The sequence below is a fragment of the Petromyzon marinus genome, chromosome 38, assembly GCF_048934315.1.
Source record: "Petromyzon marinus isolate PM22_M1 ecotype Great Lakes invasive population chromosome 38, UKy_Petmar_22M1.pri1.0, whole genome shotgun sequence".
Taxonomy (NCBI): domain Eukaryota; kingdom Metazoa; phylum Chordata; class Hyperoartia; order Petromyzontiformes; family Petromyzontidae; genus Petromyzon; species Petromyzon marinus.
This window is the reverse complement of record NC_133704.1, coordinates 974,221-1,117,559: the sequence shown is the minus strand read 5'-3', so window position 1 is coordinate 1,117,559 and position 143,339 is coordinate 974,221. Positions and strand designations below refer to the sequence as shown.

Below are 143,339 nucleotides of genomic sequence, written 5' to 3'. Positions count from 1 at the left end.
GGGGAAGTGTTTCTTTCCAGAAGGCAAGGCAAGGCAAGATGCACAAGCAAAGATGTGCGCCAGCTTTAAAAGAGTGGTTTTACAAGGTGATGCCAAATGGCGAGAAAATTCTGCAGTCATGGATGGTTTACTCACTTTTCAGCAAGAATTGATACTGTTTTGCTGCCGACTATTTGTCGTTAGTGCTACAGATACATCCAACTCCGTGACTGGGTTTCAGAAGTGGTGGAAAACTGAGCCCGAACGTGCATAACCATGAGAGATCCGAAGAGCACCTGCGTTGGCTTGAAAAGTGGAAAACATTGGCAGCAGGACTGAGGATGCACAAAACCATTAATGCCGAAACTATTGCTTTAATGGAAATGGAGAAGAAAAAGTGGAGGGACATCTTGCACAGATTGCCAAGCAGAATCTGGCATTCCGTGGCCACAAGGAAGATTAATCTTTATTGCATAAAGGGAACCTTCTTGAGATGGTGGAGATGCTTTAAAAATATGATCCAGTCCTAAAGAGCACCTAATGAGATTAAAGCGGAGCGCATGCAAACTTAAACTATCAGTCTCTTATCTTGCACCAAAAACTCAGAATGACTTTATAAGTGCCCTGGCAAACCATGTGAAGGAGAAGCTTGTCATGGACATAGAGTCTGAGAAGTACTTTGGGATCATGTTCGACAGCACACCGGACATATGACCAGATGTTCGAAGTGATCAGATATGTAAACATCAACAATAGGAAAGTTGAAGTGAAAGAAGTATTTCTAGGATTTTTCCCTTTAAAGGGGAAAAAGCTGCTGACCTCAATTCTGACATTCTTAAAAAAACTGGAATGTGATGGACTGGACATAATGGACAGGACATAATGATGTGCCGCGCTCAAGGTTACGATAAGGCTGCCACTATGGCTGGAATCCATGGAAGTGTACAAGCCATTCTTAGGGGAAAGAACAAGAAAGCAATTTTTAATGGATGCGTGGACCATTCGTTTAACTTGTGCGGTCAGCACTCTTTTGCTGAAAATGCATCGTGTGTGACATTTTTTGGAATTCTTGAGACAATGTTTTATTTCTATGCTGCTTCCACCCATTGATGGGATGTGTTCATTGACCGTACTGGAGTGTCAGTGAAAAGGCTATCAACAACACAATGGAGTGCTCATCATGCTGCAGTTAAGCCAGTTAAAGAAAAGTTCGATAAGTTTGTGGCGGCGATTCAAGCTCTTTGTGATCCACATGAAAATTTGGACATGAGAGGAGCAGCACAAAGTCTTTTGCCTGCTGTCTGTGATTTAACTTTTATGTGCTACCTGTACTTCTGGTGTGATGTACTTGAGAACGTTAATCTTCCACAGCAGTACCTGCAGACTAAGGGCTTAACTCTCGACACGGTCGTCACAAAGCTCGAGGCGCTAAGACTTTTTCTGCACGAGCAGCGCAGTCACCTCGTGGAGCATGCAGTTGAGCAGGCGCTTTTAAAATCAGACGAATATGGAATTTCAGTAGAGAAAAGAGCCAGGTTCAAGAAGAGGATGGCAGGGGAGCAAGCAAGCGATGCTGGACTCACTCTGCAAGAAGAAAATAACAGGGTGATGCTTGAGTGCATTGATCTCTTTCATTCTGAACTCCAGATCAGATCAAGAGCCATCAAGGAAGTAGCAGCCACGTTTGAGGCTGTTCAAGCAAAGAGCCGCATATCTGCCACTGAAGAAGAGTTAAAGGAGTCCATTCCAAAATTGACCAATTTCTATGATGAGGTATTCGAGAGTGAGCTTTTAATAGAAATACCAAGGCTGAGAAGGCACCTGAAAGCAGCAGAGAATGATCTGGAAGCCAAAGATTGGGCAAAATTAGACGTTTTGACATTCATAGCTAAATGGGACTTCATAGAATCTCTCCCAACCCTTTCACTAAGCCTAAAAAATTTTCTGACGATCTGTGTAACTGTGGCTTCATGTGAGAGGAGCTTTTCAAAGCTGAAACTTATAAATAACTATTTGCAATCTACCATGGGACAGTCAAGGCTTTCCGATATTGCGATATTATCAATTGAAAGTGAGTTGGCGAAAGGCATTGATTTCGATGTAGTTCGCAGCTTTGAAGATCAGGAAAGGAAAGTTCTGATTGAGTTGAGATGTTCACTAATTGCTGAAATGCTCGTGTATTTGTTCCTGTTTATTGTTTTGGTATTATTTCATTTATGAGTATATTTCCATATGCATTTGTCTACAACTTCTACATTATTTGGGCTGTTATTGATTATGCAAACCTAATCCATTAATGTATCTCATGTAACGGTAAAGGTTTATGTTAAAATGAACATAATTTTGATGTAGTTCTTAAACGTTTGTACTCGAATTCTATTGTTTTCTAACCGAATTTTCACTTTAACCACATAAAACTATGTAAATACATTTAGGCTGTGCGTATGATATTATAATTTAAAGGTGTAATTTTAATTTTGCTAGTTGTTTATGTCATTACTATTGCCATTACGTTCTGTGATATACGGGAATTACGATTTACGAGTAATATTAGTACAAAAAAACATTACTAAGGATTCTGTATGGTCTGGTACGGGAGGAGGTCCATGGGGGGTGACAGCAACCCTAGTGATGCCACTGAGTAGCCACTCTGTGTGTGTAATCGTGTAACTGTGTGGTGACAGTAGTATTGACTGTGTGTAGTGACAGTAGTATTGACTGTGTGTAGTGACAATAGTATTGACTGTGTGTAGTGACAGTAGTATTGACTGTGTGTAGTGACAGTAGTATTGACTGTGTGTAGTGACAGCAGTATTGACTGTGTGTAGTGACAGTAGTATTGACTGTGTGTAGTGACAGCAGTATTGACTGTGTGTAGTGACAGTAGTATTCACTGTGTGTAGTGACAGTAGTATTGACTGTGTGTAGTGATAGTAGTATTCACTGTGTGTAGTGACAGTAGTATTCACTGTGTGTAGTGACAATAGTATTGACTGTGTGTAGTGACAGTAGTATTGACTGTGTGTAGTGACAGTAGTATTCACTGTGTGTAGTGATAGTAGTATTGACTGTGTGTAGTGACAGCAGTATTCACTGTGTGTAGTGACAATAGTATTCACTGTGTGTAGTGACAGTAGTATTGACTGTGTGTAGTGACAGTAGTATTGACTGTGTGTAGTGACAGTAGTATTGATTGTGTGTAGTGACAATAGTATTCACTGTGTGTAGTGACAATAGTATTCACTGTGTGTAGTGACAGTAGTATTCACTGTGTGTAGTGACAGTAGTATTGACTGTGTGTAGTGACAGTAGTATTGACTGTGTGTAGTGACAATAGTATTCACTGTGTGTAGTGATAGTAGTATTCACTGTGTGTAGTGACAATAGTATTCACTGTGTGTAGTGACAATAGTATTCACTGTGTGTAGTGACAGTAGTATTCACTGTGTGTAGTGACAGTAGTATTCACTGTGTGTAGTGACAGCAGTATTCACTGTGTGTAGTGACAGTAGTATTCACTGTGTGTAGTGATAGTAGTATTCACTGTGTGTAGTGACAGTAGTATTCACTGTGTGTAGTGATAGTAGTATTCACTGTGTGTAGTGACAATAGTATTCACTGTGTGTAGTGATAGTAGTATTCACTGTGTGTAGTGACAATAGTATTCACTGTGTGTAGTGATAGTAGTATTCACTGTGTGTAGTGACAATAGTATTGACTGTGTGTAGTGACAATAGTATGCACTGTGTGTAGTGACAATAGTATTCACTGTGTGTAGTGACAATAGTATTCACTGTGTGTAGTGATAGTAGTATTCACTGTGTGTAGTGATTGTAGTATTGACTGTGTGTAGTGACAGTAGTATTGACTGTGTGTAGTGATAGTAGTATTCACTGTGTGTAGTGACAGTAGTATTGACTGTGTGTAGTGACAGTAGTATTGACTGTGTGTAGTGATAGTAGTATTCACTGTGTGTAGTGACAGTAGTATTCACTGTGCGTACTGACAGTAGTATTGACTGTGTGTAGTGACAGTAGTATTGACTGTGTATAGTGACAATAGTATTCACTATGTGTAGTGACAGTAGTATTGACTGTGTGTAGTGACAGTAGTATTGACTGTGTGTAGTGACAATAGTATTCACTGTGTGTAGTGACAGTAGTATTCACTGTGTGTGGTGATAGTAGCCATTGTGTGTAGTGACAGTAGTCAGTGTGTAATAATGAAGCTGTGTGTAGTAGTAGTCACTGTGTGTAGTATTCACTGTGTAGTAGTATTCACTGTGTGTAGTATTAATATTATTCACTGTGTTGTATTAGTAGTATTCAATGTGTAGTAGTATTCACTGTGTAGTATTAGTCGTAGTATTCACTGTGTAGTATTCACTGTGTATAGTATTAGTAGTAGTATTCACTGTGTGTAGTATTAGTATCCACTGTGTGTAGTATTAGTAGTATTCACTGTGTAGTATTATTCCGTGTGTCGTATTAGTAGTAGTATTCACCGTGTAGTAGTAGTATTCACCGTGTAGTAGTAGTATTCACTGTGCAGTATTAGTATTCACTGTATGTGTAGTATTCACTGTATAGTAGTAGTATTCACTGTGTAGTAGTAGTATTCACTGTGTGTAGTATTAGTCGTGGTATTCACTCACTGCGTGTACGTTGAAAGTACCGGACCGTCGCTGAGGGGAATCTTCAGTTCCCGCGCTCCGCGAGCCCCGCCCCTTCCGGCGCCATGACGTCACGTCCCCCATCTCGCGAGCCCCGCCTCTTCCGCCTGCGCCGTCATTGTCACGGGAAGTGACGTCGCTCGCAAGGCCCGCGCCCGTTCTTGCCTGGCTCCCCTTTCTCTTCGGAGCGGCGCAGATTTATCAAAAAAAAATTAATTCAATTATATTCTAAACATGTCGCTGGAGACAGTACCGAAGGATCTTAGGCAGCTGCGGGCGTGCTTGTTGTGCTCGCTGGTGAAGGTAATGAAGTGTGCGCGCCTGTATATACACTGTGTTTTGTGTGTGTGTATACGCTGTGTGTATACGATGTGTTGTGTGTGTATATACGCTGTGGTGTGTGTGTATATACGATGTATTGTGTGTGTATATACGCTGTGGTGTGTATATATATACACACGCTGTGTTGTGTGTGTGTATATACACGCTGTGTGTATGTACGCTGTGTGTGCGTATATATACACTGGGGAGCGGTAGTGTAGCGCTACACTACCGGCTACCCGAGTTCTCGCGGCCACCAACACCAGTGACGATTATCTGAATCGGTCCTGGGCCTCCCCTAGGTCGACTCGCGACTCGGCCTCAGATGAGTAGCTAATGCGGTGTGTAAGCGTCGCCACACGGGAGACAAAGGCGGTCGGGCGTGGTGCTGGCCACCCACCCCCTCGTGTGCCGGGCCGGCCTTCATAGGTGCTACTCGCTAACAGCCATTTTCAAGTCTCTTAACGTTATACGGGGGATCTTTGTGTGTATACAAGATAAGGAGTGGTGGCGCAGTGGTTTGCCGCGGCTTCGTCGCGAACTAAACCAGCTGGCTTCGGTTTCCTGTCGCGGCTTATACAACAGTGGCGAGTGATATCTGGACTGGTCCTGTCACCCCCTCATCGCCAACCCGCATTTACCGGTCTGGTGAAGTATGGTCAAACATCTTCGCATTATCGACGCGGCGTGGGGAGATTCTCACCCACGAGTGGATTGGCAAAAATCAGAATTTGAATATTTATACTGGAGGAATCCGATAAACTATAAAACTTTTATTCACAGACGTCCAGTAGCTTTTGAGAATAGGTTTTCCCCCTTTTTATGGCAACAAAACAGGTGTTTTTTTATTGTTTTATATATATTTTGTTATTTTGTTGTTTCTCTTCAACGTGACTTTACCGAAAAAACTAAGAATATGAATTACTGCAGTCACGAAAGCTTTAAATCAAAATTTAGGTGTTAAGATGTTAAAACACCAAACTGAAACCTTTTACAAGGAATCATGTCTGCATGAACCACAATACTTGTGGTCAGAATGCAAATAAAAAACAAACTGTTATAATATATGCATTTTTGATTTAAAGCTTTCGTGACTGCAGTGATTCATATTATTGGTTCTTTCGGTAAAGTCACGTTGAAGGGAGACAATAAAATAAAATATTTTATTATATATGTTTTACATATTTATTATTTTATTGTTTCCCTTCAACGTGACTTTACCGAAAGAACCAATAATATAATATATGCATTGTCTTTGAAACTGATTGGTCCACACCAGAGACAACTTTCTTTTGAGCCTCTTCTCAAACGGTGTTTGTCCAGAGGACGCCAAAAGGCCGTTTGAGACTAGGCTCGAAAGAAAGCTGTCTCTGGTGTGGACCAATCAGTTTCAAAGAAAATGCATATATTATCAGTGTGTTCATTGTTTGCATTCTGACCACAACCATTGTGGTTAATGCACACATGATTTCTTGTAAAAGCTTTCAGTTTAGTGTTTTAACATCTTAACACCTAAAATATTAGCACCTGTTTTGTTGCCAGAAAAAAGGGGAAAACCTATTCTCATATTTTGACACTTGCAAAGGAGGTCCCATGATGTAGTTTTCAGTGTTAACACTTTTTATTGCATGACAGTTGATACCCTCAATATCTGAGTGCAACAGCCGCAATTCGCCAGAGGTTCACGGTTCAAACCCAGCAGATCGTCCTGGTTATTACTGAAAATCACGCTAAAAGAATCGACACTTACGTGGCAATCACTGATTGTGCCAGACTGGACGCGCTCGCTGGCAGTGTGTACAGCGGAAAAGAGAAATACCGTAACACTGACAAATGTGTGTTGAGTTTCTTTGTTGAGCCAACGCAACAGCAGCAGCAGCAGCCTCTCCAAATGATCGGTGTAACAATTGCAGTCACGAAAGCTTTAAATCAAAATTTAATCGCCTCTACGGGGAGGGTTTTCACATAACTTTAAGATCCTTCAACAAACTCCGGGATAAGAAAGCTCAGCTGATCGAGTTTCTCACCTTCCTGAAGAGATGCCGCGACTCTGGGGTAATACCAATCGCATTTACACTGACCTCTGCTGCTGTAACTTCTTCTAATGCGAAACGAATTCTTTTCAAAACTAGCTTAGCTCTTATCTCAGAAAAAATCAGACTTATACGCACAGAACTAGATCAGTTAGACAAGACACTCTACAAATCACACTTATCATTGACGGCAATAATGTCCACATCGGATTGGGAACATGTAGACAATATGACTGCCTCTTCAGCTGCTACTATGTCGACCAAATGTAAGGAAAACCTGATTTCCAAATTTAACCTCCTCTTCAACAAAAGACCGGACCCACACACCAAAAAGTTAGACGTTAATAAAGTCGTAATTAATCGCAGTAACAGTTCTATTTCCGATGGTCTGAAATCCGTTTTAGCTAAAGGTCTAAACTTTGCAGTCACACCTAAACACATACCAGTTAATGATATAATTGCCCAAGTAGACGTTGCTCTCAGGGGCCTGGGTCACATCGCTGCAGACGTAGCAAGATCTGAAATCGCTGCAACCCTCAAAAACGCTAAGATGCCAGCTAGCAACCTTAGCAAAGATGAGCGTTTTGAATTATATAAATTAAAAAAGAGGAATGATATTGTAGTTCTCTCAGCTGAAAAAGGCAATGCTACTGTCATCATGGATAAAATAGAATACAACAACAAAATTAAAGAATTACTCGACGATGGTAGTTATACAAAAATAAAAAGAGATCCCACCAACAGCCTCGTCAACACAAACCAACAAAATAATTTCTGATTAAACCGCATTAATTGATCAATCTAAACAGTTTTCGTTGAAACCTTCTGCTGCCAGGCCACCAAGATTATACGGCTTACCAAAAATACATAAAGTTGATACACCTCTTCGTCCCATAGTCTCTACTATCAGCTCCCCCACCTACAAACTAGCTCGTTTTTTGTCTGAAATCCTGCGTCCTTTCACTGGAAAGACCACCTCTGCGGTACAAAATTCTACTCACCTGGTATCAACAATCAAGGGTATTTCCCTGTCCCCAGATGACCTGCTTGTCAGTTTTGATGTAGTTTCCTTATTCACCAAGGTTCCTGTACCTGACACCATTGCAATCATTGAAGACTTGGTTCATCGAGGACTAAACACTGAGGTACCCCCCCCTGGTGAGACACTGTTTAACCAATACATACTTCACTTGGAATGGAACTTTCTACAAACTGAGGGCACCCCAATGGGCTCCCCCCTTTCTCCAGTTATAGCTAACATTTTCATGGAGAAATTTGAGACTGACGCCATCCAGACTGCCACTCTGCGCCCAACCTTATGGAAGAGGTACGTGGATGACACTTTTGTCATCTGGCCACATGGCCGGCCTGCTCTAGACCAATTCTTCGACCACATCAATTCCATACACCCAGCCATCAGATTTACCATGGAAATCGAAATAGATGGCAAGATACCTTTTTTGGATGTCCTAATTAAAAAGAGACCTGATGGTTCAATGAGCCACTCTGTCTACAGGAAAGCTACCCATACGGATGCTTATCTGAAACCGGATTCCCACCACCATCCATCACAGAAGAATTCTCTCATCAAGACTCTGTATCATAGAGCCCAATGCATATCCGACCAGGAACACATAAGCAGTGAACTCAAGCACGTACACCAAGCTCTTAGGGCTAATGGTTACTCCGACTATACAATCCGCAAAGCTATCACTCAAACCATGAAGAAGAACCCTCTTGAGGAGTCTTTCAAAACCATCACTTTACCCTACATTGCTGGGATCACAAAAAAGATCTCCAAAATCTTGAATAAACACAAGATCCAGGTCCGTTTCAACACATTACATAAAATCCGTGATCTGGTTCCGTCTGTAAAAGATGTGATTCCGGACATACAATACCCTGGTGTCTACAAACTAAGTTGCCTCTGTGGTAGTAGTTACATTGGAGAAACCAAACGCCATGTCTCGGACCGCATTCGTGAACATAAAGCAGACCTTAAACACGGTAGGACCAACACCTCGGCCGTAGCAGATCATTGTTCTAATTCAGTAGGCTCACATGCCATTGACTTTTCCAAGACGGAGGTTCTTTGTAAGCCATCTGGCTTCCATGAGAGATTCGTTCATGAGGCTATCCACATATACAAGCACAGAGACAATTTCAACCGAGAAGATGGATTCTATCTTAGCAATCATTGGAAAGATTTGATAAATCATTTCAGTTCTTGATTGATTGTTCACGCTTACAGTGGCTTTCAGACAGCATACATTATAAAAAATTTCGTCTCCCCCCTCCTCTTTTCAAAAAAAAATAGATGGACTAGTCCTGGGCAAACTGCCAATCGCTGCGCGTGACGCCAACGTTTTTTATAAATAAATAAATGTGCCGTTTTAAAAATAAATTTATGCAAACCGACACACCTGATGATGACCGTTTGAGTTATGGTCGAAACGTCGTGAGAATTTTTTTATTGTTTTATATATATTTTGTTATTTTGTTGTTTTCTCTTCAACGTCACTTTACCGAAAAAAACTAAGAATATAATTGGCTCCCCATTGCTGATTTGTAACCTCAAGGTATGCGGTCGTGTGATGTTGTATTGTCGTGTCCACGTAGACCATTGACAAGTTCGAGTACGACGGTTGCGACAACTGCGACACGTACCTGCAGCTGAAGGGGAACCGCGAGGCCGTCTACGACTGCACGAGTTCGTCGTTTGACGGGTGAGGGACTCCCTCGGGGCCTTTTCAACAACATCCAGAGTCCAGCACCCGATCGCCGATCTCACTGGTGGAACCTCCGGGGTTTAATCTCTTGCCTCAAAAACAACGGTCCGCAATTAAATCGAATCCACACGTCTAGTATGTATGTTGAAATTCTTTCGCACCGTTCGCAGCCAACCGTGCTAATCGGAGGTGCGGGGGAAGGACAACAAACTAAATACAAAGCAATTCTAGGGAAATTAGTTTGTCAGTCTAGATTTAAAAGTGTATAGCTCCAGTAGCTTCCTAATATTGAAAGGAAAAGCGTTCCAGACGGGCGCATCTGAACGCGCGTGGTGCAGGGACCGTCTTCTCAGCAGATCCACCCTCCACGGCATTCACAAGTGGAGACTCAGAGCCCGGCATGCGATTGCTAAAAATACTGACCGGACCATCGACCACACAAGAGTGACTGGGTGTGAACTCCCAACGATTCAATCGAGTCATGAAAGCAATCCACCGCACATTAACTGAAGTCATATCCTGGACAAATAATCTGGAAATGCACTTAAACGTTGCCATATGCAAAATTTCCAATAATTGTCTGTTTCCTGCAGTTTTAACCCGACATCTCGAGTGGTAGGGAGGAGGACAACGTGCACTCCTGATGTTAACCACACTGCACCGGGGTGAAGCATCATAGCGCATTCGCCGCTTTGTGCAGAGGTTCACGGTTCAAACCCAGCAGACCGTTCTGGTTATTACTGCAGGTGTATTAACCGTAAAATGTAATATAGCCATTAAAAAAAAACGTTAAATCATGCTGAAAGCATTTACAAAATATTACGCCATCTGCTCCGCAACGGATGTTAAGGATGGTGTGCCTACATCATGGTCCAAATTAGAAAAGTTATACCGCAAATCACTCAATTGGGATTCCATATAGCACCATGCCACCTGCAATGAAACTACTTGCAGACCGTCTGTGAAATACAACTGTGCCTTCGTGATGGTAGCCTTGTACTATAAAAATGGCGTGTATACCAAGTGTATGACATTATCAATTATCATTTGAAATTGGGTTAACTTAGAGGAAGTTATGCCGAGGTTTGAATGTTGTCAGGAGTTGTGTGTGGCGAGGAATCAAACCCTGGTGGCAGAGATTGTAGTGCAGTGCGTAATTTTTCAGTGCGTAAACCCTGCCTCTACGCATAATACTATGAAATAGGTCTGGCAGGTCACAGGATAGACTCAGGCGTTGTGGGCTAACAACCTGTGACTGATGTCTCACTCACACTCCCCACTTGGACTCATTGTGCATTAGCTGCATTACACACCCTGCTCTTTGTATGTAGCACTCGCGTGCCTCAACCCACAGATGCAAAACGTGCTGATGTTCTCATTAAAAAAATTGTTTGCCTTTACAGAGTCATTTGCATGATGAGCCCTAAAGACAGCTGGGTGGCCAAGTGGCAGAGGGTTGGTGAGTGCTTCCATTAATTTCTTCATTCAGCTTGAGCCTCACCTCGGTCTTAGAAAGTACAGCGTGGAAATGTTCACCAAGGATATTCATCCCACTGGAAACTTTGGTCAACAATGGCCGAACTATGTTTTACATTTGTCATGGAGTTTAGGTATGATCCTTGTTTCCAAGAATGGCTGCACAAAATATTTTGACATGTCAAACCCCCTCCCCCCCCCCCTCAAGTTGCCGTTTTATCTTTAAACAACAGGCAGTGGCCTTAGCCACATGAGATACAGTTGCTATGAGATTCCTGTTTCTCAAGTGACGGTTAAACCAATATCTTTTTGTGCAGTCATCTGTGACTGGGCTAAGATGCATCAGATTCCGGCACTTAAGAACCGCATTAATCCTGGGTGGCTGCCTGGATTCAAACCCAGGATCTCGGCAGCTCATTACTCTTGACGCCTAAAGGCACCCCGCCACCCCAAGTTTGACTGTTTGTTTCAAACAGAAATAATGCTCGTGATAAAAGTATTCGGAGTCAGATCGCGTAAAAGTAAATGTGTTGTACATCCACCTCCACCCCACACAGCCAATTAGTAAGGTTTGTCACGTAAACAAAACGTGCCATTTGTTACTACTTGAGCACACCGGTGTGTTAGATAGCAACTCACGGCATTACCCACTGCACTATAATTGTAAATGTTGCGGTTTTGCTCTCTTAACACAGCGGCATGCTAAAGTAGTAACGAATTGTCAGGTTCTGTTCTCGTGACAATCCTTGCTAACTGGCCGCGTTGGGTGGAGGTGGGTGTACGAAACATTAATGTGCTCCAACCCAAAAAACGTCGTCATGAATAATATTGGTGGCAGAAGCCTTGTAACGTCTGAGCGTACATTGTTGGTAGTTTAACCCTCATCTGTCCTTTATGTAAAGTGACTGCATCAAACTATGTCCCACTACACTCCCTCCACCAATCATGTCTCCACTCACAACTGTGTCCCTCTTGTATAACATCATTAGATACAGTTGCAATTCATCGCGATATGAATTTAAACTCTACCACTGCGTAGTTTTTTTGCGGTCGTGCTGCTGCTGCGTAGCTCTCCGTTTTCTCGCGCCACGTGCTGTTCGGCACGATGTCTGACGTTTTGCTCCACGAACTGGCAACTGCTTCAGGAACAATGTTGAACAACCTCCCAGCACGTGGAGCAACAGAAATACCGCCCCGAGTGTCCAACTGTATTGTGTTACTGCCCACAGACAACTTCAAGCCGGGCGTTTACGCCATTTCCGTGACGGGGCGCCTCCCTCTCTGTAAGCCTCTCATGCATTCATATTTGTGCCGCTTTTAAAGTTGATTTACGGGCAATTGTATTTCTTTGAAATATCCTTTAGGTTCATTATCTGCACTCAAGTCGTGTAGAGCTAAATCCACTGCTGGATGAGGGCCTTCCCATACAGGCACGTGGTGGATATTTGACCATACTTTACCACGTTGGTTAGTGCTAGTAGACCAAGGTGGGGAGCATATGCATGGGAGCATAGACGTACATTTTGCTACACATTTAGCTACATTGCCCTCTGCTGTCCACCACATAGCACCGCGAGATAACCACCTTGCGACGATTGTGGTGACGTAATCGCACTTAACCAAATAACTTGTCCATTGGGCACGCGTTCCAGATAACTATGACAGACTCCCTTTAAAAGAGCCTAGAGCATAATAACAATGCCATGTCTTCCTGGCATGTCGAGGGGAAGCATTTCAATCCCACAAATTACAAAAGGTCAATCGGTATCTGCATGTAATATATATTTTAACTGATCATATCGTTTTAGTACATGCATTATACTTTCCATTTTACTCTGCTGGCGTCTGTAGAATTTAATTTGTTCACATGTGGATGATGTTTATCCTGGCTATACAGACACTTCGCAACGATTAAGTATGTGTGTGTAAACACAGCTGATTGACGGACACACAGGCTCAAGTGGAGCCTCAAAGGCTGGAGCAGAGGTTCAGTGGTCAACGCACCTCACTATGAACCTGGCAACCCGAGTACAATTCCTAGTTACGGCTAACATCACATGCAAGTGACATCCTGCACCTCCGATTAGCACTACTGTGTGAAAGAAGTTGTACGTATGTAGAACTTCTTCTGCACCGTACGTCGCCAACCGTGCTAATCGGAGGTGCTGTACTTTTTAATAATGCCAAATATCAAAGTTCAACATGCATCTGAACCAGTTCTGGGTCCCTCCCCTTCAGCAATCCATATTTATCAATGCGGTGAAGTATGGCCTGCCATCTGGCATTGGATTGACAAATGGCTGTAAATTATTTGGAGCCTAAGGCACTCCATTGGCAGCAGTTTACAATGAAAATAACCAAAGGCAGTTGCTCTGTTTCCCCACAAAGTAAATATACACGTCGGCTAACATGTCACATTCTCATTTCATCTTTTCCTACCGACAGCAATTGTGCGGGAGCTGAAGAGCCGAGGGATCGTGTACAGGTCCCGCGACACCTCCACCAAGGCTTAAGTGCCGTGCCGATGGTCGACAATGCCACAGCCAACTCGCAGCAAGACCCCATTATCTTCGGTCTTTACCTCCCTCACCAATAACATCCGGATCATGCTGTTGAACGACACCCGCGTCTTTTAAGAGACTCGTTGTGATGCAGCCACGCGTGCATTGGTTTCGTACACTCATCAAATATGTGTGGTTAACGAGCTTGGTGTCATGGCCCAACCATCGTGTGTAGATTCTACGCGACTCGGAGTAGCGATGACAAGCTTGAGGTAGAAATTGTACGCAAGACAACGCAGTTTTTTTTTGCCGGTTAACGGCATCGTTCTTTTATTCGTGAGATTTTTGTGTATTCATCAGGTTGTCTAACCGGCGTTAATAAAAGTATCTTTTCAAAACCATTACATGGCTGTCACTTAAAATTTTAAATGTAAAAATGCAGCTTTTAAAAGTATTTAACTACAGATTCACTGAAAACATTGTTTCACACTATTCTAACCCAAACCCACACTTCAGAAACAGGGGTTTAGCTTTTCTGTTCATGGCCTCATGTGTCGACAGCTGTACATTTCTGCACTGGGATGAGATTTTTTAAAATTAATTCCAGGTGCATCTCCTCCACAATCTTTACCGATGGACGTTGTGAACCATGTTTCCACCTGTACATTATGACGAGTACTGAATCGTACACCATTCAGATGGGTCTCCTTGACACTCATTTGACTTTGCTTGACTCTTTAAAAAGCCCATGGGTGTGATTTTATGCCGCTTTCCCACACTTATTTGTCACAAAACTCTCAACGTGGTTGTGAAGAGAACACAGCAATAAAGGCAAAAGTGGAGCCCCGCAACCGCTTGCCCACGCCACTGCTGGCAGAAGGGCCTTCGCTCGAGGGAGCTCTAGGGGGTATTTTGCCTACTCTACCATGCTGATCAAGCATATTGGAGCAGTGGGAGTACCCACACTTTACCCAACCATAAGTGACCTGCCGATCGACTTATTCATCCAATTTTTAGGGTGGAGAGAGACAGTGGGGGGTGGCGAGGGATTTAATAAATTTGCGCCATTGGTTCAACTGCCGTGCCGAGAGATGGAATCGAACCGGTGACCTCTGTATTTTGAGTCTTGGTGTGCTGACCATTACACCACCTTTGGCAGCTCCCTCATCACACCCTAATGAGGTGCACGGTGGGGGAGTGGTGGTGCAGTGATTAACGCACTGTGGCATGGATTTGATTCCCGACCACGGCTAACATCAGTGGTTATCTCAACCAGTCCTACCACCCACCCTTCCTCACCTTAACTAACATGCACTGACCAGCGTGTTGAAAGTACGATCAAACAACCCTCAAGACCGACACGGTGTGAGGAGGCCTTCCTCCAGCAGTGGATAGACAATGGAGCTGTAAAGCGAGAAAGGATCGAGACGTAAGCAGCAGCGGCGCCCCACGCCTCACAGTTTGCTCTTCACGTCCGCCGCCTCGCCCATCACCAGCTGAGTATCCCTGGCGACGTCGTCGTAGCAACCGCGTCCCTCGGCGGTGAGCACCGGCGTCAGGTCCTGCTCGCACCACCTGCCAAGAGCCGAGGATTCCCCATGGTTACCGTGCTGCACATCTGTGCCAATGCTCCCCGCCTCCGCCAACCCGCACCGACTCGCGTGGGTGAAGTATTGTCAAACAACCCCCGTGGCCAGCGCAACGTTGGGGCCATCATCCAGCAGTGGATTAACAAGAGGGGGCGGTGTGTGTACAGCTGCTGCGTATGTTGCAGGGGGTGCCGATACGAATGCGGATGTATGTTGAACTTCTTTAGCACCGTACGATTACAATGCTCCCGCAAACTTGGGCTAGAACAATGCCCTCCCCCAACTCTTGGGTACTCTGTTTTGATTTAAAGCTTTCGTGACTGCAGTAATTCATATTCTTAGTTCTTTCGGTAAAGTCACGTTGAAGGGAAACAATAAAATAATAAAATATATAAAACAATAAAAATTCTCACGACGTTTCGACCATAACACAAACGGTCGTCACCTGATGACGACCGTTTGTGTTATGGTCGAAACGTGAGAATTTTATTGTTTTATATATATTTTATTGTTTCCCTTCAACGTGACTTTACCGAAAGAACTAAGATTATACTCTGTTTTGTTAATTGTTTTTTTTGTTCAGCAATCCAAACATGAACATGTTTTGAATATCAACAGCATAAAATGTTTATTATTTGCATAAACTAAAAACGATTATTGGGTAAGCGATTTCATAAAGGTAGTGTTGGCATCAAAGAGATTTTCATCGATGCGTCATTCGGACCCAGCTACCAATACAGCCGGTGCTGCCGATGACAACGCTGCTGCTGCAGCTCATGACAGAGACCCCATGCTGCGAACGACGATGCTGCTGTGAGCAATGATCTTCATAACCGTGACCATAATCCTGCTTCTGATGAGAGGACCATGGTGACGATGTAACTGACGCCCGACGTTTGAGAAGCGGCCATTGACCTGTTTGCTGCATAGACGTCAGCTGGCTCGGCACCATCCCAGAGCGCATGGTCGATCAGCAGACACCCTGCAATGAGAGCGTGGATTTGGGTCGGCGTCGGACCAAGACTCGGGGGTCAGGGTCACGGTCAGTGTGCGAACTGAACTTAACAAAGGGCTAAACGTGTTGATGATTATTTAAATGTACTTTATTAGTATTCTACCTGCCCATTTATCATTTAAACTGTGAAGGATGTGGTTGTCTTGGGAGCAACACTTTATTTCAGTAACTCAACATAACAACACAACCTACACTTTGGTGTTGAATGCCCATCTAGCCACGCTACAGCAGAACTGGACACGGTTCGCTATCCCGGCCCGGACCACAAGCTGGGTCCCGGACCGCGTGGCTAGAGGCTTCTTTTACCCGACGTGGATCTTCATCACCAGCAACACGAAGAACCCCGAGCCCCTCACGGGGCCCCTGTTATATCGGCCTGGGCTGGGGCTGGCTCCGCCCCTCGCCCCGCCCACCTTCTAGATCTCTCGAGCTCTTTCCGGAAGGCTCCCGAGAGCTCCTCTATACCACGTGACCTCCCAGCGGCCCCCATCCACCGGTGGCCCCCCTCCAATATCATCCGGTCACGTGTCGGCAGATCAACCAGCGTATCATGCCCCAACGTAACCCTGGCTGGCTGACGCTCCCTCTCGCTCCCTCACCGGAAGCCCGCACGGCACACCACTCGTGGTGCCTCCGCGCTAACCAGCGCTCACCCAGGCCCCGCTAGGGCTGGTGGTACTACGCCCAGTAAGCGGGCTACACATAATGCCAACACATTATCCGCCGTGGCTTCGTAAGCCCGGCACCACACAGTGACATACACACTTCATTACACACGTAAGTGCTCGCCACAAATTAACCACAATACCTTGCTGATCTCGTCAAGGAGCATAACCATCACAAACTCCGGTCATCCTCGCAGCGGCTTTCAGTTAAAGCATCAAACAAAGACGGTCACTGCATCGCGCGCTTTCAGATGCGCTTCTGCGGCCGTCTGGAATATTTTTCCGATATTAGGAAGCCATTGGAGCTATGCACTTTTAAATCTTGATTGAAAACTTTTCTTTAGAGTTGCTTATGTGTTTAGTTTGTTGGCCTTCCCCCGCACTGCCGATTAGCAAGGTTGGCTACGTAAGGTGCGAAAGAAGTTCAACATACATGTATTAAAGTGCCATTCTTTTTCCACCGGGACAAAATCTCACTTTTCAAAGAAGTTGTAGGACCCTTTGACAGCCGTTATGAAACTGGGTCCTGTCCCATCCCGGCCAGACCAGGACGTTTGGTAGCCTGACAATGCGCCTCTTCATTTCTACGCGACGGGATATTTTGCGGATGGGCGATGGGGGCGAGTGGGTGGGTGAGCTAGCCGGCGAGACGAACAGCAGCAGTAGTAGAGCTGTCGCATCCCATTTGCACACCTGCGTAGGTCCGGGCGAGGCTGTAGGCGAAATCCCGCGCGGCCGTCTCCGTGAAGGAGGAACCCCGCGTGGCGGCGCGCCCCGCGAAGCCGCCGATGCCCCGCGCTGCCCGCAGCACCTCCTCGGCCGCCCCCGCCAGCCCCGCCGAGCCCTCCGCCGCCCGCATGCGGGTCTGCGGGAGGTGACGGCGATACGCTGAAGCCACGCGCACGTGGGGCAGCTGGGGTGCTGTCGTAGCTAAAGCCACGGCGAGCGGTAACACTGCATGCGTTGTGACCAGGGCTTCATTTATCACTGAAGAGTTTCGGGATCGTTGGTAGAGTGGAATAGGTGGCAACAGCCATAGCGAGAAGCATTAACTGGGCGGCGGTGGCTGCGCACGCGGCTGCCTTTGGTCCAGCACCGAGGGTTGGTGGATCATACGCGAATGTTTTGCGAAACTCTTTTTTCCGTGGGCATCGAGGAGGAACCAGACCCTGGCTTTCCAAAAGCCGGTACAGGAAAAATGTGGAGTCTACCTGTTCTGTCTGTATGGGATAGTGCGTTTCACTCTCGGGTGTTCCAGCCTCCCACATGCAAACACTATATAATTGGTTGATAACACCTTCATATTTAGAGAACCGCAGTGCTTGGGCAATTGTTGGCGCTGGCTCGTCGCGTGGCTGCCTTCCTCCTCCAGCCTCCGAGTCGTTCTCCGCTCTTTAAGTGAGCGAGCAGATATTGTGCGATAGCGACATGCTACGAGATTAAATGATTATTAATATTATACGTACTGGGATGCGGTGTGCCGGGTGTAGTAATATAGTGGCCTGGCTCAGATTGAGCCCTGGGTGTCATAAACAGTGGTCAAGTTCGCTCATTTGCCGATTCGACTTCAAACTTGGAACTCGGTGCATGGCCATCTCTGGCTCAGTGCGAGGTTCATCGTTGGCCGTGTCGCAGTCAAAACCGCAGTCGTGGGCCGACCTGGACGTCCGAGCAGAAGGCCTGCAGGACCTCCCCGCGGCTCTTGGCCATCGAGCGCAGCACGTCGAGTGACAGGATGTTGGTGGTTCCCTCCCAGATGCTCAGCACCTGCGGCCTCACATGCACACAAAGATCCCCCCCTATAGCTTTAACAGACTTGTGGGGCAAGTGCTGTTAGCGAGCACCTATTAAGGCCGGCACGGCACAAGAGTGGGTGGGAGGCCAGCACCACGCCCTGCCGCCTTTGTGTTCCGAGTGGTTATGTTTACACACCACACCAGGTAGTAATTTGAGGTCGAGTTGGCCTAGGGGAGGCCCAAGACTGGTTCAGATAATCATCGCTGGTGTTGGTGGCCGTGAATGGGAATCGAACTCGGGTTACTGGGTTTGTAGTACAGCGTGCTAACCAACAACAATCGCCCTTCACCACTAATCGGTGGTGACGTCACTACAGCGCTTGTGCCATGCTAGGTGCACTTTGAGGTCACGTGAAGTGTCAAAGGCCCACTGGCAGGAGGTCACGGTGCCATGGGTTGACCGAATGAGATGATTGGCAGATCAATTAAAACCTAAGCTAAACTTTTTATTTGACTAGGTAAGGCCCACTGAGCTATACAACTCTTTCAGAAGCGATTTGGCCACAAATAATATCTCAATGAAGTGGTTTATCAAGTGGAAATGTATAGCAGCCAAATACTCTAAATGCACCAAATGTGCTCCCCACTGTGCCAACTCTACATTTTAGCCACTCGACGCTCCTCTCATTGTGAGCGTTTCTCTTCTGCCCTCCAGATCCCCAGCAGCGTCCTTTATGAACCTCATCCATGGAGGCCGATCTTGACACCGCTGGTACCAGTCATCGGCAAGTCCAATCAACTCCACATCAGTCCATCTCTTCTCTAGCCCGTGCCGCGCCCGTTTAGCCCCATCTGTCCAGCCAAACAGAAGCGGATTGGGCAGGCGGTGGCTGAGCATGCGAGCTACATCACTCAGCCAGCGCAACCTCGCTTACCGGAGGAGCTCACTGATGGGACCGTGTGCAGGTCTTTCACCAAGCACTACACTACACACGCACATGAACGTCATCACCGTAATTTCATATTTGTAATGCGCTTTTCATGTAATTACAACTGAAAGCGAATGCAAAATGATTTTAAATTACGAGAATTTTCTCTGTACTCAGGCCCCTGTATTTTAAATTGACCACTGTGGCGGGCAACAGGAAGACAGTGTCTGCGTGTGCACGTGACCCTAGGGATGAACGTGGAGGCACCTGGGTGGAGACCGAGACACAGACCTAAGAAGGAATTGGATCACCGTGACGAGCCAGCAACTGTGGAGCGGACATGCAGATGATGGCCCACGACGAGGGCGAGCGGAGAAAGAGGAGCAGGAAGGCAGAGCCTACACGAGTGACAACATCTCCAGGAGGAATACGAAGAAAAATGTAGCTCCTGGCTCGCAGTGTGCAACTCCCCAACACGGACTGCATACACAAAACGACGATGCGAGACAGATGGGTGGGTGGGTGGGTGGACCTGCGCATCACGAAGCATGCAGGGCAGCCCCGTGTCCTCCATGTAGCCCTGACCTCCGAACGCCTCGAGGCCCTCCGACACCACCGCCACAGCCTGCGGGAGAACGGTCTCATGATCCACACGCATGATCCACACGCGCGTGTGCGGTCAAACACGCGCCTATCCGCGCCGAACATTCACAGACAACGTGGTGGCGCAGTCCTACAAGCAATGCGCAATGAACCCGGTGACCCGAGGTCGGACTCTCAGCCAACATCAGTGGCGAGTGATATCCAAAACGGTCCTGCCCGGCGGCCCAGCGGTAGAGCGCTCTTGGTAATTACTGCGAGTGCATTAATCGTAAAAAACTACGTGCCGTCTGGTGCAGAGTGGACGTTAAAGATCCCAGTCACGTCAGTAAAAACGAGTCGGCCATTGTGTGACGGTGTCAAGGTTCACATTTACCAAATAAAAAAAATGACTCGGCTGTGATTCCACACGGCAGACTGATGCCCACTCGCAGGCCAGGTGCCGAGTCACCTTGTGCCGCACAGGGACAGCTGCCACTGTGGGGGGTGCCCTTTCCAATGCCTCGAGATGTCTGTACGTTGAACTTCCTTCGCACCATACGTAGCCAACTGTGATAACCGGAGGTGCGGAGGCAGGACAACAAACTACGTGATGTGGCGCAAGCCGCTCACGGCATGCGAAGCATCCCAGTGTGGAGGTTGGTTCTGTACGAACCAACTCATTCTCATAATTATTATTCTCATAATCATTATTATGAGGACGCGGGATTGTGGAGGGCCGTCCGGCCGATGCCCGTGTATGAGCGCTAGTGGGCCGCGGCACCTGCTTGGCCGTGTACAGCTTGGCGAGCGGCGTGAGCAGGCGCAGCAGCAGACGCTGGCGCGGGGTCGCGTCCCCGACCTCCTCCAGCCCCAGCAGCCGCGCCACCTCCATGACGAGCAGGAACGCACCGCGCGCCTCCACCTGCACCCACGCACGTGCAGCCACAACAGCGTCATCATCGGCGATAACAAGGTTGGCGTTAATTATTGATTTTAATTAATAATACACTTGTTCGTGTGACTTGTCCGCAAGGCACCGGGACAGGGACATACAGGATAATAATACGTTTGGACGGGTTCTGTCCTGTTCTTTGCGACAATAAAACCCGTGCGTCGCGCCATGGGACCACTGCAGAACACCAAAAATAACTTGTAACACGTTGTGTTCTTCCAACACACGCACACCCTTTACCAGTGACTGTTTTGTTGTTGTTGTTTATACTTTCCTCGATAAAATGTATTGTAATGGAGATACAATCATGAATAATTGTCATTTCTTTTCGGTATACGTGTGAAAGATCAATATTTACGTATGACATCCTAAGTTTATGAAATCATCAGTCTCTGTACATATTTGCCATCCTTTTCCCACAAGTTCTGTGGGTTCCTATGTATTATTATTACCTTTGGTTACCCAGGAAAGCCTGACCGACACGGACAAAATACTGTAACCCCAAACGCTGCGGAAAGGCCCTCATCCAGCAGTGGATTGGCAAGAACGGAACCGCACATGTACTAAGAATAGACGCATAGCAAAGTGGCCGTGATAGACAATTGGGCCTCGTGCAGATAAATAGCAATGGCTGCATTGCTCCGTTTATGTCGGTGCTTTGATCCCTCGGCGATTGCTTTATGTTTCCGACCTCAACGTGTACGGGTGAGGTGAGTGCATGCGTTAATGTAAACACCACTATGTTTAGGCCTAGCGTCAAGGATACATTACAGTTATTATTCATCATTCATTCGCATGTTCACTTTTGTATTGCACAACAATGCGAGCCCGGTACGATGCGCCAATCGCAAACGGGAGGGGAACAGAAACTACGCGAACAACAACCCGACTTCACTATGGCCGGACCTTCTTGCGGAGGGGGGGGGGTGAGTTGGACTCGCTACCCCACCCATGTGGGGACCACGTGCAGGGACATGAACACATCTAGATGGGGAGGGGACTGATTTGTTTTGTTACGCCTGTTTAGCCAAGATAGACTCAAAACTCTTATTTCAGGGGGGGTCCTGTTTGCAGTAGGGGGATGATGTTGCTGCTGTGTGTGAATCCAATTGAGCAATGTGCAATTACTTTTTCAGTGTTGGGATGTTTTGGCCAATACCAGTCATGTTTTGTGTTTTTAGCTATGGGAGGAAGCCAGAAAAACTGTAGGAAACCCACGCAGAGCAGGGGGAGAACATATAAACATACAAACAGAAAGGCGCCTGAGTCGGGAATCGAACCCAGGCTTTTGTGCTGTGAGGCATCAGCGTCACCACGGCGCTTTTCTGCCGCCAAAGCAAATTAATCAGCTAATGAGACCACATCTCAAGCAGCCGTCGGCCTCATGTGCGGCCGGATTAATAGGGAGACAGAGGAACACACGGATTCACACGCATAATGCAGGTTAATGACGTAGTTCAAACCATTTTCTTGGTTGTTTCGGTAAAGTCACGTAGAAAGGAAACAATAAAATAGTAAAAATATAAAACAATAAAATTCTCACGACGTTTCGACTGCAACACAAGCAATCATCATCAGGTGTAAAAACCACAACAAGAAAATTTGAAAAAAGTGGCGGGTTTTTTAACGTTAGCACCACGGAGAGAGATTTGACAGTTTGTTCAGATGGACGAGTCCATCTATGTTCGGAAAAGAGAGGGGAGACGAATAATAATGGATGCGGTCAACCGAGAAGATGGATTCTGGCTTGGCAATCATTGGAAGGATTTGATAAACCATTTCGGGTCTTAATTGATTGATCATGCTTAAGGTGGCTTTCAGACCGCATCCATTATTTTTCGTCTCCCCCCTCCTCTTTTCATAGATGGACTTGTCCATCTGAACAACCTGTAAAATCTCTCTCCGTGGTGCTAACGTTAAAAATAACCGCCACTTTTTTCAAATTTTCTTGTTGTGGTTTTCACACCTGATGATGATTGCTTGTGTTGCAGTCGAAACGTCGTGAGAATAATTTTTTTATATTTTTATTATTTTGTTTCCCTTCGACGTGACTTTACCGAAAGAACCAAGAATATGAATCCCTGCAGTCACGAAAGCTTTAAATCAAAATGTAGTTCAAACCATTAATGAAGGTGAATGCACGTGGGCAGGAGACGTCACTCGAAAGGGCGATGGCCGATGATCGAGAATAATGATGGCGTGACAGCCAGGGGAGGGGGTGAGAATGCACCCGAAAGGATGTCCTCTATCGGAGACGGAGTGATGAAATTGGCTCCTGTGTTGGAGCCAGGTGGATCGTTATAATCGCATGACCGTGAGAAAAATGGAGACGGCCTGGGGAGGCCTTCATCCAACGGTTGATTGATTGTAGCTGGTAGGAATAGGTTTTACCCTTTTAACTGGCACAAAATAATGATTGTAGCTGATTATAATAACATAATAATCTTAAACGGCATCTTTCATCAAAATATCTCAAAGTGCCATATGTAAGAAATAAAATAAAATCAAAGAGATAAAATCCATTTGGAATACAATAAATGCTGATAATAACAACAACGACAACTACACTCGCACTGGCATAATGACACTAACACTGCAGGTAATGATAATAATTACACTCGTGTAGGTAACATCCAATCAGGCTGCTCGACGAGCCAATGAATAACCATAGGTTATCAAGCTGGATTGAAAGGAGCTCAATTCCTGATGTGGGCAGGGATAACAGCGCTCCTCCAGTCTCCGTGCATAGCAGCAGAATGCGTGATCACCCAGCGGTCGCCTCTGAAATCGGTACAGAGAGAGGAGTACCCTTGAGTCCAGGGAGTGTGAACATTGAGGAGGGTGTAGCGGAGGAGTGTGAAGGAGTGCGGTGGCGGAGGAGCGTGGCGGCGGAGGAGTGTGAAGGAGTGTGGGGGCGGAGTAGCGTGGCGGAGGAGTGTGGCGTGCGATGATGACGAGCGGGCGCTGCTCGTTGAGCACGTCGCACCTCCATGCGTGCGAGCGTCTGCATGTGCAGCGCGTGGTCCTTGATGAGCTTCCCGAAGACTGTGCGGCGCGACGCGTAGTCTCGCGCCAGGCTCAGGATCCTGACAGTGTGCAGCGCACCGCGTCACACCGCACGCGCCACACCATGTCACACCATACGCGCCACACCGCATCACACCACACATGCCACACTGCGTCACACCACATGCGCCACACCATGTCACACCACACATGCCACACCACACATGCCACACTGCGTCACACCATACGCACCACACCATGTCACACCACACGCACCACACCACATCACACCACACATGCCAAACTGCATCACACCACATGCGCCACACCGCATCACACCACACACGCCACACTGCGTCACACCACACGCACCACACTATGTCACATCATACGTGTCACACCGCATCACACCACACACGCCACACCACGTCACACTACACAGACCGTTCAAATAAAGATTCCGATTCTGATTCTGTGTTCATTCAGTGAACACAGAATCAGAATATTTATCCTGGAGAAATCCGATGAGCTATGAAGCTCTTTTTCACACGAAGCCACATTGGCAGCCGTTCCAGGGAGGACCCTCCACTGCGGAGATGAAGCGATGAAATCAGCTCACATGCAGGCGTTAGCTGGATCGTTAAATCGCAGGGCCAAGACAGATGATGGCGCCAGTGGATTTACGATGGCTGATGCCGATGATGATGATATAGATACACACACACGATGTGGCTGTTTGGTAAGGCCAGCAAAATAAATACTTGCAGCGAGCAGACCGCACTGTGTCCTCAACCTTGTGCGGCAAGGGCCTCACCTCCTCATGGCAGCGGCGGAGGAGATGGCGTTGTGCAGGCGTGTGATGGTCAGCATGGAGGAGATGGAGGCCACTCCGCGGCCCTCCTCCGAGATCTGCACCACCACGGTGCACAACCAGCTCGGAATTCAACGTGACCGTTTTTGAAAAAAATGTTTGCTATTAAACTCTTTTTTATTTTACCAGGTATGGCCCACTGAGGGAAATATAGCTCTTTTTCATAAGTCACCTGGCCACAAATGATTGCTCAACGACGTGGCTTATTGTCGTGTGGACATTTATAACAGGCAAATACTCTAAACGCATGTCAAATATAAACGTGGAGGGAAAAACCGGAGGACCTAGAGAAAAATCCTCGCGACCACGGGGAAAACAAATATACAGGCGTCAGGGTCGGGACTGAACCCACAACCTCCTGCAGATGGCTTCTGTACCCGAAGTGCCCGCGTGCCGGACAGAAGCAGCTCGGCGGTGGGGACCTGGCGCGTGCCCAGCTTCTCCTTGAGCCGCTGCACCTCGATGCCGTTGAGCTGCCCCGCCGAGTCGCGCACCTCCACGTAGAAGAGGGAGAGCCCGCGGCTGCCCTGCACGGGGCGGCATTCCAACATCCTCCAGGCAAATGCTAGCGGGGGGGAACTTTGTCTTGTTGGCGGTGCCCTAGCCCACCGTTAGTAGCTCGCGCAGCTTGATGCAGAGGTTAGTGGTTCGAATCCGGCAGGCCTCCCTGGTGAACCACCAGGTCTATTGACCGTAAAAAGAATACCCCACGCTGTCTGCTTCACAGTGGACTTTAAAGACCCCGTGACGTCACTCAAAACGTGACGGCCATTGTGTGCGGGCGTCACGGTCCAAATTGCCAAATATGAAATGACACCGCGAATTACTCTGATTTAGGCCCAAAGCCTTTGCACGTACAATGCTGCACACCTCTGTGTTCCAGGATAAATTCTGTGCTGTTGAAACCATGTTTCTGAACCCACCTATTGTGGTGACTGAGGTTTGTATTGAACACAAAGGGCACGGTGTGGAACGGCCCTCATTCAGCACTGGATTGGCAAGGGACCTGAAAGTCAGAAATCAAATAATTGAATAAGTTGAAGACCGCCCCATGCTGCGTTGGTCGTGGGAGTTGTTTGAACATAATAAACCACACTGGTCATTCCGGGTTGACACAGGTGCCCAGGTTCAGTTCAGAGGTCACATGCCAGTGAATTTGGCCAGGTTCGCTATGTCGACATGCAAACCGCTGCACCATCACTCCGTCCCTCTCCGACGGGCACAGCCCCTTGCCCTTGGTCGATCCACTGCTGGACGTAGGCGTCCCCCCCCACTTTGCGTCGGACCGCGTAGAGGCCACCGCGTCTCATTCCCCAAGCGGCATTGCCTGCCCCCGACTCACCGGCAGCGTCCGCCCCTCTGCGTCCATGACCCGTGCGAGGGTGAGCGTCATGTCCGAGTCCGTGGCCGACGTGAACCACTTAAACCCATGCAGCCGGTAGCTCCCATCCGGTTGCGGCTCCGCCACAGTCTCCGTGCCCGTGGCTGCCCGCACCGCACCACGCCACACCACACCATGCACGCACATTAAGGTTTGCGCTGCACAATACTCACACCTGGCGGAGCACTGCAGGCACACGCGGCGCCGCGTAAGCACGAGGAGCCGCAATCGTGGTGGAACAAACAGAGGGGGACAATGCGGACGTCCAGAATAAGCACCTCCTCATTCGAGACACAAACATCGTCGCACATCCTGGCTTTGACACTGGTGCGACCATCAACCGTATCAGAATATCAACAGGCCCATGCACACGTCTCCTTCATGAATGGGAAATGTTGCACAAGCCACAGGGTTGCGATTGTGGCCATGTAATCAAAGCTATGGACCATATAGGTAAACCACTGTAGTCTGTGCTCCTTCAACGGAGGACGAACAGCAAAACTACACCAACTCTCTCTCCTGAAGCCCTCTTGTCGTGGCTGGTATACAGGTAGGCCGAGCCACAGAACACCAATGTGACATGAAACCATGTGCACCTCCACATGATGCACACACCACACCGATTTCCTAGCGCACTCCGCATGGTCAGGTTCCTGCACAGGACACCCCTTCCTCCCTCTCTCCTCCCGTCTGACTCTGCTCCCCTCCATGCACTCTCCCACCTCTCCCCTGTCATCTCAGTCTGCTCACCCCCTGAAGCGCATTCTGCACGTACCCACGTCAGAGCCACCCTTGCGCTCCGTCATCCACTGCCCGGACGTCCAGAACTTGGTCGGGTCGAAAGTCGTGAGATGCTCCAGAGCCTCAGCGGCGCGCCCCTGGACGGCCAGCGTCTGCGTTGCCCATGAGAAACACATTCAACCACTTGATGAGCTAGGAAGTTTGATTTTTTTTTTAGTAAAATTAGGGAGTGTAATGCAATGCAACACAGAGAGTCGGCTAACACACAGTTAACGCATAGCCTGGTTGATTACGTTCTCCAAAAGATTGCTAGATTCCTCACCACTCACACTTAACTTCTAATTTAGCATTCTTTGGTTGAACGTAATCAACCAGGCTATGCGTTAACTGTGTTAGCCGACTCTCTGTGTTGCATTGCATTGCATTACACTTCCTAATTTTACTAAATTTGCTTTCTCAAGCTTCCTATTTTCATGCTCTAAATGTTGCTGTGCTGGTTTGTTTATAAGTCCATTGTCTCTCCTCCGGCCACTATGGTCCGGAATTCCACACAAATCTCTCATTGTCCTCTACACCAATCCCCCACTCTCTCTCTGCCCCAACCCCTCCCCCCTCTCTCTATTTAAGGCCTCGACACAGAGGCGTTGTCTTTCTGTTTTGTCTTCGTGTGTCTCTCTCTGTGTCACTGTGTGAGTCTCTCTCTGCATGTGTGTCTGTCTATGTGTCTCCATGTCTGTGTTTTGTCTCTCTCTCAAATTTAGCAATCTTTAGAATAACGTAATCGGCCAGGTAGGGTGTTGACTGTTGTGTTGTATTGCATTATATTTCTAAGTTTACCACGTTTGTTTTCTCATTCATTCTTACCTGACGATGGTTGCGTGCGTTGCCATCAAAACGTCGTATGCTATTATTATTTCACTTTATTTTCGACGTGACTTTACCAAAGAACCAAGGAGTAATTTGAATATAAACTTAAAAAAAGGCAAGTCCCTTAAAAAAATACAAAATCACAAGAGATGAAAAGTGTTTTCCCGAGGTTTTGTGGAGCCCAAACTCAAAGGTGTAGGGTTTAGATGTTTCTAGTTAGAAGCATAAACACTCAATGGAGGGAGAGGCGCGCGCTCGGATTTAAACCGAGAAACGAGAGGAACACGTCGATTGGAGGATGTACGCACGCTCGAGGGATTGTGTTGAGTCTTCAGATGACACGGCTTGGGCAGGAAGCTTCACGGCCACAAGGAACAACGGACGACGGTCAAAACTGAAAACGGAGTGGCGGCCATAGGAAAGAAACGCTCGCGTGAGGGTTGTCCACAGTAGAGATGGAGCGACGAAATTAGCTCTTGTGCTGACGCTGCAGGGTGCGTCGTTGCAATGCAGGAATGCGAGGGTCGGTGATGACCTGGGGAACCCTTCACATCCATCCAGCAGTGAATAGATCATGACAAGATGATGATGACCAGTGACGATGGCAAAGCTCTTCTGATCCGAACTCACCTCTATGACTTTGGCGGCACCGTCCGTCATGGCGAGCGGGCAGGTGTAGAGGCCAGCGGACGGCGAGAAGAGGTAGAGCTTGGCCAGCTGGTGCACACGGCTGGCACGACGAGGTGCGGGGGGGGGCACGCGGGGGACACGCAGACAAACCGCGTGAGAGCCCCGCGGGGTGTCGGTGCCAATGGCGACGCTTCTGCCTCCAGCAAGAAGCACCAGGGTTCGATTCCAGATCTCGGCCGCCTTTACGTGTGCAGTTTGTCCTCTCACCCCCTGTTCAGCATGGGTTTTCCTCTGGGTTCTCCACTTTTCCCCAATAGCTAATACAACAAGCAAAGTAACTGGTACTGGCCAAACACTCCAGTGCTGACAAATTACCTGCAAATTACTCAATTGGGACCATAGAACCGACACAAACAGAGCAATACAGTAATTGTTGTTTATCTTCACCAGGCCCTGTTTGTCTATCACAGCCACTTTGCTACGCGTCTCGTGCGTCATATTTTTAGTACGTGTGCCGCCCCCTTCTTGCCAATCTACTGCTGGATGAGCAGCTTCCACATCACGCGGAGAGCACAGAAGTACGGTAATAATGTGAACTCTGCTGCACTGCCCTCTGCTGCCCACAATGAAGCGCTGCCACCATATGGCACCTCGTGTGCAAGGTAGTCACCCATTAAACCCAGTTTAAGCTTCAGGCTATGTTAGCATTGCATTTGGCTCCATTCGTTTCTGCAGAAGTCTCGCCACGAACTCTCTTACCTCTCCCCAGTCTGGCTGCTTTGTGTGCGTAGCAGCCAGACTGGCTGCTTTGTGTGCGTAGCAGCAGCTACTGCAGAGGCAGATCTAGAAACTTTCCATTGTGGGGTGGTGAGGGGCGGGGGTGGTCAGTCCCATGATTTCGAGCCCACATTAACAATAATACAAAGGCATTCAAATAATTTTCCCTGTTAAATATCAATAAATAAAACAATTCTGGTCTCAAGTCGTGTATGGGGGGGCATCAAGCCTGACCCCCCGCCACCACCCCACCAGCGTCGGCTGTTGGGTGGCTACCTCCAGGCGCCGTGCTTGCGCTTGTAGGCGTGCGCCACGATGCCCTCGCAGGCCGCGACGTCGTGAAGCCGGCCCCATGCGGGGCACGTGACGATGTCGTCGACGCGTCGCCCCCATGCGTCGAACGTGCGCAGCGTGGGCGGCGACCGCTCGCACTCGCGCCCCAGCGCCTCCAGCTCGGACACGACGCGGCTGCCGAAAGCGTCCAGGTCGGTGCCGACATCGTGCAGGACCTGCGGCGACGACGCCGGCAGTGGAGAGAGGGCGGAGAGATAACAGAGAGAGCAACGGAGACCAAGAATCACGTGGATTTGTTTCTCACCGAGTTTTTTTCTGATTCATAATTGATGTTTGGGTGAGGCCACGGAATGATCTAACCAAATCTGTGTCGTTAAGACCCTCTACCACCCAACACGGCCAAATAAAATTACACCGTCACGTGTGCAGGCGTCTAACAGCATGACAATTATTATTGTTCAGCTCACAGGGAATTTGAAGAGCAATCCACCAGAACTGAATTTAGCAATCGGACACACGGAGTTTCATTTCAAATTCCTTCAAACATCATCAGGACAACTCTGTTCCAGCTTATTGAATCGGTGTCATTACCTCTTAGGAACAACCAATCAGATTAAAACTGCACATTTTCTACGTTGCTGGTCGACTGAACTGGGTGGAGTGTGGCACGTCTAGTAGTACACTAAACGTGGTGTACAAGGGACTGCCGAAATATTTTCATCTCAGGGCTCCCCGCGATTTGTTCGTGCCACAAAAATCAGGCGGTCACAAAATCCAGTTCCTGCAGAAGCTCTCGGCACGGGGAGCGAAACGTCGGCACATCGTACCAAACGACATACGGTGCGACCCGAAGGCACATCAGAGAGCCAGGCAATGCAAGGTCAAACCGAGCGGGATCACGCGGACGCCTCACCGATGGGGGCAGGTTCCGCTTGAGGTAGGCGCGGAGGAGCGCGTCGTCCCTGTAAGGGTTGTGCAGCTGCGGCCGCTCTTGAAAGAACGTGCCGATGGCGGCGCGGGAGAAGGGTGGAGGAGGCGGCGATGGTGCCATCTCCGGCTGGGAGAGGTTCCGCTCAGCGCTGGCTAGAGCCTCATCCGCAACAGCGGCAGGCCTAGTAGCCTCGCGGCCGTGCAGGCCCATGCACGGTACGGCGCGGGCGTGAGTCGCCGTCCCGAGGCGACGCAGGAGGGGAACGCTGAAGCACTGCTGCATCCCCGCCGGCGCTCGGAGGCTGTGTCGGAGAGGAGGCTGCAGAATGGGGAACGGGGTGGGCAGGGTGTTCGGCATTTAAACTGGGATGTTTATACGCGCTGCATGCATGCGTATGAACACTTGTCGAGTTATGTCCATCCACCCATGCTTTCAGACAATGGACATCTTAACACGTCGGCTTTCGCGACCATAATACTCTTATATAAGCGCACGACTTCATCTATCTGTGATGAACGCTGCACTTTCCGTCGTTTTCATGCAGGGGGCGCTGCAAACCTACGCGCCCCCTGCATGGATGACGGAGGCGCAGGGACGGACGTTCGATTACGTTGGAATCGATCTGCAGACGGCGGTCTTCTCGCACGGCCAGCAGCTCCACGTCGCCTGATCTCGATCCCGCAATCCCAAACAGGTGAAAGTCCGCATCGAACCGAACCCCCAGCAAGGCCATCTACTTAACGAAAATTCACACGAAATGTCCTTTTCAATTACGGTAAGTCTTCCAGATGTAAAATTTTATAAGCTTTTAATGAAGAAATACAATTATCTAATTCAAAACATAACACAATTCAAAGACGTTTCACTTTAAAACTTCAAAACGGAGCATCGGGTGCTTGCGTGAATGCGTCGTTAGTGTGCAATTTTTTTCGTGACTTTCCTGGGCGAAGGCCGTAAGTGGTTGTGAGGGGCGCTGCAGGCACCCCCGATCAACCCCTAGTTATTAATAATAAAATGTACTTTGGGTTAGATCGCATAAATATAAATGTGTCATTAATCCACCACCACCCGACATAGCCAATCAGGAAGGTTTGTCACTAAGCAAAACGTGCTAATTAGTTACTATTTAACATATTCAATTATAATATTATATAAGAATATTACATATAATAATTGAATATTATATATTATTATAGACTTTTTTTATGTAACATTCTGCCCCTCTGGTTAGCTGCTTAGTCGCGGCGACAACACGCACTGCAACCAATCGGCGTGTGTGATGGGACTGGCTGGCAGCTTCCTCCTGAGCGTTGTCATGTTTATACATGCCCTGTAAACTTGAGACAACCTGATATTAAAATAAAGGCGAGACACCCTATCCATGCAATAATTAATCATCCTGTGCTGCAAAATGCAACATTATTTACAACTCACCGTCATAACACTTTACGGCCAGTCCCCACTTTACGAACTGGGTCTGTGCCTGACTCCTGTTCATTGGTCCGAATTGATCGCACGTCGACACGCTAAAAACACGAAAGCGACACTACGACGACACGGAGATAACAAACTCCGTGAAAAAACATCTTGCAAACGCCTACTCGCACTGGCGAACCTAACCGCTGAACTATTTGGTTTGGGGGAGCCATCCTCCACCATCTGTAATAAGTCCTCACATCACCACTTGCGAGTGTATTGAGAATGTGTGTACGTGTGCACGTGTATGTATGTATTCTGTGTATGTGTTCTGTGTGTGTGTTCTGTGTGTGTATTCTGTGTGTGTATTCTGTGTGTGTATTCTGTGTGTGTATTCTGTGTATGTATTGTGTATGTATTCTGTGTATGTGTATGTATTCTGTGTATGTATTCTGTGTATGTATTCTGTGTATGTATTCTGTGTATGTATTTTGTGTATGTATTCTGTGTATGTATTCTGTGTGTGTATTCTGTGTATGTATTCTGTGTGTGTATTCTGTGTGTGTATTCTGTGTATGTATTCTGTGTATGTATTCTGTGTGTGTATTCTGTGTGTGTATTCTGTGTATGTATTCTGTGTATGTATTCTGTGTATGTAGTCTGTGTATGTGTATGTATTCTGTGTATGTATTCTGTGTATGTATTCTGTGTATGTGTTCTGTGTATGTGTTCTGTGTATGTGTTCTGTGTATGTATTCTGTGTATGTATTCTGTGTATGTGTATGTATTCTGTGTATGTATTGTGTATGTATTCTGTGTATGTGTGTCAGGAATGGTAGTGTAGCAGTTCGCGCGCTGCGCTACGAACTCGGCGACCCGGGTTCGATTCCCCCTCACGCCCAACCCCAGCGACGATTATATCTGAACCGGTCCTGGGCCTCCCCCAAGTCGACTCAGCCTCAAATGAGTACCTGGTGTGGTGCGGTGTGTAAACATCGCCACTGGGGAGACCAAAGCCGGGCGGGCGTGGTGCTGGCCACCCATCCCCTCGTGTGCCGTGCCGGCCTTCATAGGTGCTCGCGAAGAGCACTTGCCCCAACAGTCTGTTTAGGCGATATGGGGGATCTGTCTGTGTGCGTGTGAAAGTGAGTGTGTGGGCGTTAACAGCTGTGACGGTTTTCCCCTAGAACCTAGGTCAACTTAGCCTAAAATGCGTACCTGGTGCGGTGTGTAAACAACACTAGTGGGGATACAAAGACGGCCGGGCGTGGTGCTGGCCAATCACCCCCTTGTATGACATGCAGGCCATCATAGATGCTGCTAACAGCACTTGCCCCAACAGTCTGTGTAAGGCTAGAAGAGGGATCTTTGTGTGCACATGTGAAAGTGAGTGCATGTGTTTGTGTGTATGTCTTCTGGCAAAACAACGGTAACGATGTGGTGAACAGTGCCATGGGGGGAGGACAAATTTCAATTGGCCATTCCCCTCATGGCGCTTGTAGCCACCACAGCGGCTAAAGGGGGCTCTGGATGGATGCGAGGGCCTGGTAACCCCTCCACCTTCAATTAATTACCACAAAACCATGGGAAAAAATATCTAGCTAAGCTTGTGCCGGAGGCCCCAGGGGGCCAGGCGTCTATGACGTCTCCTGGCCAAACCCCATTTGGCGGAGCCAGGGGACCGAATCCTTACCCTCGGGATTCCTCCAGAAACACAAAAATCTACTGCGGGTGGCCACGTGGAATATTTGAACGCTCACTGCGGAGGAGAGGCTGCCACTTCTCTCTCAGGAGCTGGACTGGTACCGCCTTAATCTCTGGCTCCTGTCACCATGAGGGGTGGACAGTCCTCTACCTTGGGGCAGTAGACTGCCAAACAACAGGCCGTGGCTCTTCTTCTGAACAAAACAATGAAGGGGGCTTGGGAGTGTGGCGGTGAGGTGTGGGAAGCTGTAAGCCCCAGGCTACTTTAGGCTCGCCTTTTCATCAACCAGAGGCGAGGAGTGGTGGTCGTGGTTACTTATGCCCCAACCACAGGTGAACATCAGCGGAGGGATGCAGGCAGGGCCTCCTGTCGCAGGTGCTAGCTGAAGTGGCCCCCTCGGGATAGAGTCATCCTGTTGGGTGACCTGAATTCCCGAGTGGGTTGTGATGCTGGCACCTGGTCTGGAGTGATTGTAAGGCATAGGCCGGATCAGCTCAATAACGGTATGAGGCTTCTCGACTTTTGTGCAGCCCATGGGCTTGTAATTACCAACACGCTGTTCCAACATCGGTGCATCCACATATCATGGATGCACACCGGATCCAAGCAAGATCATCTGCTGGACTATGTAGTGACGGAACAGCAGATGTGGGCTTTTGTCCTTGACACAGGACCTACCGTGGAGCTGATCTGCCCACCGACCATAGGCTTGTCATCTGTAGGATGTGCCTGCCATTCTTCCACTCCGGTAGTCGGTGTACATCCAGGACCCCATTCAAACCCATAGCGGCATGGTCTCAGCTAGCTGAATAAAAGTTGCAAGCCAGAATTGAATCATCGCTTGCACCTGGGGTTGGCATCGTTCCCCACTCCTCCTGATGCCGAGGAGAAATTGGCAATGTTTAGGACTGTGGCTCATGCAGCTGGAATAGCTGCTTTGGGTGCATGGTCCAAACCTCCCCAGAGACCCTGGCTGACAGAGGAGGTGTTCCGGCTGGCTGAGAAAAAGTGACAGGCCCACTCTCACAGTCTACAGCATCCCACATCAGAGAATGAGGCAGCTTCCCGCCTTACTGAGGATATGGAGTCTGCTTCAATAGCCCGCAACCACTCTTCAAATCCATAAAAAAGTAACTTGCAATGCCACACCTATCACCATCATCATGGGAAAGAAAGGTAATCCGATATCCGACCCCCAGGTACAGGTATTAGGGGAGGGGAAATCCCTCAGCCTGGAAAACATCATGGGGAAAAGTGGGGATGACCCTGTTGAGGCTACAGCACCTCAAATATTGGAAAAAGTAGCCACCCCCTGTGAGTGGCTGGTTGAAGTGCCATCTGTTGAGGAAGTATAGAAGGCGATCCAGTCTGAGACCAAGAAAAGCACCAGGCAGAAATTATCTCCCAAGCGCAATGCTGAGGGAGGGTGGCATTTATGCGCAGACTGCCCTATATGACTTCAAAATAACAGTCTGGACCACTAGACAGGCTCCGCAGGATTGAAAGGATGCCCTAGTGGTCCCCCTCTTTAAGAAGGAGGACCACACAGACTAACATTTACAGGGGTATCTCCCTCCTCAGGTGTGCCGGGAGACGTCCTGGCAAGGATGAATCTACATCGCCTTGCCAGGCACGCTGAGGAGAGGCTTGCAGAGCACCAAATGTGGTTTCAGGAAAGGGCGGTCCTGCACAGATGCCATATTTTCTGTCCGTCTGGTACAGCAGAGGTGTGGGGAATTCCAACAGGACCTACATCTCTGCTTTATTGACCTGGTCAAGGCCTATGATACCATCAGTAGGCCTGGGCTCTTGGATTTTATTCATGCTTTCGGAGTCCCTGACCCTCCACTCACAATCAATAAGGACCTTCATGATGGTGGGCAGGCCTGGGTAAAACTATGTGGCCAGGAGTCGGAGCCATCCCCTGTTCACCTTGGGGTAGAACAGGGTTGTCGTCTAGCTCCCAGATTATTAAACACCTATTTCTATCACGTAGTTCGTGAAACCTTCGATGGCTGTACCAGAGGAATTTCCATCTGGTACAGATACAATGGGAGGCTGATCAATTCCCCGGTGTGATCAAGGGTTGGCTCCCTATTGGTCTACCATATTATGTATGCTGATGATCTGGTGATTGCTGTTCACTCAGAGGAGTTGGAGGCGCTGCGGCTGAACCTGGAGCATGCCACTAAGACGTGGGGTCTAACCATCAGCCCCACCAAAACTAAACACCTGCCTGGGTATTTTGTGCCAGACACTGCACCCCCACAACTTCCAATTAGTGATGGGGCAGTTGTGGACCGAGTGAAGAGTTTTCCATACCTGGGCAGTGTGCTCATGAGCGGCTCCGGTTATGACAGTAGAGGTCTCACTCCGAATCAGTCGAGCGGCATTATATTTTAATCGGCTGCATAACGCTGTGCGGAATCTACCTAGTCTGTCACTCCACACGAAGCATCAGGTCTTCTCGACCATGGTCATGCCCTCCCTTCTCTATGCTTGTGAAACGTGGACCCCCATAATGGAACATCTTCGCCAGTTAGAAACATTTAGGATGGCCTGCGTACGAGCCATCCTGGGTTTAACCAGGCTAGATTGTGTGAGGAGCTCACAAGTCCTTGAAAAGATCTGGTAAGCTACTCCAGCAGGCAAGGCTGCATTGGCTTGATCATGTAGCCCGCATGCCCAAGCCACCGCATGCCTAAACAACTTTTGTTCGGCTGGATAGACGGGGCTAAATGGGTGCGGCACGGGCTAGCATCAACGGAGGGCAGAGACGCGATACTCACAATAACGAGCGGAGCCTTGGGTGGCTAAAACACAGAAAGTTGGCACAGTAGGGGGCACAGGTGGTGCATCGGCCAGTCATCTCGGTCAGTCAACCTGTAGTGACATCGGGGATGTCACTGTATGGTGCTGGCCCGAGAGGGCCGTGGTGCGCGATGCACCGTCATTGCGTACACCCCGTAGGCGGGTGTGGTACCAGCCCTAGCGGGGCTTGGTGTGCGCTGGGATGGCGCTGGCACCACGCATAGCGTGGAGTGCGGGCTCCCAGAAGGGGGAGTGGGAGAGTGTCAGCACAGGGGCAGGGTTGCCCCGGGCCATGGCACTCTGGTTGACCCTGAAAAAACGTGATTCGGAGTGTCCAGAGAGGCCCCCAGGTGGGGGGGCTAGGGGGTGATCACGTGTCCGGGGAGAGCTCTCGAGAGGGATCGAGAGGGAGCTAGAACGCTCGAGAAGGTGGGCGGGACCAAGGGCGGAGCAGCCCCGACCCAGGGGGATATAAGGTGGGTCTCCCTGAGAAGGACCGGGGTCGCTGCATTCTACAAGCTGAAGCTCTACGTCCTACAAACTGGAAGCTCTACAGGCATCAACACGTGGCCGGGACCCGAGTGAAGGTCAGACCCTTCGTAGCTGTAACTCCTCCGTATTGGGTAGTTAGCTGGGTGGTCACCACCCTAGGCTCCATCTGGTGAAGGGGCAGTTACCCCTTTGTGTTACGTGTTGATGTTACAAATAAAAATGTTGCCTCTGAAGAACAACGTCTGCGACTCAGTTGGACTCACTACAAACCCATGTGAATGGCAGGTACAGTATTGGTATTCTGAACAAACCCCCTTCGTAAAATCCTCACAGAAGTTCCGTGGGTTCCTGATAGTCTTCATGATTACATCAACCCCCCCTTCTGATCTTCGCACCTGATAGGCTCACAGTGATGACATTGCCTTGCTCGATTTAAGACCGGAAGCGGGAGGACTTCGTCACAATTCCCGGCACAACTCGCCCGATGAAGCTGCTCGTAATTATCAACGAAACATCGCAGTTCTCTCATTGTCAATGTTGTGGGTTTACTCTCCAACACACTGGTGTGCTGAAGTAGTCACTAATCAGCACGTTTTGTTTACTTGACAAGCATTTATACTGATTGGTGGTGTCGGGTTATGGTGTGTTAACGACACATTCATATGAACACGATCTAACCCAAAACAACTTTTATTCTGAATGTACATCTTCTTACACGAGGTTCAACATCAACAAGAAAAAACAATTATTTTAACTAATACTTAAAAAGCAATCCCTGTAAACTATGCAGTGCCCCGCGGCTTATTACTATTATTACTACTACTACTACCCGAGGGATGGGTCACCGCGCCCTCCACAACCACCAATCCCACGCAGCATCACACGTGCGGGTTAAAGTACAACAGCAGCTCTCTCTCCCATCCGCCTTCTCTCCCCACCACTCTTATTGCCTCGTCCCGCTCTCTGTAAGCCCCCACTCCCAGTCTCTCTTTCCACCACGAACTTCCTCGCTCGCTCTGCTCATCTCCCGCTTGTTCTTCGTCTCTCCACAGCTCTCACTGCCGTGACAAGGTGAAATGGGGTTTTCTCGTCGTGGACAGAATGTGTGAGATGTTGTTTCAAGAGGAGTTTCCCAAAGTCCCCCTGTACAGCTTACACAGGGCTGCTAAGGCAAGTGTTGTTAGCGAGCGCTTATTAAAACCGGCGTTACTGGGGAGACCGTCTTTGTCTCTCCAGTAATGACGTGTATGCACCAGGTTAGCATTTAAGGCTGAGTCGACATAGAGGAGGCCCCGGGCCGTCTCAAAGACTCGCTGCCACCCTTATTGATCGTGAGCGGGACTCGAACCTGGGTTTTGGAACTCGTCGGGCAGTGCACTAAACCAACTGCGCCACCGCTCCCCATAAAACACCGCACAAGGCCCGCACGTGCTCCCCTCGAGGGTCCACAACGGAGCCGCCTCTCTGATCGGACACCCGCTCATCTTCAGCACGCCACCCTCATGCACATCGTCGTCAATGTCACCCTCACTCCACGACGAGTCGCTGCCAGGGAATTACAAAGGCAAATACGGTCATCCGTGTAGCAGACACAAGACTGTCGGGGCAAGTGCAGCTCATAGCCGAAGAAGGGGGTCAACACCAACCCTGGGTCGCCTTGTCTCTCGTAGCGCCGATGTTTATGCTGTACGTACACTACCGGGTATACCATTAATATTAAGGCTGAGTAGACCTAGGGGAGAGAGAGAACACCCAGGGAGAGGTGAGGTAAAGGTGGAGCCCCGAAACTGCCTACTTAACTTAAGCCAGTTTCAGGTTGATTCGGCGCTCCACAGAACCCCAGTGAAGTTTAGTTTGGTCTACTCTGGTCACGCTGGCCAAGCCTCTGGAAAGAAGTGGGACAGTGCCCCACACTTTACCCTACCACACACGACCTGCCGCCCATCGACGGCGGTGAGCCCATTCGTAGTGCTGCGTTCGTTGTTTGCGTCTCTCCGCTCAATGTCCGCCTGTGCTAACGCTCACGGCGGAACTCTCCACTACATCAGCAGCGCCTCCTCCACTTTAAAATCTAAAACTAAACTATTTTGTAATTTGACCAGGTAGTGCCCACTAAGCTATGCACCTCTTTTTGCAGAAGCGACCTTGCCATCACAGATTGTAGCTTCAACGAAGTGGCTTATGTGGACATTAAATAACAGCAGCCAAACGCGTGGTGGTTATTTATATTCTAAATACAGAGGGGGAAAACTGGAAGACCCGGAGAAAAATCCAAGGGACCACGGAGAGAGAGACACGCAAACTCTAAATATACAGCAGGCGTCAAGGTTGGGATCGAGCCCACGACCTCCTGCATACCAGGCGAGGTAGTTAACATCTCCTAGCCACCTTCATGTTGATCAGAGAAAGAGACACAAACTCCAAATATACAGCAGGGGTCAGGGGTCGGGATCGAGCCCACGACCTCCTGCATACCAGGCGAGGTAGTTAACATCTCATAGCCACCTTCATGCTGATGAGAGAAAGAGACACAAACTCCAAATATACAGCAGGGGTCAGGGGTCGGGATCGAGCCCACGACCTCCTGCATACCAGGCGAGGTAGTTAACATCTCCTAGCCACCTTCATGTTGATGAGAGAAAGAAACACAAACTCCAAATATACAGCAGGGGTCAGGGGTCGGGATCGAGCCCACGACCTCCTGCATACCAGGTGAGATAGTTAACATCTCATAGCCACCTTCATGCTGATGAGAGAAAGAGACGCAAACTCCAAATATACAGCAGGGGTCAGGGGTCGGGATCGAGCCCACGACCTCCTGCACACCGAGCTGACACCACGACCGCGGCCGTGATGTCGTCCCAGGCACCACAGATTGAAAACTTGTTTCTGTAGAAGTGTTTTTTGTGTTTGGTTTATTGCCCCCCCCCCCGCCGCCACCACCCCCGGCACCTACGATAAGCACAATTGGCTAAGTACGGTGCGAAATAAGTTCAACGTACAGTACTGTACTTCAACAGCCACCTTCGTCTGGAACGAGGCCATCATCATCATCCCGCTGCTGCACATTGACAACAACAGCAGCAGCAAACAGCACTCACTCACTCACTCGCACCGACCGAGACACCGAAAGGCACCAAGCGCACCTCTCCCAGAATCAGTATTTATCCTGGAGGAATCCGATGAGCTAAGAAGCTCTTTCTCGCAGATGCCAGGTGCGTTCTCGCAGTGCGTAAAGTTGATCATCGTGCGCGATCCGCGCGGCGTCGTGACTGCTGCGTGGGCGGCAGGCCAGGGGGGAGCTCAGAAAGTCGCCAGGCGGCGTTTCAATGCCGCGCCCGGGGATCGAATCGACCTCTGCGATTGCACGTCCAGTGTGAGGACCCTCACGGTAGAGGAAGGACTGGGTGATGTGACAAGGATGCTCACCCAGTCGCGCACTCACTCACCCACTCACGCACTCACCCGCGCACTCACCCACTCACTCACGCACTCACGCACCCACTCACCCACTCACTCACCCACTCACTCACGCACCCACTCACTCACGCACTCACTCACTCACCCACTCACTCACTCACCCACTCACTCACGCACCCACTCACTCACGCACTCACTCACTCACCCACTCACTCACCCACTCACTCACTCACCCACCCACTCACTCACCCACTCACTCACCCGCTCACCTGCTCGCTCACCCACTCACTCACCCGCTCACCCGCTCGCTCACTTCCTCCGAACGTGACCCTTCACACAGTCTCCGAAGTCGTTGTTTTCACCCGCGAGGCGATTACGCGACTCGATTCACGGTATCGATTACTAGAATCGTCATCACGTGTGACGCGTAGCGGCCTCGAAGCGGCTGGAAGCGGAACACGTGTTGATCCCACAACAACAGGGCTCCCTGTTTATATTATTGGGTCTTTCGGTAAAGTCACGTAGGTTCAAGGGGCCGCCCATAAATGACGTCACGCACCTAGGGGGGGGAGGGGGGTCAGACATTTGTGACGCAATTTTAAATAAATATTAATTAAATATAATTGTTATAACAACACTAATTTAGATAAATTTTCATAATTTTCATTATTAACTATTTGATTTAAATTTACTAAGGTCACCTTTTACTTATTCCATGAAGGAGCATTTTGCTTCTCCATGGGATAATGGAGAAGCATAAATGTTGTAATTTTTTTGAATGATTGTTATTAAACATTTTGATTCTACCAGGGCTTTTCATTCTGTGGAATGAATGTGATTGTTATAATTGTACTCTCCATTTTGCTTCGTTCTACTACAAAGTTTCAAGTATTTTTTTATAGTTATAATTACTTTTAATATTTTATAATTATAAGAGAATTTCAATATAATATATTCTGCAGTTTTAGTTAGACGATTAATATTTTCTAGTGAATTTTATGCTAAATTTCAGCTTTCCAACGCCTTTTTTAAACGTTTTCTCCTACATCAGGGGTCGGGAAACTTTTTGACTAAGAGAGCCATGAAAGCAAAAAAATTGGAAATTTATTTCAGTGAGAGCCATATAATATATTTTAAAAGTGAATTCAACTAAATGTCAGTATAATAAGCCTCTGAATTTATTCTTTTAAATAATGTTGTTATAACACTCACCATTAATGCGACTTCTGGTGCTGCATGGATTTGCTGATGTCTTTGTAGTCGGGTTGGTACTTTGTAGTCGGGTTGGTACTTGGTGAGGTTAAGCTTCATGCAAGCGTTGAGGCTTTCATCCGTTAAACGTGATCGTAGGTTGGACTTGATGTTTTTAAGATGTGAGAATGACTGCTCACATGCATACGTAGATCCAAACATGGTCAATACAGCAATACTCACACGCTGCAGTGTGTGGTATGTGACAGGAAGCGCGTTCCAAGTTTTGAGAATCAGCTGGTCTTCGGGTTGGAGTTTTTTCATTTCTGTCCACATGTGCTTGCTCGCCAACTCCGCTTTCTGTCGTGTGATTCTTTCCAAATCTTCATTCAGTGACTTGAACTTATTCACCCACATGTCTGAGGCCTTCAGGTCAGCCACTTCTGCTTCAAAATCTCTGACGGAGACACCAGGGATGTAATTCAGGTCGGCTGTGTTCAGTGAACACTCGTTTGGATGGGTGATGAACTTAAAAAGACGAGTGTGCTCACGAAATTCTCCAAAGCGTGCTTTGAAGGACTGTAGGAGACTGGATGTGCAGCCAGCTAGATGGTGGAGATCAAGGTTTTGAATGGGCTCACTTGCTGTGCATGCATCTTTAAATTGGCTCAGTTTTTCAAAATGTAGTAAACGACCTGTTTCAAGATCCGTGATGAAAAGCTCCAGCTTGTTTTCAAAAGCAAATACAGCTTGTTGAAGGGATAACACTGTATTTCCAATGCCTTGCATTTTCACGTTGAGCTGGTTCAGATGTTCAGTCAGATCTACGAGATAGTAAAACTTGAGGAGCCACTCGGTGTCGGCTAGCTCAGGATGCCCGACGCCTTTCATTTCAAGGAAAGTCCGGATTTCGTTCAGGCAAGCCGCAAAACGGCTAAGCACCTTCCCTCTTGACAACCAACGCACATTGCTGTGCAAAAGCAGACCAGGATAGTTATTTACAACTTCATCCAGCAGTGTTTTAAACTGGCGATCATTTAAGGCTCGGGCAACAATAAAGTTGATCACACGAATGACCAGCGACATCACTTCGCCAAACTGCCTGTCACACATCTGAGCACAAAGTGCCTCCTGGTGTATAATGCAATGGAAACTTAGGATGGGTCTATTTTCATGTTCACGGAGAAGCGCCACAAATCCTTTGTTTTTCCCCACCATACACGGAGCACCATCAGTACACACTGAGAGAAGTTTATCCATAGGTAGACTTTTTTCTTGAGCAAACTCCATGAAAGACTTGAATAAATCCTCACCTCTTGTGGACCCTTTTAATGGCAGAACAGCAAGACTTTCTTCGCGCAGTGTGTCACCAACAGCATATCTTGCAATCACGCTGAACTGCGACAAATGGCTCACGTCTGCTGACTCATCCAAAGCCAGAGAAAAGAACGGCGCTGCATTTATGTCCTTCACTTGCGTTTCCTCCACTTTGTTTGCCATCATGATGGTACGATCATGAACAGTTCTTGCCGACAGAGGCATGTCTTGTATCCGTTTGATTATCTTGTCTTTGTTCGGAAGATCATCAAAAAGTTCATTGGCTACATCCAGCATGAACGTTTTAGTATACTCGCCATCTGTGAATGGTTTTCCGTTCCTCACTATTGCTAAAGAACCAGCAAAGCTAGCCGAATTATAGTCACCTTGCCGGGTCCATACGCGGAGTTGCTGCTGGCTAGCTTGCATCCTGCTCAGAAGCTCTTGGCACGCTTTCTTTCTGCTGTCTCCCGCAGGGTATTTTGATGCAAAGGTAGCGTGGCGCGTGTCGAAGTGCCGCTTTACATTCGACCGTTTCAACGATGTAATTTTGTCATTGCAAATTAGACACACCGCAGAACCCGCTCTCTCCACAAAGGCGAATTCTTCGGTCCATTCGTCCTGGAATGTACGATACTCGTCGTCTTTTTTTCTTTTCGCCATCTTCTTCGTCGAAGGGTTAGCTTTGAGCTAATGACCGAGCAGACGCAGTCTCAGACTGATTCAAAAGGGGGCGTTTACCTGTTTTACCCAGCAACGGCAAACGTAGGCCAGTATCATCCAATTAAAATAATGGACAATTGCTCCTGCAGCCCTGAACAGGACATGCGCAGTGAAAAATCGATGGATGGATTAAAACAAGTGAGAATATTTTGTTTTATCTGCGAGCCATATGCAATCATCAAAAGAGCCACATCTGGCTCGCGAGCCATAGGTTCCCGACCCCTGTCCTACATCATAGTGAAGCCCCATATTAAATACGCACTACAATGACAATAGTTTAACGTGATTTGAAGTATTTTTTCGATTTAAAGCTTTCGTGACTGCAGGGATTCATCTTCTGGGTTATTTCGGTAAAGTCTCCATTCTACGTGACTTTACCGAAATAACCCAGAAGATGATTTGAAGCATGTTTTAGTTTCAAAATGGAAATATGGTTTTGGGGGGGGGGGGCAGAGCTTTGTGACGTCATATTTGAGGGGGGTCTGACTTTTTGTGACGCCGTGTGACGAGGGGGGGCGGGGGGTTCAAAAATCGGCCAAAATCGCGTGACGTCATTTATGGACAGCCCCCAAAGAAAAACAACAAAACATAAAAAACCGACGTGTTGCGATCGAAACGTCGTCGTTTTTTGTTTGTTATTTTTGTGTTTTTTTGACTTGAACCTATCTACGTGACTTTACCTAAAGACCCGAAGAATATCAATTCCTGCGGTCACGAAAGCTTTAAGTCAAGGGCTCTGTCTACGAACAGAAATATAATCGGTACCTGACGTTCAACAGCGATGTTGACGAATACCTCACAAGGTGGGTTTGAGAACACTATGTAACACGATTTTGGGTAAGTGTTATTTTCTAATTGCGTATGCCTCAAGAGTATATAAAACGGCTATGATTCCCCATAAACTTGGCTTTGTTACACAGTGGAATCGCCCGCTCGAGGCCGCCCACAGTCCACGGCAGTGGAACTCCGTGCCAGAGGACGAGGAGGAAAAACATCGATACCTAAGACATCTTCGAAGCGAGACTTCTGAAGCCACGCAGCCATTGGCCAGCGTGGGCGTCTCGCCGTGGAATCGATTGTTTTATATTTTTATTAGTTTATTGCTTTATTATTTTATTGGTTTATATTTTTATTATTTTAATGTTTATATTTTATTATTTTATTGCTTTATATTTTTATTATTTTATTGTTTCCCTTCTACGTAACTTTACCGAAAGAACCGAGAATATGAACTTGGGTTGTTAAAACCGTAATTAGATTTTTTTCATGCATTACCGGTAACCACCGCATGACAAACAGTAAAACAAAATAATAACAACCCAAGTGTGTGTTTTTTTTAACAAGGAGAAATGCCGAACAATGAACACGCGTTCACCTTCTAAGTGAGAAACGAGGCACAATGTCAGCACGCGGTGACTTGGGCCGCCGTGACGTATGAATGCTTCACCCACGCGCCAATCACTGCACCCCAGACGACTTTTCCACTCGAATCGATTCCTCAACTTTTCGCTACCAGCAATCGATTCTGCAGACGGTTCGGCCCGCGGTTTTTGCAGCCCCGCATCGAATCGTAATCTCGAATCGACTTTAAATTGAAGCGCGCAGCGATTCATACACCGTGGCCGGGCAACGTGGGCGAGAATCGGGGGTGGGAGGATTCGATTATCCGATTACGAAAGGAATTGGATCGCGCGATGTCGGACAAGAAACGCAAGGGGAAGGCTCCTCGGGGAGGCGGCGGCGGCGGCGACTCCACGGCGAGCGGCGGCGTCGGCGGCGGCGTCGCTGTTGGCGCCGACAGAGACATGAAGAAGCCGCGGGTCGAGACCGAGCAGGTCTCTCCCTCCAGCTCGCTCAGACACTCGCGTGGTGCTGGTGGTGGGATGCGCGATGGCGACTCGCACGGCGTGGTCTGGTGGTGGTGGTGGTGGTTAGTGGTGGTGGTGGTTGGTAGTGGTGGTTAGTGGTGGTGGTTAGTGGTGGTGGTTAATGGTGGTGGTTAGTGGTGGTGGTGGTGGTGGTTGGTGGTGGTGGTGGTGGTTGGTGGTGGTGGTGGTTAGTGGTGGTGGTGGTTAGTGGTAGTGGTGGTTGGTGGTGGTGGTTGGTGGTGGTGGTGGTTAGTGGTGGTGGTGGTTAGTGGTGGTGGTGGTGGAGGCCGCGCGTGTGTTTAGGTCCGGCGAGGATGGTGGTGGTGAGGGTGGTTCTGGTGAGGATGATGGTTGTGGTGGTGGTGAGGATTGTGATAGTGATTGATCTTCATTGGATTACCCTGGCAAGGCTCCTGATGAGGCATCATGGGTGGCATCACCCTCCGGTGTGTGGGGGTGTGGTGGACGAACATTCGTCAGCTGAAGAATGTATTATGAAAGTTGTGGTGGCAGTAGTGGGGTGGTGATGGTGGTTGAGGTGGTGATAGTTGAGGTGGTCATGGTGATGGAGAGCTGTGGTATAGCGGTTAGCGCGCTGCGCTACGAACCCGCCGACCAAAACTTGTGACGTTTATCTGATCCGGTCATGGGCCTCCCCTCGGTTGACTCAGCCTCAAATGAGAACCTGGTGCGGTGTGTAAACATCGCTACTGGGGAGACAAAGGTGGCCGGGCGTGGTGTTGGCCACCTACCCCCTCGTGTGCCGTGCCAGCCATCATAGGTGCTCGTTAATCATAGTGCTGGTGCCCAAGATGTGGCTTGTCCTGCACCAGAATATCGTCTAAAACCACCCTGCTGTAACGAACTCTTAAGTGGCATTCACGGATAGATTTTACTTCACAGGTTAATACGAAATACAATGGGGCAAATTAATGGTTTGAATCCAATGCATTTCATGAATTGACTTTCAGATTAGCGCATGAGAACACTTTAATTCGCTGTGAACGTGACGTTACATGACGATTATAGATTTTTTTTCCCTCCAAAAACTGCTCCAGCAACTATCACCTTGTACTCCAGTGTCAACGTTCTTTTCTGACATCTCGGTAGGGCTACCCAACCATCGTGGAATAGAAATGTTGCGCTCGATTTAATAGTGTTTTTATCTAAATGATCAGTTCTCCCTTCTATACGTCTCAATGGTTCACGTGTTATTTAATCTCCTGGTTAAATAAAATATACATAAACATTTGTGTGGCTTAGAAGTTCTAAAAAAATGTAATAGTGGTAAATAGACTGAAATTCCCTGTGCAGTATCCTTTAAAATAACTTTTATTTTCTTACCTTTCCTATATATTGCACTCCTATCGTGATTTTTATATTGTTGTAACTTTCCAACCCACCCTTACTGGACATCTCTGAAAAATAGCTTTATAGGTCATCGGATTCCTCCAGTATAAAAAATAAACATTTTGAGTCTAAAAGATGTTTCGGTCTGTGCGGTGCGCAGGAGGTGACGCGTGTGTACAGCGATGAGGCGGACGTGGAGACGCGGGAGCCCGAGGCCGACGAGCTCCTCTACGCGGACACGTGCCGCGAGCTGCAGCGCCTCATGGGCGAGGTGGACGAGCTCAAGTCCCAGGGCATGCGGCATAATGTACGTACAGGCCAGCGGTGGTGCCGGTGGTGCCGTCGGCGGTGTGAGTGGTAGGGACGGTGGTGTCGGTGGTGGGGGTGGTGGTGGCGGTGGTGCTCGGCGGTGGTGATGGGCGTGCAGATTATATCGGAGGAATCGTCATTATCAGTCAGGGTCAATCCACTGCTGAATTTATTCCACCCCGTGCCATTGCCATCTCCTTTGTAATGTGTATATAGCCAGTAATGGAGTTTCAAGTTTATTTTATTTTGACTGGGCGAGACCTCGAAAGACCAGGATATCGTCTTCATTTGCAGAAGTGACCGAGGTCACATGTATGACAAAAGAAAGTGGTACGGCTATTAAGCTAACTGCCTTATGAGAAATGAAAATATTGCACAAATGTAAAATCAATGTTAAATAATAATCTCCTTTTTGGTTATTTACTTCTGGATGATGAAGATTCTTGTCACAGGTACTTCCTTCACCCACCAGTGGATGGCTAATGATATTGACACTGCTGATGCTGGTGCTGCTGGTGCTGCTCATGGTGGCGATAACGAATTTCTCCCTCTGCAGGCCCCTGAGATAGAGGAGCGTAAAACGCAGGTTTGCATCCACTTCATGACGCTGAAGAAGCTGAACCGACTGGCGCACATTCGGTGCAAGAAAGGCCGAGATGCTACTTACGAGGTTGGTTATCATCACTTCATTTGGGCGGCAGGGGGGAGCAGGTGTGACGCTTATGCTTCACAACAACAAGCGCTTGCATGCCTTTCTGTGTGCAGTGGATTTGTTTTCCCCTTTTTCTGCAGTGTGTGAGTGTGCGTGTGGGGAGCGGTAGTGTAGTGGCTACTGTGCTGCGCTACAAATCCGACTACCCAAGAGTTCAATTCCCGCTCGCAGCCGAAACCAGTGACGATTATCTGATCCAGTCCTGGGCCTCCCCTAGGTTGACTCAGCCTCAGAGTAGCTGGTGCAGTGTGTAAACATCAGCACTCAGGAGACAGAGGCGGCTGGTTGAGGTGCTAGCCATCCACCCTCTCGAGTTCCGTTCCAGCATTCATAGGTGATCATTAACAGCAATTGCCCCAACGGTCTGTTATCCCCTTGTTCTGCATGGGTTTCTCCGGGTTCTCCGTTTTCCTTCTTTAGCCAAAAAAACACATACAACGTAACTAATATTGGCCAAACATCCCGATGACATTTAACTAATTACCTCCAAATTGCTTAATTGGTATCACACCGCAACAACATTGCCCCCTACTACAAAAACTTAGCAGTATCCTCCTGATAAAGATTATTGAGACTCGGTGAGATTTTCCTGCATAATAATACTAATTATTGCTGCTTTGCATAAATAGAAACATTTGTCCTGGAAAAAAAACTCTCCACTCTGCAAAGTTGATTGAGAGCTATACCAATGTCATTAGCTAATATACATTACAAGCCTTTAATGCTCATATTGTGCTTTTCATTGAAAACAAAGAAATATTCATATCTCCTTAATGTAATGCCAGATGTGCGTATTTCCCATTTGCTCTGATCATCTGGCTAATTAATTATCCCTACGACCAAATCTCCCCGAACGAATGCGCGTCCATCTCTCTGCATCTCGAGAGCTGAGCAGAGTTGAGCCTCGGTTTGTCCTCTGATTGAGGTATCCTGGCAACACAGCATGTGCTCTCTGCTTGGGCTGCAGGGTGGCCAGAAAATTACTTCTTTCATTCATTTATTCTTGAATTCATCTGTGAGGAGCCCTGTGGCATCCCCTCATGTTTGTGGGTTTTCTCCCGGGCAATCCGTTTTCCCCTCAATGTCAGTCGCTCGTTAAGGGAAGCTAGCCAAACATACCGATGCAGGACCCTCCTGCAAAAAGAGTGCCGAGACTCGTTGGTGAAGCTTTCCTGTATAAATAACATTTGTAATAACGGTAGGAGCTGGATATAGGCACACCCCTTGGAAGCACAGCCAGCTGTGTTTATATCAGTAGTGTGCTTGTATCAGATGATGCCCTTTGTCTTTGCCCCATCAGTGCAATGTAAGCATGTGTTTCTTATACCAGAACTGTGCTTCAGCAAGGGCTGTCTGTGCTCTGAACAAGGGACGTTGCCCGAAACGTCAAGTGTTTGTAGATTTTTCCTATTAAGGCTCCAGTGTTGTTGACAAATGTGTCGAGTTTTTGTTGTTTGTGTTTGTGCACCACTGCCAAGGCAGTATTGACTAATATAAGGTGTGCTCATATATTTTACTCTAGAAGCAAATCATAGCCCTGGTGGGGGGTAGCCTCCGTTTGTACTGTACCATCAGCTCCTTGTGTTTCCCCATTTGTCTCCCGCCCACCCCTACGCCACTGCAGAACAAGCAGAAGGTGGACGCGCTGCATCTGCAGCTGCAGAACCTGCGCTACGAGGTCATGCATCTGCAGAAGGAGATCACCAAGTGCCTCGAGTTCAAGTGAGTCGCGTGCGTTCGTAGCACAGCGCACCGAGGTCTGTTACTCAGCAGGTGCGGATAGTGTAACCAACTACCAACTATCCACATGCCAATTTAAAAACTTTTCATCAGGAAACGTTATTTAAAACAACATTCTTATCGGGTGTAAAGCGCAGTCCCCAACTACTATTCACTGTGTCTCAGACCTCTCTGTGCGCTATGAAGAAGGTCCATTGTCTGAAATGTCACCTGTTTGATATTTTTTTCCTTATAAGGCCAGAGTGTGTTATTCATGAATGTATTAAATATGTTTCGATTTAAAGCTTTCGTGACTGCAGGGATTCATTTTCTTGGTTCTTTCGGTAAAGATACGTAGAAGGGAAATAATAAAAATAAAACAATAAAATTCTCACGACGTTTCGATTGCAACACAAGCAATCATCATCAGGTGTGACAACCAAAGCAAGAAAATTAGAAAAAGTGGTGTTTTTTAATTTTCTAGCTGTGGTTTTCACACCTGATGATGATTGCTTGTGTTGCAATCGAAACATCGTGAGAATTTTATTGTTTTTGTATTATTTCCCTTCTAAGTGACTTTACCGAAAGAACCAATAATATGTATTAAATATGTTATCTATTATAATATCGAAAACAATATATATTTTCAGGTGACATTTAAATGGATTTTTGTTAGATAATTTATGCATCCATTAATGTTAATGGAGGTCGTTGTGAACATTTGTTAAAATAAATATAATCACCCTCTGTGTTCTTACTTTTGGGCCTCCCTGGATATAAGACCATGCATCACTGCCAAAGCAGCATCACCAAATAATTTGTTTAATGTAGCCAGGCTGTTCTTATACGCAATTCCTTTATCTGATTGAACAATGATCACGAAAAATAGTAACAAGAATAACTCAAAATAAATCTACAATTAAACTAGTATTGGCCAATCATAATGCTGAATATTATTTGCAGATTACTCAATTTACATGACACGTTGCAACATCGCCCCCTACTGCAGAAACTTGGCAGGACCCTCCTAAAAGAGTCTCGAGACTGAGCGAGGCTTTCATGGGTAAACAAGTGTAAATAAATACAAGTGAAAAGAGCACTGTGTGCAGTAGTTACGCACTGAGCTATGAATCCTGAGATCTGAGTTTGATTCCTGCCCACGGCTGACACCAGTGGCGAGTGGTATCTGAACGGGTCCTGGGCCCCCCACCCTCCTTCCCCAACCTGCACTGCCCAGTGTGGTGGAGTATGGTGAAGCATGACTGACGTCGTGTGGGAAGGCTGTCTTCCAGCAGTGGTTAATCGTGCTGGTTCACCAGCTGACTATACTGGCTTGCTAACTTCCGTGAGTGAATGTATTATTTCACACTGGTTTATATTTGTGCAATATTTTGGGTTTCTCACATGGCACGGTTGTTTTTGCTCTTCTTTTCATTTGCTTCATTTCTCTACTTTATTTGATTAGTTTCCCCTTTTGCCATGTTGGTGACACAGGTCACTCTTTCAAATTAGACTCCTCGTGGCCTCTTTTGAGTTCTCACCTGGTTAAACAAAATCTACTTTAAAATTGATCTACAGACGCACGGGCTGACTTATCGGATGACTGAGTGTCACCTCCACGTGTAATTCCCTGGCCAAGCAAACCGACTGACTTGGCAGATTAGTTAGTTACTCCTCTTCATCCCCTATGGGACATAAGGCTAGAATGAGCTCTCTGCATCTTTTCCTGTTCTTGGCTGCATGCTGTGCCTCTCCCCATGAGAGATTCATCTGCCAGTCCAGCAACATTCATTTATCCCCAGGATGTCGAGATTGGACCTCTTCATCTCGCCGAGGACTTGTGCTGTCTTGGAGGTCTCCTTCATGGTTTTGACGTTCCATGCGCCAAGGCGGATCTTGGCTTTAGGCCCCAATAGACTCTATTGGCGGATGGACTTTTTTGTTACAATGCAGCAACACCCCCCCCCCCCCCAGGTCCAAGCACGAAGAGATCGAGCTTGTGTCGGTGGAGGAATTCTACCGTGACGCGCCCCCTGAGATCTCCAAGGAGGAGATCACGAGGAAGGAGCCGCACCTGCAGACGCTGGCACGGCTCGACTGGGAGCTGGAGCAGCGGAAGAGGTTTGCGCGGCGTGGTGTGTCGGGCGACCGGATTGCAAGAGGGGAGGGTTCATTGGGCCTGGTGGCTCCGTTGGTTTTGCCATTGAAACGTGTGGCCGATGCCTGTGTAGCACGATTTGGTGGGGATTCCAGTGGTTGTACCATTTACGTGTTTGTTCTGCGTGCCATTGTAAATGAGAAGTTCCATCTCGAGGGATGCCCCAGAAGAAATCAATCAATTTATTCATCATTTAAACTGATTTACATTACATTCGTTCATCGGAGGATGGATGTCCTGACCTATGCAATATTGTACCCTTTGTCTTGCCTGAGAAGGAAACCTTGTTCCAGCCAATGTGGACAACTTGTATAATCCAATACATAACCCTTGTTAAAATGATTAACACATGTGCCTTACAGCAAGAAATACCTGGGTTCAATTCCCAACTCTGGCAGATTCCTGTGTGGATGTTGTATGTTCTGCCCCTGTATGGGTTTCCTCTGGATTTTCCAGTTTCGCACAATGTAACTGGTAACTCGTATTGGCCAAATCCTCCCAATGCTGAAACATTACCAATTGAGATAACACGTAGCAATATCACCCCTTACTGCAGTACCCTCATGAAAAAGAGGCTTAGAGGCTTTCCTGGGTAAACAAAGATAAAATAGAAAAAAATCGAGGACATTGTTGTCATGACTGTACTTCAGGCTGACGGAACAGTACTCGGAATCGATTGGCAGCAAAGACAAGATAGCCAAGGATATCGAGGTGAAGAGGGAGCATCTGAACAACCTCTACCCACAGCTCAATGCTGTCCTGCAGGTAAGAGGGCACACTCCTCCATCCAGCCGCATGCATACAGCCATCATTAACACATTCACGCACCCGCGCACATGCACAATGCTCCCATCTGCAGTGCCCGCGATTGAGCTTTCTGGCAACAGGGATTGGTCCTTCTTCCAGTCAAAATAGATCTTCGGATTAGGCCTCGTAATGATCTGACCAAAGCTGTGTCATTAAGACCCTCCACCACCCGACGCAGCTAAATGAACTGATTGTCACGTGTGCAGGCGTTTAACACGACAATTATTTTTTTCAGCTCATTGGTAAGCGGAAGAAGAATCGTGTACACCAAGTTTAACAATTAGATACGTTGCTTCATTTAAAACTACATCAACTGTAATCAGGACAAGGACCAGGAAATCATAATGTTAAGCTTTCAAAACAATGTGTCATTTGAACACGTTTGGAGATATGTGTACGTTTGTGTGTGTGTGTGTGCATTATGTGTGTGTGCAGGCGACGGTGCCCTTGCAGGAGTGCCTGGCCATGCCCTTCGACCAGACGCACAAGCAGGCGGATGTGGCGCGACACCTTCCCGCACCTCTCTACGTACTCTTTGTGCAGGCCAGCGCCTATGCTCAGGCGTGTGGTGAGGGCCCCCCCCCACTCGCTCACTCACCTTACTCGCTGACCTCCTCACCCATTCACATGCCAACACGATAGTGTGCAGCACGTGGAGTTCAGTGCAGTCTCTTGCAGGTGTCTCAAACTACCAGAGGGCTGGCAGTGTGTGGTTGCATAGACAGATTGGGTGCTGTGAAGACACTGAACAAACTGTGTTAATTTTCTTTGTTCTTGATATCTGTGTAGGTTTCATAACGCCTCTTGTCAAAGCAAAAAGCCAGATATGCTGAGGTCCTGGGAGAAGCCCCATAGGCTGGAGTCGCACGTTAAGGCAGATGCCTATGTCTGGGTACTGAACCTCTCAGCCGGAGCTCTTGAATTGCGCGTGTGTGGAGGAAGCCGAGCAGTCAACACACAGCCTCAAGGTGCAATGGAGTCCCCGTTACCATCACAATTTGGGGATCGGAAGGGGGGGATCGCTTTGGGGGCTTTGCCAGGAGGGACCCCTAGAAGGGGGCTCACTTGGGGGCTTGCCGAGGGATGCCAAGGAAGGGAGCTTCCTTAGGGACTTTGCCAGGAGAGGGATGCTGGGGGTTGGCGCTGGAGGGTGGTTGCTGCATGCGCTGTCTCAGCGTCTGTTACCACGTGTGACTTGACTCGGAGGGGTCATACTTCCTTGGTCAGAACACTGAGCCTGTACTGATGACCTCCACCTACACGGTTTCCAAACGTTACACAATATGTATGCTCACGTGAATATTGGTGCATTTTCAAAAGCTGACAGCTGCAAACGTTAGTGCGCTAATTGAATGTAAATTTACAAGCATTCTTTACTGTAGAGACGGGTCTCGCTCAGCAGGTTTCACTTTTATGTGTTAACGCATTGAGCACAGACACATCCCTATCACATGCACCACACATGCATACACACCCAATACACACCATGTCCCACACACTATGCGTGCACACACACTCACACCGTGCATGCATCCTGAACATACACACCACACCACACACACCGTACACACTGCTTGAACCTGCACACACACACCAAACATACCCATTACATCTACTACAAGAAGAACAAGAACTCACACACACACATACCACGCACACACACACCGCATACACATCACACATGCACACACACACACACCGCATACACATCACACATGCAAACACACATATCACACACACTGCATGAACCTGCGCGCGTACACACCCCACACAGCACTGCATGAACACACCGCGTGCGCTATGTGCACGCTGCCCATGCTGCGTTGTCACGTGTGTCTCTGTCCTGTGCTCCTCATGCTGCTAGCAACACGGCTCCCAACGGGCTCAGAGCCCCCGGGGAAGGGTGAGTGTCCGCCCCTCCCCCCTCGCCCGCGCGGGGCGCGAGTGTGAGCAACGCCGTGCCGTGTTCACTCACTGCCGTATTCTTAGTCACGGCTTGGCACCATGGCTCTCGTGAGCTCGAGTGAGGCGTGGCTCAAAGCCACACTCAACTCGAGCCGGCTCGGAGCGTTGTCCCACGAGGCGAGGCTAAGCCGAGCTATTGCTGAGCCACTCGTGCATCTTTGGAAGCAGCTGAGCTGCTCGAGTCTGAGCCGAGCCATGTCGGAGGCCTAACCAGAGCCGAGCCGCCACTGAGAATACGGCCCCCAGTGTTATTTGGCAGATTTTACAGTTTGCTCCGGGCGCTGGTGGTTATTTGAGCTGTGTTGAACTAGAGCCTCATTGAAAGTAGTAGTCAATGACTGGGTAGTTGCCTACAGTGGTGGTTACATGAATGATATTCCCACGTGTTGTGACTTGTTCAACCGTTAGTACAAAAAGTAGGGATCGGAATCTGGGAATGCCTAACTCGGCACAGTGAATAACGTTATTCATTCAGGTTTGTTGACAAGCCGTCCGTATTGGCTAACAATCCTGCAAACAGCAGTACAAAATACAATGCCATTGGAATTTAGATTTATGTAGCGTCATATTATTATGATTCCACCGGTTTACCCAGGAAAGCCTCAATGGGTCTCAAGTCTCTAGGGATCCTGCAAAGTATTTTATAGTAGGGTGTAGTGTTGCTGTGTGTAATCCCAATTCGGTAATTTGCAGGTATTCATTTTTGCATTGGCATGTTTGGCCAGTGGCAGTTGCATTGCATGTTTTTTTTGCAATGAGAAGAAACCTCAGAACCTGGAGGAAACCCATGCAGATCAGGGGGGAGAACACAAACTCCATACAGAAAGGCGCACGAGTCAGGAATTGAACCCAACCGCTTCTTGCTGTGAGGCACGGGCGTTTCCACTGCCGCCCTGTTGGCTAGCATTTCAATGTGACTGCATCTCAAAAGGCTGTGCAGAAACAGTGGGCATATTTACTTTGTAGAGAGAGGCAGTCGGTAAGTCATAGACAGGGCAAAGAGGACGATCTCGAGCCTGGACTTGAGCGGAGGCAGGGAGTCCACAGCACGGACGGCTGTGGGAAGGGAGTTCCAGACTGGGGGCAGTCTGTGGTGAAAAAAGGAAAGACATGCGGTTTTAGGTTAACGACATCAGTGAGTGGAGTAGGTGAATCCCCCGGCCAGAATTTTATAATCGCTGCAGACAGTGAAAACTGGATGGAGATTTTTGTCAGAGATTGTCATGCCCCCCCCCCCATGACATTTTTTGTCATTTTGGTGACACAGGTGACTCTTGCAAATAAGACTCCACCCTGGTCTCCTAGGTTCTCACCTGGTTACGCAAAAAAAAACCTGAACTTAAAACTTGACCTCCGGCTGGTAAAGTGATGTGGCGTTTACCAGCGTTGGTTAAAGGCAGTGGGTTTGAGAGAAAGATTGATAAACAATCCAATAGGAGTGCTTGCATCCAAATGTGCAGCCGACTCCAAAGTGCGAGCGCTTGGCGGAAGCACAGACTCGTTTCAGTGGATGAAGGAAGGCACTTTGAGCATCGCTCCACGTTTGTGTTAGTTTGAGCCTTTTTGGGTAACCTAAATAACACTGCCAGCGCCACGCTCACACTGTCACGGCGTGCTGGCGGTTCACACGTGCGTGAGCTCTCTATGCCCTGTGCTTGCGTGAGCTCTCTGTGTCCTGTGCTTGTGTGAGCTATATGTGTCCTGTGCTTGTGTGAGCTCTCTGTGTCCTTTTTGCTTGTGTGAGCTCTCTGTGTCCTGTGCTTGTGTGAGCTCTCTGTGTCCTGTGCTTGTGTGAGCTCTCTGTGTCCTGTGCTTGTGTGAGCTTTCTGTGTCCTGTGCTTGTGTAAGCTCTCTGTGTCCTTTTTGCTTGTGTGAGCTCTCTGTGTCCTGTGCTTGTGTGAGCTCTCTGTGTCCTGTGCTTGTGTGAGCTCTCTGTGTCCTGTGCTTGTGTGAGCTCTCTGTGTCCTGTGCTTGTGTGAGCTCTCTGTGTCCTGTGCTTGTGTGAGCTCTCTGTGTCCTGTGCTTGTGTGAGCTCTCTGTGTCCTGTGCTTGTGTGAGCTCTCTGTGTCCTGTGCTTGTGTGAGCTCTCTGTGTCCTTTGCTTGTCTGAGCTCTCTGTGTCCTGTGCTTGCGTGAGCTCTCTGTGTCCTGTGCTTGTGTGAGCTCTCTGTGTCCTGTGCTTGTGTGAGCTCTCTGTGTCCTGTGCTTGTGTGAGCTCTCTGTGTCCTGTGCTTGAGTGAGCTCTCTGTGTCCTGTGCTTGTGTGAGCTCTCTGTGTCCTGTGCTTGTGTGAGCTCTCTGTGTCCTGTGCTTGTGTGAGCTCTCTGTGTCCTGTGCTTGTGTGAGCTCTCTGTGTCCTGTGCTTGTGTGAGCTCTCTGTGTCCTGTGCTTGTGTGAGCTCTCTGTGTCCTGTGCTTGCGTGAGCTCTCTGTGTCCTGTGCTTGTGTGAGCTTTCTGTGTCCTGTGCTTGTGTAAGCTCTCTGTGCCCTGTGCTTGCGTGAGCTCTCTGTGTCCTGTGCTTGTGTGAGCTCTCTGTGTCCTGTGCTTGTGTGAGCTCTCTGTGTCCTGTGCTTGTGTGAGCTCTCTGTGTCCTGTGCTTGTGTGAGCTCTCTGTGTCCTGTGCTTGTGTGAGCTCTCTGTGTCCTGTGCTTGTGTGAGCTCTCTGTGTCCTGTGCTTGTGTGAGCTTTCTGTGTCCTGTGCTTGTGTAAGCTCTCTGTGTCCTTTTTGCTTGTGTGAGCTCTCTGTGTCCTTTGCTTGTCTGAGCTCTCTGTGTCCTGTGCTTGCGTGAGCTCTCTGTGTCCTGTGCTTGTGTGAGCTTTCTGTGTCCTGTGCTTGTGTAAGCTCTCTGTGCCCTGTGCTTGTGTGAGCTATATGTGTCCTGTGCTTGTGTGAGCTTTCTGTGTCCTGTGCTTGTGTGAGGTCTCTGTGCCGTTTGCTTGTGTAAGCTCTCTGTACCCTGTGCTTGTGTGAGCTCTCTGTGTCCTGTGCTTGTGTGAGCTCTCTGTGTCCTGTAATTGTGTGATCTCTCTGTGCCCTGTGCTTGTGTGAGGTCTCTGTACCCTGTGCTTGTGTGAGGTCTCTGTACCCTGTGCTTGTCTTAGCTCTCTGTGTCCTGTGCTTGCCTGTGCCCTCTGTGTCCTGTGCTTGTTTGAGCTGTCTGTGCCCTGCGCTTGTGTGAGCTCTCTTTGTACTGTGCTGTACGCTGTGCTTATGTGAACATGCCGGCTCTTCCTCCTGTGGAGTTGTGCATGCACGTGCATGAGTGCACATTGGGCCCTTGCCACGCAATTTACTTGTGTCATCTCAAAAATATCCGATGTGATCTGTAGACACCTGTGATAATTAATTGTGTCTATTCATGCCTGGCATCCCATGCTCCTGTTACTTCTAAACACGAATACACATCAGCAACGTGAGAAGGATCAGAGGTTAGCCAGGTCTGGAGAGACTCTTATATAAGTAAGAACTGAGATGCAGGAAGACAATTTGCTATGGGCAAGAGGTACGGAGCCACAAGAAAGTTGCAAACATCATCTACAATTGTCATAGGGTTGTTAAAAATACTTTCTTTTGCGTTACCGGTAACCACGTGGAGAACAGGCTGCCGATGCTGCACTTAGTGAAATGTCTGGCAAACAACACAACAGGTTTAGTTTCTTAACTGAGAAATTAAGGGAGCTGCCACAGTAGTAAAGTGGTGAGCAGTGCACTGGACTTGCAGTTCACACATCGCTGGTTAGATTCCATCTCCCTGCTGCACTGCAGTTGAAACAATGGGGCAAGTTTCTTTAATCTGCCTTCACGACTTCAATATCGCTGGAATCGATTCCCAGTTCTGCAGGTCCAGTACCGGTAAACGATTCTGAAAACGTTTACTGGTTACAACTTTTACAACCCCAAGACGTATCGATACAGTACATAAAGACAAAAGACGTAGTGAGATAAGAGTGATGTAGAGGAATGAGAGAAGAGAGGTGCAGATAAGCAGTAGGGATGTTGGGAAACTAGAGAATAGACTTAGATGAGTTGGGATGCAGTGGGGAGAAATGCACACACGTGACATTGATGTGGTTGGATGCGAGATGAGTGATGTACACAAGACAGCTGTGATGGAAAGAGGGAAGAGATGGAGACGAGAGGGAGAAAAACCATTGTAGAGAATAATTTAACGCAGCTTTCACTGACTACCTCAGTCACATGCACACCGGTATATGTTTAAATGCCCCCTCTTAACTCAATAGTGAACGTTTTACTCGAACAATAATTCAGTCGTTTGGTCCCAAAATAAAAACAATGCAACTGTCCTTGGAGTGATAACCAGAAAAGCCGCTTTCTCGCCCAGACACAGAGCCCCTTCAACATGGAATGATCTCCCAGGCGCACTAAAGCATGGCGTGCACTTAATTTACATCTCTAATGAAAGTTCACTTGCACGACATCTGCAGCTGTTACAGTGCGAGTGAATTGTACAAAAACCGGCAGCATGCACCAAGTAATTGTTCATGTATTTGACTGGGCGTGATATTCATTGTGTAAATTCGTACGGTATAAGTTACAGATTTTAAATGTACATTCGACATCACGTATTTTCTGTGTGCGTGTCGGTTGACACCGTGGAAACCCTTGCAAACGAGACATTCCATCTCTTGGGATGGTCCAGTTGAAATATAAAAAAAACAAATGCACCGACCCCCTTGGCATGTCAGGTGACGTGCGAACTTGCCGATGTTGGTGCGTACATTTGCTTGTTGCATATGTTCATGTATGTGCCTGTGTGTGTGTAAGTACGTGTGGGCAGTGGTTTGTGCACTTTCTTACAGACCCGGTAACCCTAGTTCGATTCCCACTCGCAGCCAACAGTGCCGATTTTAATTTCTGAACCGGTCCCTGATCACCCCAGGTCAACTCGGCCTTGAATTAGTATCCGGTGCAGTGTGTAAACCTCAACACTGGAGAGACAAAGGCGGACGGGCTTGGTGTTGGCCAACCACCCCCTCGTGTGCCGTGCCGTCCTTCATATCTGCTCGGTAACAGCACTTGACCCAACAGTCTGTTCAAGGCTATGTGGGGGACCTTTGTGTAGGCATGTTGTATGTGTGGGTATATAAAGGTGCTCGCCAACAGCTCTTGCCCCAGCACGCATTCTAGGTTCTCATGAGGGATCTTTGTCGTTTCTCACAGACAAGCGCCTGTGTGTGAGCGTGGAGGGAGATGTTGACGAGGCCAAAGCTCTTGCCAAGCAGACGGAGGAGTCCCCAGGTAAAGGTTACAGGTGGTGGGGCGGCGTACAAGGGGTAATTTATCCGCAAGCTCCCGACATTCGTCTGGGGTCCTCGCGGACTGCCATCGTCGAGCTTTCAACGACTTGCCATTCATCACATTCTTGAATCGAGACACTGAATCACGACAAGGCAATGAATCGCAAGGGGGTGAATGGTTACGCTGCAATTAAATTCACGAGAGTAATAATAGTATGAATAACTCAGTACATTTTGTGCTTGCACCAACCTTGTAGTGCAAGGTTATCACGAAGGCACTTTCATGGACGCAGTCTGCAGTAGTTTCGCAGTAGAGGGCCATGTTGCTGCTGTTTGTATTGCCATTTGTGTAATTTACAAGTTTGGACCACGGTCGGCTCGTTTCGAGCAACGTCAGGGGATCTTTAATGTCTGCAGTAATAACTAGGGCGAATCAAACCGGGAATCTGTGCGGCAAATGTGCTCCCACTGGGCCGTGTCACCATGCATACGTAGACCATGGAAGTGTTTCTCAACTCCTTCCTAAATACGCGCCCAGTGCAGCATAGCTCTACGTCAGGAGTCGCCAACTAAAATAACAAGAAGAGCCATTTTTTATATTTGGTACAAAACTCAATATTTCAAGTACTCCAGTGCATGTGAATACATGCATACAAACATGCATAACGTCACGAAGCAGTCCATAAAAAGCCACGTGCGGCTCCGGAGCCGCAGGTTGCCGACCCCTGCTCTCCGTGATCACCAGCCGTTGCTGTATGTGAATATAAGAGATTGGTAATCATGATAAGACGGACCATAGGGCAGTACTAATTACTAGAAGCACTGGTAATTGGTGCTTCCTTACAAAAGAAACGCATTGTAGGTTGACTTTTTGCAGAGCGATTGGCTGATTTGTACCTGGAGATTACACCTTCCACTGCCATTTAAAGTTTACAAATAAACGGTTTTGAAGTTACTTGTGATTGTTTTCCATTCGTGATTGTTGAGTAGCATTGTGCTCGGTGAGGACATTTAATTTAACACGAACATTAATCGGCCAAGTTTTGTCTTTGTCGCACAGACGATGAAAGCGACTCCGACCAGGAAGAGGAGGCGCCACAGACGGTAAATAAATAATTCCCCTTTTCCACTGGCTATTTACCATGCCGAGCAGGAACCTCCGAATCGCACGATTGGTTACGTAAGATGCTAAAGAAGTTCAACATACATACAACCTAACCACGGTGGATACGCTGACCACACAAGAAATCCGAATGAGGTTCTATCTTAGCAGGGCCAGGAGGGGGACTGATGACACGTTCAGCGCGTGTTGACCTCGGCGTCAGGAGCACGGCTCGGCTTCCGCAGTGATAATCTGGCGCTCTCCTGAACCGCGCCACACCGGGCTAGCTCGACACGGCACGGCACGACCCCAGCGCGGCTCGTTTGTGCAGTGGAAAACCAAGTATGAGGTTACGGGTGCTGTCGCTCACCGTGCGGGTGGGCTGTCGATCCGGCAGTTCTGTACCCCTGCTCACGATGGCATCGCGCCTCCCTCCCAGGGCAGGCCGTGGAGAGCCGCGTCATTGTGGCCGCTGGTACCAGCGCAGATGTGGGAGTTTGAACACGTCGTAGGCTTTTGCGACCACTATTATTCACAGTAAAAGTTTTATGGGTTAGATCGCGTAAATAAAAATGTGTCATTAACCCACCACCACCAGATGCAACCAATTAGTTTGGTTTGTCACGTAAACAAAAAGTGCCAATTCGTTTATACTTCAGCAGTTCTGGTAAATCGCTTGATGAAGCTGGTTGTAATCACCAGCGAAACGCCGTACTCAAATTGTACATTTCGTGGGTTTACTCTCCAACACACCGGTGTGCTGAAGTCGTAACTAGTTGGCACGTTTTTGTTTACGTGATTAACCTTACTAATTGGCTGTGATGGGTTAACGACACATTTATATTTACACGATCTTAACCATAAAACCTATATTATGCAGATATAGGAACTGTTTATAATTCATTACCATTTCAGTCGGGGCCTTGCACACACTACGCTTGCTGATGATGACCAAATCACCCAGAATGTGCCTGGTCTGTCGGATTGTGGAATCGAAGCAAGGTTGAGCCTGGATAGCGCTTGGACTGGGGTCCACTATGCCAAGCAGGAGACGATTGATTTCGAAAAGTTTTTTTTTGTTTTGGCCATGTTTTTGTTTATTGTATTCGGAGTTAGACTGATGTCCTTAATCTTAGTTGTCTTGTGGTTGTTGTTATTTTGACTTGCATCCCACTGGGATTTTTTGCACACAGTGTTGGTGTACGGTGCTATTTCAGGAATATTTTTGATGTTTTTTTTCCTGGATTTTCTGTTTGCACAGTCACATAATCACTTTAAGATGTTTTCTTGTTCATGTTTGTTTGTTTGTTGCGGTTGCACCCGATTCAAGAGCCGAATGGCTCACAGGGCTATACCAAATAAATGAAATGAAATGAACTATGATTGCTTGCGTTACGATCGAAACTTCGTAGTTTTTTGTTATTTTCCTGGAACCTATCTATGTGACTTTACCGAAAGACCCAAGAATATAAGAGACATTGTCTGCTTAAATATGTTATTTATATTATCCACAAAGTTACTCATGAATATTTTGAGTTATGGAAAACAATGGGCTGACAATATATTTTTTTATATTCATACTTCGACTTCTATATTATTTAAATATTCATTACTACAGTGGTACCTCGGTATATGTCGTTAATTCGTTCCAGAAGGTAGGACTTATACCGAAGATGACGTCTACCAAATAATTTTTCCCATAAGAAATAAATGGAAAGGAAATAATCCATTCCAGAGTATAAGAAATTATATTTTATATGGCATATTATACATTAATGGGGTTATATAATATAATGTAGACACTACTTATTACTAAAATGCATACATACATTAAAATAAATGCATAAATAAATTAAATAAATGGCAAAAAACACGTGAAAATTCAGAGTTATAACAAGGGCTGTGCACTGAACGAGATCTACAGGCAGACTGAGGAGCGGCGCTTTGTTTGAGTCGTGAACGGGGTCTACGCGGGTACGCGGTGACTCAGCCCGACCCATACAAGTTCTAGCAAGCGCGTCGTACCCCAAGCAAGACGTCGTACCCCAAGCAAGACGTCGTATCCCAAGACATTATTTTCTCGTCAAAACACGACATATACCAAATTCGACGTAATCCAAAGCGGTCGTATACCGAGGTACGACTATTTGTATTTATCATCTAAATGGAACCGCATACCAAGCGCCGTGTGTATTTGTTTTGAAGAGAGAGGTCGTCCGTCATAGCCAGAGGGGACGAGGAAGGCCTTGAGCCTAGACGTGAGCATGGAGCAGGGGGTGGATGAGGGGAGATCCAGACGGTGGGGGCAGCAGAGGAGCAGAATTAACAGAAAAGAGAAGATAGAGGTGGCTGAGAAGACAGGAAGTGGAGGCAGGAGGTGCAGACAGGTTGGAGATGGAGGAGGACACAGGAAGAGAAAGTCACGGAGGGATGTATGATGGTGTAACTCTTTCTGCGCATGGTGGTGCAACGCATTTCGTAGAGATCTTCACACACCCGACATTTGCACGTATGGGCCCACACCTCGGACCCTGGCGTTGTCGGATGTGCGATGTTGCCGTCGTACTAAGCGTGCACCGAGCAGAAGGGGGGATGCTTTGTGACGCGCTGCCGTGCGTGCGTGACAGAAGCGGCGCCGTGCGACGCTGGGCGTGAAGCTGGAGGACAAGCGCAAGCAGCTGCTGCGCAGGCACCCGCTCTGCGTGGCTCTGGACATCTCCTGCAAGGGTGAGCACTCGCTGGCCCCCATCCCGCTCCCCAGCAAGGGTATAGCAACTGTCAATCGATCGATCAATCGATCTTTATTTTACGTGCCAATGTCGCCCTGAATAAAATGGGCATCGGTGTACATTACAGCAGCACGAGAACGGTACAGGGGGCATAGAGCAGCAGGAATGAAAATAGAAACACGTCACGGCCTTTGTGGCTAACGCCGACTGAGCAAAGACGAGGCAACAGAACAGCCTGGGTTCCATTCCCAACTCGGAAGGCCTTTTTGTGAGTTTGATATGATCTGCTTCCCCTGTTCTGCAGAGATTGTGAGACAGTAGTGTGGAATGTTTGTCTGTTCTCCTGCTCTGCATGGGTTTCCTCCAGGTTTTGGCCAATATCAATGGATTCTAGATTTGAAGCTTTCGTGACTCCAAGGATCCATACTCTTTGGTTCTATTCGGTAAAGTCACGTAGGTAAAAAATAAAACAACAAAAATCACGACGTTTCGGCCACAACACAAGTGGCGTTCATATATCAACGGAATTATAATTGATTTCAATACGTGCTAACTTCATTGGATTTGAGGCTCGTGTGGCACCATATTAACTTCAGGCTGTAACCGGGCTACAGCTGGGTGGGTGGGTGACAAGTCCAGAGGGTAGTATCTGCTCAATACATTTACTACATTCTCCTGTCTGCTATGATCATAATCATCTTTGTTGTGTTTTGCAATTTACAACACTGGTGTTGGTGCGTAACCCCCAGACACACACGATTGCACGTGGCATACGTTATGAACCAGGACCGGTGGAACGACATATCGATCCGGAACACTCGCACCGAACATGGAGTGTATTGATGCGCGCGTCCAATCCGCGTTCGTGACCTCTGTACCCCGCGGTTGTGCAGCCAACAAGAGCACGCTGCACCTGCAGTTCCGCTACCTCCCGGCGCTGCACGTGGTGACGGTGAAGGCGCGCGTCGGGGCGAGCGAGCAGCCCTCGTCCATCAGCGGAGGGTGAGCGCGCAAGTACAGCGGCACTTTTGAAGATAGCTCGAGGAACGGTGCGGTGCCGGAGAAATACATAGGGGTGAGGAAGGAGCGAGAATGGGAGTGCAAGTGATGGATGGAGTGAGGAGGAATTTCAAGAGGAGATGCAGGAAGAGGGCAGACAGGTAGAGCGAACGCTGGAGGAACGTGTAGTGGCAGAGAGAAGCAGAGTATTGTTGTAATGCCTCGTTAGCACACTCAGTTTTGCAACACGGGAAGCTCAAGGTGGCGGCCTTGCGCAATAAAGTTGTGTGCAGCACCAGGGTACCTTGCGTGTTATATTTCTCTCTACAGCCCCGTACAATAAGTGCACTTCGATATTTCATGCACCGACCGCGGTTATGTGTACGTGTAGGCTCCGTAGCTTTAACTACGCCTCTCGGACACGCGGCATGGCATGTACACAAGCTCTCAGCCTCCTACAGACCACCAGCTCAACAAAAAAATAAGCATTCATCGACTCGCAGAGTTGAGGTCACGTGGCCCTCCCTACAGGCAGCATTTACATTTCTCTTTTGATGGGTTTTCTCATCGTGCACAGAGTTGATGCGATGGTAATCTCGCAGAATTGGGACGGATGCCATCTGTATTTTGGTGCAGAAACGATGTCCCTTGCCGTACGTCAGGGGAGCAAACTCACCGAGGCGCAAACACGGCGCCCCAGCGGAGCAGAGACGCAAAGCACACACAGCCCAAGCAGAGCAAAGGGTGACCTGCACACACTGCAGGGGAGCGGCACATTCACCAACACCTGCAACAAAAAATTGGCCTTCGTTATTAAAAACATTCGCAGGGACTTGCGATCCAGAGTTCGCCGGTTGGTCCTCCCCCCCCACCCCCCCCTGCAGTGTAAATGGGCACACCACAGTTAGTCAATCGGGAGATTGAGGTGGGGTAAAGTGTGGATGCACCCTATTCCAAGTCATCTTGGCCAGCGTGGAAGAATTGGCCAATAACACCCTCTCTCGAGAGGACTCCAGAGCTCGCTCTTGTAGAGGCCTTACTACCAGCAGTGGCAATTGTAAGGCTGCACCTATACCTTGTTGTTTCGAATCTGATTGACCAAACTGAAGCGGTGTGTTCGCGTGAGGAGTACGATGGTCGGACCAGCATCCCAGCACTCGTGCCGGTGTCGCACGAGCCGTCCTCGTGCAGCGTGCTGACGTGAGCAATGGCGCTCGCCTTGTGTGCGCGCAGGGACCTCTTGACTCCGGACAGCCTGCTGACGTGCCTGTACCCGGGCGACCACGGCAACGACAGCCCCAACCCTGCCAACCGCTTCCACCTGCAGCGACTGGGGTGTGAATCTTCACGCACGTGCACATACACAGACCCCGTGGGGCAAGTCATTCAATAATAACAGTAATAATTGTGTATATTTGATATTTGCGCCATTCTTACAGCTCAAAGCTATCACAAATGCGCTGCTGTATTTCACAAACACAGCCTGCCGTCGTTTTGCAGTTTATGTTACAGTTAATACACCCACAGTAATGACCAGGGCACCCTGTTGTATAGCCTTAACAGATTGTTGGGGCAAGTGCTGTTAGCGAGCACCTATGAAGGCTTGCACGGCACACGACGGTGTGGGTGGCCAGCACCACTCCCAGCTTCCTTTGACTCCCCAGTGGCGATGTATACACACTGCACAAGGTACTTATTTGAGGCTGAGTCGACCTAGGGGAGGTCCAGGACTGTTTCACTCCTTGCATCTACGCTCTGCTCGCCGCTTCACTCTATTCGCCCTGTTGATGCAGGATGGAGTCCCTGGGCAGCTACGTGCAGGAGGTGGGGCGCCCGTACGTGTGGGTGCAGTGGCTGGCAGGACTCCACTTCCCTGCTCAGCCCACCGAGGTACGGCGGGTGCTGTGGCTGCGTTGGCCTACGCGGCCCGCCGGTGCTTGCCTGCACCACGTTGACATCGCGCTACGCGGGCGGTGACACCATGGCCCAGTGGTCCCACTCATTGGGGCGCCGTGGTGGCTAGGATATGTTCTCTCCCTCGCCTGGTATGCACATGTTCGTGGGGTCAATCCCGACCCTGATGCCTGCTGTATATTTGGAGTCTGCATCTTCCCGTGGTCAGTTTTTTCCTCCATATTTAGAATCAAAGTCACACGTTTTAGAGTATTTGGTTGTCATAAATGTCCACGTGATAAGTTGAGCTATCATTTGTGGTTAGGTCGCTTCTGAAAAAGAGTTACATAGCTCAGTGGGCCTTACCTGGTAAAATAAAAGTTTAATAATCGAATGGCCACCTTGACTCATACTGCAGCGTGTGCATTAACCGTAAAACTACAACACTCTGCTTCACAGTGGGTGTAAAACTTCTCGTGACATCATGCTCATGAGTAGGCCATGATGTGCCAGCGTCGCTGTCTGAATTTGAAAAATTACACCGCTAAGTAGCCCAACTGGTACGTGCATAGCAATCGTCGCCTTCTCCTGTGATAACTCGGCAGGACCCTCCTGAAAAAGAGTTGTTGGACTCGGCGAGACCTTTTTGGGTGAACAAGCTTTATAGAAATAAAAAATAAAATGTGACGCCATCTATCAATCCACTGCTGGATTAATGTCAGTCGTGTTGGTCAAGGTTATGTTGCCATACTTCACTGTATTGGTGAGTGCGAGTTGGCCCAAAACTGGTGCAGGAATTACTTGCCACTGAAGTTAGCCGTGTTTTTGGCTTTCCCCTTCAAGAGGAATGTGAAAAACGCTGTTTCATTATGCTCAGCATTTTCTTTGTGTATCATCCCATTGACTTTAATCAACCCACAAACCATCAAACAATTCAATCTGCTCTTGTGTTTAGTTTGTTGTCCTTCCCCTGCACGTCCAATTAGCATGGTTGGCTACGTACGGTGTGAAATGAGTTCAACATATATGCATACTATTGATACATTCTATTAAATGAGCAATAACAGCCTTTAAACTTGTACTGTTGTCATATGATTATCTGAATTTCGACCATGGTCTCTGTTGTATCAACATCATCTTCTCAATTCACATAATAAGATGGGCAGCATCATACAGCTGTAGTGGAGTAGGAAGGTGCGTAGTGGAAACAGTGTGATTACATGATAACACAGACAGTACGGGTTATGTTGGGTCAGCCTGTAGTGAAGGCAAATACAGTACAGGTTATGTTAGGGCAATTAAGCTGGGAGAGCCAAGGATGGCTGTGATTGGTTGGTGCTGTTGCTAAGGCTGGAGGGGCGTCTTGAAGTCTGGTGAGGAACAGGTGTACGGTCACGCGGAGTGCCATTGGGACGCGGGTTAATTAATTGGGGAGTAATGAGAGCGGGGATAAATTGGGGGGTCGGCAATTGGAGCGAGGTTGTTGAAGTTGGAGAGCTTGGAGTGAACAGGGGGGAATTGAAGTTGGAGTCAACACCGGGGAATTGAAGTGTGGAGAGCTTGGAGACAGAGAGTTGGAGGGACAGAGTTTGGGAGATGGAGTTGGAGACGGAGCTTGGAAACAGCGTAGCGATAGCGGAGCTGAAGAAGAGAAGCAGCCAGCAGTGGAGAGAGCGTAGCGATAGCGGAGCTGAAGAAGAGAAGCAGCCAGCGGTGGAGAGAGCGTAGCGATAGCGGAGCTGAAGAAGAGAGGCAGCCAGCGGTGGAGACAGCGTAGCGATAGCGAAGCTGAACAGAGACGAAGCAGTTAGCAGTGGAGAGAGCATAGTGACGGTGATAGCGGTGAACGGAGACGAAGCAGTTAGCGGTGGAGAGAGCATAGTGACGGTGATAGCTGAGAGCAGAGACGAAGTAGTTAGCAGTGGAGAGAGCATAGCGACGGTGATAGCGGAGAGCGGAGACGAAGAAGTTACCGGCGGAGTAAGCGAAGTAATTGTGGGGGAGTGGAGAGACAAAGGTGGCGAGCGAGTCGAGTGAAGCACGGCGGGCGAGCCGTGGCGACCAGGATACTGTAAAATATTGAGGACATGCTGAGAGTTGTAAATAAAGCGGTGTTTGAAGAAAGACAAAAGTTGTCAGTGAAATCGAACACTACACCGCCACATAGCTCACTTGTCACTGGGCCACAGACCACCATGTTGAGAATTAACAGCCGGAGGTGGGGAGAGACTGGCTGATGCACCACGTTCAGCTTTATTTTGTTTAACCGGATGATATCTCGAGACTAAGATGAGCCTCATTTGCATGAGGGGACCTGGCTCTCCAAAAATTATAAAAGCAAAAACAATTACCAATATAGTTGATGCATCCGTTCAGATGTCCATCTCCACCAGTGAATCCTGCCTGCTCCTCCTCCGTCCCCTGCAGCAGAGCGTGTCGGCGCAGAGCGTGCTGAGTGCCAGCCACATGGAGACGACGGTGAGGCTTCTGCGCATGCGCCTGCTGGGCCGCCTCGCCCTGCAGCGGCAGTTCGCTGCCCTGGGTAAGAGCCCCTCGCACATACACACAGACACACATACAACAACCGCCAATCGCCACTAAGTGGTGGTGACGTCACCACGACGCTTGTGCCAGGCTATGTGCACCTTGAGGCCACGTGAAGTGTCGAACGCCCGCTGGCAGGAGGTCACGGGGAAGACCCAGGTGCCACGGGTCGACTGACTGAGATGACTGGCTGATGCACCACCTGTGCCCCCTACTTTGCCAACTTGCTGTGCTTTAGCCACCCGGCGCTCCGCTCCTTGTCGTGAGCGTCGCTGCTCCATCCTCCGTCGTTGTTGAAGGGCGACTGCCTCCAACTACCCAGTAGCGTCCTTCACGAGCCTCCTCCACAGAGGCCGATCTTGACACCGCTGGTACCAGTCATCGGCAAGTCCACTCAGCTCCACGTCCTCCTGTACCACATCACTCCATCTCTTCTCTAGCCCGTGCCGTGCCCGTTTAGCCCCCTCGATCCGGCTGAACAAAAGCTGTTTAGGCATGCGGTGGCTGGGCATGCGGGCTACATGACCCAGCCAACGCAGCCTTGCCTGCCGGAGGAGCTCACCGATGGGACTTTGCCCAGATCTTTCAAGGATTTGTGAGCTCACACAATCCAGCCTGGTTAAAACCTAGGATGGATCGTAGGCAGGCCAGCCTAAATGTTTTTAACCGGGGAAGATGTTCCATTAGGGGGGTCCACGTTTCGCAAGCGTAGAGAAGGGAGGGAATGACCGTGGCCAAGAAGACTTGAAGCTTCGTGCGGAGCGACAGACCAGGCAGCTTCCACACAGCGTTACGCAACCGATGAAAAATATTGCCGCTCGACTGATTCGGAGTGAGACTTCCACTGCCAAACCGGAGCCGGTCATGTGCACACTGCCCAAGTATGGGAAACTCTCCACTCTCTCCACAACTACCCCATCACTGATTGGGAGTTGTGGGGGTGGAGTGCCCGATGGTACAAAATACCCAGGCAGGTGCTTCGTTTTGGTGGGGCTGATGGTAAGGCCCCACCAAAACGAAGCAGTTTCAGCAGCAGCGCCTCCAACTCCTCCTCTGAGTGAACCGCAATTACCAGATCCTCGGCATACATAACGTGGTTGACCAATAGGGAGCCATCCCTTGACCGCACCCGGGCATCGATCAGCCTCCCATTGTATCTGTACCAGATGGAAATTCCTCCAGTACAGCTACTGAAGCCTTCACAAACTACGTGGTCGAAATAGATGTTAAATAATGTTGAGCCAGAGGACATCCCTGTCGCACCCCAAGGTGTACAGGGAATGGCTCTGACTCCCGGCCACGTAGTTTTACCCGTGCCTGCTCACCATCATGAAGGTCCTTAATGAGCGTGAGCAGAGGGTCAGGGACTCCGAAAGCACGAAGAACAACCCAGAGCCCAGGCCTACTGATGGTATCATAGGCCTTGACCAGGTCAATAAACCAGAGATGTAGGTCTTGTTGGAATTCCCTATGCCTCTGCTGTAGCAGACGGACAGAAAACATAGTATCTGTGCAGGACCGCCCTTTCCTGAAATCGCCTTGGGGCTCCGCAAGCCTCTCCTCAGGGTGCCTAGCTAGGCGATGTTGAATAATCCTTGCCAGGACCTTTCCCGGCACACTGAGGAGTGAGATGCCCCTGTAGTTGTTACAGTCGAAACGTCGTGAGAATTTTATTGTTTTATATATTATTATTTTATTGTTTCCCTTCAACGTGACTTTACCGAAAGAACCAAGAATATGACTCTGCAGTCACGTAAGCTTTAAATCAAAATTAGTTACAGTCTGTTCGGTCCCCCTTCTCAAAGAGGGGGACCACCAGGGCATCCTTCCAATCCTGCGGAACCCATCCAGTGGCCCACACTGTTGTTATGATGTCATGTAGGGCAGTCTGCGCACAAGCGCCACCCTCCCTCAGCATTTCGCTTGGGAGATCATCTCTGCCCAGTGCCTTTCCTGGTCTCAGCCAGCCACTCACAGGGGGTGACTTCCATCTCCAATATTTGAGGCACCGCAGCCTCAGCAGGATCATCCCCACTTTGTCCCATGATGTTTTCCAGGCTGAGAGATTCCCCCTCCCCCAGGACCTCACAGAAATGCTCAGCAAATCTGCAAACCTGTTCCTGGGGGTTGGAGATTGAATCACCTTTCTTTCCCCTAATGATGGTAATAGGTGTGGCACTGCAGGTTACTTTTTTAATGGAGTTAAATAGGGATTTGTGATCGCAGGCCATTGAGGCAGACTCCATCTCCTCAGCAACCCGCAACTACCACCCATCCTTGCACCGCCTCATGGCTCTCCGAACCTCCGAGCAACAGCTGCGGTAAGCCTCCTCATTCTCTGCCGTGGGATGCTGTAGATGATTAGAGTGGGCCTGTCGCTTTTTCTCAACCATCCTGAACACCTCTGTCAGCCAGAGTCTCTGGAGAGGTCTGGACCACGTACCCAAAGCAGCCATTGCAGCTACATGAGTCACAGTCCTAAACCTTGCCCATTTACTCTCGACATCAGGAGGAGTGGGGGACGATGCCAACTCCAGCCGAAAGCGATGATGAAATTCTCGCTTTCAACTTCCATCAGCTAGCTGAGACCAGGCCACCTTAGGTTGGAATGGGGTCCTGGGTGTACACCCACCACCGAAGTGGAAGAATGGCAGGCGCATCTTACAGATGACAAGTCGATGGTCAGAGGGCAGATCAGCTCCACGGTAGGTCCTGTTGTCAAGGACATGGGCTCGCATCCGCTGGTCCGTCACTATGTAGTCCAGCAGATGTTCTTGCTTGGACCCGGCATGCATCCATGATGTTGTGTGCATGCGCCGATGCCGGAACAGCGTGTTGGTGATTACAAGCCCATGGGCTGCACAAAAATCTAGCAGCCTCCTACCGTTGTTATTGAGCTGATCTGGCCCATGCCTTCTAATCACTCCAGACCAGGTGCCAGCATCATGACCAACTCGGGCATTGAAGTCACCCAATAAGATGACTCTATCCCAAGGGGTCACTTTAGCTAGCACCTGTGACAGGAGGTCATAGAAGGCATCTGACTCGTCAGCCTTGCCTGCATCCCTCCACGGATGTTCGTCTTCGGTGGGGGCATAAGTAACCACGACCACCACTCCTCGCCTCCGATTGATGGGAAGGCGAGCCCAAAGTAGCCTGGGGCTTACAGCTTCCCACACCTCACCGCCACGCTCCCACGTCCCCTTTATTATTATGTTCAGAAGAAGAGCCACACCCTGTTGTTTGGCAGTCTCTTGCCCCGAGTAGAGGACTGTCCATACACACATACACACATACACAAAGATCCCCGTATAGCATTAACAGACTGTAGGGGCAAGTGCTGTTAGCGAGCACCTATGAAGGCCGGAACGGTACACGAGGGGTTGGGTGGCCAGCACCACGCCCGGCTGCCTTTTGTCTCCCCAGTGGCGATGTTTACACACCGCACCAGTTACTCAATTTGAGGCTGAGTCGACCCACGACCGGTTCAGATAATCCATCATTGGGTCGCCAGGTTTGTAGCGCAACGCACATATACACACACATACACAAATAAACAAAGACAAAGATCGTTATACCTTTAACAGACTGTTGAGGTGCTCACTTACAGCACTTGCCCCAACATATATACATACACAAAGACATACGAAGACACACACAGAGCCCCCATACGGCTTTATATGTGTGTGGCCGCACACACGGGATGGAGATATGGTGCAGAAATTAAAGCATTGAGCTACGAACCCAGCCACGCGGCCAAAGTGCCACGGTGGTCAGATGTTAACTACCTTGCTTGGTATACAGGAGGTCGTGGGTTTCATCCTAATCCTAACCCCTGTATATTTTGAGTTTGCGTGTTCCTCCCAGTGGTCGCGCGCATTTTTCTCCCGGGTCGTCCGGTTTTTCCCCCCACATTTAGAAACATGCGTTTTGGATTATTTGGCTGCTATACATTTCCACATGATAAGCCACTTCGTTGAGCTATGATTTGTGGCAAGGTCGTTTCTGAAAAAAAGCTTTATAGCTCACTGGGCCTTACCAGGTAAAATAAAAATAGTTAAGATCAGTTGCAAGTGATATCTGAACCTTTCTTGGGCCTCCCCTGTGTCTACTTGGCCATAAATGAATACTGTGTCCGGTGTGTAAACATCACTGAAGAGGAAAATGCGGCCAGTTGACGTGCAGGCCGCACCACCGCCATCGTGCCATATGTAGGCCTTCGTAGGGGCCTGCTAACAGCACCTGCCTGAAGAGCCATGTGTAGGCTACACGGATTGGGAACTTTGCCGTTGTGCTCGTTTTGTCCAACAGAACACTGCATCTTGCCAGTGTCGGCCGAGAGCCAGCCACTCTTCCCTGCCAAGATGGTATCACGCCTCATGCAGTGGACAGCCTCCACCTATGACGAGTACAAGGTGCGGCCTCCAGCACTGGTGCCATAGGATCCCGAGCACCACCTCTACACTTGCAAAGAACAAGCACTGTTCATGATTAGAAGTTCAGTTTGGTGTTACTGGCTGCTCGAATTAATATTGATGGACAGCGCTTTGTCAGTCCACTGAAGATGCTATCTTCATCGCCTGCTATGCAGGAGGTTGTGGGGTCGACCCTGACACCTGTATATTTGGAGTTTGCATGTTCTTCTCGCGGCTGCGTGGATTTTTCTCCGGGTCCTCTGGTGTTTCCTTCCACATTTAAAATAAACATCATGCGTTTTAGAGTATTTGGCTGCTATAAATTTCCACATAAGCCACTTTATTGAACTATCCTTTGTGACCGGGTAGCTTCTGAAAACGAGGTATATAACTCAATGGGCCTTACCTGGTAAACAATAAATATATTATTAGTTTCCCTTCAACGTGACTTTACCGAAAGAACTAAGATTATGAATTACTGCAGTCATGAAAGCTTTAAATCAAAAAATAAATATATAGTTTAGTTTATAGTTTAGTAACGATATGCTACTACGTTATAGATCAGGATTGCCTACAGTGGTTCTTAACCTGGGGTGCATGCACCCCCTGGCGGTGCGGGATGCCCTTTCTGTGAGTGCGAGACGTGGCCAGTTTTTTTAGAAGGTAAATCATCGAAAACGCAAATCAAGCACAGGCACATAAGTACAACTACTTTGTTTAATCAAACCGATGTATTTATTAACATACATTAATTTACCATTGAGAACCAAAGGGGTGCAGGCTGCAGTAAAGGTTAAGAACCACTGACCTTATAGTCTAATGGTGAAAACGATGTTTGAAAGGGGGTAGACCGTGGAGTTTAGGTGTTGACTCTGGAGCAACTGCTTAAGCTGGCAAAAGGAAATAAGGAAGGCGGTGCTGCTGAGGCAGGATGGCATCAGTGACTATGAACACCCCTTGACCTTGGTCGCAATCTGCATTACCCACTCCGGGCTGAAAATGAACGACACAAATTTGCGACTCTATTTGCACAGTTTCGTAAAAATGCATAAGTACGGTAAACCACAGACAAGCGGGGGAAGGCAGCCAGAACCCGCGCCAAAAATTGTCAAAGCCCTACGACTCTATATTGAGGTGTTTGGCCAACTCCGTTAATTCATATAACGTGTAGGCTTTCGCGACCAAAATTCATAATAAAGGTTTTTTGGGTTGAAGCTGGTTGTAATCGCCACAGAAATGTCGTACTCAAATTGTAAACGTTGTGAGTTTACGCTCCAACACTGAACTAGTAACTCATTGGTACATTTTATCTACGTGACAAACCTTACTAATTGACTGTGTCGGGTGGTGGTAGGTTTAACGACACATTTATATTTATACGATCGAACTCTTTATTATGGATTTTGTTAATTAGTGTTCTGTAAACCGAAGTGCCTGGAGGAAACCCACATGTGTGAGACGAGCAACACTTAATATTGGTCGCGAAAGCCTACGTGTTAAACTGGCTTACTATTGACTAGAGATCAAAATCAACTGACCTGGCAAGCAAGGAGATGGCGACCTCGCAGCCCAACGGGATTGGCAGTGTCAAATGTGTGTGTAATGCGCCAACCCTCGGCTTCTGCACAGTGCCACGCGTCAGGGTGTGTGCAGCTTGGATCCGCGCGGCCAGCTCACCGGCACAGCGGGCCCGTGTCTCCCCCCCTGCCCCCGCCCTCCCGCCGTGGCCTGCAGGTGCTGCCGTACACCCGCCCCGTTGTGGAGGCCGGCCTGGCCCAGGAGAGTGACCTCTACTTCAGCGCTCTCATCGAGCGCGGCACCGGTACGCGTGGCAGTTCCTCCGTTACCGGTGTGCCATGGCCCAAACCCATTTCAATCCTGTCGTGACTAATCCACAAGCCGTGTCCATCTCTCGCAGTCCTGTGACGTAGCAATCCATCTTGACTCTTGCACACGAGCTGATTTTCATCGCTCCGTCTCCACGGCAGATGTCCTCTCAGATGTGTTCCGTATTTTGGCTGCCGCCACTCTGTCATTCGTCCATCACGAACCGCCGGCCCATCGTCTCATCTAGCAAAGTTCATCTCTCCATGCTGGACTTTTCAACTTTTGTTCCATTTTCAGCCATTGTCCATGATGCCGCTTCATGTCACAGCAGGTAATACACACCGATTAAGAGCCCTAGACCAGGGTCCCTTTATATCAGGATGACTTCTCATAATGATGCGGACAGGAAGTTGGACTTAGGGGTGTGGACAAGTGAGAGGTGCTGGATTGCACTAGCTCTGCACCTGGGTGGGCGGCAGGACTGCGCAGCGGTACTACTGGTGCCCCACTGCAAGGAGTGCCTGGGTTCAATTCCCAACTTGGGTGCCCGTGTGGAGTTTGTGTGTTCTCCCCCTTTATGCATGGGTTTTCAATGGGTTCTCCGGTTTTCTGACGCCTGTATATTTGGAGTTTGCATATTATCCCTGTGGTTGCGTGGATTTTTTTCTCCGGGTCCTCCGTTTTTTTCTTCCACTTTTTTAATAAATATGCGTTTAAAGTATGTGCCTGCTATAAAATTACACGTGATAAGCTGCTTTGTTGAGCTATCATTTGTGGCCAGTTTGCTTCTGAAAAATTAGTTAATACCTCAAGTGGACTTTATCTGGTAAGATAAACTAAATTTAGTTTGATTTGCATCTTTTTCTAAGGCATTTGTTTACCTTTCCTATACTTTGCACTCCTATCACGTTTTTGTATTGTTTGTTGTACTGTTCTGACCCGCCCCTACTGAACATCTGTGAAAAAGAGCTTTATAGCTCATTGGATTCCTCCAGTATAATAAACATTCCGATTCGGATTCTTCCCACATACAATTTAACTGTTTTGGCTAAACATCCCAATCCTAAAATAAATTACCTGCAAATTATTCAAGTTGGATCACACACAGAAGCAATATTTTCCCATACTGCAAAGACTTGGCAGGACCCTCCTGCAAAAGTCTTGAGACCCAAGCATGAATGATAAATAATAATTATGCCATTTTTTGCTGTCCTGACGTTGTGCTATCCTTATGCGTGTGTTTGCGTGTGCATGGACGTTTGTGTATGTGTGTGTGTTTGTGTACGTAGTTTATTGGTTAGCGCGCTGCACTACGAACCCAGCAACCCGGTTTCGATTCCTGCTGACGGCCAACACCAATGACGAATATCTGAACCGGTTCTGGGCCTCCCCTAGGTCCACTCAGCCTGAAATGAGTGCCTGGTCCAGTGTGTAAACGTCGCCACTAGGGAGACAAAGGCGATCGGGCGTCGTGCTGGCCACCCACCCCCTCGTGTGCCGTGCCGGCCTTCATAGGCGCTCGCAAACCGTTTGTTAAGACTACATGGAGGATCTTTGTTTTGTTCATGCAGCCAAGCTGCGCGTTGCGGTGCTGCTCAGCCCGAGCTTCCCGAGCCCGGCGCCCATCCTCAGCCTCTGCCTCAGCTGGAATGGGGAGAGGAGCAGCCAGACAGACGACAACATCCGTGTACGTGCCAGCCGCCCGCCTCTCTGCTCTGAAGGGCCATTGCGTGAAACGGCAGCCTACTCTATCGTTGTATGATGCAAGGCAGTGTTACTGAAAAATGTGGTTGTGTTAATTTGTGCTTTTGCACCACTGGAAACACAGCAACTTTATATTTTCATTGAACACGTAAATAATCCAAGTTGTCAATAAACTTTCATGCGTGACTTTTGAGAACTCCAACCGTGTGTGGTTCTCCCCACTGTACCAGCATCAAGATCTGCGGGACTAGGTCCTGGTTTAATCTTCACTGGTGGTAGCGTGGATTAATATTCACTGGTGGCAATGTGGTTTAATCTTCACTGATGGCACCTTTCTTTAGACAATTGACAAAATACATGAATAATCCGTGTGGTCAATGTGACAGTGTTATGAGTTCTGAATATTATCAGTGATGAATCTTTGCTGCTGCAGTGTCAGCCGCTACGAAGTGAAATTGCAGTTAAATTTTTCACTGACGCGGTGGCTTGGCTTATTCCGCAGGCGATCGAGAGCGAGGTGTGCGTGCATGCAGGCGAGCTGATGGGCCCGAAGCCAGGCTACGAGCTGCTGACGAACCAGCTGGCGCGCATCTGCGCCTGCCTGGACGTGTACTTGGAGACGTGGAGCCCTGATGTCAGCGTGGAGGGCCCTCGCGAGTTCCCCAGGGACAAGATGTGCCTGCGTCTCAGCCGGTACCACGGGGGAGCAGACACACAGACACAAGAGTGTGTTTGGAGACTCGCTCATCGAGGCACCCTTCACAGCATGCAAAGAAGAAAGGCCTGGGGCCAAATAATGTCGGCAGTTGTTATTGATTAATGTGTTTGATTTTTTTTATATTTGTGCCTGTGCACCGCTGCCAATACGGTACCACACCTGTTTAGCCTCTGGGGATGTGGATAGGTGGCAGGATGGATTTATGAAGGATGAATACGCAGGTAGAATACCGAGATCAATACACAGATACATATATTAATAATTTACAGCCCTTGATCAAGCCACTGCTGGATGAAGGCCTCTCCATGCCATGTCAGTCACGGGGATTGTTTGACCATACTTCACCGTGGTGGCCAGTGCAGGTTGATGTTATCCATGGCCTGGAATCAAACTCATGTTGCCAGTGTGGTAGTGCAATGCACTCACCACTGCGCCGCTGCTCTACGCAGATAGACGTAACGTAGGTCGGTATGTATCCAGCACCCCCTCAATGCTTTCACACAACCCTGCCGTTCTCTGGACCGTACAGAGTTTTACTTTAAACATCCACCTGTGTGGGCGAGACTTCCGTCTTCACCGTGGGTTATTCTCCTCCCCACCCCGCAGAGGGCCCAACCGCCTCAAGCCCTTCAAGTACAACCCTCGGCAAGGCTTCTTCACGCACCGCTGAGTGACGGACCACCTGACACACGGCCCCGCATCCCCCTATCCAACGTCGCATCGTCACTGCAACACCGCGTGTGTCAGCTTGCCCAAGCTTGGGAAGGTTTTTAAGACAAGCGGCAGGATTTGTTAGGGTCGAGGGTTAGGGCTATCACTGCCAGTAGCGATCCATCCCACTGAGCAGTCGGATGGTTTAGGTTCGTGTCAAGAGTTTGAGTTTGGGCTAACGTTGGGTTTTGTATGAGCTAAGGCTGGGTTAGGATTAGGCATAGAGCTAAGGCTGGGTTAGGATTAGGCATAGAGCTAAGGCTGGGTTAGGGATAGAGTTAAGGCTGGGTTAGGGATAGAGCTAAGGCTGGGTTAGGGATAGAGCTAAGGCTGGGTTAGGATTAGGCATAGAGCTAAGGCTGGGTTAGGGATAGAGCTAAGGCTGGGTTAGGGATAGAGCTAAGGCTGGGTTAGGGATAGAGCTAAGGCTGGGTTAGGGATAGAGCTAAGGCTGGGTTAGGATTAGGGATAGAGCTAAGGCTGGGTTAGGGATAGAGCTAAGGCTGGGTTAGGATTAGGGATAGAGCTAAGGCTGGGTTAGGGATAGAGCTAAGGCTGGGTTAGGATTAGGCATAGAGCTAAGGCTGGGTTAGGGATAGAGCTAAGGCTGGGTTAGGAATAGAGCTAAGGCTGGGTTAGGGATAGAGCTAAGGCTGGGTTAGGGATAGAGCTAAGGCTGGGTTAGGGATAGAGCTAAGGCTGGGTTAAGGATAGAGCTAAGGCTGGGTTAGGGATAGAGCTAAGGCTGGGTTAGGGATGATATTAGGCTCCCTTCATCCAATCCCCTTTCATTGGGAGGCCATGCCTCACTCATCCAAGATTTCAATAAAAAAATGTTTTTCCATACCATGTGTTGTTGTGTCTATTATGTGCAAATATGTTTTACAAGTAGATATGCATTGCACCAGCTCAATAAATGAACGTGTGGACAATTTGTCGTTCAACCACCAATCAATGAGTTGAGAAAATGTGAGCGTCCCGACAGGCAGCAGCGAAACAAAGACACAACTGCAGGCCGGTTTCGTCCTCATGGGGCTCATCAGTACTGTACAATCATTTTGTTGGCTGCTGCCAAATACCTCCTTGGTGCTCCATATACGGAGAGGATGGTGACCTTTACACTGGCCACCCCATTGGCATTTGCCTAAAGCCAATGATAATCCACATCTCTGACGAGAAGCCCCATCTCAGTGCAGGCTGGAAACTAATAGATTCAAAACTCAGGCGTGCAGTATTGCGTGCATAAGGCTGACAGTATTTGATATTAAATGCTGCACATACCTTTCTTAAATCTGGTACAGATTTAAATTGTGGGATGGTCTCAATCTTTGTCTATACTACCCGCGAGTGTCGGGACCGACCAAGTGAGTGCTACACCGATCCAAACACCTTGCCTGGTATACAGGAGGTCATGGGTTCGATCCCAACCCTGACGCCTGCTGTATATTTGAAGTTTGCATGTCTTTCCCCGGGGTCTTGTGGATTTTTCTGCGGGTCTTTCGGTGTTTCCCTCCATTTAGAAACGTTTAAAGTATTTTGGTGCTATAAATTCCCACTTGATAAGCCTTTAAGAGCTATCATTAGTGGTCAGATTGCTTCTGAAAAAGATCTATATAGCTCAGTAGGCTTTACCTGGTAAAATAAAAAATAGTTTGGTTTTATTGTTTAGTTTCATGATACTCAAGACCTGTACAGATAATTTTAATACAGTAGTGTATTTTATCTTGATCATGCACACATGCAGTCGTCATTTGCATTGTAATTGTACATTTAGCAATGTTGGTTAACCAAGAACACCAGGGAACAACAATGCATAAGTTCACAAGTGCACTGTGCAAATACTGTACAATGATATGACAGAAATGCGAAATATAAGGTGTGTCACCCAGCTGTGATGCAGTCAGCAACACGGGTGTGAGGCACGTTTCTCAATAAACCCTGGGTGGGGGCAGTGGTGACACTCGTGCCCCACAGCACAAGGCCCTGGGTTTGATTCCCAACTCAGGCGCCTTTCCGTGTCGAGTTTGTATGTCCTCCCCCCCCCCTGTCCTGCATGGGATTTCTTGGGGTTCTCCACTGTCCTTCCATTCGTAATTAAAACCGTATATTCAATGCGACTGGTAGAGTTGGCCAAACATTTAAATTCTAACAATTCCTGATAATGACTTGTCATAAACTGCCGTGGCTGGAGATCGAAGTGGCGACCTTTGGATTGTAAGTCGTGTGTGCCGACCATTCACAATAGAGCAGCATTCAGTATGCACAGTAATACCACGTCCGTCCAGCGCTCGCTGAGCTGCATTGGCTTCCAGTTACTGAACGAATACATTCAACGGTTGCACTCACTACACACAAAGTGCTTGCCACAAATGAACCACGGTACCTTGCTGATCTCATCAAGGAGCATAAACCATCACGCAAAGTCAAGGTCATCCTCACAGCGGCTTTTGGCGAGCCATCGAACAAAGAGGGTCACTGCATCGCCTGCTTTCAGATGCGCTTCTGCGGCCGTCTGGAACGCTCTTCCAATATTAGGAAGCTCCTGGAGCTATGCACTTTTAAATCTCGATTGAAAACACTTCTTGAGAACTGATTTTTGTATTGTCCTTCCCCCACACCTCTGATGAGCACGATTGGCAATGTACGGTGCAAAATAAATTCACCATACATACAACATCGCCCCCGACTGCAAAAACTTGGCAGGACCCTCCTGAAAACAAGTTGAGACTCAGCAAGGCTTTGCTGGGTAAACCAACCTAATTAATAAAATAATATCCATGGCGCGCCACGGACTGATCGCATTAAATCCCACGTGTGACTGGGTGTGAGGTGGTCTCACTGTGGCCAGTCGGGGGCGCCAGAGCAGAGGATTTGAGCCACATTCTCGCACACGGCATCTGTTGTGTGCATCCCTTATTCACGAATTCATAGCAGCGTTCCATTATTCCCAGCCTTTGTAACCTATAAACATGCGTTGACTCAATGGGATTTGATTCAGTCATCCAAGCTTGTATTGTTTGTTATTTTACGTTCTGACCTGCCCTACTGGACATGTGAAAAATAGCTTTATAGCTAATTTGATTGCTCCAGTATAAATCGAGATTCTGATTGTCACGAATTGAAAGCTGTCTCTGATGTGGACCAATCAGTTTCAAAGACAATGCATATATTATCAGAGTACGTTTTTTGTTTTCATTCTGACCACAAGTATTGTGGTTAATGCAGACATGATTCCTTGTAAAAGGTTTCAGTTTGGTGTTTTAACATCTTAACACCTGTTTTGTTGCCACAAAAACGATTCTCATCATCATCATCATGGCTGTTTACCGGCATCAGGCCTGGATTCCCTGCCGTGGACAACTCTTCTTCAAGTGGACCATGAACTCTGCCCCCGTCATTATGGCGTCATGGGTACCATCACTGATGCGTTGTTTTCATCCATTTTCGTCTGGTGTTTGGCAAAAACATGCCAAGGTCTCTGGCCAAACATCGGGCAAATTGTCAAAGCAATGCGTTTTCAGATGTTTGGGCAGTACGCGAATCTATATGTGCCACATGTGCCCCCGTAACACAAGCTGATGACCGTTACAGCTCGGAAGTTCCCGTTTATTCGGAATTATTAATCAAGTAGAAAAAACTCAGTTGCTCCACGTAACAGAAAATTATTGTAAAGTTTATCAACCTATGAACAAATAAGAATAGGTTTTACCCTTTTTGGCAATAAAACTGATTTTAGGATGTTCAAACGCCAAATATGAATCAAGTTCGCATTAACCACACGTACTTGTGGTGAACATGCAAACAAACATGCTCTGATAACTACATGCATTGTATTTGAAACTGATTGGCCTACACCAAAGACATCCTTCTTGTGGTTAATGTAGGTTTGATTCATTGCAAAAGGTTTCGATTTGGTGTTTGAACATCTTAACAACTGTTTTATTGCCAGGAAGGGTAAAACCTATTCTTATTTTTTCATACTTTCATACTAGCAAAAACAATATCTTGTATTGATTGCCCGTGTTTATGCTCCACCGTGCCTCAAGAATATTTCTAGGAGTGTCCTGCCAGGTTTTCGCTGTGTGTGTAATCCCAATTGCGTCATGTGCAGGAAAATTTTCACCCGTTGCGATGTTTGGCCAATGCCGGTTACATTGTTTCTCTACGCAATGGGAAGATGCCCAGAGAACCCGGAGGGAAATACCATGCAGAACAGGAAGAGAACATACAAACTCTACACAGAAAAGGCGTCCGAGTTGGGCATGGAACCCAGACCATTTGTGCCGTGTTACCACTCCGCTGCCACCCTGCCGTGCAGTGTTTCCCACCAAGATTGTCTTTTTTAAGCAGCAGCAGCAAAACGCAGGACGGGATAAATTTTGCGAGTGGAAAGAAGCCCTCCACGTAAAGCTAGGGGGCCAGTTCAGCAACATTCTAAGGTGCGGATGATGTATGCCAGAAATAATTGTGATACTATACCGTGTCACGTAGACATTTGTAAGGTTATCGTAGGCACAATGGATTGGTCACGTGTTTGATTTGTTTGTGGAGTGATTTGCTTTTGTCTCTTTGTAATCTGCAGCCCATTGTTGGTCATAAGTTATTCGGTCGGTCAGGAGCTAAGAGTTAGATAGGAACTCAGTCAATGACAGTCTATGGGTCTCTATGTAAGCCTTTGGGTCTCTATGTAAGTCTATGGTAACTTAGGTGAGATCATCAACTCACAACACTTGAGAACCCGGTTCATCACAGTCAGCTGAGACCTGAATATAAATCTACGGACCTCAAGGATGTCAGCTATCCCGGCTATGTTGTGATGACCGATTTGTCTATTTTCGGGGTGCAGTGCGGGTCGCGCAAGAGAACATTCTGGAAAGCCGCCCCCCACACCCACCTGGGGCTAAAAGAGGGCAAGGCCCGGCTCTCGATACCAGTTTTCTCTGCACTTGCTACGCACTGACATTGTTTTGCGAGTGTGTATTCAATGCTGAGTTATGACCTCGCTGGGGGAGGTTTGGTCGCGGAGGAATCCGACACCCGTTCCGATTACGTCGAGCGAAGCAAAAGCAGCACTCGTTCTGTTCTCGCGCGTGATGGCAGTAGCAGTGTGGTTCGGGAGCTTAATGCCAATGGCGAGATCTGCTGCCCGCAACGAGAGGGCTTCATGAGATAGAGTTCGTGTAGTTTTACGATTTCCCCTTCGTTGAAGGAGAGCAGATTTGCAGTGGTTTACTGTGATCCATAGCTTTGGTTCCGTGACCACAACCGCAGCACTGTGGCTTGCATTTTTATTTTTCCATTCACGTAGATGTGCGCATCGACCTGTTGATGTTCTAATGTCGTTGACAGTTACAGCAGTGTCTTTGATGAGGAATGTCAAAGCCAGGTGTACGATGTTTGGGTCTCGAATGAGGGGTTTATTCTGGACGTTCACATTGTTCCACTATGTTCGCCAGCGTTCTTCTGGATCTGGACGAGATTCTAGGATGGTGTCAGCCACGGTCCCATGAAGGCGATTAGGACTTGAGTGGGTGGTGGCGAGGTACATGGTGAGGTCTTGGTTGATGGGTAGGTTTTCGTCGGCAGGATAACCTTTATCAGACACGACGGGGCGGTCACGCGGCCCGGCGGTGGCGCGTTTGCCACGTTTTTCAGAGGTTTGCGGTTCAATCCCAAAATGGCCTCCCTGGTTAATACTGCCGATATATTAACAAATAATAATAAAATGTATTTATGAGTTGTGCGCTGTCTGCTTCACGGCGGACGTGAAAGATCCTATGACGTTATCTGATCGAAAACGAGGCCATGTCTTACAGCGCCATGGTCCAGAATTGAAACACGAAGAAAACATCGCGTGCTCATTATCAACGTCATTTATATCCTCCACAACGGCGCAAACGATCATTTTGAGTTTTACACAACACGATCCTCAGACCCGATGATCACCTCAGTTGAATTCCCAGAAAGCCAAAAGGGAGCAAACACACACAAACACATACACACAAACACACATACACACACAAACACACACAAACACACACACAAACACACACACACAAACATACACACACATAAACAAACACACATACATACACACACAAACACATACATACATACACACACAAACACACACAAACACACACACATACACACACACACTCCACACACAGGGGAGGGCGGGTTGGCTCAGGGCAGTGGTTCTCAAACTGCGGTCCCCGAACCGCCAGTGGTTCCGCGACGGTCCCCCGCGTGGTCCACGTGCTGAATAATGGCAATGTTTCTACCTTTTGTTTAGAACAATACATATTTTACTTTTATTTAATTTCAAAATGAAGTTGGGTAAACTACCCTGATTAAACTACCGTCACCCTAAGCTCTAACCAAATGCGCCGCCTAAAACAAAAAAACCTTAAAACTTAATGAAACAAGTTGTTATGAATCTTGTATTCGTGGTATTTAGAGAAGTGCATGAGTGTTTTCACCAAAATAACTTGAGAAACACTGGCTTATGGGGCATTCAGCCAGTTTGCTCCCACAGATGATAAGATGTGGGGTTGTGGCGGTGGTTTACGCACTTAAAATGTATTGCTATTGCGACGTTTGTTTACCCAGGAAAGCCTGAGTCTCAGGAATATTTCAGGAGGGTCCTGCCAACTCCCGCAGTAAGGGGCAATGTTGCTACCATGCGTAATCATAATTGAGTAATTTTCAAGCGGGCTGTTAAGCATTGGGGATGTTTGGCCAATGGCATTTCCACTGTGTAGGAATGCGATGAAACCGGAGAAAACCCCATCCAGAACTGAGGGCGAACATACACATTCCACACAGAGCGGCGCCGAGTCGGGAATCGAACCCAGGTTCTGCGCCACCCTGGCACATAGAAGACGTGGAGCGATTGGCACAGCGCACGGCGCTTTAAACCGGGCCTCAATTCCCGGCCACAGCCAACATTTTTGGCTGCTATAAATGTCCACATAATCAGGAACTTTGTCGAGCTATCATTTGTGAGGCCAGGTGGCTTCTGAAAAAGAATAGGAGAGTGGGATCGATCTGGTAAAAAAAAATACTGTAGTTTAGTTTAAGTATAATTATTTATAGTGATGTGTTTATCCTTCCCATAACTTTGCACTTCTATTGTTTTTGTATTGTTTGTTGTTGATACAAAAAAATATCTTTATAGCTCATCGGATTTCTCTACGATATATAAAAAGATTCCGATTCAACGGCCAATATCCGAACCGGGGCCGCCAATTTCATCCATGGCCTTTGGGGTAGTCCATAAATGACGTTGCACACCTATGGGACGCCGTGTGACGAAGGGGGGGGGGGGTCAAAAATCGTTCAAAATCGCGTGACGTCATTTATGGACGGCCCCTTTCACCAAATCCGCGCCGGAGTACGGTCAGACAACCCCAACAAGACCGCCTCAGCGTCGTGAGGGAAGCCTTCATCCAGCGGTGGATCGAGGAAGGCTTACGAGTTGTTGTTTAAGCGCCACGAGACACTCTCGCATCGTCTGCTATCTCGCCACCAATCATCCCACGTGGGCACGCGATCGTGATCGCTGACGTCACGGCACGTGAATTAATTAATCGTCGTGGCACGTATCGGTCATTAATGTTAATTAAGGACGTGGCGCCACACCGATTCGGGGAATAGCTCATGAATATTAAACTAGGACCGTTTGACGTCAATGGTCTGAACCAATAAGCTCGTGCTCAGGAATATTAATTAAAAAAAACACTTTGTGGCTTTGTTAAGTTTATCCGATAAGAGCCATGCGGTTTTTTGCCCTTCATAAATATAAATAATATTAATAATCGATCATTCGCATGTTTTTCCTGACCTGACTCTGGATCGAACGAATAGCAACGACCTGAACCACCTCACTCACAACCAGCGAATGGCCGTGGGCCTTACAGGGGACACAGCTGTCGACTGCGATCCGCCAAACGGGTGATGAGATGAACCACAACGAAGTCTCTGTCTGTCTGCTGCCGCTGGAGGCCTCTCGTCGTGACTGGAAGATCTCGCCTTTGACATTTTTTATTTATTTGTAAAGCTTCCGAAAAGGAAAAATTGTCGTAGAATTATCTTCGTATGTAAAAAGCCGGAACCTGATGTCACGCGAACTCCGTAACGCCATCATTAATAATTATCATGAGCGGATGACGTCACTCCACATCGAGCACCCCCCCCCCCATCTTAATTAATAATCATAAGCGGAACATTATTTTCGATTGAATATTTCAGATTTACTATAATACACCCGGCCTTGGCCGGGCTTTCGGCTAGAAAAAATATAATTAGCGTGTGGTAACACGCTCATGAATATTCATCAGAGGGGGCGTGGTGTTGATGACGTCATCGCGTGGGTGTGACGCGCGGCGTCCCTCTTAAGAGCCGCGCAATTCGCGGCGTCGCTGCAGTCTCGAGGCGGTTCGCTGGCTCCCTGGTTGTTGGTGGTGGTGGTGCTGGAGCGATTCGCGCAAATTCACGTCGCTCAACGTCGCAATTCGCCTCAATACGATCTCTCGCGACGCGTTGGGATTGTACTCTCGCCGCGATAAAGACGGCGCGTGCTGTTATTAGTACGACGTTTTGAGAGAGTTTTACCTAAAAAAAAGGGATCGCCTCGGCATCGACCACGAAGCTCTTGGCAGCAATTCTCGAGTACAACAGAGAAACGAATTTCGCGTATATCTTTTTTTTAAGTATTACTTTCCTGTTAACCGTATATATTTTTCACCTACACAATCGACTCGTTAGATGGCCAGCTTCCCTCACGCTGTCAACGAAGATGCTATCGGTGAGTGTGGAGTCGGGAGACGGGGGAGGGGAGCTTCCCATGTGCGCCCGCGATGGCCGCTCCCTCTCTCTGTGTGTGTGTGTGGCCACAGGGGCGGGCGATCGTTACGCCGTAGTCGTCTCTCTCCTCTCTCGTCGTCATCGGGAGTATTAACGCCAGCTCTATCGCCGAACCAGCCTCTCCTCGTCACCATAGGCGCGAGGGGACGATGTTACCGTGGGATCACCACGTGGGTTATGTTGCGGTGTGATTATATCGGTGGCTAGGAGATGTTAACTCCCTCGCTTGGTGTGCAGGAGATCCGGTGGGTTCGATCCGGACCCTGTCGCCTCTTGTATATTTGGACTTTGCGTGTTCTCTACGTGTTTGCGTGGATTTTTCTCCCGAGTCCTCCGGTTTTTCCCTTCACATTTAAAACATGTTTTTAGATTACAGTACGTACTTGGCTACTATACATTTCCACGTGATAAGCGACTTTGAGCTATCAGTTGTGGCCAGGCCACTTTTGACAAAAAGGGCAATATAGCTCGGTGGGCCTTATCTGGTAAAATAAAAAAGCTTTAAAAAGTGTTTATTTGGACCGCAAGCATTGAGCTGTTTTCGGGGATAATTTAACCGCGCCTTGCTGTCGGTGAAAGTCTGGATGAATTCACTCGAATATAATAAATGTCTCCTATCTAACTACTCCATCTAAATATTTATTTTCTATTCTCGCGTATGATGGCAGCAGTTAAAGGGGCTAGGGATGTGCCAATGTTAAGATCTGCTGGCCACGACGAGAGGGGGCTTCGGGAGGACGCTCGTTTTGCTTTTCATCCTTCCATTGAAGGAGCGCAGTCTACAGTGGACAATACAATACTGCATTGTTTGGGTTGCATGGCCAGAATCGCACTACTCTGGCTTGTGTGGTTCGTTATATATATCTGAGTGACTATCTCGGGGCATATATGTATCTGAGTCTCCTGTCTTTGAGTCTGTCGGTCTATATCTATGAGTCTCATCAGGTATCTGTCTCTGAGTGTGTTCAGTATGTGTGTCGGAATGGGTTTACTAAGTTTGGATTGTATGCCCATAGCCGCACTATTGTGGCTTTTCTTTAAATTTGATCTGGCTCCGTATGTGTCTGAGTATCACTGTCTTTATGGATCTGAGTCTGGGTCTATTTATCTCTGTCTATATGTATCTCTGAGTCAATGTATATCTTTATCTCTGGGTTTACTATATGGTCCATAGTTTGGGTTGTATGGCCGCAATGGCACTACTGTGGCTTGTCTTCATATTTTCATTCATGAAGGAGATTGTGCGCATCGCTGTGAAAATCAGAATCTTTATTTAGACTGGAGGAATCCGATGAGCTATGAAGCTCTTTTTCACAGATGTTCTGTAGGGGTGGGTTCGCAAGTCACATGAGCATTGAGCTGCGGGCATAATTTCCAGGGGTGATGTCGGTGAATATTTATGTGCATGGAATTCACTCGCATATATCTGAGGTATTTCTCTGAAATATTTAGATGGAATATTTTCTGTGGGATATCTTTGCAGGAATCTGCGATGTTTAAGATATTTCACTGGAATATTTCTCTGGTAATATTTATCTGAAAATGTTTGCTGGGATATTAATGTGAAATATTTCTGAAATATATTTTCTGCAAAACTTGCAAAAAATATTAACCCGGACTCAAAAGGGGACTTAAATTACAATTGTTGACTGTCCTTTAATGTTACATTTGACAAAGGGATGAGAGTTCTGTAAAAAAAGTCATTTTAAATTTACTTAACATAATTTGATTTAAACAAATTAATTAACATTTAACTATTGTATACTCTTGTTCATTTTGAGGGGGTGCAGTGGCCAATTGGGTAGTGTGTTACGCTATGAATACAGCAACCCCATTTTGATTCCCAGCCACGGCGAACATCAGTGGCAAGTGATATCTGAACAGATCATGAACCCCTTCACAAGACTGCACCCGCACAGCCCCCATAATCTGGTGCTGTGTGGGGAATCCTTTCATCCATACGTGGATTGGCGAAAAACCGTAAATTGTCTATCGTTTTTATGGTCTCAATACAGTAATGGCATAGAACAATAACATGTCCAATGGTGTTTTTTGACTTTTTAGGTATCGTAAGTTAAATATTCAGCTCTTAAACTTGGAGCTTTGCGTAATTAAATGGATTCCTGCATTGCTACGCGTGATGTTGTAAGCTTTATAGACGTACATAACTCTGAGCATATTAATGAAGGAAGATACAATTGTGATTAAGCATAAAAATGTATCCATCAATGCTGTGTTTGCATCTTATCGCATCCAAAGGACAGCGTAACCTTGTATGTATGTTAAATTGCAGCCAACCGTGCTAATCGGAGGCGTGGTGGAAGGACAACAATATAAACACAAAAAAGCAGTTCTGGTATTGCAGTTCCGTTAAAAGAAGTTAATTTTTAATTGAAACTTGTAAATGTCTCCCGTGCCAGTCGTTAAATTTACACATTCCAATGGCAGGGATCGGTCTGAAAGATGACCACTGTTGGCCAATAGCAGCATCCACAGTGTTTTATTTCCGTTATAAATGTGGGTGGCTTAGTAATTACGTGTGTGTGTGTGCGTAAACGTTCGTGTTGATGTGCATCCGTGAATTTATAAATTAATGTAATGGCGCCGTCCACACCACCTCCCGTATTTCCTGATGGCCTTAGAAGGTGCTCGTATCATCACGAGCACCAATTTGTCTATTAAGGCCATGTTTGGGGAACTGTTTTTGTGTACAAATGCAGCCCCATCCTACCTGGTGAGCGAGCTGAGACCTCCGAGCGGGCCCCCCCGCGGCCTCAAGTCTGGCTGTGAGGTGAGGGCGGTGGCTTGGTCCCCCGACGGGACCTTCGTCGCCTGGGCGCAGGGACCTCGCGGCACCGTGCGGCTCCTGCCCTGGTCTCCCAGGCTCAACAACTTGTGAGTGGAAACAACAACATCGTTAAAAACAAATATCACTCCTCACTCCCCGTTACAATTTAATTCCTCCTAATAATGCTTGTAGGGAGTTGTGGCACAGTCGTTAGCGCATTGCACTTTGAATTTAGCAGCCCGAGTTTGATTTTCGCTCACCACAGCTGACATCAGTGGTGAGCGAAATATGAACAGGTCCTTGATATCCCCTCGGCTTCACCAATTCGTACTAACCAGCGCGGTGAAGTTTAATTGCAGCTTTATAGAAAATGACCGGAGTACTCTGACCGCAACACTCCCCTGAAGTATATGTAGATATTCGACATATATTGGGATCAATACATTTTGTACCAGTCGTAATTAATTATAATAACAATGTAATTGTAATTTCAGAAAACAGTGCTCCTGTAATAACAATTTACCCCAGCTCTGATGCAGTGAGTTTAACCAATGTAGCGACTTGTTGGAGACAAGATTTGGTTTGGACAGCAGGGTGGATCAATCGTAACGCTTCGGCTTCACAGCAAGTAGGACCTGGGTTCAATTAAAAAAAAACCCATACATTGTAACTGGTATTGGCCAAACAGCTACAATGCTGATATTACCTGCCAATTACTCAGTTGGGATTGCACGCAACAGCATCACCCCTCTGCTGCGAAAACTTGGGCTGACCCTCATGAAACATAGTCTTGAGTGAGGCTTTTCTGGGCAAACTAGTGGAATTATAATAATGATCGTCCCTCTCGTGCGTGCATGGTTGTCATTGGCCCAGACCGAGCGGCAGCGGCGAGGTGATAGCTGACGGCGATGGCGCCGTTGTTGAGGGGGGTGACGGGAACGACGTGGGCGGCCGTACCATCGAGTGCGGCGAGACGGTGTGGAGCCTCGCGCTGGGCTCTCCGCTGCCTGGGAAGACGAGCCGCTGTATCAACATCGAGTTCCACCGCTTCCGCTTTGACGACGACGCCCTGGTGCTCGCCACCGGTCTCGCCAGCGGCCGCATCAAGATCTGGGACGTGTTTACTGGTGGGTGGCGCGGGAGTGATGGATCAACGAAAATGTTTTGCAGTTAAAACGCCGATTATATACTACTATATTTACCCAAGAATGTCAGTGTGTAATGCGTGTGACGTCGCTCCACGTCGACCAGCCCCCCTCATTAATAATCGTGAACAGGTTATGTCCTGCACATGGAATAATGTCCTGCACATGCTCCTTTAGCAGGTGACGTCACTCCACATGGAGAACCCCCCTCATTAATAATCATGAGCAGGTGACGTCACTCCACATCGAATAGCCCCCGACATTAATAGTCATGAGTGGGTGACGTCACTCCACATCGAACAGCACCCCTCATTAATAATCATGAACAGGTGATGTCCTCCAATCCAAATGGACACCCCCTCCATTAATAATTAGCGGGTGACGTCAATCCAGGCGCCTCCTCCCCCTCCTCGGCGACAACTTGCAACCCTCACTACAAAGGCAGAACCCTCGCATCACGCGATCTCCGTAACGCTATTGAGACATAGAAGTGAAAGGGACGTCAAGATTAACAAGGGATTATAACCTTAAAATGAAATGGGTCTGTGTCACCGCGGCCTTACAAATTGCTCACGAATGGATGCAATGAATATCACGTCGCAGTCTGATTTTCGCTTGCGAGTTTCAGATTTACTGCAATACACATCCGTCCTTGGACAGGCAATATGCTAGTTATAATAAAGTAATTTAATGGTATAATTATCAGTCCTTTCCCTGTTGGTGGATGAAGGCCTCCGATGCTGTGCCGGTCATGGGGATTGTTTGAACATGTTTCACCATGCTGGATCGGTGTGGGTTGGCGAAGGGAGACAACGGGAGATGTTCAGATATCACTCGCCATTGATGTTAGCTGTGGCTGTATATCAAAGTAAGGTGCCAGGTTTGGGTCCTTTGTGTAGTGGAGTGTGCACTCCACTGTTTTTCTACAACTGTAGCTGTACTTCACCACGCAGGTCAGTGCAGGTTGATGGAGATGGTCAGTGAGGGATCTGTTCAGAGATCGATTACCACTGATATTAGCATTGGTCAACAATTGAACTTGGATTTCCAGGTTCACAAGTGAAATCCACGAACCACTGCATCCATCAAAACATTTATTTTAGTTTGCTTTATAGGAGTTGCTCTTTGCAATGGTACTTGAAATTGATCACTAATTTTTCAAGGTCCTTCAGAAGTGCCAAGGTTGTTTTGAAAGCAGCTTTGTGGTGTTTATTCGGGCCACTCACTTTTGTGGCTGGTTTGTATTTAATGGACAACAAAAGGGTTTGGTGGTATGTGGTGCTGTTCAACAAACATACTTTGCACAGCGAGGGAACAGTAACATGCTGGTACATTTTTAGTCTGTTATTAGATTGGCAGTGCATGCTTTACATACATTCCACACCACAGCCATCTGACCAGATTGCGCCACCACCAATAAATTTCAGAGTAACAGCTGAGGTTTTTAACCAATGTAATGTTCCAATGTTACAATGAACGTTGGTTACCGGGTTCACAGCGCAGTGTGAAAAGCTTTGCACAGCTGCTGCGTAGAGGAACATATCTTAATTTAGCACACTGAGGAGTATCTTGTAACCTTCATTATGGGTGGCAGGGTGAAGCAGTGGAACATTTTCCACACAGCACGTGAGACTTCGGTTCGATTCCTGACTTGGGTGCCTTTCTGCATAGGTTTGTTTGTTCTTCCTCTTTTGGGCATATATTTCGTCAGGGTTCTCCATTTTTCCTCTCGTATCTAGAAAAAAAATACAACGTAACTGATTTTGGTCAAACATTCTCTAGTGTTGAAGGATTACCTTAAAATTACTCTACTGTATTTGGATACACTTAGCAACTTGATAGGACCCTTCTGAAAGAGTATTGGTACTCACAAATACTTACCTGCTTAAACGAGCATAAAACAATAACATTCTGCATTATAACACAATATATAAATGTATGGCAGGCTTGTATTTTGGACTATGATCTTTTTTCAAAGTAGATCTATGAAGGGCAACCAAATGTTTCTGAACAATTTAACCTAGAAATCGAGAGTACATTTTCCAATGGTAAATCTTCAAATTGTGAGGGATTATTAATAGTTTGTAACAGGAGGTAATTGTAGTTTATAATTCCAGCTGGATTACACTGGTAGAGCAACTTACAATCGTAAGGGGCTGAATTAAATTTTTGGTCGGAACATCAACGCGGTGCATTAGCTTTCCTGGTTGAATAAAATCAGTACCATGCTGTGAGAAATCAACGATGCTTGTCCTATAGGTGGTACGGATCCCTCCATAGGAATGTAGAAATCTAACACTGACCCAGCTCTGCCCTGCCCAATTTTCAATTGAGCAGGGAGAAACGTTTTGACACTAAGCATTTTGCATGCAAGTGATCGACAGTTTTAAGTCACAGCCACAGGGTAGCAAACAAAACTTGATCAACTTTAGAGAGGAAAATGAGTGGCTTTTCTCTGCCAAGCATTGGAACTGCCAGGTGACTGATTACCATGACCAAATACCTCCTACGCCACTTGCACAACTTTATAATGAGATTGCGAGAGTGTAGACACTCGACAGCCAGCACTCCAATTAGCTTCTGTGCGGCTGCCAAAGCAGTTATGGTTAATGTGTTTTTGCCACATGTCCCTCTGCCAACCACATGGTGTTTCTTTTAGCTTATGTGTTGATGTTTATGTACATTAACTTTGTTTGGCTCGGTGTGCTACGTACAGATGTATGGATCGAGGTAACTCTGGCGAGGGGAAAAAAAAGGTCAGAATAAATTTGCTTGTTTGGTTGATTCTTTATTGACCAATTGAAAGCACTGCTGAAGGTCATTGCAGGACTTTTGTGGTCAATCGGTAACAGTGCGGATGTTTGGAGTGTTGTTTCACACTAGTCTCAACGAGATTTCTTAGTCTACGTTATTTGTTGGACGTGTACAGTGGCACAGCAGCACACCCCCTACAGTCAGTAAAATGCGAATCTCGGGGGCCATGCAGCATTCTGAAATAAGAAAAGTTGCAATGTTTGGTAGCATAATATAACTCTAGTGACACATTGATTTGTTTTTGGGTTGTGCCGCTTGTTGTTTGGCATGTCTGACGTTTCATCCCGTAAGCATGGAGCTTTATATTAGTTCTTGAAGAAAACATCCGAGAGTTACACGGCACAACTGTGAAAACGTGTGCAGTAGCATGACTCATTGGTTTTAAATTTGAATCTATTTAAATGGCGAGATCGTCTACCCAAGGTGTTCTGCATAGATGACCGCAGGATTTTTTTTCCCCTCCCTGCAAAGGAGTTTTTGGGTTTGTTGTTGTAAAAGTTGGATGGATTTTTCCAGCGGAGTGGGTCACTCTGTGCCGGATCTGGCCAGCTTGTCACGGGTCAGCGTGTACTAAGCTTTCTCGTAAAAAGTCGTTTGTTGACTCGAGGGAGAAATCAAAATAAAACCGTAAAATTTTCCAGGATGTAGAAACGACGACGCTTGGCGACCTTTTTTCTCTCACAGCTTCACCAAAACTCGTCTAACATTTGCGCGACGAACGTAGCTCGAGGTGAAGAAGGCCCAGCCATATAATAAGTGCCAGATATAGCGTAAAATAAAACACGAATCTCGTATGTTTTTAATATACTGCCGAATCTCTCAACCAGATGCTCAAATCTCCAACCAGTGAATATAGTTGATTTCCTTTTTATTTTGAAAAAAATTAGGCTTGGACCGTTGTTGGCATTCTGTAGCTGGGTATGGCTTGCTGATGAGCCCCAATGAGAGTGAAACACACGTGTCTCCCATCTTGCAAACCACTGCACACACAACGGTTTTCTTGAAAGTTTTCCCAAAGATTTAGTGTTTGGCAATGAGTGAAAAAATTCCTTATAAATATATATTTAATGGTTAGCCTCATTGAATCAACATAAACATAGTGAATGAAGTCTTTTCTTAGTTCTTTCGGTAAAGTCACGTTGAAGGGAAACAATAAAATAATAAAATATATATAAAATGAAGATTTACAAGAGTGGCTAAATCCTGGGTAGGGTATTGTGCATACGTGACTTAGGAAAGAGGCTGAAGTTTGTTTTATTTGAAACACATCTGTGGTCCAAGCGGCCAAAAGTAGACCACGAGCCAAGAAAGTGGAGCCATGAAACCATACTAATAAATGCCTTTACTGTACATGTATATGTAAGCCGTTTTGTCAGTCTGCTGCTGGATGACGGCTTTAAAATGCTGTGTGGCTTGTGGGGGTTATTGCAACATACTTGACCACGCTGGTCAGTGTGTGAACATTTTTTGTTTAACCGTGCAATTCGGTGCCCTAATATATGCGAAAAGAGAATATTGTATTCACTCTCTGGCCACGAAGTGCTTTTAAGGTTTGTTACATTCAATTTTACAGGCAAGCATTGACTCGCAATATGGTTGTAAAGAGCTGCTGCACAGAAACGTAAGCTGTGAGCATGCTATTATAGGCGTATTTTTGTTGTATGACTGCCAGTTGACTTGATTGATGGTGCAGTTTATGAGATTAAGTTGGTCGTGGGCTCTTGCGTGGGCAGTGTGAAGCCCAGGAGGGTGGGAGGGCAGGGGCCTGGCGCTACAGATTTGACCGTAGGGCTACACTGCAAAAAAGGAGGCGTCGACGGATGGCGCCAGCTGATAGGTGGATCTACGTGGACGCTCCCCCCACCCTCCTCCTTTCCTGCTGTAAGGGATTGGCTCTTAGAGCCACAGCTGCTGACATTGGGCCAACACCCCACTGCCCACAGCTGTATTCTGTCTGTCTGCAAAACATCCGTGAACAGTCAGACAATCGCATAATTCTGCAAGGTCACTCCAGGTTGTGATAAGGGAAAGAAAACAAAGGCCAATGACACATTTGGTGGTGGTTGTGGTGTGTGTTTAAAACCTGTTATTGCTTATTTATACAATACATGTGTGCATTTAAAAAAATGTGTATCTGTTACTCAAATGAATTATTGAGCACATTTTAAGTGTTCAGCTTTAACTGCATTCTTGAGATTATAAGATGCAATTCCCACCCCCACTGTACTTTTAAGCAAAATTAGGGGGTGCATCTTATAAACTGGTAGGGGTGTGTGTGACCATATTGGTAAAACTTTGTTGAAAAAGGGCACACGTTTGAGTGGGTTCTGTATCGTCTTATCAGGAGAATGTGGTGATGGTCCCAAGGCTTGTTTTGACAAAGCTGTTGACAAGACAAGTGACAGTTGCTCTGGGTAAAGGTGTGCACATTAAATTAACTGATGAGGATGTGGAACTTTTTTGTAAACAATTGAGTGATTTTTTTTTTCCCCCCAGAGAATATATGCACTGCACCCAGATGACAATTTCTGCAAGAGACTGTTGAACAATTAGGCTCCGCATTTGGAATGTGGGATTTACAACACTCGGTCAAGACTGGAATGAAAATAAACACCACCCCTTGTTAGCTTGAGCAGGAAACCACTTGATTTTTTTAAAATGGCTACCTTGTGCGGCACTTGCCACGTGGTAGCCACCTTTACAGAACATCCTCAACCCCATTTTGTTGGGTTGCCACGTATATATCTATATAATTTAACCAAACATCTTTACTTGTTGTCATGTACCTTGATTAATTGCCTGTCAAAAATGAGACGTGTGCATTCATTTTCATTCATTTGTCCTGTGATGATTTATTAATGTTGCCTGAACATACGGACAAATGCTGTTAAACCCAAACTGGGAAGTCCTGATGGTGCACTCGTGGGAATCGATGTTTGAACCCGACACGGAGGTCCCCTAGGTTTTTTCTTTAGAAAATTGGGTGCAAAATCCTGCTGGAATAATTTCCTCATCACACCCATATTTGGTGCTTCCTGTCACCTTGGCAATAGAATATAGGTCGCTGAAGGTGGGATTGTTTGTGATTTTTGTGTCTGCGTGTGCAGGCAAGTTCCTGCTGTACCTCATGGACCACACGGCCATTGTGCAGGACCTCACCTTTGCGCCCGATGGCAGCCTGATGCTCGTGTCCGCGTCGCGCGACAAAACCCTGCGCGTCTGGGACCTCAAGGATGACGGTGAGAATGGGCGAGCGTCGCTTATGGACAACAACTCCTAATTAACCAAAGCAACCACCACTTAACAAAAAAGATTTTCCAAGTGATGAAAAAAACCAAGCCAAAACAAAGCTGTTGACCTGCCCCCTAGTCATAGGGCCGCAATCTCCTGGCTGGCTAATATTTGTCTTATCACCTGACGATGCGGTTATCGTGCTGCAAATAGTGCTGTGTACAAAAGGGTGCTTCACATGAAAGCCTCATTGCTCTCCCGCCATTGTCTTGAATGACCTTCGGTGTCTCGGTCATTGACCGTGCTGATTGTGCATTGGCATGATCCATGGTGGCTCTGGGGTGGTGTTGGCATCCGTTTTCAGCGATTGGAATACATGGCACGGGACTTGTATTGCCTGCATCGGTGAGAATCGGCACCAGTGAGATTCGCTGTCCCAAGCTGAGCGGCCACCCAATTGGGATCGAACCAAGTGCCCAATCACTAATTACTGCACAAAGACAAACATTGTGTAAGTTAGGTTTTGGCAGGTCTTGCTCAGAAGGATGAAATTGATGGATTTTGAATATCTGACGAATGACACGTGGACCATACAGTGTGAAGGTCCCTAGCTAGTTGTGGTGAGAGAATGTGTGAACATTTTAACACGTAGGCTTTCGTGACCAATATCGTCCATAATAGTTTTTTTTGGGTTGGATCGCGTAAATATATAAATGTGTCGTTAAACCTGCCACCAATCACCCGACACAGCCAACTAATAAGGGTTGTTACGTAAACAGAACTTGCTAATACAGCACACCGGGTCGTTGGAGAGCCAAGCCACAACATTTACAATCCGAGTACGATGTTTCGCCAGTAATTATAACTAGCTTCATCAGGTGACAGCCAGATTTGTGGAGAAGGCCACCTGGCGGGTTTAACGACACATTTATGTATGTACACGATCCAACCCAAAAAAACCTCTTTGAACACGATTGCAGTTTCTCCTATTGCAGTGATTAAGTGGAATCGTCTATCATGGTTGTTCACCGACGCGACGCAGCACTTTGTGGCAATTTAGGAAAGCACTGTGGTAAAGATCCCAATTCAGCTTAAAAGTCCTGAGTTCAAATACCAACTGAGGCCCATTGTCTTTGTGAGGTCGATAAGATGAAGTCCCACATGGTGGGAAGTCAACAATGGGTGAGACTGGTCTCTGTCATATGAACATAGAATTTCCACCACTGCTTTAAGGCCACTGACAGATGAGCACCACTTACTGATTCGTTGAGCTGAGCTGCTTTGGCTCTGAACACCGGTTCCATTGAGGTCACCCCAATACCGTTTGTTCACTGTTGAGCCGAGCCAGCCAGGCGCACCTCCTCAGAATCCACGATTTTTATTTTCCACTTTAGAAGCGGAACCACGCTGTTGACGTCGCATGAAATGAACGCGTCAAGACGTTTCTAGATGACTAGTGACACTTTGAATTGTACCGACTGATGTCGGACACAATGAATGAGTCATTAGCCCCGCCCATGCTTGGTTCGAGCCAGATTCAAATATCTTGAGGCCATCGTGTCAGTTTGTCGCTGCATGGGGAAAATAGCCAGTGGAATATCACCTGTAGTTTGATGGAGGCTGCAAAGATTCGGTACAGATGTCGGTGGAAAAATGGGTTGGGATCCTTTTTGTACTTTACTAATGCACGAGTGTGTGTGTGGTGCATGCTGCTGCAGGAAACATGGTGAAGGTGCTCAAAGGCCACCACAAATGGGTAAACGCCAGCGCCTTCTCCCTGGACGCCTCCATGCTGTGCTCTGTTGGAGCGGGGAAATCTGTGAGTGCCCCCCGATTACCCCTCCCTACCCCCCACTGCTCCTCATTCCTCCCTCAACCACCCCTACTCGCCCAACCATTCCCCCCCCCATCCCAACCCAAGAACCACTGTTACGGTCGGTCACTCCCGGTTTAACCTTTGATTGCCCCCGAACATGTGGGTTCTCCTCACCGAGAGCCTGTTGCTAGTGGTGTATGCCCACCAGTGGGGCAATTATTGGTCGCTCGGTGTGTGCATTGAAGGCCCCACATCCAGTGTGTACTCCCGTGGTGAGACGGCCGTCGTATAAAGTGGCCTCTTGTGAACGCAAGTCAGTGGCCCAGAGTGTGGTTTCTAACAGTGCAGAGACTGTTTGGAGTTGAGTTGCCCATTTGTTGGCGAGCTCAGAATTGACAAGGGTGGCATTTACAAGGGCCTCACTGTGGAATATGCACAGAGAGCGGAGTTGTTTGGTTTTTTAAATGGAACAAAGTCATGGGAATATTCAAGAGTTGTTTATGAGTTTGTGAGCTGAGTTGTCATCAGACAGAAAAATGAAAGTGAACAAAAAAAATTGGGTGAAAAGTCATAGTATAAAAACAGAGTTAAGATTACCATTCGCTGTCACAAAGTGTTGCCCTGTTGATATATGAATTACAGGTCGTGTGGGTATTGGCAAAATGCGGTGTTTGGTTATAAAGAATGAGTGGGCTTATTGGAGATTATGCCATGCCAATATACAAGTTATGATATACATCTTCAGCAGTGCGTTTTTTTTAACAAAATATTAACTCCATATATCACATCTTGTTTGACAACATCAGCTCACACTTGCATTTTAAAACAAACCTCAACTTATAAATTCCTAAATCTTGACTTAAAGCTATAAATCTGTATACCGCTTTGCCTTATGAAGTCATTACTTGCGAAAATGTAGCTTTTAGTTCAATGGACGAACTTTTAATTTGTGCTGATGTTCCAAATAGCAATTAATGCAGTGAGATGACTTTAACGCCATGTCCCTGCAAATGCAGATGCATAAACTACGGCTGCGTTAAATGCCATCTCTTATAGAAACCCATTGTAAGCGCTACAAATAAAATCCAGACGATATCCCCCAAGCATAATTTGCTCGCATGTAGAAAATAAGTAAAGTTGCCAAATTGAGACCAGCTGCTGACCAATGAGTTATGAAAATTATATAATTAAACAATATAATGTATGTTCTCAAGTGAAAGAAAAGTGGTATTTTTTTCGGTTTTTATTGTTAAATTGTTACTATTGGGCAGCAGTTCATACGGTTGCTCCGCAGTTGTTGAAGATGAGGGATTTCTTGTCGTGACAAGAAGGCCAGTGCAGGGCGTGTGTGATTACTCCCATTCATGCCACACTAACTCGTGACTTGGTTAACAAATCGTTCTGTCACAGTGCGTGTCCATATGATCTGGTAAACAAAATAACCTAGAAACCAAACGGTGAATGCTTTATAGGGCAGCAGGGTGGTGCGGTGGTAACGCTTGTGCCTCACAGCATGAAACACCTGGGTTCAGTTTCGACTCGGTGCCTGTCTGTGTGGAGTTTATGTTCCTGCCCCTGTTCTGCATGGGTTTTGTCTGGGTTCTCCAGTTCTTTCCATTGCTAAAATAAAATATACATTGTTAACTGATATTGGCCAAAAAACCCCAGCGTTGAACATCTATTTGCAAAATACTCAATTGGGATTACATATGGTAGCAACCTCACCCCCCCCCCCCCCTACTGTGATAACTTTGCAGGTCCCACCTGAAAAAGTTGAGCCTTAGTGAGGCTCTACTGTGTAATCAAGCCTGATAATATTAAGTATGGCGTTTTAGGTGCTCTAGTTATTCGATGGCCTCGTACTGTGTCATGTGGTACCGCTGGATTTGTTCACCTAACAGATGTACCGTTTGCGTGATTTCTAAAATGTTTTGACAACTGCTTTGTTTTTTTGTTAAATAATTATGGAAAATTAGTTTTTCGTGACCAAACAAATAAGGCTTTGATTTTTTTTGCTGCTTGAAACTTACCAATAAAGCTTGCCAACCTCGTTGAACTTTAGGGCTGGGAGTGTTTGGTAGTGATCAATATATGTACAAAAAAAGTGTGTGAATCGGTCATTTGTCAGCAATTGATACTGTGCACTTTACAGACACTTGTGAAAAATGACGCAAATAAAAGTTGATAATTTCTCTAACTTGGTTTTATTGGTGTCAAGATATTCTCATGCGACACACCAGCCCTAAATGAAGGAGCTTGTCACAACGGCCGTTCCGAAATTGGGACGTCGTCGCTTGATGTTGGCCGTGCTTCTGCCAGAGCAGCTGTTTTATACAGAGCCCCAAATATCTTGTATTACATTAAATACAAACAATGAAAATATTCATTCGAGCTGCACACATTGCCGAAGACGAGATATAACCGTCGCCGAAATGGAAACCGAAATCAGCGCGAGACATTTATTGGCCAAGGGACTAGACTTTTGGCGCAGTGCGTGGATGTGGGAAAAATCAAACATCACGGGGCTTTGAGCGGGATAAATAAAATGTAGCCGGGCGCACTCTTCCGTGACGCAAGCACTCACGGGCGGGTGCACGCGTGGAGCCTGGCAGAAGCATGGCCGTTTTGGCAGGAAATGTCTATGAGTGCCTTTTGCGCCTTGTGTTCTTCTTTTTCTCTTGCAGCTCTAGGCCGTTGATGCCTTGGCTGTGACAGCACTTTCTCGCCCAAAGGAAGTTCCTTTGGCGTAAAAACGTGTGACATGTTACAGTTTTTTTCATCCACTTGTATGTTTTTATAACGATATAATATCCTTATTGTAAATGAGTGGCAACCAAAAATTTTAAAGAAACTTTTCTCGTAAGATATATTCAAAATAAAAGGTTTGGGCACTCCATTGAGTTACTGTAATACGAATACTTAAAAATATTACAGGGCTTTAAATCATTGGAAAGTAATAACTTTTACTCTGTCGTGCGCTGCATCTTTTCGAAGATTAAGGGTTGCATTACCATTTGTTGATGAAATAAGTCTGCTCTGGATGGGCTTTAACTTAATTTAGACTCATCAGTACAGTGCGGCCAGCCGATGGATTAGAAGTTATCCAATAAATGCAAACCTTGTTCTGCCCTGGCCAAGATTCACATAAATATTTTATGTATATCTGTTAAAGCAATACGTATAAAAAAGTGTAATAGTAAGCTGTCTGTTACACTAGAGGAAGTATACAAGGTAACACGTGTACAATCAGGTTACCCAGTGATAATCTTACAACCCTTTTTGGCCATGTAATGGGGCATACTTGGCATGTAAAGGAGGTATGAGTTTATTTTAAGCAAGTTTATTTTAAGCAAACAACTAGGAAACCAATGGGAATTTCCACTCCATGTCCTAGTCAGCAGAAGTCAAATTTTGCTATAAATGGTGTTTTTGCATAAAAAGCTGCGTGAATCAAATTTAATTAATTTCATGTTTGCATGTACTAACCGTGAATTTTCTAATGGTTAATTGGTATAATGTATGCTTTGAAAGCATGCTTACTGGAAAGTGTACACAACCCCATCTAACAAACGCCTGCTCTATAATAAAGAAAACCCGTAACAAGTCGTGGAGCAGTTGCATTGAAACAAAGAAGAAATTTCATTTTCAATTTGCTTCCATGACAAGAAGCCAAAATGCCAGAGAGCATGCGCTCAAAGTTGATCATACTTAACTAGATGGACTGAGAACATATAACTTTGTGCTGTCCCTCGTAATACACATACATACACACACACGCACATAGGGTCGTAGCTTAGCCCAAGGCTTTGAGGAGTGCCAGTTCGCGTACATATGCGGCGAGCTAAGAGACGAGGGCCGCGTGGGCGGTCGGGCGTGTGGGCTGGTGGGGTGGGTGTGTGTGGGGGTGGGAAGGGAGAACATAGCGAAGTGTCTGTGTTGTTGCGATGGTGTTGCTGAGTGCGAGTGTGTGCACGTTGTTGCCGCAGGTGCTGCTGTGGGAGATGGAGCACTTCACGCTGTTGCGGCGGCTCGAGGGTCACCTCAACGACGTGGTGGCGTGCGAGTTCTCTCCCGACGGGGCGCTGCTAGCCACCGCCTCGCACGACACGCGCTGCATCCTGTGGGACCCGTACACGGGCACCGCTGTCGCCAGTTTCGGGTGAGACGCGCGTTACCCTGGCTTCCCCCTCGCACGACCGTCCAGCCCAAGGGTGGGGGGGAGGGTCCTGCCTATGCTGGGATCTTGGCGGTGGAATACAATGCTTGTAGGAGACACGGGGGTTAGGAGGAATCCTAATAATGGATTAGCTGGCCAGGGATTTGATGATGGAATATCTGCATTTGAAAGGTTAGGGCACTGGGATTAATATAAGAGTTTAGGATGGTGTTGGGATTGGCGTAAGATGCTCGTGATGGGTTTAAAAGTGTTAAGGGTGGAGGTTAGCATTCTAGTTGGTTAGTGTGGGGATTTTAGAAAGGTTTGAGGTTTGTATCGGGGTTAGAGTTGAGGTAAGTGTTGGATGAAAAGTCTCCGTGCTCAAATGAGCAACGAACTGTTTGGGGAATGGGATGATGAGATGTTAAGTTTAAAGGGTAAATTGGTAGGACTAGTGTTTTAAACCATGTTTAGAGTCATGGTTTTGACTAAATCGACGGTAAACTGGAAATTTTATTTTGTTGGTGGTTTGGTCATTCTTATACTTCGAGGATAGTCATGGCTAAACTCCTCATTTATGATTGGATGATGGTCATGTAAAATTATCAGGTTTAAATCTTCCATTGCCACTTATTTATTAGCTCATTTGAAAAGATTTAGGAACTAGTGTTAGTCACGGGTGAACTGACAAGTAATTGCATTGACATATAAAAGTGCAGGTTTAAGGATTACAGTCAAGATTAGTTGCCGGTCATGGGCGAATTAACCAATAATTGGATTATGAAGAAATGCACATGTTGGAAGCTTACGATGGTGACGCCCAGCGCTAATGATTAAGTCACACGGTCTCGAATGGTGTCACAAGGTCCTCCACAGTGTCTCAGCTGTCTGCTTCCTACTGTGGCCAACGAACGTGACCCTGAAGAAATTATCTCGTGGCCACGAAAGTCGCGCCATCTAGACTGTCTCAGATTTCATCCCGTGAATATTAATAACTAAGCCACGGTACAAGAGAGGGGTGTTCTTAAAGCTATTTGTACGTACCTCCTGGAGTTGGCAGGATAACATTTCATGATGCAAGTTTTTCCCTTAACTCTGTAATTATATTTTTACATTTTTATCATCTTGTGTTGTGCTATGCTGTACTTGGTTTACGTATAAATATTGCTGAAGAAATCTTCAGCCGCACGTCACAACAACATCAGCTTGCCACCAGTCTTCTGAGTATTGTCGTGTTACGATTCGTAGCCCTTATACCGCATATGGTGTTAGTGGCACAAAAAACTATTAATGGATCGAACAAACTGCGGAATTAATGACGTAATTAAACTATCATGTAGTCGGTTGCTCTGAAGAACGTTTGTTTAATTGGTAAGTGCTTTTTATTTACATATTCGGTAGTTTTGAATACGCACATTAATATCTGGTTGTACCATAGCCATAGGTATTAGGCAGTGCTGGATCGCATACACCCCTGCCACCTTTGCTGCAGTCCACTCATCTAGACTTCCTTACCCTCTCCTCCGACCCCTCTCTTCCCTCCTCCTCCCCCCCTCCCCGTTCTTTCCGGCAGGCACTTGTTCCCTGCGCCATCACCGATCTTCGCTGGCGGCGCCAACTACCACTGGGTGCGTGCCGTGGCGTTCTCGCGGGATGGGCTGCACGTTGCCTCGCTCGCCGACGACGGGTCGGTACCGCCCCTCCCTCCCCCACCTCCGCCTTCGTGCTCCCTCCGCCCTTTCCCAACCTCCCTTCCCCCTCACCACTGCTCCTACTAGCACTGTAAACAGCAGACTTAAACGGTGAACAAAAACCTCAAAAGGCCATAAATGGTGATAGGGAGGGAGGGGATAAACTGTTGAGGTACAGAGAGGGTACTTGGCTTACCGGACTCTCGCTCTACTAGGGGTGTAACGATTTGCCCCCAATCACGGTGATCATAGGAATTGCTGTGATTTGGGGCTGTGATTCTATTCGAGCACTTGTTCCCTGCGCCTCTGTCGACTGCCGAAGCCTCGTAATCCCTTTACGCGTAAAATATAAGAATAAAAAAAAACCTTATCTTAGGTGATTCGATGCACGTATTGTAAACTATGAGAATCGATAATTATACCCCAAGTCCTGATCAAATTAGCCAATCCGCCTCCAAGCACTGGCCATGCTCCGAACACTAATGCTAACACAAGCCCAATCTCTTGACATTTCACCAGGCATATTTAATTTGCTTTTAATATTTCTTATTTAGAGCACCCTGTCCCTTCTCTTGTTATCACCCCCATTCTGCTGCGCTGTGTCGCTGTCAGTCTTCTATCGCGAGGCGAAGGGAGTCCACCTGGAACTCGCACAGCAGAAAGTCTTGCCGACTATTGCAAATTGGCACGAGCCAAGGTGTAAAGAGTGGTTTGTCGCGTGGCAGTCCTCTGGTACATTAATACATGGTAGCCCGAATAAGTGGCCCGAGCTGAATTGACTGAATAAACGAGTTCATTGAACAATGGTTATTTTGTGCAGTTGTTGGTGATGTGGTTGAGACCATCGCACTCGCTACACTTGAGAACCCAGGATAGGCTCTCAAAAATGATCAACTACTGTTTGCTCAGCCTCGTTTTGAAACGACCACAAATTGTTTAGCTCCCTCACCAAATTTCTGGCTTGTGTAATACTCTGAACAAGCTGGTTTGCTGGTTCTGATGGCGTGTGGGAGCGATTAATAGGAGGAATGTGGTATGCACTTCGCGTTCCTTTGCCCTTGGCTTCGGGAGAGTTCTTGAATTGGCTTGAGGTTGTGGGGGTGTTTTGATTTAAAGCTTTCGTGACTGCAGTGATTCATATTCTTGGTTCTTGTTTTATATATACTTTATTATTTTATTGTTTCCCTTCAACGTGACTTTACCGAAAGGACCAAGAATATGTTGTGGCGGTGGCGTAGCAAATGCCTGTTCGGTAAATTATTAACTTAAGAGGCAAGCGCCCATGGAGATGTTTTGCCATTGTGCCAAGGGAGTTACTAGTTACATTTATATATATATAGACAACGGGTGGCGGAGCACTGTTGCGCCACTCAAGCGAGCGGTGTCATTGCAGAGTCTTTTTTTAGAGCTGCATTTACAACCGGATGGAAATTCCCCTGTAAATTACCAGGCGGTTGCAGCTGAAATTGAACCGTCGACTTCACGTTTTGAACGGCTTGGTTGTAGCGAGTGTGCGGGATCGCAAAGTACAATCGGCAGTCTTAACCGCCGTTTCAGGATGTTGCGCAGTGCCACTTGGAGCCCGGTTGTTGCGCTTTTTTGTGGGGAGGTGAATAACAACTCTGCAGCCCCCTTCCAGTTTGGTGTTGCAGTGAAGCTTTGTTGGCTGGAAGATTGTTGGAACTGAACAGCTCACCACAGGGAATGCAATCATTTGACCCTCCCCCACCCTTTCCCAAGTCATGCATTTTCATGATTCTGGCTCTTCATTTCATTTGTGAGTAGGGACTTTTTTACCCTTAATACTCCACATTATTTTGGATGAGTTTTTTTTTACCCATTGTGTTTTAAAATGACTAGGCTCCCCCTTTATTTGGAGGGAAGGAGTGCTCTTGCCAGAAATGTATGCGAAACCAGCAGTGATTGTTTAGCAAGTCTGGCTCTCAGGATGAGACCCAGAAGGTTAAACCTGTCCCAGAGGCTGCTTGCTTGGACAAAAAAGCTCCGTTCTTACGAGTCTAAAAAGCCAATCGTCTGATAAACCAAAATGTTTATTTTCATACGTTTAGAGGATATTGATGTGTGTGTGTGTGTGTCATTTAAACCATTGTGGTACAATAACCAGTTTATCACATTTATATCTCTATGCTAGTGGACATTCCAGTGTACGCATGCCTGTGCATGTGTGCGCCTTGCAGTGTGTGGCGGACTTGAGGCACATGCGGGAATGAGCCAGTGTGTATTTGTGAGAACCCTCACAATTCCCAAGTTGCTGCTGCTGCCTTGAGCCAAAATGAGGTTGGGTCGGCTCTGCCATGGGACATTCTTAAGCCATGACACTGCACTCACGTGGGTAATGGTGCAGCGAGGGCAAGGGTAGTGGGTGGATGGTGCCATTTTGCCTGCGAGAGAGGTCATGATTCTGGGCTCTGAGCGATGGGGGGGGGGGAGAAATTAACACTGCACTACCCCCTGTGGTCTGTCTTAATATTTACCACTGCAGTGAACAATGATGCCATGACAGTGAACAAGTTGCTTTGTCTGTGGTGTGGGGTCTGTTGCCGGGATCCCCGGAGGTTTGGGGTGGGGGCGGCAGGGTGGTGCAGTGGTAAAAATGTTTCCTTGCAGTTTGTATGTCCTCTCCCTGTATTATGCATGGTTTTCCTCAGGTTCTGCCATTTATTTTCTGAACTAAAAAAAATACATGTCAAAATGATACAGGTCAAACAACCCAATGCTGTAAGAGTATCTGCAAATTACGCAATTGGAATTCTACACAGAAATATTTCTCTCGAATGTGAACTTGGCAGGTTCGTGACGGTTAGTGAGGCTTCTTGGGTGGACGAGCATCGTAATAATAAGGTTGTGATGTAACATCTGTAAAGTTCACAGTCCCAGTCTCACCAAGCGACCTTATTGCAGCAATGCTCTGAAGAATGGCTCGTTTCACGCGAGCTCTCTGCTGGGACTGTTCTGATGTTTTAGTTTATTTATTATAATTGCTACTTGGCACTTTGTGTATGCATTGTGTGCGTTATTTACTTTGTTAACAAAAACATGTATCAGTGCCATTATGAATAATTGTTTTCAACACTGCAAGGTTATGGTTTTATCTCCAAATTGTTGATTGTGCTAATAAGGGCAACGTAAATGCCAATGAAATATCATCTTGCAAATGCAATCTCATTGAATTTAACGATAAAAACAGAGACTTTAAATCGATTATTTTATTGCAGGTATTTTGCCACAAATATAAAACGTGGACGGCGGCTTCAAGCTAAATGTGTCTGGCACTCGTTCGTGTCCACGAGTCTCTGTTCCATGCCGGCAGAGCGTGCCGTGACAAGGACACGTGGTTGGAAAGTCCCATGCAGACTTTTTGTAATAATTATTTGCAACTTGAGCCATTCGTTGAGCAGTGGCCACGTTTCCAGACCCCCCCCCCCCCCAAAGCCACACACTGATCGGGTTTAAAAACGCATCTATCTTTGGACGTATGTGAGGGGTAGGTAGCATCGGGAGAGAAAACGTCCAGTCCAGGATTAGCCACGGCAAGTCGCGCCATGCTGACTGATCAGTTTTGGGCGCCAACTCTGCTGAAGCTGCCTTCTCGTGTCGTCCGAGCGGCGGCTTTCAGACCACACGACGCCGGGAAGCTCCGCAGGGTTCTCTGGTTGCGCCGTGAGTAGTAGCGGCACCAGAAGTCTGGGGGTTGAGTACTAGAAGTGGCGGGTCTACGAAGTGTGCAGAGTGCTCGGGTGAACTACGCACAGTGCATTCTTCCGGACACTGCTATGGAACGCATGGTCTGTTTTCTAAGCCAAAAGTCCCATGAATGGAATCGTGTGGAGGAATTCTATTGGTTTTGCCCTGTAAGTACATTTAGATTATGGATACAAAAAGCCATCGGTGGCATTAAACAGCGGATAGCGTTTTTGTCGCTTGTTTGTAGAGGTGGTTCGAATCTGGCAGGCTGTCCTGATTATTACTGTGGGTGTAATAACCATGATAATACACGCTGTCAGCTTGATAGATGTTGAACCCCTTACGTCATTGGCAAGAGTGAGCCCATTGTGTACTGGCGTCAGGGTCTAAATTTGCCAAATTTGAAAGTTACCCCACAAATGAGTCAATTGAGACTACACATAGATGAAAGCACTTTTGTAGGCTTGGTCAGGGAGTCGGCAACCTGCGACTCTGGAACCGCGTGCGGCTCTTAAAAAGGGGACTGCTTCGTGACGTTATGCACATGCCTTTGCAGCTCATGAAGCATTGCGGGTTTTTCCAGAAAAAAAAGTGAAGTCTCTTGTTAATTTGGTTGCCGACCCCCTGGGCTAGGCGCTGTCATGTTGTTGCCCATAGGGACAGCTGCCAATGTGATTGATGTAAAATCACTCTTGAGATGCCCCACCGTGAAGGGCGCCATTTAAAAAAAAACGTAATGATTAGCATTTAACGTATTTCATCGACGTCATTAACAATGTCTCCAAACTAAGATGCAGTAAACGGTCAGATAGCGTTGCTGCGGCCACTGACCCTTCTTTGCTACTCTAATAAAGAACAGTTATGGCTGTGTTATCATTGAGAGATAAGCAGAACAACAAGTCAAAGGTCAGCGTCTCCCCTGCTTGAACAGTGTGGTGACACTACCACCTCTGAGGGCCCCAAGCAACTGGTTGACATGCGTTTATTCCAGTCTCCATAGGACAATCACTTGAATGTGGTTGAACAGTTTAATAAATTATTAGCATTGTTTATATCACTGGTTTTGACCACTTAAGTTGGTGCTCTGGTTATTGTTTATTATTATTATTACCATGCTCATTTACCAGAGAAATCCTCGGTGTCTTCAGGAGGCTCCTGCTAAGTTTTCACGTTAGAGGGCAATGTTGCTGCGTGTAATCCCAATTGCATAATTTGCAGGAAAATGTTTTAGCTTTGGGATGTTTGGCCAATACCAGTTGGTGTTTTTTTAGCTCTATGAGGAAACCGGAAAACTCCCTATACAGAACAGGGGGAGAACGTAATCCACACAGACTGTTGGGAATCAAACTATGGCCCTTATTGCTGAGGCACAAGTGTTAATACTGCACTACCCTGAATGTGGGTAGGTGACAAGAAATACAATGGTAATAATGAGTCGTTGCTTGAAAATAATGTGCAGTCCCCAAAGTGTTTATAGGCCGAGTATAGTGCCGGGCTATACTTGGATGCTTTACGAAACACGAGCTGGGCATATTGATGCAGTGACATCGTGCAGTGCACAGCTGTCTCAACCAATGTAACCCCACGCAGATGGTGAATTATGATATGTTTTATTATTGAAGCAAAAACGTCTCTAAATTACAGGTGCTTGTGATCATGTGGATGATGAGGTGAGGGACAGATGATAATGATGTTTCTGCTGCGGTGGTTGTGGTCCTGGGCTTGCTGTTAATGCTTTCCAACTTAGGTTGAAAGTGTTAAGGCTTTAGGTTCTCCATTGGAAACCTCATTTGCCAGTAACAAAATATGATAATTGGTTTTTTTACCCTTTTATCTGGCAACAAAACTGACCTTTTTTACAAAGAGTCATGTTTACATTGACCACAATACCTGCGGTCGGAACGCAAACAAAAAACAACAACTCTGATAGTGTATGCACTGTCCTTGAAATTGATTGGTCCACACCCGAGACAGCTTTCTTTAGAGCCTCGTCTCACATGGTGTTGGACCAGAAGACACCAAAAGGCGTACAACTCAAAGACAATGCACCATCAGAGTATGAGAGCACAGGGTAAGCATTGCCAGATAAAAGTAAATGCTTCCCCCGAGCTCTCATACTCTGATGGTGCATTGTCTTTGAGTTGTGCGCCTTTTGGCGTCTTCTGGTCCAACACCATGTGAGACGAGGCTCTAAAGAAAGCTGTCTCGGGTGTGGACCAATCAATTTCAAGGACAGTGCATACACTATCAGAGTTGTTGTTTTTTGTTTGCGTTTCGATCGCAGGTATTGTGGTCAATGTAAACATGACTCTTTGTAAAAAAGGTCAGTTTTGTTGCCAGATAAAAGGGTAAAAAAAAACAATTATCGCTTTAGGTTCTGTCAGACGAGCGTGATAACTCCCGTAAGATGAACAAAACTTTATTACAGTTGTGTGGCTATTAGAGACTTGTGCTTGTGGAAAGCAGCTACATTGATCAAAGGGTTGCCCAAAACCTGTGCACACAAACCAGAGTGCAAGGGACTATTTGCAAATAGGAAAATGCATTTTACACTGACGGATTAAAGGTTGCCTGCACCCTTCCCAGCAGAGCCACTTTCCTAGCCCCATTGTGGACTATGGGGCTTGCTGCTGTTTACAATGCCTGGTGTAAGCGCCACCGTTGCCGCTCGTCTAAACAAAAATCTGAGACCAATTGCCAGCTGTAAAGCGTGAAGAGGATCCAATGACATTTCATGTTTTTTTTCCTTGGATTTTTATATATATTTCTGTTTCTCTCATTTCTGCACAGGCTGCTGCGGTTCTGGCACGTCGGGGATGACAGTGCTCCTGTGGCGGTGGCCAACGTTCCCAATGGCCAGTGCTGCGCCTTCTCTCCCAACGGCCACGTGCTGCTTGCAGGGTGAGCAAGCGTCATTCTGCCTCCCCTCCGGTGCGGCGATGTGGCCCGGCGCTTGGCACGTTTTGCCGCTTCCTTGCGGAGGTTCGCGGCTTGAACCATGGCAGGGCCCACCCTGGTTATTAATGACTGTAAAATGTCTCCATTTGCTTCGCAGTGGACATTAAAAGTCCCCCGACGTCCTCTGAAAAGAGGAGGCCGTAGAGTTCTTGCCACCGTCATGGTTGAAATTGCAAAAAAAATTAATGACTCGCAAATTAATCAAATGGGATTCCACACAGTAATGCTGGCCCCTCATGTGGAACGACTGCAGACTGTCTGAAACACAGCAGCACCTTCGTGAGAGCCTTATGCTTTAAGAATTGTGTGAATTACAAATGTAACTCGATTATCATTATTCACCTGAGGAAGCCTTGCCAAATCTCCACCTCCTGTACGGTCGGTTCCCTCAACTGCTTGGCTCGTAATTTGCATTCTATCCTGGGCAGTCTATTCCCCGCAATTTCTTGCTCGCGTCGCTGTTGGCGGAGGGGCCTCACGAGAGGGAGCTCTAAAGAGTACGTGGTCTATTCTTCTACGCTAACCCAGACGTCTTAGAAGATGAGGGTAGTACCAAAACCTTGCCCCACCACCTTCCAATCGAATGACTGCCATTTACCCATTTGCAGTGCTGGTGTGGACAGTGGTGGTGGAGGGGGATTTGAGAATGCTTGCCCCATTTTTTCACTTGCCACCGCCAGGAGATAAAATTTGAACTGGCGACACTGAATGGAAATTCCAGTGTTGTCCGCTTCCACGGCATCATCCCGCACCTCCGATTAGCACAGTTGGCTACGAAATAAGTTCAACATACATCCCACTCATGGTGATGGCAGTTATATTCCACTATCCACCGCACTTGAATTGAACCCGTTGCATTAATCTGGACATAGACTTATAAGCTTATACTCACCCAGCCATATGCGAGAGGAATTCCACCATGAAGTGAATCGACTGAAATAATGCGAGTACCACATAATTTTGTGGAGCTGCCAGTAGTTGATACATCTGCAATGTGGACACGATTTCAAGAGGTGCCCTTTAAATTAGTGTTAAAGTGCTGCTTCTGAGCACAACCAAAAGCAGGTGTTACTTCATTACTCATAAAATATTCTGAATATTTTTCATTTATTAACTATATTTGTATGGCCTGAACTAGAATATCTTTGATGTTGAGCTTGTATAATTGGGTATGCGCCATGCGAGCTTTGCTCGTTGTGAAGGTGGATCCAGCCAAGTGAATCTCATCATTGGTTCTGGTTGCCCTCCCATGATCAATCCTAGCGGTGTGTCCTGCCCAGTCTGTGAAGCTCTACATGGGATTAACCGTGTCGTGTGTGTGTGTGTGTGCGTACAGACGGCAAGACGGGGGGGTGGGGGTGTGGGCGGCCCCTCGCGACGTGGGCCCCCTGCAGCACCTGTGCCGCATGTCCCTGCGCCGTGTCAGCAGCACCCAGCAGGTGGACGCAATGGCGGACACCCTGCCGGGGAAGATGCACCGCTACCTCACCTACCGTTCCAGCGAGTGAGGATGGTGGGGGGAGGGGGGGTGCATGGTGGAGCACAGTTGCGGGGAAAGGAGGCGGGGGAAGGGGCACTTGACCGCTCTCCTCACCCGCCACCATCCCTTCTCTGCCATCGCTCATGTTGTTTTTTTTCTTTTTCTTTGGGAAGAACAAGTGGTTCCGTACAAAGGTAAAACGAAAAAGAACTCGTCTTAATGTCACCATTTAACGTCACCGTTTTATCAGGCGCACACTCACGGACACGCCCAGACACGCACACAAGCGTGGCTTCAAGAAACCTCAACAGTGAACGCACACAATTGCAGTTGCTGAAACGGCAAGATCCATACATCCATAATACAAATGATACACTGTATATTAAATCCGTATATTTAAACTGTATATTAAATGTGAGAACAACGAAACAGTTTGTTACTGGGCAGAATCGACAAGTCCATCCACCGCTCCTCAACCTCCACATTCTCGACTTCCTTTTCCTGCTCTTCCTCCTCATCCACCTCTTCAACCTCCTCTTGCATCTGTGATTCAGAAAACGGTGGCCAGTTTGCTGCGGATGTTTTCTACCCTGAGATGCAGCCCCTTGTACGTGCTAAGAAATGGCTGGCTTCCTTCAAGAACGGCCATGATCTGAGAGGGCAAAATAAATGGAGTGCGTTACTCGGCCGTGTGGACTTGTTCGTCTGTCACTGTAAAGCAGTGTTCTTCACATTTTAAGAGGGCCACTTTTGCCAATAAGACACCAGTGTGAGGGTCACCACACACCGCCTGCAAAGGGGTGTTTTTTGTCGGGGGCCGCTAGTGATCCGCAGGCCCTGCAATGAAGAACACTGCCGTAAAGCATTTAGTTTTTCCACACAGTTCGGCTCTCGATGCAGCTTGCTCGTCTGCGGGGAAGCACGAAGGCACCGCCAGCGACGCACGGCCGAAGTGCGAATGTCTCCTCTTTTCCAGTCTGCTGCTGCGCAAAAAAACGACTCTCCTATTTCTTTCCGGCTCCTACACCTGAGCCGGCAACAGGACTCACCATCGGCGACTTTAGAGATGGCGAGAGACTCCTCCGCACCACTGCCCTTGCTGCTTGCAGCCACAAAGGATCTGTGCTGCCATGCCACTCGACAGCTGCGGTCGTACGTCTGCTCTTGCAGCCTTTAACCCCCACCTTCAAGTGGCAGATGCAGTCAAACATATTAGGACCGAACAGATTATCACTTGTGCCACTTGGCTCTTCCGCCTTCCCCCCCCCGACTGCTCAACCTGTAGTTTCTTGTGTTTGCTGCAGGTGATTTTGTTGCTTTCAATCCTCTCCAAGCCACACCTGGGAAATGCGAGTTAGTTTTATGTTGATGGCAGGAGGGTGGTATGGTGCTGCCGCCTGTCCTAGTTATCCCAGGATCATCTTCATTTTTAGGTAGTTGTCCTGAGAAATATGTAAGATGCCCCAGCTTAAGTCGCATAATACACCATGCAAAATCATGTGGCCACATGTACATTTCTCCTGATGTTGAGATTCTTCCCATGGTATACGGTTTTTTTGTACCTCTGTGGTAACAACCCAAGGAAGGGATGGGGCAGGAAGAGTGGTGTGGGCAATGGGGGATATTGAAATTCATTCAAAGCCAGTCTCTGACTGGAAGTTGGACCCTCTGAACTTCAAATACAAAGTGTTGCTCATAATTATTGCTACGTCGTTTGTCTTGTCGCGTTTTTCTCACCACTTAAGTTGTTGAGTGGCACCACGCGCTGTCGTAAGGGGAGGTCATTTTCTTTCTTCGAGGTGTTTACCGTTGATATTGTAATTTGTTGTCATTGTAGGGTTTTCAGAGTGGCCAAATGCCAAGGAGAATGGGCAAAGTGCAAGGCCAGGCCTTAACAATCAAGTCGACTCGTTTAATTGCTTTTTTACTTCAAATGCAATTTGAGTGCAAATTTGCAAACTTGCCAAAACTCACACGATGTTTCTACCTCTGGCTGAAACCTGTTGCATAACTGGGAAAGGCGCGCGCAGAGGACTCGCAACGTAGCCGATTACCTTTTTGCAAAGCAAGAACAACATCTGCAATATCGCAAGCAGATAACACTGCTCAATGAGAAGCTCGGCATTTTCATCACTGGTCCTCCCGTCTCTGATCGCTGAAGGAATCGGGCTCGTTGACGCGTGACCTCGAGTACCGCCGGACAACATGTCCCAAGTGGTGGGACGTACACGTTGGCTCGCAGAGTCCTGATCGGACAGGTGCAGTGGATCGATTGTATCGACTGTAGCCCACCATTTTAGTATTTGGAAAAGCTGATGTAAAAGTTCAGCATTGCTGTAATGTCAAATCCCAATGGGACAAGAGCGACTGAGTCGCACCAGCTTCACAGCTGCGTGCAGCTGTTGCCAACAGCGCTTTTGTCTTTGTCACTGGCAAACATTGCAGTTGCCACGATGCCATATCATTCTTGGGATTGTATTCGAACGGCACATCGCCTGCCGTTTGGCAAGCTCACCTGGCAGTGTCCGAGTTGGGGGTTAATAGTTTGCAAATACAACTGTACAAATACCCTTTTTTAACACTCAGATATTTTTTAATGTTGATATTTGAATATGTACACACGTTACCTTCGTAACTTTTTATGTAAACATGTATAAAGTGTACACACACACAATTGAAAATGTTTTGTATAAAATATATTGAAGACTTTTTCCTTTGTACCACCTTAGCTCTCACTCATTGAACCCCTCGTTAAAATGTTGCTTTGTGATGTTTCTTGGTTCCGAGTTGCAATGGTGGATTTTTTTAACGTAGGAATGTGGCTCTAAATGTCATGACGCAAGCATCATTAAAGGCTCCACTTTTTTGGTGAAACAAACAGCTGTCCCGTGTCATCCCACCCACTGCCCTTTATAATATCGTTCTGCTGCTCATCGCTGGACTGTGAAATGCTGACGGCTTGGGCAGGGGCTTCATCCATGACTGGACATGTAAAATGAGCTTTAAAGCTCATCGGATTCCTCCAGAATAATTATTTTTATTGATCATGGCTGATGATTACATCGCTTTACCTTCCTTGGCAAGGCTTTATGGACACCACTTGTGCGCCTACCGGTCATGTCTGTTGCCTGTATGTTAAGTGCACGATGGTAAGCCAATTGAGCCAACTATGCCTTGGATGGTCGATGGTGACATCACTCGCAGGACTATTCTTCCTGCCAGTCACGAGTGCATGAAACCAGTAGTTCCTCGCTTACATGCAGTCTTGCTTGTATCATGTACAAGGGGTGGTTGTCATGTAAAACTTGCCATTTGAAACTGATTTCACGAGTAATTAGTTTATCCAGGAAGTCTTGCAAAGGCTCATTGTCAGGTGGATCCTTATTGGACATTTGGCCAAATACAGGCTGTGTACAACTTGGGAGAACAATTTTAAAATTACAGATGGTACTTCAGAAACCGACTTGTACTGCTTCTAACATGTACCTTGTCACCCTAAAACATCGTGGCAGGTCTCTTGTACACGGTTGGCTATACTGTGCGAAAGAAGTTAAATATGCATGAGTTGGAATTCAACGAACTCCATTTCCATTGGCGACCACAGCCAGGACATCAAACCACCCTGATACAAAAGCACGTTTTTAAAAAAAATTACAAATCAATATTGGGCTTTATGTGACTTGTGATATTAACACTCAGACATTGTTTACTACACACGGCATGTTTTACAAGTCTTAACACGCTTTGACGGCCCTTTTCACGGACCGAATTGCCAGTTCGAGAGTACATCGCAGAGGGGAGCTGTTGCAAAGCACTCAACTTGTACTTGGAGTGAACCTTTATATATCGCTTGGGACTCCACTTGCCACATCGTCGCTCCGGGTTCAATAACTTGGAGCAGCACTTTGGTAGGAGGCCAATATTGATTGCCCTATGGAGAGCATTGCCCCTGCCAGAATAATGTAAAATTTCCAGCACAGGCTGAGGAACGTCAATGGATGTGCACCACCCAGTGCGTGATGCATCAAACTTGGGATTTTGCAGTATTTTAATTGGCCTCACACTGATGCCTTGACAGAATCGTGGTGTTGGGTGTATCATCAAAACATGCGATGGTTGCCGTTTATTGTTCAAATCGGAAGCCGTGCAGACTCGAACACTTGATGTTACGAGCCGAGCAGCTTACAACAGAAACGCACGCACCTCCGATTAGCACGTACGGTGTGAACAGAAGTTAAATATACATTTAGATACTTTTCACCAAAGTGGTGCATTTATGCCATTCTCAAGAGACTGAGTTCAGACAGCTGAGAAATAATAACTGCTGCATGAATACAAATGTTAAAGAAAAAAGTGTTTGCAGTCATACAAAAACACTAAAGCTTTTTCAATGCCACTTTATGATGTAAAAATGTGACAGTGGTGAGGTTTTTTACACTATATACCCGTGATGAGTAACCGAGACTAGTTAGTGAGCCACCATGAACCACCCACCTTCAGCATGGTGGACCACAAGCTTGACATCGTGCTTTTGCACAAATCATGACCCCACGCATCACCCTCAACACACTTCGACCAAACCACCACGGGTGGATCCACGGGAGACAGGTTTCCCACCATTGCTACAGTATTTGATCCCCTGCTGATTTTGTACTTTTGCCCAATGACAAAGAAATGATCAGTCAATAATTTTAATGGTAGGTTTATTTGAACAGTGAGACAGAATAACAACAAAAAAATCCAGAAAAACGCATGTCAAAAATGTTATAAATTGATTTGCATTTTAATTAGGGAAATAAGTATTTGACCCCCTCTCAATCAGAAAGATGTCTGGCTCCCAGGTGTCTTTTATACAGGTAACGAGCTGAGATTAGGAGCACACTCTTAAAGGGAGTGCTCCTAATCTTAGCTTGTTACCTGTATAAAAGACACCTGTCCACAGAAGCAATCAGATTCCAAACTCTCCACCATGGCCAAGACCAAAGAGCTCTCCAAGGATGTCAGGGACAAGATTGAAGACCGACACAAGGCTGGAATGGGCTACAAGACCATTGCCAAGCAGCTTGGTGAGAAGGTGACAACAGTTGGTGCGATTATTCGCAAAAGGAAGAAACAAAAGATCTGTCAATCTCCCTCGGCCTGGGGCTCCATGCAAGATCACACCTCGTGGAGTTGCAAAGATCATGAAAACGGTGAGGAATCAGCCCAGAACTACACAGGAGGATCTTGTCAATGATCTCAAGGCAGCTGGGACCATAGTCACCAAGAAAACAATTGGTAACACTATGCCGTGAAGGACTGAAATCCTGCAGCGCCCGCAAGGTCCCCCCTGCTCAAGAAAGCACATATACATGCCCGTCTGAAGTTTGCCAATGAACATCTGAATGATTCAGAGGACAACTGGGTGAAAGTGTTGTGGTCAGATGAGACAAAATGGAGCTCTTTGGCATGAACTCAACTCGCCGTGTTTGGAGGAGGAATGCTGCCTATGACCCCAAGAACACCATCCCCATCGTCAAACATGGAGGTGGAAACATGCTTTAGGTGTGTGTTTTCTGCTAAAGGGACAGGACAACTTCACCGCATCAAAGGGACAATGGACGGGGCCATGTACCGTCAAATCTTGGGTGAGAACCTCCTTCTCTCAGCCAAGGCATTGAAAATGGGTCGTGGATGGGTATTCCAGCATGACAATGACCCAAAACACACGGCCAAGGCAACAAAGGAGTGGCTCAAGAAGAAGCACATTAAGGTCCTGGAGTGGCCTAGCCAGTCTCCAAACCTTAATCCCATAGAAAATCTGTGGAGGGAGCTGAAGGTTCGAGTTGCCAAACGTCAGCCTCGAAACCTTAATTACTTGGAGAAGTACTGCAAAGTGTAGTGGGACAAAATCCCTCCTGAGATGTGTGCAAACCTGGTGGCCAACTACAAGAAACGTCTGACCTCTGTGATTGCCAACAAGGGTTGTGCCACCAAGTACTAAGTAATGGTTTGCAGAGGGGTCAAATACTTATTTCCCTCATTAAAATGCAAATCAATTTATAACATTTTTGACATGCGTTTTTCTGGATTTTTTTGGTTATTCTGTCTCTCACTGTTCAAATAAACGTACCGTTAAAATTATAGACTGATCATTTCTTTGTCAGTGGGCAAACATACAAAATCAGCAAGGGATCAAATACTTTTTTCCCTCTGTATATATGGTGTTGATATACCATTTTAGGGTTAGTTTAGTTTACATGACAGCTTAAACACCACACAATGGGATATTTGATTTAAACCATCGTCCAATTACAGTTGCTGTTGCATTCGGTTGTAGTTTTATGTCTGTCTGCTGCCAAGATAAAGTTTCTTATTACTGGCTCAAGGCTGCAGTTTGATGCTGCTCCAAGTCACATTTCAGCAGACTCTTGTGACTCGGGAGAGATGTTGGTCTCTCCTTGCCCATGTCCGCGTCGGAAAATTCCACCGTTATTTTAAACAGATGCAAGAGAAAAATAATACGGATGCCGTACACGTCACATACTTTTATTTCGGCAGAAAAGTTTCACGGCAGGTTTCTTCAATTCCACTGCATTGTGGGTGACAAAGGTGGTTGTGATGGTTTGTGATTCGTTCAATCTGGCGATCCTTTGCAACAAACGACGGAGAGAAAAACGTTAAATTTCGATTTAAAGCTTTCGTGACTGCAATGATTCATCTTCTTTGGTTCTTTCGGTAAAGTCACGTAGAATGAGAATAAAATAATAAATTGATAAAATAAAATAACACAATGGTCTCCAGCGCTGTCCTACCAGACAGTCTCGCCCCTTCACCTGATGAAGGCCGCTTGTGTTGTGGCCGAAACGTCGTGAGAATATTATTGTGTTATTTTATTTTATCAATTTATTATTTTATTCTCATTCTACGTGACTTTACCGAAAGAACCAAAGAAGAGAAAAACGTTAATCGATTTCCTGCTGAGTGTTATTTCCAGACGCCTATTTTGGATCAATTCGGCCTCCATGTGGTGTTGGTAAAATGACGACCACTGTGGCAAGGGGTAGGGATGGACTACAACACACCAGGGAAGGCACCAACAAAGATGACCGCTATCCATTTACTTGTGTGGGAAGCAGATGCTTGAGCATATTTTATTACAAATCCTGTGACTTAGTCTTTTCCGACCCGACAAAAGTAATGGTTTATTTAAACAAGTCTTGGGTGTCTTGCACAAAAGCAGACTTCTGTCGGTTGAGACTGTTTATCACGTCAGAATCTGGATGTAACCATATACAACCACAGCTCTGTAATGTAAGCATACAAGCTTACATTACACAGGAAGAGGGAAGGCAAAGGCATTTGAAACATACACACTAATGATATATTAACAGCCTTACTTCCAGGGGGCGTACCTATACCCAACTTCTATTATACTCGATAGACTAAATATAACACATGTGGGTGTTGTGCTACTTGCTTTGTTAACGCCGCAGATTTGTTCTGAACCCTGAGCCAAACCCGTCCCATCTCTCTAACGATCCTAAAAGTACAAGGTTTCCGACGACTTTATAATGTACTCCATCTTGTTTGGAAGGCGACACTGAAATTCTGAGGAAGGATTTTATTTGCAGCATGTGGTATTTCAAGCCCTCTTGTCAAGTACGCAGATGTCATGTCGGACAAAAACCCCTTCAACAGTTTCGTGCTCATCTCACCGCACAAAGTGTCCGTGAAGGATACAAAAAAATAATAATACCCCAACCCATTTGTTACGTTGATTCAGCAATCAAACATCCGATCGTGGGAAATGAAAACTCCAGCTGTAGTAGTCAAATGAGCTCAAGAGTCCCACTTGCTCATATGTCACCGCGAAGCCCGAGGTGCCACGGGGTTTCGTCGTGCCCTTATGCTTCGGCCGCCACCATGTCCCGCGCCACCTGGAACGCAGCAATGAGGGAGCTCAGCTGGATCTTCTCGTTGGTGCCCGAGGCCAGGCGGTACCTGCAACAAAAATAAATGATGCAATTTTGAACAAAGAAGAAAAATCGTGCATGCGCACGGATTCTGCGATGCCTTCCAGCCGTGCAATTGTCCTCAAGTCATGAGCAGTACTGAAGCTCATGGAGAGCTGTTAGGGAAAAATGCTTTTGTGTATTTACAGAGTTCCTTTAGCTTGTCAGGGCAAAATGCTTTTGTGTATTTACAGAGTTCCTTTAGCTTTGGAGTGTGTGCACGTTTTGGGCAACCCTTTGAGACAATGTTGAAACTAGTCCAAGGTTTGCATGTGTTGAAGCAATGCTGCTGAAATTATGCACTCTCAGCCTTGTAGCTTAAGCGATGTGCAAAAACGTGTTTGAATGTGGAGGGACAGGTATTTAAACAAGACATTTCCACTTATTTATTTTGTTTCTAATATTCTCCAGAGCAACTCTAATAATTGTTTTGAGATTAGATCAATATCGCCAGTGTTCTCAGGCAAGTCTCTAAAAACTACACAACTTTACACTCAAGATTCACTGACATTGGTTCATCTTTACTAGAGTTAGTGCCCCCTTCTCCCTACTATAGATAGACAGAGCTAATGCATAAACTTTCAAGCTTAGTTGTAAAGCGTTCATAGAAAAGCGCATGGGTTTCCATGGAAATCTCAAAGCTGCTGAGTGTGGGTTGGTGTGCATAAACGACAGTGAAGTAAACTCACTCGACTTCTGCCATCTTGGTGAGGAGATGAATCCTCACCGACATGGGGAAGTCAACTATGGAAAAAGAAAAAAATGGCATTCACATTAAACAAGCCAGACAAAGACACACCCCTATAACAAACCCATCCACAAAGGAAAGAAGCCCTCCCCTAGGGTTGGCATTCACACGTAACAGTCAAGCAGCAGGTTACTCCAGTTAAAGTGAGTCAGTAACAGCAGAAGGTAAGTGCTTTGCCAAACAAGATCAAGTTAATTGTGCATAATAATTAGCCTGGAGGCAGCTTGTACACAGCATAATGAAATAGGGTGCAATCCCTATTTGCAAATGTTAATTCAGTTGCAAACGAGTTGCATCACTGGACTGTAAAGAATTGAAGACAAAGCAGCACAGCTGAAACAATGGTTTACAAGTCAACATGTGAGGCCTCTAATTAAAACAGTGTGGTGGTGAGTCAGTGGCAGCCATTGAATTAACCTTCCTGGAATGCAGACATTCTCTCCAAATTAAACAAATGCTGTTGATTTCGCAAAGTGGTATTGTTTATCAAATTACAATGAGAAATGAAGTTCCCAACTGTTTGACTGAGTGGGGGCACTACGCAACTGCATCAACACTTGGATAGAAGCAATAGTTGTCCTGCTGAGGCAGACTACAGCACGGCATCATTGGTACACACCATGTGTGACGTTCGGAAGCTGAAGTCTAGAGTTACGAGATGGCCGGGTAGCTCAGGGGTCAATGCCGAGCTGACACTGCTGACATCCCGCCTGTGATGAATTAAACTGGATTTTCAAGTGTAGTGAGTTGATAGTCTTAGACCGGTCACCTAATGACCTTACACAAAAAGTATACATTTTGTTCTGCAGGCCAGGTAGCAAATGCTGCACCCCCGATAGTGTGGACCAATTTAAGGGATTTCAGAGGTAGCTCTGTGATATCCGCGTCAGTGGGCCATTCACTTTAAAATGAAGGGTTACGTTGCACTGCGAGACAATCTAACAGGTTATTCGTCTCTTTGCACGACGCCCATAGCACAATGAGATACATTTTTGTCAAGATAAGTCAAATTGGCTGTAGACCTCGGGGTGCAATGGTGAACCTCACCCTGCCAACTCCACAGAGCAGACTCCCTCTTGACATCAGTACAATGGCAAATTTACGTGAAAAATTACGAAGGGGGTACGTGAATATAGCGATGCTTAGTGCTGGTTTTCTGTTCCTGGGCTCCATTACTTTCATCAGAGGTGGAAGGGGCGTTATAGTACAACTTGTACTTCTAAGGTTGCAAGTTGAAATCCTGGTTAAGGGTCGATGGAGCCCTCCCATCTCTCTGAGGTCGTTTAAACCGAGTACTCTTAACACATTGGTGAGACATCACTAATGTTTGTCTTATGGATATACTTGGTCCTGTCATAGGAATATGGATTTTATAACACTGCCTCAGGGGTGTATCCTGGAAATGAGTGCCACCTGAATACAGCAGTTGTGTTTTGTTAGATCTACTTTGTGATCACGTCATGATATGAAGAATCAATTTGGATATCTTTTAGTGTTCTAGAAGAATCTATCGAAACAAATATTACCTCTGAGATCCAGTCACGTGATCTTTCTTCGACAGCATAAGTTGCAGCACTTAACCATTCACTCTGCCAGTGTTATAGAGTCAAACCGATATTTGAATTCTGTGATGCGATGTAGTTACATTCCTACAATGCAGAAGCACATTTAACGAGCTTCGTTTTTTCGTGCCGTCATTGGTGCGCTGATACCATCGAGTCACTACATTTCAGAACCCAGTTTAATTACGTGCGGCTGGACCTGAACTCCAACCCTGGATCTCCGTGGCACCAGATCACCCCTCTGAACTCTTGAGCCACACGACCACTACTTTCAGCTCATCATTTTGTGAATTCTGAACAGGACTCACCCCTGTGGACGAAGGTGTGCACCTCTGTCAGGATGTCCTGCAGCGCCAGACCCTTGAGAGTCTTCAATTCCATGATCTCTGCAAGAGGTGCTAAGGAATTGGCAGTAACAAAAGACAAGGCAAGCCCAGCATGTGTCCGCTGGCAGTTTTTACCTTTAATCCCCGAGCAGGAATCAAAACGCACGACCAGGCGAGATGGAGACTTCTACCTGAATCGGTCGTGGCTGCATGGCAATTTCAATCCCAGATGCCATCTTTAAATAAAAAAATACATTAATCTTATAAGGAGTCATGTGGAGTGGCAGGGTGTGGAGGTGGTGATCCGTGTGCTTCTCTCCCCCTGTTCTGCATGGGTTCCTCCGGATTCTCTGGTTTCCTCCAATTGCTAAAAATATATACAATGTAACTGGCATTGGCCAAACATTCCAATACTTAAATATTACCTGCAAATTACTCAGTTGAGTAATTACTCAATTTATATTTACACAATCTAAACCAACAAACCTTCATGGATACCATTGGTCGCGAAAGCCTATGTGTTAAATTACTCAATTGAGATTACACAGCAGCAACATTGCCCCTTCCTGCGATAACTTGGGAGGCCCCTTCTGAAATATCGTCTGGAGACTAAGTGAGACTTGTATGGGGAAACAAGTGTAATTATAATAATAAGCAATTTTCTTTCTTTGAATTGAAATTAGTTAATCAGCACTGGGCACACATTGTTATCTCCATGAGGTTGCAATGACAATAATGAAGCAGTAATTGAAAAGGATGCTGCCGTGGTTTAATGGTTTGCATGCTGGATTTGCAATCCAGGGCTCACTGGCTTGATCTGCCTGTACCATGACAGTTAAGACAATGTGGCAAATTTACTAAATCCCCCCCCTCCTCCGGCCTCTCCACCCAGTTTTTTTTCAGTTTCATTTATTTGGTATAGCCCTGTGAGCCATTCAGCTCTTGAATCGGGTGCAACCGCAACAAACAAAAAACTAAATAATGAACAAGAAAACATCTTAAAGTGACTAATGCTCAAACAGAAAAATCCAGGAAAAAAACAGCTAAATCTTCCAGAAAAAGCACCGTAAACCAACGCTGTGTGCAAAAATCCCAGTGGGATGCAAGTCAAACAACAACAACCACAAGACAACTTAGATTAAAGCCATCAGTCTAACTCTGTACTACAACAAACATGGCCAAACCAAAAAACGTTTTCGAAATCACCAAAATAAAGCCATAAAAGCAATGTAACAGTGATCACCCAACAGTATAACTGTGAACACCACACGAAGTGTATCATCAGGTCACAAGTGGTGGGGTAGCCAGAGTGGAAGACAAGGCCAAAATATCCATAAGGGATCTCTAGAGCCACACCTTTAGTAACTAAAAATCAAAAGGACTGTATTTACTATATAAACTACTTTTTCTTTTTTACCAGGTAAGGCCCACTGAGCTATACAACCCTTTTTCAGAAGCGACCTGGCCACAAATGATAGCCCAACGAAGTGGCTTATCACGTTGACATTTATAGCAGCCAAATACTCTAAACGCATGTTTGTAAATGTGGATCGAAAAAATAGAGGCCCTGGAGAAAAGTCCACACAACCACGGAGAGAGAAACATGGAAATTCCAAATATACAGGCATCAGGGTTGGGATCGAATACATGACCTCAACTTCAGCCATAACTCAAATATGATCTCTAAAACCAACCGCTACCACCAACCTCAATCATAGCCCAATAATCAGATAGCAAGGGAAAGCTACTAACTGTACAATGGTCAGTCAATATGTTTCCAAAGAGGAAATCAATCAGTAGCATTTTTCTGTGACTATTTTTTTTAGTACAGTACTTGGAAATCAGATCAGCTTTACGGGACCCGCTGAGTAGTGTTGGTCCCATGTTGCTCGTGATGCGATGGCAACGAAGGGCTGAGGAGGCAAGATATTCTGGTGTGTCTTAGGTTTAAGGCCAGCACCAGTGCGGGTGTGAGAACAAGGGAAAAGTTTTACTTGTAACATTACCATACTGTGCGGTATTTTTATAAATAACCATTATAGCCGTAGGGAAGGAACAAGGCATTGCCAGTGCTAATTGATTGATGGGCAATTCAAATTTAGCACAATGTGATCATCTCACAATTGACCACATCAATTACAACCTGAGCTAGGAGAATTAAAAAAACCTGCCAACAGCAGCCCCAAGACAAAATTGTACTGATATTTCAAAATTGAAACCTCACTATTAGATACTGGAACACAGCGCAACAATGGATTATTCTGCACTGCTCCCTGCTAACAACATCGCCACACAACAGCCAACAACATCTGTTTTATGCACATGGTTGCCCATCCAAGCTCTATCCATGCTTAACCCAGTTTAGTGCATTATTGAGTTATTTAGTAATAGGCAAGTGTTAGCAAGCGTATCTGCCCTTACATAGTTGTAGGTTATACTGATTTAAACAAGCAGATTGTGCAGCTGAGCATGACTCACTCGATACATTTCTGTCATTGTGCTGCAGTCAGTGTCTCCATGCTCAACAAGCATTGGGTATTGCTCACCAGTATTGATCACTCGGACTGAGTGGTGCAGGTTCTACACGCCTTTGGCAGGGGATCATAGGCGTAACAAAGTTAGATAGAATAATACACAAAGATATTTGAGAGAGATCTTGAAGTTTGATTGAACACTAATAGCACTGATTGAGGGCTGCAGACTGATAAGGCATTGGTGAGCACGGTTGGCTATGTAGGATGAGAGAGTTCTACATACATACAAAAGAATGTCACAAAACAAGAATTCAGCAAAAGCAACACCAATGGAAGTGTAATCGAGAGAGGGGACAACAAAGAAAGATACAGACTGATACAAGTGAGGTGTAGCATAGAAAGGAATGTCATGGAAACATCGGCAACAGATGGGACATGATGACACCTTACATCTGGGACTTTTGCACTACCCCCAAAATGTTTCGTCATGGCACGGCACCAACCGAGTTATTTGAGATGACCACTAAGGTCAGACGTGTGTGAGTAGCTGCCTCACACACATGGGGAAGGGTAGCCGAGCTGGATACGTCTGTAGGCACCGCTGAAGTCGCTGTTGAGCATCCAGTCCACAATGTTGGCGATGTCCGACTTGAGTGGCTGCCCCGTGCACGTGTACACGTTGTGCTCCGTCACGCGGCCGTATGCCATGTTGGTGCTCTGACCCACGGGCATTGCAAAAAGGATGGGATGGGAGGAGGCAGGGGGGGTAGAGAGTCAATGTTTGCTTAGCACAGGGGTGAATAGGACTTTCAAATATCTTTCACGGGCAACCAAAGACAAAGATCCCCATTTAGCCTTAACAGACTGTTGGGACAAGTGCTGTTAGCAAGTAGCACCTGTGAAGGCCGATACACTATGTCCGGCTGCCTTTGTCTTCCCAGTGGCAATGTTTACACATCGCATCAGGTACACATTTACGGTTCCTACAGGAGGCCCAGGACAGATTTAGATAATCGTCACTGGTGTTGGCCATGAGCGGGAATCAAACGTGATTTGCCGGGTTTGTAGCGCAGCGCGCTAACCACTGCACTACCGCTCTCTACTAGGGTGCTGGCCACCCACCCCCTCGTGTGCCATGCCGGCTTTCATAGGTGCTCGCTAACAGCATTTGTTTTTACAGTCTGCTAAGGCTATCATGGGAGATCTTTGCCTCATGGGCAACCGCACACTAACACACACACGCAACACAAACACTTCTGTCAGAAGTGTTTAAGCTAACACACACGCACACACGCACCACAAACACTTCTGTCAGAAGTGTTTAAGCTCACTAAAGTCGAACAGCAGGGGGCCTTCCCTGGTAAAATAAAATAATTTATAGTTTACTGCAATGTTGCTAGGTCAAAAATATTTCCCTTTAGTACCCGATTAGTGCGGCTAATATTCATGCAGCGATGTAATACAGTAAACGCTTCCTGTTTGCGAGTTCTGAATTTGAGAGTTTCGCATATTCGCGAGTGACTAAATGTATACTGCTTCTCTATTCGTGACCTGCCGGACTCCAGTATTCGCGAGTGTAAATAGTGCCAGACCACCGACACTGGGGAGGTGCGTGCAGAATTTTAGATTTGAAACGTTCTGTGAAGATTACGAACGCCCGACCTCAGCTGCCTGCTTTGTCCTGAAGTCTCGCAGTAATCCCACTCTAAACTCACTATTGTGCATCGCAATTGCTTGTTAATTGTCCTTAATCATGGTTCTCAAGCATCCATTGAGAGCGGAACGTGCGTCTGCTGAAAAAAGGCCGAAGAAAGTGATGAGTTTTGGTGAATTTTGCATTCGCAAGCGTTTTCAAGAACGTAACCCTTGCAGGCAGAGAGGGTTTACTGTCTATCATTTGTGGGCATTTCAAAGCGGTAGGCCACACGTGACTGTGGACTACATGAAATGAAGACATGGGCCATATTCGGCCAGCATTCTGAACACAACCCTGGTTTAAAACAAGCTGATCCTGAGTCTGTCTGATAGATCATATTTGAATGTCATATGCACTCGTGTAAAATTATTTAAATAAAATGTATTTAAGTTGGATTACTGTTGCTGACTGGACGTTGTGGGCAGTGACCAAGGATGTCAGTACGGTACGGCATGGGATTTTTCGGTTAAGTACGGTACAATATTAAGATATGATATTTCTTGACTTAAAGCTTTCGTTACTGCAGGAATTCATATTCTTTGGGTCCTTCGGTAAAGTCACGTAGATAGGTTCAAAGAAAATAACAAAAACTACGACGTTTCGATCTCAACACAAGCGGTCGTCATCAGGAAAAGGGGGTTAGCCTCTAAAGGCAAACTGTTTATGAAGGTTTGAAATGGGCGTAGCCCAAGTGTCAGCAGCATGGGCGGGGCAGCTAATGTTAATGCAAGTGATGGGACTCGTAGTGGGAAAAGTCCTTTCGTCATGTGTCAATCACCCAAATAGCTTAGCTGTCACAACCGGGATGGGTTGGGTTAAGAGAAAAGACAAACGTATGATATTGTGTTTTTTATTGGGGACTGGGTGGAGACTATGAACTTGCTACACTTGAGAACCAAGTTCAATGTGTGGATATGAATTGAGCAGCAACTATACATCATTGTCTAAATGGTGAATCCAGCTGCTGGCTTCAGAGTAAAACTAGTGAATCACACTTGTGCCCTCAGAGAATACTCACAGTGGACATGAGTTCACACACAGATTCAGACTCAAGACAGAAATCCACAGACTAATACAGAGACACACAGACTCACACAAAGATCCATTGATTTACAGAGACCCACCCACTGAATCACGCAAAGATCCAAAGATTCACACAGTGACCCATAGACTCGGAGAACAATAGACTCAAACAGAGACCGAGACTAATGCAGAGGAGACATATATACTCATTGGCTCACAGTGGACATGGGTTCACGATGTGTTACACTGATTAATTATTGCTGTGCACCACAGTCAAATTGGGAGATAGTTTTATTTTCCCTTTGTGGAGGTGAATGAACCTGTATCTGCACCTGTGATTGTAACTGCCGTGGTCAGTGCGAATATGATGCGAGGTAACCCGCAATGTGTGATGCAAACCCATTGGTCAGTTGCCTTCCACAAGAGAAAGCGACACAGTGCACAGCCCACGTGCACTCACCTGCAGCATGTTGAGCGCACGCCGCATGTCCCCGTTCGACAGCGTGACGAGCGCGTTCATCCCATCGTCCGTTACGTCCACCCTGCGGCCGCGCGAGCAAGGGGGCACACGTTAGTGCAAAATACGCCCACAGTACAGGACCTGTAACAAAGTGTGAAGACATTTCAAGCAATGCACCAGGCCTCCCTTGTATGTGTCAATGACAAGATCAGTAAGATTTTTGTCAATGTATATTTTTTACACCGCAGAGAACACAACTCTTTAAGTGATATTTTAATTCCAGCTAAGTCCAGCGAAACCCAGGTCCCAGCTTCCCCCCACCCCGGGACTCACTGCTCCTCAGCAATAACGTGCAGGAGGCGTGGGACCATGAGGTCGGACGAAAGCGGGCCAAAGCGGAAGCGTGTGCAGCGCGACTGTAGTGCGGGGATGATGCGCGACAGGTAGTTGCATATGAGGCAGAAGCGCGTGTTCTCCGTGAACTTCTCCATCACTGCCGGTGGATGAAAACCAAAGACAAATATACCGCGGTTAGCCTCATCATAGACTGTAGCAGAAATAGCTGTTAGCGAGCACCTATTAAGGTCGGCAGATCAACCCTCAAAACATATTCACGGAAAACCACACACCAATAATGTACTTTTCAAAGTGATATCTAAACCAGTTCTAGGCCTCTCTTAGGTCGACTCAGCCTTGGAAACATTAGTACTGGGGAGAGGAAAGTGGCCAGTGTAGGTGCTGGCCACAACACCCCCTCTTGCATGGTGTTCGAATGTCATAGGTGCTCACTAACATAACTTATCCTCACAGCCTATGGAGGCTACACAGGGGATATGTGTCTAAAGTAGAGCAGTGATGAGCGCTATGATCCTCACGATCTGGATTTATTACATCGACACGATGGGGTACGTGGAATCTGAGCCTGTCCTGGGTATCCACTAGGTCGACTCAGCCATAAATATCTGGTGTGGTCTTTAAATATCAATAATAGCGAGACGATGTTGTTCAGGTGTGGTTCTGGCCACCCCACTTCATTGTGCCTGATGCAGGTCTAAATAGGTGCTCACGTTCTGCAAGGTTAAACAAAGATTTTTTGTCTGTGTGTGTGTGCGCGTGCGAGATTCCCATCACCTCGTCGCAGGGCGTTCTGGGCATCCTGAGTCATGGCGTCTGCCTCGTCCAAAATCACCAGCTTGTAGCCCTTCCTGGGACACCACAGCGCCGCATGCTCATCATTGACAAAATTATTTTATAGTAAAAAAAAACCCCATCACGCCTGTGGATGAAATTTGTAACACTTTTCATTATGCGTTTGTCTGAGCAAGTATTTAATAAATATGATTACTCTCCGAGCCACACAACGAGCGCATGACTTGTGAAATCGCGAAACGATGTCATATTCAGCAACATCATGGCCAGGCATTGCATGCACACATGGCCTGTGACATCATCACTTTGGCTGACAAAGCTTATCCAATTAGCGCTAGTTTGTTATAAAATTTTGGCAAACTCCTTGAAAAATTTGGTTGGTTTTCTATACAAAAAACTACATTTAGATTGCAAAAAGATAAATAAAATTCTCACACATATCCATCTCTCCACATAAAAAAAGTATTTCTTACATAATCTATCAGCCATATGGCTTTCTGGGAGTGCATAATTTCAGCATCAATCTTTCAAAATAAGCAAACCGGTTTCGCAGTCTTGATTAAATGACTGCTGGTAAACTGCTGATCTTTAGGCAAGGACCCTTAGAGTACAGGGCTCCCAGTTTGATGTAACATGAAATGATATAAGTGACATGTAGCGTGCTCATGTATATTTATAGAGATGTCATGCGGCAGGGAATGCATAATCATGTGAGGTGCGTTCATGCATGTTAATAAACGCAGCATATCAAGGCAAGAACTCGGGCGTGGATGGGGTTCATTTACTCATCTTGTGTGAGCTCAGCTCTGTACCACGAGCTCCCTACTAATTAAAGTCTCCAAAGTTATCCGACGGACCCAATGTGTTTTATGCAAGACGTAACATTACACAAAACTCTAAATAATAATATGCGTCATTTTGGAGAATATAAACAAAATATTATAATTCTATTACATTTAGTTTAATCATCTTGAGTTTTTCCTGACAACATGTTACAGATGGACAGACTGCTAAAACATTAAGGGTTTGAACTTTTGTCGGAAAGCATAAAACTCACTACACAAACACAATACCGTTATTGAACTGTGGAACAAAGCTCACTTGAAGATGGTGCGCGTGCTGGCGAAGCTGAGGATGGGGCCTCGCACAACATCGATGCCTCGGTCGTCCGACGCATTCAGCTGCAAGTGGGATCAGGGGTCGAGTGGAAGGATGGTTCCACATTAGCCATAGAATAAGGCCAAGATAGACCAAGGGCCGGGATGATTAGTTGATTCAATCACGGCCAATGGTTGCAATTACGTACCCAAGCTCCACCCTCTCACCTCCTATCCAGCGGCACACATGGAAACAGAGGTGAGACTTTTTCTCTAAATATTTTTGTTACCTGATTAGTCGAGTTATTGAACTGATAATCGGCCAAGTAATCAATGACTAAAATAACTGGATACCCCAGCTCTACATATACCCCACGATGTGATACAATCCCAGGTGGGGAGAAGAGATGATTATGTAGTCAGAAGACAGTGCAAGTCAAACACATTTATTCGATAAGATTTACTCTGTACTATGTTAGTGTTATGACTGCTTTAGTGTATTCTTTTACATTCATGTTCAATCACAAACTGATACTCACACAACATTAGATCCTTAAGAATATAAATTAGTATAGAATTATAATTAGGATGCAGTTGGGCAATTTTCTTACTCCACGAGGTGTCAGGCAAGTACCCTCCAATAAAACAGCATCCTTACAAGAGAAACTAAATTGTGTCAAATTGCATACCACGTTTCAAAGCACCACCCACATGAAGTGAAAATTCCAAAGATCAAAACATCATAAACCATTCTGTGGGCTCACCATCCGCAGGATGAAGGGTGAGGGACAAGTGTGATGCCAGTATGGCAGGGAGAGGGATGGTCTCGGATGGAATGGACATTGGCAATGGACACTCGCTATTTGGACGTGGAATGTCACTTCACTGGGGGGGAAGGAGCCGGAGCTGGTGGAGGAGGTGGAAAGGTATCGCCAAGACATAGTCGGCCTCACCTCCACACACAGTATTGGCACGGGAACAAAACTTCTCGATCGCGGGTGGTCCCTCTCCTATTCCGGAGTAAGCCCTGGTGAGAGGCTTGTGAGTATCACCAGGTGTGGGGAAACTCACAAGCCCTCGGCTGGGTGCTGTTCAGTTGGAGTTTGTCCCAGTGGATGAGAGGGTCGCCTCAATTAAACTCTGACTGCTGTCTGTGCTTATGCACCAAACACCAGTTCAGAGTATTCAGCCTGCTTGGAGCCGGTGGGTGTAGTGCTCGATAGAGTGCCGCCTACCGACTCCATAGTCTTACTGGGCGACTTCAATGCTCACGTGGGAAACGATGGAGATACATGAAGAGGCGTAATTGGGAGGACTGCCCCCCCCTGATCAGAACCCGAACGGTGAGATGTTATTGGAATTCTGCGCTAGTCACGCGATGTCAATAACAAAAACCATGTTCGAACACAAGGATGCTCATGAGTCTACTTGGTACGAGAGCACCTTGGGCCGAAGGTCAATGCTTGCGTTTATAGTGGTATCATCGGACATAAGGCCATATGTTCTGGACACTCGGGTGAATTGAGGGGCAGAGCTGTCAAATGATGACCACCTGGTGGTAATTTAAATACGACGCTTGAGGCACCGACCAGATAGACGTGAAAGGCCCAAATGAATAGTGCGGGTTTTCTGGGAACGTCTGGCGGAAGACCCAGTGCTAAGACTTCAACTTCCCCCTTCGTAAAAACTTCGCCTACACTCCAGGGGAGGTTATGGACATCGAATCCGAGAAGACGATGTTGATGCGGCAACCCTAGGACCTATCCTCGGAAAAAGGTCTGCCGACTCAATTGAGAGGTACTGGCTTGCCAAGAGGGTGGCAGCAATAGCAGTCGCTGAAGTGAAAGCCCACGCGTGGGAGGAGTTTGAAGAGTCCATGGAGATGGACTACTGGGCAGCCTCAAAGATGTTTTGGCAAACCATCCGATGCCTTCGGAGGGGTCAATGGGACTTGGAGAAGCCATATGACCGTGTTCCCCGGAAAGTCTTGTGGGAGGTGCTGCGGGAGTATGATGTACCGGTACCGCTTTTGTGTGCTATCTGGTCCCTCTATTCCAGGAGTGAGAGCTGTGTCCGTATGGTGCTAAATCAAAGTCGTTCACTGTGGGTGTTGGACTCTGCCAAGGCTGCGTCTTATCTCCACTCCTGCTTGTGATTTTCATGGACAGGATATCAAGGCGCAGCCCAGGTATGGAGATTATCCAGTACGGGGGCATGGAGGTGGTGTCGCTGCGTTTTGCAGATGACGTTGTCCTCTTTGCCTAGTCAGCCTGTGATCTCCAGCATGCACTTGAACAGTTTGATGCCGAGTGGGAAGCGGCTGAGATGAGGATTATCACCTCTAAATCTGAGGTCATGTTTCACTCCCAGGAGATGGTAGAGTGTGCTCTCCAGGTGAGGGGGGAACAGCTGCCCTTAGTGGAGGAGTTTAAGTGCCTCGGGGTCTCTTTCACGAGTGATGGTAAGTGCGAGCGGGAGATCGGCCAGGGGATCAGTGCGGCGTCCACAGTGATGGGGGTGCTGTACCCTTCCGTGGTAGTTGAGTTCTCGAACAAAGCTTTCGGTTTACAGGTTGATCTACGTTCCCACCCTCACCAATGGCCACGAGCTTTGGGTAATGACCGAAAGGATATCGCGGATACAAGGGGCCGAAATGAGGTTTTTCTGCAGGGTTGCCGGGCTTACTCTTTGTGATCAGGTGAAAAGCTCGGTAATCCGGGAGAGCCTCAGAGTCAAGCCGCTGCTCCTCCTGATCGAGAGGAGCCAATTGAGGTGGTTCGGGCATCTGGTAAATTCCACTTGGAACTATACCGGCACGGCCCACTGGGCATAGACCCCGGGGCCAGCCCAGGACACGCTGGCGGGACTATGTCGCTCAGCAGGCCTGGGAACCCCTGGCAATCCCCCAGGAAGACCTAGAGCCCGTTGCCAGGGAAAGGGAGGTCTGGACCGCCATTACTCAACATGCTGCCGCCACGACCCTTGGCAGATCAAGCGGATTGAGAAATGAAAGAACGAAAAACATCATCAAGATTCAAGCAATTTGCAATGTTAATGTAATTTTTTTAAATATATATTTGGAATCATATTTTGGCAGGCCCTCCACAGATAGAGAATTTGTTGAATGTGTCAAAGCAGCCATAAAGCATAATCTACAAGTTGCTCAAAAAAGCTTCAATGGACTTGGATATGTCTCATAGCACTGCTTACAAAATCGGACACAAACATTTACTGACCTAGCTCAAATCGCTGCCTGATTATTATTCCCTTGAGGGTAAGTAAAAGAATATAATTTTACCAAGTTTTTATAGTAAAAATGTAATTGCTGCCCAAAGTATAATTTTATTGACCTAGCTTTAACTGCTACCTTCTTTAGTAATGGATGATACACTTATGAACATCCTGGATATTCAAATGACAATTAAAAGGGAAAAATTGGTCATCGTTAATGTGATGTTAACCCCATGCTTTCAACTTCATGCATGCCATTTGCTTCAGCATCATAATTTACAGAGGCAGGCCACTGTGTCAGTATCGTGACTTGAAATTCATGACTGCGGTGATGATTTTGGTAGTATTATTGACATTGGTGGTAGTAGTACATGGTGGTTATTGTGGTGATGATGGTGGGGATGATGACCACGATGGTGGCAATTCCCATGGTACGACGGCCATAACAGTTATGACGATAAAAGAGATTAGAATCGTGATAATGGTAATGATGGTATTCATGGTACATGTACAGCCCTTGGTCAAACCACTACTGAACTAAAGCCTCCCTACACCCCCATGCTTCACCATGTTGGTCAGTGTCAATTGGTGAAGGTGGGGACCATAAATGTGCGCTGCCCATCATGCCATCATGAGGTCTGGAGGACGATGTACGCACCTCAAGCACCATTGAGGCAGCCTCTTTCTCCCCGTACAGTTGCCGTGCGCATGCCAGGATGGTGGACGTCTTGCCGGTGCCCGGGGGGCCATAGAACAGCAAGTGGGGCAATCGGTCCTCACTGATGAACTTCTGGACTGCTCACATACAAGCATGCACACCAGAAGTGGAACAATTATCACCAGAGTCAAATGGTTTTCTTGCTCAAACAAGCAATGGCGCTGCCCTCATCTCAGTTGGCAGCCTTGAGTCAGTGTTGGATAACAGTTAGTGGTGATGAGTGTAGCACAACATCGCCACCCTGTGTGGCTTTTTCTCCTGCGAGGTAACTCACTCGTAGTCAGAATATCCTTGTGTGAGATGAGCTCGTCAAGAACTCTTGGTCGATACTTTTCCACCCTTTTACAATAAAAAAGACAAACACAAACGCCGGAAAGTTAGTGAACATTAATTCACAGTTCTTTGTCAATCCACTGCTGGATTACGGCCCCCTCATGTCATGTTGGTCACCGAGATATTTTGAATGTAATTCACTAATGCTGCTCAGTGTGGATAGAAATGTCCTCTTTATATACCATTAATTTGGTGTTTAGCATGGTTTAATAAAGTTGAAGTTCGAAATGTTGACCGAAAAACACTAAATTCCTTCCTCCATGGGATTGTCTGACCATATTTCACCATCTTAAGTTTGTTTTAAATGTTACACAGATTATCCTATATTCTTGGTTCTTTCGGTAAAGTCACGTAGAAGGGAAACAATAAAATAATAAAAATATAAAACAATTAAATTATCACGACGTTTCGACTGCAACACAAGCAATCATCATCAGGTGTGAAAACCACAGCAATAATTTTTTTTTTAAAGTGGCGTTTTTTTAACGTTAGCACCACGGAGAGCGATTTGGCAGTTATTCAGGTGGACGAGTCCATCTATGTTCGGAAAAGAGAAGGGGGGAGACGAAAATAATGGATGCGGTCTGAAAGCCACCGTAAGCGTGAACAATCAATTAAGACCCGAAATGGTTTATCAAATCCTTCCAATGATTGCTAAGCCAGAATCCATCTTCTCGGTTGAAATTGTCTCTGTGTTTGTATATGTGGATAGCCTCATGAACGAATCTCTCATGGTAGCCAGATGGCTTGCAAAGAACCTTTGTCTTGGAGAAGTCAATGTCATGTGAGCCTACTGAATTATAACAGTGATCTGCCACGGCCGAGGTGTTGGTCCTACCGTGTTTTAGGTCTGCTTGGTTTCTCCAATGTAACTACTACCACAGAGGCAACTTAGTTTGTAGACACCAGGGTACTGTATGTCCGAAATCACATCTTTTACAGGCGGAACCAGATCACGGATTTTATGTAATGTGTTGAATCGGACCTGGATCTTGTGTTTATTCAAGATTTTGGAGATCTTTTTTGTGATCCCCGCAATGTAGGGTAAAGTGATGGTTTTGAAAGGCTCCTCAAGAGGGTCCTTCTTCATGGTTGGAGTGATAGCTTTGCGGATTGTGTAGTCGGACTAACCATTAGCCTTAAGAGCTTGGTGTACGTGCTTGAGTTCACTGGCTATGTGTTCCTGGTCGGATATGCATTGGGCTCTATGGTGCAGAGTCTTGATGAGGGAATTCTTCTGGGATGGATGGTGGTGGGAATCCGGTTTCAGGTAAGCATCCGTATGGGTAGCTTTCCTGTAGACAGAGTGGCTCATTGAACCATCAGGTCTCTTTTTTATTAGGACATTCTGGCTTAGCAATCATTAGGATTTGATAAACCATTTCGGGTCTTAATTGATTGTTCACGCTTACGGTGGCTTTCAGACCGCATCCATTATTTTCGTCTCCCCCCTCCTCTTTTCCGAACATAGATGGACTCGTCCACCTGAATAACTGCCAAATTGCTTGCTGTGGTGCTAACGTAAAAAAAACGCCACTTTTTTCAAATTTTCTTGCTGTGGTTTTCACACCTGATGATGATTACTTGTGTTGCAGTCGAAACGTCGTGATAATTTTATTGTTTTATATTTTTATTATTTTATTGTTTCCTTTCTACGTGACTTTACCGAAAGAACCAAGAATATGAATCCCTGCAGTCACGAAAGCTTTAAAACAAATGATCCTGTTTATAGCTAGTTGCCTGGCTCTTTTACAAGGAAGATCCGTGGTGCGTGAGCACAGAAAAAAACACATCAACCATAAGAAGTTTTTTTTGGGTTAGATCGAGATCTAACCCCAAAAAACCTCTATGGAAAAACATCAACATTGCAGAGAATGAGTACAGGATCCTTTAAGGAATGTTGCACAACAAATGACATATTTAATGGTCATCAACGAAACACATGCCAATAAAAAAAACTCTGAAAATGAGGTGATAGAAAAAGTTAGGTACAGGTGCAAGTATGCTCTGTGTTTTGGTTGAATAGGGTAGTAAGTGAAGGAAATGAGCAGCAAGGGTATTCCAGAGACGTGGAGCAGCAAACTTATTTTTACCAGAGTTTGAACAAATGGTCAGTACGGCTTGTGAAGGTAGCAGAAGGGGAGAGAATTCCCAGACTGGTTCAGGTACCAATCACCACAAATGTTATGTTCAAAGTACAGTGTGTTAACCACTACACCACTGTTTCCGGGATCAATATCAGCAGTTAAATTACAAAATATACCTTCAGGCGACTGACTACATAATGGCAATAAAATGCACCCATTTTTCACAAGTACAGCCTGCAGCATTATTATGGCAGTAAAAAAAATGCTGGGTGGAACGCTGATTCAGCGTTTTAAATTATCATGGTTACCAAAGTAATACACTATACTCTTCATATACCTTCAGGCGACTGACTACATAATGGCAATATAATGCACCCATTTTTCACAAGTACAGCCTGCACCATTATTATGACAGTAAAAAAATAAATGCTGGGTGGAACGCTGGTTCAGCGTTTTAAATTATCATGGTTACCAAAGTAATACATTATAATCTTCATTTGAAGCTTTCGTGACTGCAGGAATCCATACTCTTTGGTTCTTCCGGTAATACATTATACATGGTCAATCTGGGCTGAGTGGTTGATGCACATTCTAATGATATTCTAGAAAGGATACATGTGAAATGTGGCACAAACTGCATACATTAGGTCCCCAACATCTATGGTTCAGAAGTTGATTGCTTTCAATCTTTGTGCTATGCCGAACCACTGCACTAAACACCGCCGATTACTGTATAATGTTGTCTTTTTAAGGCAGCGTTAATAACGAATGTGTTGAGGTTTTTTTGTTATGAAACGTATGATAAAGAAATCCCATCATTAGTGAGCCAAGTAATTATTCTCCCGTGGAGTGTGATTCTAAAAACTAAAAAGCGGACAGCCTGCTACTGGTTAGTAGCACGGTATTAGCTGGCTGCTGTTGGCTGCTAATGGGGCATAATTTAAAGGCAATCGGCTCAATTTCTGTTGTTTAAAAATAAAATATATATTACGATTGAATACAGTACATCAATCATGAGCCTTAAGAAGCAATATTAATCGATGAACAATTACCCCTTCCACGTTCAGTGAGTGAGACAAGGTGGATGGGAAAGGTGAGTCTGCTGCAAGGGGGCTGGCAGTGGCTCTTTAGACAAAAACGTGCGGTAAAATTTATATTTTAACACGTAGACTTTCGCGACCAATATTATTAATAAGAGGTTTTGGGGTTAGATCGCGTGAATATACATGTGTTGTTTAACTCCCCATCACCCGATACAGCCAATTAGTAAGGCTTTTCACGTAAACAAAACATGCCAATTCGTTACTAGTTCAGCACACCAGTGTTGGAGAGTAAAACCCACATTTACAAGCGACGATATCACATTTATCCCTCTATTTAAGACCGAAGCAGGAGGATTTATCCACAACTCTGGCTGTCTGCCTGATGATGCTAGTTGTAATTACTGGCAAAACGTCATACTGTACTCGAATTTTAAATGTTGTGGGTTTTACTCTCCAACACACCAGTGTGCTGAACTAATAACGAATTGACATGTTTTGTTTACGTGACAAACCTTAATAATTAGCTGTGTCGGGTGATGGCGGGTTTAACGACACATTTTTATTTGCGTGATCAAACTCAAAAACTTCTATTCTGGAACATGTTTATTGTCAAAGAAAACAATCAAGAGTTGCTGTTGCGTAAATAATTTTACATTTTAAGTTAGTGTCCCAGACATGGCCAATGAACAGAAGAGCATTGTCTCCTCGATGGCAATGTGCCTGATAGTGCTCATCTGTTCGCAGCACTGAGCCCGTGGTGGAAATTCCACATTCCTACGACGGAGGGGAAACTCGTACAAGGGCAACTGCTGTAAATGTCTCACAATGTAGTACAAGACAATACAGTACACATTTTATCCACTACACAGGGATAATGGTCGGAGGTTTAAATTGCAACTGTGCCTGGAGTTTTAATTGCAACTGTTGCCCACAGCGCCACCTAGCCGCAGGGTTCCAGAGCTGAACATCAACACAAACATGAGCTGTACGCCTTTTGGCGTCATCTGGTCGAGCACCAATTGGGTCGAGGCTCAAAAGAAAGCCGTCCCTTGGTGTGGACCAATCAGTTTCAAGGACAATGCATATATTATCATAGTATGTTTTTTGTTTGCATGTTGACTGCAGGTATTGTGGTTAATGCAGACATGAATCCTTGTAAAAAGGTTTCAGTTTTGTTGCCAGAAAAAAGGGGAAACACGCTATTATTACAAACATGATCGTTAACAAAAAAAATCCCAAAGCATTTAAAGTTGTTTGGAAGCGGTTTTTGTAGAAACTTTATTGAAGTCAAATGAGGCACAATGAGCTCTAATGTTAAACACGACTTCGCATTGCGCAGTCACATTGGAGTTCAGCAAGGGGGCAAACGAGTGATAGAAACACGAATGCCAATTGACTAACATGGGCATGTTTTCCCCATGTTATTAGCCTGTGGGCATTCGTATTTTTGTCATCAGTCTCCTCAGTGAGGCCGATAAAATACGAATCTTAACCAATGAAACAACGTTGCATGGAATATAATGTACAATAAGTCAAAGACGCGGTCCTGGAATTACTCGCTCACACCATTGCCAGTGGGAGCCCCTCTCGAGGTAATTTTGGCCTACTCTTCCACGCTGCCTATACGCAGTCGAAGAAGCCGAAGTACCCACATTTTACCCCACCGCACGCGACCTGTCGATCTTAAGACTGTGGTGAACAACATTGACACTAAATTTTGATTTAAAGCTTTCGTGACTGCAGTAATTCATATTCTTAGTTTTTTCGGTAAAGTCACGTTGAAGAGAAACAACAAAATAAATATAAAACAATAAAAAATTCTCACGACGTTTCGACCATAACTCACACGGTCATCATCAGGTGTGACACTGCTGCTGCTGAGTGGACACAGAGACAGCGGGTGGGGGGCGGGGTGAAGAAAGTTGCATCATGTAAATATGAAGCACCAATATGACGAAGCATACTCTAGCCATGCTGTAACGATGCACGCGCGTTGGGCTGTATTGGAGCTCCCATCGCTCGCTCACTCGCTCGCTCTCACCAGGGGAGGTTGCGCGGAGCCCGCTCGCCCATTGCGACCCCGCTTGTTGCTCCGTGCGCGGGCCTCACACTTGATTCCCTAGTGCACTTTGTCACACGCGCGATACCATTGGTCGTCTACTCCGCTGCGTGCGCGCTCAGAGCCAATCAGAGCGACGTAAATGGCGAGCGTCCGCCGATCCGCTGTAGGGAATCTGACGGGGCCGCTCGTCGCGTCACCGTTTTTTGGCGGGAAATGATCGTGTGGCGCGCGAGGACGGTGACCGCTGGCTGCTGTTACGGCGCACAAGCACAGACAACAACACCTCAACAACAACACGCCTCAGCAATACGCCTTTTAAACTAATATATTTCAATGAGTGGCAGCGAACACTGCCTGAGAGCGGCGGTGACGCGAGTTCACCGCTTGTTGCGGAGGTTCGCGGTCGGATCCGGCGGTCGCCCTGATTAATACTCCGGTTGTATTCACCGTAATACTACTACTACCGTAATAATACTGTATCGTGATACTACTGTATCGTGATACTACTACACTATAATACTACCGTAATAATATTATACCGCAATACTACTACCGTAATACGATACTGAAAATGCTACCTTACTACTACGACACTGTAATAATACTATCGTAATAATACTACGACGCGCCGTCTGCTGCACTCGCAGTGGACGTTAAAGATCCACGTGGGATCGTAACGCGCATGTGTCCACACTTTTCCTGATGACGACCGCTTGTGTTGCGATCGAAACGTAGTTTTTGTTATTTCCTTTGAACTTATCTACGTGACTACCGAAAGACTTAAAGATTATGTCCACATTGTCAAGGCACTCGTGGTAGCACAGCGCCGCCTGGCGTTGTAGCGGGTGAGTGGCGTCTGCTCGCGGCGGGAGTTGAAGATTGATTGCACGAGACTAAGATGTAATCCGGCGCTGCAGTGGTCAAGGTGTTCCATTAGTTCCCTGCGTGGACGTCGTAACGTTAAACTTGTGTCATAATAAAGGTTTTTGGATGATATCGCGTAAGTATAAATGTGTCGTAACCCTCCACCACCCGACACAGCCAGCAAGGTTTGTAACAAACAACGCGCCAATTATTTACTACTTCAGCCCACCGGTGTATTGGAGAGTAAATCCACAACACTTACAATTTAAATAGACGTTTCGCTGGTAATTACATCCAGCATCGTCAGGCGATTTGCCAGAATTGTGAAGCCATCCACCTGCTTCCGGTCTTAAATAGAGCGGCAGGACGACGTCATCACTCAACCCATCAGGTGCAGAGATCAGAGGCGGAGGAGGGGAGTATTGTAATGATATAATAGATTATTAATCGGTTAATTGGTATGTGTTTCCTCTAAGGAATTGTAGTTGTAAGATGTATTACTTAATAGTATGCTTCCAAGCCGCGCTAAGCCTGTAGCTGTCGGAGCGGTTAAAATGATTTGTATTTCTCTCAATTTCAATAGATTCTCGAATTAGTCTCGGCCAGTAATAATTAGTTTTATACAACACTTCCACGTTACCAAAATTAATTGAGTGTCCTTGTTGGCAAGCATGTTCTGCAACTGCCGACAGTTGTGTTTGAGAGTGTGTAATATTTATTTGGTGTTATTTTAGTCTTACGCTAATGTTACATCCCGTCCGTCCAATATAGGATCTGACACATAAGAAATTAATCCGATACACACCTATTGATAACTTAGGCAATTCATATTTTGTACAAGATAATAGTTTTATAATTTTGTGTACCGTGCCAAATCTTACTTTTATTTTTATATATTTATTATTTTGTTTTATTATCCTACCTACGTGACTTTATCGAAAGAACCAAAGAGTATGGATTCCTGCAGTCACGAAAGCTTTAAATCAAGATTCTAGCTAATTTGTCCGTAACTCTCGAAATATATGGTATTTAAATATTTTAATAACATCATGAGGTCTCCTTTGCCAGTAGCAAATATAATAATCGGTGTTTTACCCTCTTTTCTGGCAACAACACTGGAACCTTTTTACAAGGAATCATGTTCACATTAACCACAATATCTGCAGTCAGAATGCAAACAAAAAACATACCATGATAATATATGCATTGTCCTTGAAACTGATTGGTCCACACCAAGGGACGGCTTTCTTTTGAGCCTCGACCCAATTGGTGCTCGACCAG

At 46.8% G+C, this 143,339-nt stretch overlaps 6 protein-coding genes across 17 annotated transcripts in view; 3 read left to right on the top strand and 3 right to left on the bottom strand.

Moving 5' to 3' along the window:
* LOC116950288 (membrane-associated tyrosine- and threonine-specific cdc2-inhibitory kinase) overlaps window positions 1–4,723 on the bottom strand; it is a 19,289-nt gene extending 14,566 nt beyond the window's left edge. Inside the window, exon 1 of one of the 4 annotated variants that reach the window (XM_076072484.1) lies at window positions 4,634–4,723. The gene's annotated coding sequence lies outside the window, so the exon portion shown is untranslated. Of the gene's footprint in view, window positions 1–4,483 lie in introns of all 4 variants that reach the window. The other 3 variants (XM_032967991.2, XM_032967990.2, XM_076072485.1) reach the window with 3 other exon arrangements.
* A 37-nt stretch (window positions 4,724–4,760) lies between these two features.
* SUPT4H1 (SPT4 homolog, DSIF elongation factor subunit) lies at window positions 4,761–14,112 on the top strand. Its single transcript, XM_032967992.2, has 5 exons — window positions 4,761–4,954; window positions 9,625–9,731; window positions 11,138–11,193; window positions 12,440–12,493; window positions 13,656–14,112. Exons 1-5 carry the CDS (start codon window positions 4,886–4,888, stop codon window positions 13,721–13,723), a joined length of 354 nt encoding a protein of 117 aa, XP_032823883.1. The 5' UTR covers window positions 4,761–4,885; the 3' UTR covers window positions 13,724–14,112.
* Window positions 14,113–14,953: 841 nt separating this feature from the next.
* On the bottom strand, window positions 14,954–41,025 carry LOC116950287 (acyl-CoA dehydrogenase family member 11-like). 3 transcript variants are annotated; one of them, XM_032967988.2, is made up of 15 exons: window positions 40,791–41,025; window positions 30,660–30,995; window positions 29,729–29,961; window positions 28,676–28,775; window positions 27,213–27,330; window positions 26,399–26,541; window positions 25,434–25,583; window positions 25,000–25,094; window positions 24,166–24,265; window positions 21,009–21,149; window positions 20,178–20,270; window positions 18,640–18,747; window positions 17,674–17,845; window positions 16,216–16,282; window positions 14,954–15,286 (listed from the first exon to the last, which is right to left on the bottom strand). In XM_032967988.2, the coding sequence occupies exons 2-15, from the start codon at window positions 30,957–30,959 to the stop codon at window positions 15,166–15,168; spliced, it is 1,941 nt and encodes a 646-aa protein (XP_032823879.2). In that variant the 5' UTR covers window positions 30,960–30,995; window positions 40,791–41,025; the 3' UTR covers window positions 14,954–15,165. The 3 variants fall into 3 exon arrangements, with proteins under 3 accessions (XP_032823879.2, XP_032823877.2, XP_032823878.2); XM_032967986.2 differs by having other exon boundaries at window positions 40,815–41,024; XM_032967987.2 differs by having other exon boundaries at window positions 40,823–41,024.
* A 4,345-nt stretch (window positions 41,026–45,370) lies between these two features.
* THOC5 (THO complex subunit 5) lies at window positions 45,371–79,385 on the top strand. 6 transcript variants are annotated; one of them, XM_032967994.2, is made up of 21 exons: window positions 45,371–45,587; window positions 47,131–47,277; window positions 47,836–47,949; window positions 49,616–49,713; window positions 51,685–51,831; window positions 52,519–52,633; window positions 53,111–53,243; window positions 54,540–54,578; window positions 59,821–59,898; window positions 60,958–61,001; window positions 63,627–63,726; window positions 64,622–64,730; window positions 65,364–65,471; window positions 65,961–66,062; window positions 66,521–66,617; window positions 69,051–69,162; window positions 73,476–73,579; window positions 75,314–75,401; window positions 76,978–77,093; window positions 77,613–77,803; window positions 78,435–79,385. In XM_032967994.2, the coding sequence occupies exons 1-21, from the start codon at window positions 45,447–45,449 to the stop codon at window positions 78,496–78,498; spliced, it is 2,247 nt and encodes a 748-aa protein (XP_032823885.2). In that variant the 5' UTR covers window positions 45,371–45,446; the 3' UTR covers window positions 78,499–79,385. The 6 variants fall into 6 exon arrangements, with proteins under 6 accessions (XP_032823885.2, XP_032823884.2, XP_032823886.2 ...); XM_032967993.2 differs by having other exon boundaries at window positions 45,372–45,587; window positions 69,048–69,162; XM_032967995.2 differs by lacking the exon at window positions 54,540–54,578 and having other exon boundaries at window positions 45,373–45,587; window positions 69,048–69,162.
* A 7,560-nt stretch (window positions 79,386–86,945) lies between these two features.
* On the top strand, window positions 86,946–116,069 carry LOC116950292 (WD repeat and SOCS box-containing protein 1-like). The gene is made up of 9 exons (XM_032968000.2): window positions 86,946–87,348; window positions 90,128–90,302; window positions 91,069–91,322; window positions 97,262–97,393; window positions 99,104–99,204; window positions 103,188–103,360; window positions 104,931–105,044; window positions 111,544–111,654; window positions 113,048–116,069. The coding sequence occupies exons 1-9, from the start codon at window positions 87,309–87,311 to the stop codon at window positions 113,217–113,219; spliced, it is 1,272 nt and encodes a 423-aa protein (XP_032823891.1). The 5' UTR covers window positions 86,946–87,308; the 3' UTR covers window positions 113,220–116,069.
* Window positions 116,070–119,705: 3,636 nt separating this feature from the next.
* RFC5 (replication factor C subunit 5) lies at window positions 119,706–142,178 on the bottom strand. 2 transcript variants are annotated; one of them, XM_032968002.2, is made up of 11 exons: window positions 141,174–142,178; window positions 135,944–136,008; window positions 135,610–135,746; window positions 131,725–131,804; window positions 130,606–130,679; window positions 129,808–129,967; window positions 129,475–129,556; window positions 126,883–127,012; window positions 123,804–123,881; window positions 121,875–121,929; window positions 119,706–121,174 (listed from the first exon to the last, which is right to left on the bottom strand). In XM_032968002.2, exons 1-11 carry the CDS (start codon window positions 141,203–141,205, stop codon window positions 121,078–121,080), a joined length of 990 nt encoding a protein of 329 aa, XP_032823893.1. In that variant the 5' UTR covers window positions 141,206–142,178; the 3' UTR covers window positions 119,706–121,077. The 2 variants fall into 2 exon arrangements, with proteins under 2 accessions (XP_032823893.1, XP_032823892.1); XM_032968001.2 differs by lacking the exon at window positions 141,174–142,178 and adding an exon at window positions 140,979–141,001.
* Window positions 142,179–143,339: the final 1,161 nt, after the last annotated feature.

Excerpts from the sequence above, each read along its gene's own strand:
- SUPT4H1 (XM_032967992.2), top strand. The coding sequence starts at position 4,886 with ATGTCGCTGGAGACAGTACCGAAGGATCTTAGGCAGCTGCGGGCGTGC. Across the intron at positions 11,194-12,439 it reads GGCCAAGTGGCAGAGGGTTG|ACAACTTCAAGCCGGGCGTT; the intron begins GTGAGTGCTTCC and ends TACTGCCCACAG. Across the intron at positions 12,494-13,655 it reads GACGGGGCGCCTCCCTCTCT|CAATTGTGCGGGAGCTGAAG; the intron begins GTAAGCCTCTCA and ends TCCTACCGACAG.
- LOC116950287 (XM_032967988.2), bottom strand. The coding sequence starts at position 30,959 with ATGCAGCAGTGCTTCAGCGTTCCCCTCCTGCGTCGCCTCGGGACGGCG. Across the intron at positions 26,542-27,212 it reads CAAGGGTGGCTCTGACGTGG|CCACGGGCACGGAGACTGTG; the intron begins GTACGTGCAGAA and ends CGGTGCGGGCAG. Across the intron at positions 25,584-26,398 it reads CAGAGGGGCGGACGCTGCCG|GGCAGCCGCGGGCTCTCCCT; the intron begins GTGAGTCGGGGG and ends CGCCCCGTGCAG.
- THOC5 (XM_032967993.2), top strand. The coding sequence starts at position 45,447 with ATGTCGGACAAGAAACGCAAGGGGAAGGCTCCTCGGGGAGGCGGCGGC. Across the intron at positions 51,832-52,518 it reads GAGCTGGAGCAGCGGAAGAG|GCTGACGGAACAGTACTCGG; the intron begins GTTTGCGCGGCG and ends ACTGTACTTCAG. Across the intron at positions 73,580-75,313 it reads CCACCTATGACGAGTACAAG|GTGCTGCCGTACACCCGCCC; the intron begins GTGCGGCCTCCA and ends CGTGGCCTGCAG.
- LOC116950292 (XM_032968000.2), top strand. The coding sequence starts at position 87,309 with ATGGCCAGCTTCCCTCACGCTGTCAACGAAGATGCTATCG. Across the intron at positions 87,349-90,127 it reads TGTCAACGAAGATGCTATCG|CCCCATCCTACCTGGTGAGC; the intron begins GTGAGTGTGGAG and ends GTACAAATGCAG. Across the intron at positions 111,655-113,047 it reads GGCCACGTGCTGCTTGCAGG|ACGGCAAGACGGGGGGGTGG; the intron begins GTGAGCAAGCGT and ends GTGTGCGTACAG.
- RFC5 (XM_032968002.2), bottom strand. The coding sequence starts at position 141,205 with ATGGGCGAGCGGGCTCCGCGCAACCTCCCCTG. Across the intron at positions 131,805-135,609 it reads CTGCCTCAATGGTGCTTGAG|CTGAATGCGTCGGACGACCG; the intron begins GTGCGTACATCG and ends TCCCACTTGCAG. Across the intron at positions 127,013-129,474 it reads GTGCGCTCAACATGCTGCAG|AGCACCAACATGGCATACGG; the intron begins GTGAGTGCACGT and ends CCCGTGGGTCAG.